The following is a 144179-nucleotide window of genomic DNA, read 5'->3' as shown; positions in this document are numbered from 1 at the left end:
AACAGGAAAATAAGTATAAATACATACACCTACATCCCTATATATGAATAAACTCACACATATATAAATACACACATGTAAGTAAATAAAAAAATACATTAAATTAAAAAAAAAACTGGAGATGAAAATCAAGGAGGCTAAAGTTCTGGCTCAGAACGAAAAGAAGGAAATGAGAAAATAAATCATAGCTCTTCAAAATGAGCTAAACCACGAGGGAGAGATAAACCACGAGCTGCAGACTGAAGTTGGTCAACTGCAGATTAACTATGTAACGTCAGAGGAGAACGTGGAGGAGCTTCAAAAAGATGTTCAGGTTCTTCAAAATGAGCTCAGAGAGGAGAACCACAGGAGCAACCAGGTCCTGCAAGAAGAAAAAAGGCTTCATCGTGAAAACAAAATAATCATGATCGAGGAGTTTAAGCAAACTTTAGAAACACTGGAGATGAAGATCAAGGAGGTGAACGAAAAGAAGGAGATGAGAAAGAAGATCATCGCTCTTCAAAATGAGGTCAGAGAGGAGAACCAGAGGAGCAAAGACCTGGAGAACGCTGTCTCAAAAGTTCAGGAGGAGAAGTGAGCTCTGATGAACAAGTATGAGAGATTATCAGAGGAGGAAAGAGTTAAAGTTCAGAAGGACACGGAGGAGCTGAGAACAAAGGTCCAAGTTCTTCAAAATACCCGACAAAAAGAGCAAGAGGAAAAACAAGCTCTGAAGGTCCAGTGTGAGACGTCAGCAGAGGAGGCGAAGGTTCTGTCTCAAAACAAAACGGAGGAGCTGAAAACGGAGATCATCGGTCTTCAAAATGAGCTCAGACAGGACCGAGACGGGCCGAGACGGGACGAGACGGGACGGGACGGGACGAGACGGGACGAGACGGGACGGGACGAGACGGGACGAGACAGGATGAGACGGGACGAGACGGGACGAGACAGGACGAGACGGGACGAGAAGGGACGGGACGGGACGAGACGGGACGAGACGGGACGGGACGAGACGGGACGAGACGGGACGAGAGACCTGGAGCGAAACATCTCGAGTGTCCAGACTGAGAGGAGACAGATCTGCACCAGGATCGTCCTCAACACATGAAGAAACTGTGTCTAAACTGGAGCTGGGAGAGTCAGGTTCAACTGCATTGAAAAAATAAATAAAAAATAAACAATAAATAAACACAAAAAAATAAAAAATTAAATAAAAAAATAAACAAAAAATGAAGAAAAATGAAGAAAAAATAATAAACAATAAATAAACAAAAAAAATTAAACAAAAAATAAACAAAAAATAATAAACAAAAAATAAATAAAAAATAAACAAAAAATAAACAAAAAAATAAACAAAAAAATAAAAAAATAAACAATAAATAAACAAAAAAAAATAAAATAAAAAAAATAAAAATAAAATAAACAAAAAATAAACAAAAAAAATAAACAAAAAAATAAACAAAAAAATAAATAAAAAAATAAACAATAAATAAACAAAAAATAATAAACAATAAATAAATAAAAAATAAACAATAAATAAACAAAAAATAAACACAAAATAATAAACAAAAAATAAACAATAAATAAACAAAAAATAATAATAATAATAAACAAAAAATAAACAAAAAATAAACAAACAAAAATAAACAATAAATAAACAACAAAAATAAATAAATAAATAAATAAATAAATGATGTTTTATGTGTTTTTTTTATGCTTCATAATGTCCAGTGTGGGTGTTAATGTTAAAGGTTTGGTTAAATTTATTTAAACATCAAGACGAGAATAAAAAGTCACATGTACATTTAAAGAGGAGGCGTTTTAATACTGAACATGGCCTAAATAAAACTTTAAATATGAAGAAAAAATGCATTTGACCCTTGACCCTTCAGTGACGTCACACATGGACAAAACTGTCGGTCCCTTCAGTTAATAAAAGAAAAACTCACAACAGTCACAGAAATAACTTGAATCTGACAAAAGTCATAATAAATAAAAAAGTCAGTCATTGCTTTTCAACAACGTTTCAACAGAATTATTTAAAAAAATAACCTCCTGAAACAGACCTGGACTGAAACGAACAGTCCAGTGTTTCCTCTGAGCCTCGCGGTGTTTTTATCTGTTTTGGGTCATTGTCCTGATGTAAGACCCATGACCTTTGACCTGTGACTGAGAGGTCAACGTTTAGTTTGACACTTTCCAGTTTGTCTTTTTAATGATTTGTTTTCGATGGCGTCCTCCTCGGTCGTCTCCATTAAGTCGACTTTGGCTCAAACGTCGACGGTTTGATCTGACCCTGATGTTCTGTTACTGTAGTTTTATATTTAATTATTATCAGTTTATATTGTTTAGTTTATATTGTATTATATCTTTAATTATAGCAAGAACTGTTATGATTTATTACTTTTTTTAATTACAAATTGATTTCTACTTCACTTCTGATTCCACATTTGAAAGGTCAGAGGTCAATGACACGCCCCATAAATCATTATAAAGGTCCGTCCTGTGTTTTAAAGTGTCCGTTTGATACTTTAAATGAGAAATATCTTGTAGAAGTAGTTTAAATATTCCAGATGTAGGAGGATTGTCTGTTTTGCAGTTTAGTAGAAAACACTTTTGATAAGTTTGACATGATTCCCAGTTGTTTCTGTAATAAAGGATTCATTTTTATGTCATATTCGACGATAAAAAGTCGTCTTGTAGGAGATATTTTAAGGAACTTTGGGCGGTAAAGTCACATGTTAAATTGCAGAAGTCTCTTAATTGACGATATTTAACAAAACATGTGAAAATAAGATCATATTTAACACAGATGGAGGCGGATAAAATGAAAAAAGTCCAAATACAGAGTTGAGTTTTTGGGTTTCGTCTCTATAGAAATGATCAGGTTTAAAGTTTTACCTTTTGGATGTTTCGTGGTAAAGTCATAAGGAAATCTGTGTCAGAAAAACAAACAAAAGGCTGTTTTTTTGTGTTGTGAAACTGGATGTGGTCGTGTCACCATCAGCGTGAGGCGTCTGCGGTCGAGGCTCTTTATCCTTAAAATTATGAAAGAAAATCACAAAAATGTAAAACAGACGTCGTCCTGACACAGACCTGAACCACACGAGCTTCTGTGGAGTGAACCAGGCCCGGGTTTGATTCATTTGTGTTAAAAAAAAGTTATGTATTTACTGTGACAAGTTTATCTGTGCAGAACAACTGGTCCACAGAGAAACTCCAAGTGTTTTACACAATCAGAAAGAAAAATAAGACAAATTAAAACAAAATATCATCATATCGTTTCAGTCACAGCAGAAAAACAGAGTCTGAATTTAAACAAAGTCAAGGTCTGACTCACCTGGTTTAGTCCTGGTTTAGTCCTGGTTTAGTCCTGGTTTAGTCCTGGTTTAGTCCTGGTTTAGTCCTGGTTTAGTCCAGGTTTAGTCCTGGTTTAGTCCTGGTTTAGTCCAAGTTTAGTCCTGGTTTAGTCCTGGTTTAGTCTTGGTTTAGTTCTGGTTTAGTCCAAGTTTAGTCCTGGTTTAGTCCAGGTTTAGTCCAGGTTTAGTCCTGGTTTAGTCCAAGTTTAGTCCTGGTTTAGTCCTGGTTCAGTTCTGGTTTAGTCCTGGTTTAGTCCTGGTTTAGTCCTGGTTTAGTCCTGGTTTAGACCTGGTTTAGTCCTGGTTTAGTCCAAGTTTAGTCCAAGTTTAGTCCAAGTTTAATCCTGGTTTAGTCCAAGTTTAGTCCAAGTTTAGTCCTGGGACTGAACCAGGTCTAAACCAGGACTAAACCAGGTCTAAACCTGGATTAACCTGGATCTTATTTGACTATTTATCTGTAATAAAAACATACAAACACAATGGAGCTGCACAGTGGCGCCCCCTCTCGGCTCTGGAGGTCAATTTCTTATTCATAAAAAAACAAAAAAAACAACACAACACAATTAATTACAAGTTTATTAATTGTTTATTATTATTAAAGCATTTAGTCTTGTGTTTTAAATGTGCTTTTTAAACTTAAAACAACTGCATTTTTGATCATAATTAGACACATTCCTCGACTTTGACAATGTTTAAATCCAGACTCAAACGGTTCTTTTTATCTGTGAATATGACTGAAAGGGTTTTATGATGATTATTTATGTTTGGATTTGTTGTATTGTGCTTTTAATGTCTTTCTTACTTTGTAAAACACTTTTTAGTTTGTTTTTTATTGTGTAATTCCGCTTTGTGCCAGCAGAGCGCAGCAGAGAACAGCACATTTCCCTGATCTCTTCTTAGTTATGGACATTAAACTGGAGTGGACTTGGAAAATCCTGTTTGCTCATCCCTTTTCTGAGTCATTTGTCTGTTTTAATGTTTTTGTTTTTTTCTTTCCATTCAGCTGAAGTGTCCAGTCCCTCCTTGACTCCAGGTGTATTATCTTCTTAGAGGAGGTGCTATGGTGGAGTAAAGTAAAAATGCCCTTGTAGTATCCACTCAGGAGCGTGATTAGAGCCCGGAGCGGTGCGTAAATGTTGGACACGCCCCTTTACGCGCTGCGTCACGGCTGGATCCCTGGATGAGTCCAGTTTGAGTCTTCACCAGAGCGCACGGCTCCATCTGCGCCTCCTGCAGAGTCCCCCCTGTGCCAACGCGCGCCAAGCATCAACCACACCACCTTTTTTTATTCAACCGGCTCTGACATGAAGAAAACAGCGAACTCAGGTAAGAAAATGAGCTGAACGTGTTGATCTGCAGTGGTTTAATGCTTTATTCTGTTGACCTTTGCCTGTTTAATCCCCAAAATCAGGTGGAAGCTTTGGTTTAATTTCATTCTTTTCATTCTTTTGGCACTTCTCACTGAACAAACTCCTTGTGTTTTGATTAGTTTTTGGTATTTGTTTGTTTGTCCAAGTGGCACAAGCTTCAGTTGCTTAATTATAACCTGCATGAGAGAAAAAAATAACCAACTTTACTGTCAGAACGTGGCCTTAAAGGGGACGGGGCTGGACACTGGCTTTAATGCCTTTGCCTGGTCTTTTTAAGGATGTTTTATTATCTCTATTTTCGTGTTTTTATCTCGTGCATCTGCTCCTGACCCTAAACACTGACCCTAAAACTCTCCCAGAGCTGTGAGCGTTTCACCGTCTGACCTGTGTGACCTTAAGTTTGACGATATGAACAAAAATCCAGGCGTTTTTATGACGATCCACCAGAATCCACATGTTAAAAATAATAATACGACTGTAAATTTACCCCAGATTCAGGTTTTATCCACGGACTGCACTGGGGATTTGAGTTCAGGAAAGTAATGTGGAGTATTTGATCATAAAACTTAAACTTCAAACTGCACAGAATCAGTGACAGAAACTGAAATAGAAACAGGGTCAGGTGTGATCTGAGCGTCTCCAGTCAGTGATGAGTTAATGCAGAACAAACAGAAACAAACATGAAGCTGTTTTTAATCCTACGCTGTGTTTTTTCTATAATTTATATGCACATCTGTTTAAAAGTATTCGAAGTACTGTATTTGGTTTAAAATTGCTATGGTAACTGGATTTTTCACATTCAAAACACGTGTTATTTGGTTTAAAATGGCTAATTACTCTGGTAACTGGACTTTTTACATTAAAAACGCGTGTTACAGTTTTCAAAATGCAGTACTCTGATCAGAATATGTCACAAAATACATTTAAATGCAGGTGTTCATTGTTCTATAACTAAATACTTTATATTTTTTATTGAATACATCTGTGTAGATTTACAGATCACTGTTTCTTCATTTACATTTTTCTTATTATCAAACCCAACATTTTAATAATAAATGTCACATCCAGAGGTGATCAAAAACAAAATAAAGGCAAATAATTAAAATAAAATAAAATCCAGATATTATCAAAAAAGAAATACAGACAAATAATTTAAATTTAAATAAAATAAATGTAAAATCCAGACGTGATCAAAAACAAAATAAAGACAAATAATTTTAATTAAAATAAAATAAGATCCAGATATTATGCAAAATTAAATAAAGGCAAAAATAAAATAAAATTAATCCTAAAACGTCACAAAACCACTTAAAGGAACTGCAGCAAATTTCCTTAAAGCAAACTACTGCGTTTGGTTATAAGTGACGTATCAGTGAGTATTATGGAATCAGCAGCTTCAGTTAGCGAGATATTAACTGGGAGCTAAATATTTTCAAAGTTTTCTTCCCATCGCTGCACACAAAACATAAATGAACTGTGAAATGGAGCCCAGCTGGGGTCAGTCACGCTCACTTTGTGTTTATATTTTTATTTAACTTGATCATCTATTTTAAAAGTCTCAGAGACGTGACATAGAAATAATCGCGTGACGTGTCGTTTGCAGCTCCAGTGGTTGATCTGTGTGAGTAAAGCCTCGTGTAGAGAGAGTGTGGAGCGTCTCTTTGTAAAGTGCAGTTTGTAATGACCCAGAGCAAACCCATAGAATTAACCCCTCCCCTTTTCTCTGTACATCGTGAACGCCTGAGAGACTCCAGTCAACTGAGCGAAATCCACCACAGCTCCTTCTGCCGAACGCTCCAGAAAACACTGAACACTGAAAGTACGAGCCGATACCCGACATCAGCCGACGCCAGAGACTGAAAACAGCATTTTATTCACTACAGTCGTCGATGACATCACTCACGCCTCAGACCAGAAAGAAAGAAGCGTCTCTAAATGGTTTCGCCTCATACTTTTCAAAAAGATCGCTTCATGTCCTGATGCTCAGTAATAATAATAATAAAAAAAAAAAAGGTGTCCCTCAAGGTTCAACCCTCGGCCCGTTACTTTTTACTTATATCTACTTAGTGAAACCATTGAAACACGAAAAATCTCTAATCCTGACACAGCACTGATCCAGCTGACCGTGACACTGCAGCGTCCACATGTGGTCCACCCTCCCACGCTGACCCCCCCCGCCCCCCCCCCCCCAGACCCCGGGCAGCGCAAGACACGACTCAATACTTGTCTTTATTTGCCTTAAACAATGGCCCCCTCAGTGACACCAGATCTGGATTCCCTTCAGTCTGACTCATAAACTGCGCTGCCAACACTTTGAATAGTCTTTGTGATAGTACGGCCCTCGCATTAACCCCGGAGAAGACTTTGTATAATCCTCACGTTAAAACTGCGGCAGATTATTTGAATTTTAAGCAGTGAGACGACGATACGAGTTAATCTGTTCAGCGTGGGGCTTGATTCTTTTGATAAGGTCGCACTAATTTGGACCTTTTGGAGTTTCTGCGCACGAGAACGTTTGCGTTTCTTGAGATTTATAGCGTTTAGTGCGTCGCTAATAAGAATCCTGTGTGTTTTTTGTGCACGCATCTGAACTACGAGTCTTTGTGGAGTTTGGGAAGAGAAGAAGAGTTGAAGGATGTATCAAAAACGAGCTAAACAGGAAATGGGCTTTGGTTTTTTCGATTCAATTCTTTGTTTTTGCGTAGCAGCAGTCGCCTTACAGAAGGGGTCCCCAACCTTTTTTTTTTTTTTTTTGCACCGTGGACTAGAATAATGCAGGTTTTATTCGATGCTTGGCAGATAAATAAGTTAGCTTGGCAAAAATAAGTTAAGCGCATAAAAAGTACAATTCGCTTTGGGACCCCTGCACTTGTTTGTTTTTCGATCAGGTGGTGTTTCTTACGTCCAGTTTGCTCCGTAATCCTGTTTTGTTGCCGTCACTGCAGAAAAAAACACTTCACACAGATATGATGTTGGAAATGGCAATAAGGTTTTCAATTTTCAAGATATTCTGCGTTAATTTTCATCCAGAACGTCAGACCTGCAACCTCCGACAGCTGATGCTCGATTCGCCTGGTTTTACTCACAAATGGGTCGCGCGGTTTGTCATTCCTGCGCAGTTCGTGGATCCTTTTTTTCATTTTATATCTACGGACGAACTTATTAGCGTGTCACGAGGGACGGGCGAAAGTTACGTTGGAAAAGAGGCGGTCGCTGATAAATTATTTGCTGTTTTTGCGCGGCCCGGTAGCAAATGCGTAACGTCCCGGTGGTTGAGGACCTTTGCCTTACACGGCTTTACAAAATGGTCGATTCAAATAACATTAAATCAGCAAATAAAACAGTTAAACAGCAGATTAACCAACATTTCCAGGCAGTTTGACGTGCGCGATCACAACACTCGCTCACCACGGTCATATCAGGTGTTGCGGATGATGACTTTGCCGCTGGCGCCCCCCTGTGGCACCTGATTTTCCCTGCGGTTTCCCCATCCAAGCACTAACCAGACATTCAGACGAGATCAGGCTTTGACGAGGAGGTTTGGTCTCAGAAGTAAATGCGTAAATGTCCCAGGCCACGCCCCCGTCCTTAGACCCGCCCTCTGCCTACTCTGTCCTGTCAATCTGCCAGCAAAACTTGAAGTAGGAAAAGTATTTGTTGTGGTTAAAAAGGCTGGTGGAAAATAGAAATGCACCGGTACGATCGTGAAACTGAAAACTTAGCTTGATCAGATAATGTTTTCCAAATATCAGTTCCGTCGAAATCCTGCTTGGACATGTGTAGTGACGTAATAAAACTATTCACAGAGATTAATAACAGCTACATGACACTTTTGGATCAGTTTTGTATTATTTTATTTTATTTTTGTTTATGTTACGATCCAGATTGTATAGGGTCAGGGAAGCAACAAAAAAAATAAAATAAAAGGATGGAAAAACGGTGAATTAAGAGTTTATTTAATGAGCAGGGTTGTAGAAGGTAAACTAAACAAAAGGGATCTAAAATAGTTAAACAAAAGGTAAGTGCAAGGTTTAAATAAAAGAAACAAAGGTTAAATTTAACTAAGAAACTAACAAACACAGTCGGTGCTGAGAGTCGAGCGTCGTGTCTCAAAACGAAGCCACTTTTACATTTGAGACGTAACAAAAGAGACACATACGAACAACGAACAGGTGCGCTGAGTATTCTGAAATCGGTGGGAGGCGGCTACAGGTGAGACACAGGATTGGCCAAACTGGGAAACCGTGCTCCAATTATCAGGAGGAAAGGGAAAAATTCAGGGACAAACTCGAAACGAACAATACAAACAATAAAAAGAACTTAAGACTTTGGGCCGTAACAGTTTAAAGGAAGTAAATGCTGTTTTCAGTCTCTACTCTGGTATTGGCCGATATCGGGAACCGGCAGAATCCTTAAAACTACGGTATCGGGAACAGTATCGGAACTGAAAAAGCTGAATCAGTGACGACATCCCTGTGCCGTGAAACAATAGTCGGACTGAATCAGCTCCTCGTGGCTCCGTCGTGTTCTCCGCTCTCGTGCTCTTGTGTTTGTGTTGAAGCGCTGACCTCACCCCGGCGGAGGGAGGTGCGCTCAGAATAGCAGCGGAGCCAGAGGGCCGTGGCACCGCCGTACGCCGATGAGCAGGCGGCCAGTCGTGAACGATGCCCCGTGCGCTCGCCAAACAAACACCTGACGTTATGGAGCTCACTGTGGACACGGGACGCTGGAAAAGAGACGGTCGCTACAAGACTTCTATAGAAAAGGTTTATGTTTCTGGCATTGAGTTCCAGCACTTTCTTATTGATACTTTGCAGTTTCTCGGGGGTGTAATGCTAACTGTAAGCACTGCTCTGTCTGAGGCGTGTTAGACTTTAATCTGAGCTTTGTTTTAACACAATCTGACCAGAAAGAGCTCGTTTTAGCCGGAGCTACAACAGGTGAGCTGATTTGTGCTGGTAAACAAGTCTCTCACGCATAAAATTACAGTCACAACTAGCTAGCGTTAGCCGAGATATTTTTTGTTTTGTGTAAATTCAAAACTCTTAAACAGGACCATGAACGCGCAGATTCATCACACGCTCCTGAAAATGTGCTCTTTAAATCAATTTTCTTGTTTTTTAATTGCGTTTTAAGACTTGAAGACTTTTGTGTGCTTTGTGTAACTATGGTAACTGCTAAACATTCCGCCATAGACATACATGTAGAACGCCTCCAGTGTGACGTCACTGCAAACTCAAACATGCCACAACACCATGGTGTGTTGCGTTTGAACCTTAGAACATCTGTATCCGTGTGTTTAACAATGCAAAATTATTATTATTATTATTATTATTATTATTTATTTATTTATTTATTTATTTATTTATTTATTTATTTATTTATTTATTATTTTTTATTAATTAATTTAGTTTTGTTTTTTTTGTTTTTTTAGAGAACGAAATCAACAGATGTACTTATTAACATTTTTACTTAAAACTATAATTCCCAATACATACACTGTGTTTTCCGGAGTATAAGTCGCACCAGCCAAAAAAATGCAAAATAATGACAAATAAAAACATATATTTCACATATAAATCCACTTCTTTATACAGTCCATGATCCTGATGTAATAAATGTGGCGTTTTACTTTATGTTTACCATATTTTCCGACCAAACTATGAAAAAAAGTGCGACTTATAATCCGGAAAATATGGTAAACGTAAAAAAAAAACGCTGCATTTATTACATTAGGATCATAGTCTGTGTAAAGACGTGAGTTTGGCAAAATAGAAACCCCAGGATGACGAGTCTGACAGCAGCAGGTTTCAATAGAAAGTGAATTGAAGCCGGAAGCGTGCCATGATCACTTCCTGTTTGTAACGTAGCAGCTAGCAGGTTAGCTAAGGCCCATTTATATAAACAGTCTATGATCAGGACACTAACTGACTACGATTTTTAACCCAGCTGCTTTATTTATAGCCAGTTTCCATCATTTTTTTCACTTTTTTCTCGCTCGTGTGTCAGCGTTTGGACGACACAGTGCGCAGCGAACATATATTTGTACGTGTAGTGTGTATTTCTGGTCCAAGCTGAGTATTTAAACATCAGAAGTTTGGCATGAAGATTACAGAGGTCTAAACCACTCCGAGCCACAGGAACTCTCTCTCTCTTTCTCCCATTTTCTCTGTGTTTTCCTCTCCCTCTCTCTGCCCACTCTTTCCAGCGTCGGTCTCTCCGTCGGTTGTGTCTAAATTTGCCGAGGTGAACTCAGAAGGCCCGTAGGCGTTGGACACAAAACCAGGGCGCTTTTTACGTTTGTGAGAAGCTATAGACGATCTGAGGCGTTTGTAAGGGTAAAATAGACACCGATGCCTTTTAAAAACACAAACACTTCCTCTTTAAAATCAGCAAAGCGTTTAAATTCTTCCAGAGAGCTCCGATTCTGTGCCAGGCCAGTGCTCCGAGGATATCCCAGATTATGAAGCATTCCAGCAGCTGCTTCACGTCTAATGGTTCCCTTATGGTCCTGAGGGAAGAGCCGGCGGAGAACCCGGCCCACAGACGAACAGACAGACGAAAAAACAGACAAACGAGCGCTTTTTCGGCCTCAGCGTAGAGCACGTGACCCCGGGGAGGACTCGCTATCGTCTAGGAATCGAAATATCAGCGCAGAGACTTGAAGGATTCACGTGAGCGACTGTGAAAAACCTGGAGTCATGTTTGAGACGAGGATATTTGAGCGGCCGGGTGTTGGCGTGACGTTGCCAGGTTTACGAATTGAAAGCTACTGGAGGATTTCCTGAAATTGAAAAGTGCGATGGAAGCACGGCGATGGTTCTTTTGGACTTTTTCCCCCCTGCTGGTCCACGTGGAGATTATATTCCTTTGTATGTTTGGGTGCATGTTTCACAAATAGGCTTTAAACTGAATGTCGTGGGGAAGAGGAGCAGCTGAGGCGGCTCGGGCGTCTGTCCCGGGCGCCTCCTGGGTGGCGCCTCCCTTGGGAAATGTTCATGTCCCACTGAGAGGTTAAGATCCAGGACACGCTGCAGGGACCTTGTTTCTCGGCTGTTTGCGTCCCCCTCGTGAAGCTGATATTTATTTAATTTTAATGTATTAATTTGACATTTATTTAATTTTCATTTATTAATTTGACATTTATTTAATTTTCATTTATTAATTTGACATTTATTTAATTTTTGATTTATTAATTTGAAATTTATGTCTTTTTCATTTATTAATTTGACATTTATTTAATTTTGATTTATTAATTTGACATTTATTTAATTTTGATTTATTAATTTGACATTTATTTAATTTTAATTTATTAATTTGACATTTATTTAATTTTAATGTATTCATTTTATATTTATTAAATTTAGTTTTATTACATTTTATTTAATTTTTTTCACACCAAATGGTTCAGTTGGTTAAAATTGTGCATAGTTTAAATAAAGATTTTTATTTTTTTTTAATTTTTATTTTTTTACTAATTTTAGTGAAATTGCTTGATTTATATATTTTCTGTTACAGATTAAAAAAAACAATGTTATTAGAGTAATTATTTTGTAAATTGATCTATATTTTTTCTTTTTTTGTTTTATAGTTATGTAGGACTTATAACAATTTTATAGACAAATTGTACTATTATATTTGCGTCGGGGAGTGTGGGGTGAATTTTTTTCTTCTTCATGGGTCGGCATAACAGAAAATAATTGAAAAGCACTGGATTAATGTGAATAAAAGCAGTTTTCAGTCTCTGGTCGATATCGGAGATCGGCAGACGCTTAAATCTATAATATCAGAATCGATATTGGACCTGAAAAACCTGGATCAATACCTGCGTAATCACGATATCCGTCTGTATCAATATGTGTGATCGTGACAGACATGACATGCCCCCCTCTAGAACAGTCATAGCTCAACTTTAATTATTCTAAACCATTTCTGAATCAATGCTGTAACGCCAAACTACGGCCCCGGGGCCAAATGCGGCTCTCGGACCAATTTTTGTTGGTCCTCATGTCTCATCTAAACTGGCCCAATTGATCAGGAAGTTTGTTTGGTTTTTTTTACGACAAATTGAAGAGATTCTACGTCTATGACCTGAATAACACTCACACTGCACCGTGACACAGACCTAAAAATAATCTTCAGAGTTTTTTATTAAAGGTACGGTGTCAAAAATGTGTTAAATTTACCGTTTGACTTCCTGTTTTGACTCCGGTTTGTGGCCCTCGGTGAAAAAAGGTTCCACGTGGTTTGTTTTTTGGAGGTTGGATGAGGTTATAAATCGGGGTCGTGTAAAGGAGAGACATGTGGAGTTGCGTCATGCCCCTCCCCCTTGCCCCTCCCCCTTCCCCCGGGTCCAGCGTCACACTCGCACACAGACAGAAAACAGCGTCCCCGTGTTGCGTTCTGTCGTTTTTAACCGTGACGTCACCTCCGCGTCTGGCAGAGCTGCTCGTTCACGTCTCCTCAGCTCAAACCGATTCATATTCGGGCTTAGTCACGTCCCTTCGCCTCGAGACGACGGAGACTTTGAACAGGAAGTGACACGGCGTTGAGCAAACTGCTGTCGGTTGCAAATACTTCTCCCTAAATTCAAGTAAACATTTATTACAAAAGCCAGACGCACGATTGCCTCACATCCAGTGACGGTAAAGATTCTGTTTGTGAAGAGTCTGGGACGATTCCAAATGCAATATTCTGTCTTTTCAGTGGTTCAAAGTCCTCAAAATGGCGCCTATAACAGGAAACAGAAACCCATGAACAGTGATGAGAAAACATACTTGTGTACATGATCCGTGGGCTGATCAGAGTACTTCATTCTCAATACTACGAGTACTTTTACACCCAGTTGTGTTTTATTGTAGAGAAAAAAATGCCATATAATTCCAAACAGATTTATTTAGTTTGTTTTTTCTGCAGTAACTTGTTTCTAATTAAAGACACACACTGAACATCACTAAAACTGTGCAGTTCAAATACAAAGTTACATAATGAAGTAGTGACGTGTACCTGGATGCTGCTCTGGAGAAATGTTTGTGATTGAGGCCCCGGGGACGTCCCAGGACACGCTGGAGGAAGTGTCTGGGGTGGGGGAAGACTTTTAATACGTGGTAGTACAAAAAAGGAAAGTAGTATAAGTCGCACTTTTTTTGGCCGGGGGTGCGACTTATACTCAGATGTGACTTTGATGTGAAAGATGTGGGTTTTTCTTCATTGTTGTGCAATTTTTTTGGCTGATAATTACTGGTACTTTCCGTAGTACTTACTGCTGTTTGTACTGGTACTTTCTGTAGTACTTACTGCTGTTTATACTGGTATTTTCTGTAGTACTTATGCTGTTTGTACTGGTACTTTCCGTAGTACTTACTGCTGTTTATACTGGTACTTTTGTGTAGTACTTACTGCTGTTTGTACTGGTACTTTCTGTAGTACTTACTGCTGTTCGTACTGGTAATTACTGGTACTTTCTGTAGTACTTACTGCTATTTGTACTGGTACTTTCTGTAGTACTTACTGCTGTTTGTACTGGTAATTACTGGTACTTTCTGTAGTACTTACTGCTGTTTATACTGGTACTTTCTGTAGTACTTACTGCTGTTTGTACTGGTACTTTCTGTAGTACTTACTGCTGTTCGTACTGGTAATTACTGGTACTTTCTGTAGTACTTACTGCTGTTTGTACTGGTACTTTCTGTAGTACTTACTGCTGTTCGTACTGGTAATTACTGGTACTTTCTGTAGTACTTACTGCTATTTGTACTGGTACTTTCTGTAGTACTCACTGCAGTTTGTACTGGTAATTACTGGTACTTTCTGTAGTACTTACTGCTGTTTGTACTGGTAATTACTGGTACTTTCTGTAGTACTTACTGCTGTTTATACTGGTACTTTCTGTAGTACTTACTGCTGTTTGTACTGGTAATTACTGGTACTTTCTGTAGTACTTACTGCTGTTTGTACTGGTAATTACTGGTACTTTCTGTAGTACTTACTGCTGTTTATACTGGTACTTTCTGTAGTACTTACTGCTGTTTATACTGGTACTTTCTGTAGTACTTACTGCTGTTTATACTGGTACTTTCTGTAGTACTTACTGCTGTTTATACTGGTACTTTCTGTAGTACTTACTGCTGTTTGTACTGGTAATTACTGGTACTTTCTGTAGTACTTACTACCGTTTATACTGGTACTTTCCGTGGTACTTACTGCTGTTTACTCCAGTGCGACTTATACTCCGGAAAATACGATAACTGAGTAAATGTACCAGATTACAGTATTCAGAATGTGTACTTTTAGCACATTTATCAGTTACTTCTCATAAATACTACAGTCATTTACATTTACTGTAGTCTGGGGACGATATTGAAATTTAGCGTGACGATTCTCACGGCCAAAATAACTGCGATTAACGATTATATCACGATAACGATTAAAGCGACGACAGTTTAAACGTGTTATTGATATGAATAATTATCATTTTAATCTGACAAATAAGCTCCATAGTCTTGTACTTTGTCATCAGTGAAACTACTACGACCTAACGGAGAATATTCTGTACGAGCAGGGCCGGCAACTGGAATATCGGGGGCCTGGGCAAGAAGTCTCACATGGGCCCCCTAATACAGTTTAATAGGAAAAATGTCCAATTTGGGGGCCCTAAACCCCAGGACAACAGACCTTTTTGTCCCCCTGTGGATAAGTTGCTGATTATCTTTGTTTGCAATTATCACGATTATGTAAAAAGTCCCACGAATGATTATTGTCGACCCTTTTTATCACGATAAATGATATTATTGTTTATCGTCCCACAGTTACTTTTTCATTTGGTAAATTTTAAGGACTTGATCTTATAAAGCTTCAAACTGCACAGAATGTAAAAAAATATATGATTTTTCCTTTTCGATTTGCGATAAACAAACTCAGGACGAGCAGTTACACAAACATAAAGCCGTTTTTAATCCCGTTTTACGTCTTTACTGTTTCATTTAAATCCAACTCGAGGTAAAAGTATTTGAAACGCAGTACTCTGATTTGCATATTCAATATTCTGTAACTCTACACATTTTCTTTCGTATTCGTCCCGTCACTTTTTGCCGATAAAGGGCTGATTATAACGAGGCCTCGCCGCGTTAAAGCTCGTGTTTTTTGCGTCTCGCCGGAGGTTTGTCTCCTCTGGGAGCTTTTTTTTTTTTCTCTCGTTCACGCTTCCCAAACTCTGACCTTTTTAAAATATGACCTCATAAAGCGACTGAACAGACGCACAACACAACACTGCACCGTGTTTAGTATTCTGCGCAGAAAAGAGTAAACAAACACAACCAGGAAGGATTTATTCACATTATTCATGACATGTACTGAAGTGATGGGACTTTCGGCTCTTTTACGGGATCCGGATCTTCATTTGAAAGAGCCGTTCAAAAAGCTAACTCTTTTATTATGTTTTTATACGACAGACGCCAACGTGAGACGCATTTATCTACAAAAACATAACACAGAGAGAGAGACTACGGAGGCTTAAATTAGTTTAAAATGTGTTTAAAATGATTCAAACTCAGAGCACGGTTGAGTTTACGCTTTGGAAATATAATAATCTAAACAAAAAACTGCACTGCAATAACAAAAATGGTAAAATCGAACTGTTATATTGATGCTAAATATGTTTTTTGTGCTTAAATCGTGTCTCCTGCTCTGCTTCTGCGCTGATTCTTGTGTCGGTTCAGGGTTAATCTGTATAAAAATGCAGAGAAATAAGAGAGAAAAAGATCCGGTTCTTTTAAAAAATGAGATCCGGTTCCAGTTGTTCACGTTAAGGAACCGTTCAAAAGAGCCGACTCCACAATTATTAGGCAAGTGATTATTTTAGCCGTATCATCATTTTATCCATAATTTCTCAGCTGTATAAACGTGGATTTTTATTGGGTTTAAAGCAGATCAGGTGATGTGCGTTTGTGTAACGAGGGGGCGTGGCCTAAAAAGATCAACGTCCTACAGTCCATCACAGTGTGCAGAATTATTAGGCTGATGTTTTTCAGGAAAAATGGGCCAAAAAACAGAGATTTAACTGACTCAGCGCTCGTATTATTGAGGCGTGATCACAGAAATATCAAACGTTTTGCCGCGAATGGTCAAAAGTGTCGCAAGAAACGTGTCGAAGATGAAGAGAAGACGCAAATTAACCAGCAAATATTTGAGAAAAATCAAACGTGAAGCTACGAGGAACCCACTAAACTCTAAGTGTTTCCATATTCCACAACTGCAACCAACCCGGAGCGTCGAGAAGTACGAGATTTTGAGTTCTCAGAGACGTCGCCGAAGTAAGAAACGCTGAAACTCGACGACCTCTGAACGAGACGCGTGAGCTGGAACATCAAGAATGAGCCAAGAAATATGTGAAGACAGACTTTTCAAAGGTTTTGTGGACTGAGGAAATGATTTGACTCTTGAAGGACCAGACGGACGAGGTCGTGGTCGGATCGGTAACGGACACAGAGTTTCACTTCGACTCAGACGCCAACGAGGTGGAGGCGATATTTGGACCTTCTCGGGCTGAAAACGGACTCAAAATCAACTCTCAGACGTACCGGTAATTTTTAGAAGACACTTTCTTCAAGCAGTGGTGCAGGAAAAAGTCTGTAGCTCAAGAAGAGTTTGAGTTTTGGACAGTGAAGGTCTTAAAGATGAAAATCTAATGACATGACCTCCTTTTTCACCCGACTTAAACCTTATTGAGAACTTTTGGGCCGTTCTGAAGCAGGAAACGTACAGTGAAAGAAAACAGTGCACCTCTGAGCAGAGTCTGGGAGTCTGCGGCGGCACAAAAAGTCGATTCTGACCAGAACAAGAAACTGACGGACTCTGTGAATGGAAGATTTGTGACTGTTATCGAAAAGAACGGTGCCTGTATTGGTCACTGAGGCTGTAAATTTTGAGTTTGTCCAGTGTAAACAAACACGTGAGATGAGAAAATCTTTGTTTTTCTTTTCGTTTCGTCATAATTCTGCACATTAATAGCTGCCTGATAATGTTGTACGTGTAAATATTCTTTTAAAAAACCCAGAACTTCTCCTTTACGACTCAAAAGTTCAGGTTTGAGGGTTTGCTAACGAGCGCCGTAGTTGTACAATCACGAAATGAATCCTCAGAACTACATCTCGGCTAATAGTTGCGCGCGCGGTGTGGATGCCCAAATCGCGACGTGGATTAGCTTGCGTTGACTCTGTTTCGTTCAGTTCGGTTTTATTTCTGTCGAGCTTTTAAAAATAAACGCTTCACATCGAAATCAACCACAAAAATAAACAGATAACACGACAGATATGAACGACACAACACCACCGTATCCCGTGTAGCGAGCGTAACTCCACGTTCATTATCTCCGAGCCTCATCTCCGCGCTCCCTCCTCTCTGACCTCGTCCTTTTATCTTTTATGTTCGCTGCTTTGTGCCGTGGCGGCCCGCGGCGGCCCCTCAGTATTGGTTGGCGTGCTGGTGACGCTGCTTCTGTATTCGCTCGAGTCTTATATAACTAAACACGGCACGTCTGAGTCACGCGTCGGGCCGAGGGTCGCGCTCCGATGTGACGGCTTACATTAGCGCGCACCCCGAGGCGACGCGGCCTCTTGTAGTCGCTGTGTGAGATCGACCGGGTCCTTTTGGGTTCGAGTTTGGGTCTGCATGAGTGAGCGGGCGCACGTGTGTCGTCTACGCCGCGCGACCATCTGCCTCATCAGCTGCAGATGTAGGCTACGGGCCGGCTCCGTGGAGAAGTGTGTCAGCGGAGATGGCACGCGCGTGTGAGGATGGATGTTAAATGTGGAGGCTTCTGTAGAGGCTAAGCGGAGGACGCCGCAGCTTTGGGGACTTTAGCGGCGTCGTTAGCGGAAAAACAAACACGTAAAGCATCATCTCTGTGGGTCATTTTTGTTATAATTTACACATTTTATATCACAAAATTCATCTAAAACGACTTAATAAAAGAAACAATTCCAGCTGAGTTCAAGTTCAAAAACCGCGGCGTCCAATGGGAGCTGACATCGCCGTAAACGTCATCACAACAAAGCGCCGTGTAGCTGTCGGCGCCCCCTACGGACAGATGCACATCACACTAGAGCAGCAGATTTTTAAAAATTTGCACCAAAATGACGACGCGACGCTGCGGAATCCTACGAGTATCAGCGATTAAGAAAAATAAAACTGGAGAAGGAAGTGCAGACAAGTGGGCGTGTCACAGTGGAGGTGAAAACGAGGATTGAAAAACAAAATGGCGTCTTGAAAATAGTGGGTTAAAGATTAAACTCGAACACGAATCGCTGCAAATGCAACTTTGAAACGACTAGAACACGGATAAACGTGTAGTATTTCTCCGCACAGTCGGCCTTTATTTTTGTGTTGTTCAAAGTGCTCGTGTGCAGGGGGCGGGGCTGGGGGCGGGGCCTGTTTCTCGCTTCGGCGTGATGGAGTGCAGAGGTGGTGAAAGGTATGAGCAGGGAGGGAGCGTGGTCTGGTTTTGGGGCATTCGTTTAGTCACAAAGATGTTTTTTAGTCGTGTTTTTACCCCGTGAACCTGCAGCGTGAATCATGTACGACTCCTGGATGTGACAGTGTGTGAACATGTGACACGACGCACACGACACACACGACAAACACGACGCACACGACAAACACGACGCACACGACAAACACAACGCACACAACAAACACAACGCACACGACAAACACGACAAACACAACGCACACGACAAACACAACGCACACGACAAACACAACGTACACAATACACACGACAAACACAACACACACGACAAACACAACGCACAATTCAGGCCAAAGAGCCGCTGTGTGATTGGTCCTGCATCAACGAGTAAATCACAGGAAAATTAAAATAATGTGGATAATACAGTGTTCAGAACTGAACCAGGACTAAACCAGGACTAAACCAGGACTAGACCAGGACTAAACAAGGACTAGACCAGGACTAAACCAGGACTAAACCAGGACTAAACCAGGACTAAACCAGAACTAAACCAGGACTAAACCAGGACTAGACCGGGACTAAACCGGGACTAGACCAGGACTAAACCAGGACTAGACCAGGACTAAACCAGGTCTAAACCAGGACTAAACCAGGACTAAACCAGGACTAAACCAGGACTAGACCAGGACTAGACCAGGACTAAACCAGGACTAAACCAGGACTAGACCAGGACTGAACCAGGACTAAACCAGGACTAAACCAGGACTAGACCAGGACTAGACCAGGACTGAACCAGGACTGAACCAGGACTAAACCAGGACTAAACCAGGACTGAACCAGGACTAAACCAGGACTAAACCAGGACTAAACCAGGACTGAACCAGGACTAAACCAGGACTAAACCAGGACTAAACCAGGACTAAACCAGGACTTTTAATGGTTGTAATTGTCCCAGAAAGTCTCAGGATGTTTGAACTTTTTTTTTAAACACTGTTTAACACTCGGGTCTTGGTCAGAGCCTGATCTGGTCTGACCTCAGGAGCCACAGGGGGGCGCCAGCGGCAAAAACTACTGTTGTGTCCTTAGGCAAGACACTTGACCCACATTGTATTATTTAGTATTAAAGTGGTGTCTTTGTCCTGGTGTTGGTCTGAGGGGCCGTTTGAAGATGGAATCATATTTTTTTGGTCATTATTTTTATTGCTGGGAAATCTGTGTTTATTTTCGAGTCCATGATCAGATTTGAGCTGTAAACGGTCGAATGAATAACTTTTATGACTCATTATAGATGGAAAATAACAAAATAAAGTGTTTTTCTTTCTGCTGTTTACAATATTTTTAAAAATCCATGAGCTGCAATTAATTTTGTGGTTTAAATCTGCAGTTTTGTCGTTTCAGTGGCGTCAATGAGTTTCAGTATCATCGTTTATCGTCTAAATTTACTTCAGCGATTTATCAAACCTCAAAATGTGCGATCACGACAGGCCTGAGCCGCATTCTGTCCGTCTGTCCCGGGGCAGCTGTGGCTTTCAACACGCTCAACAAGACTAAAGCATTTAAATTATTACACAACTGTTCTTTACTTGAGACAATTTACAGAGTTTTAGTTTTAAAAATACTAAAATCCGACAGTAAAAGGTCAGTGTCTGTTTGGATAAATCACTAAACGAGATTATTCACAGTGAAACATTTGCATGAATCACGACGCGCCAAATGTTTAGCCCCAAACAACGAGGACATTTTTACTACTTTATACATTAAATACACACAGAAAACATCCAATATATGAAGTAACATGTATGGAAGTGTGGAGCAAAGAAAGTACAAATAAATAAAAAATATTTTATGTTCAAATTGTCAAAGTCAAATCTCTTTGCTTTGTCGAAAACCATTTATTTAACTTTTTTTCTTTATTACATACCTCCATATACCGTACTTCATATATTTGATGTCTTCTGTTTGTTTATAAAATGTAGAAAGTAGTAAAAATATATATAAATAAATAAAAACACTTTGACTGAACTAATCTAAACATACAGGACTCATATCTGAAAAAGCATAATCAAAAAATTACATATTTGATTCTATCTTTGTTATATTATTTTGTTTTTTTATTTTATTTATTTAATTTAATTGTATTATTTTTATGTATTTATTTTTATTATTATTATTATTATTATTATTATTATTATTATTATTATTATTATTATTTTATTTATTATATTAACAACAGATTTACATATTTATACAATTTAAGGCCCAGGACAAGAGAATGAAAAAACTATATTCAAAATGTCTTCAAAAACACGTCTGTCTCCTCAGAAAGTTTGTTCTTCGTCTTGTCTCTTGTCTCTTGTCTCTTGTCTCTTGTCCCTTGTCCCTTGTCCCTTGTCTCTTGTCCCTTGACTCTTGTCTCTTGTCTCTTGTCTCTTGTCCTTTGTCTCTTGTCTCTTGTCTCTTGTCACACTCTGAACCCAAAACTTCCAAACACGTCTCTGATAAAAAACACCCTCACTATCTCCTCATGACCTCGGCCTCACCCAGCGGTTCCTGTTAGCTTAGCCTCGGCGGGGCCTCAGCGGGGCCTCGGCGGGGCCTCAGCGGGGCCTCGGCGGGGCCTCGGCGGGGCCTCGGCTAATGGTAAAAAGTAGCTGTTCACTTGAAAACTACCACTTGATGACATCACAAGGTGGAACGTCGTATTTTGAGCTTTGTAGATGTTACAGACTAATAATAAAGTGACTCAAACATGTGTGAATGAAACAAAACACAGCTCCAGTGTGTGTTTGAGGCGTTACATCACATCTTAAAGCTGCAGAGTCAGTTTTGTCACATTTTGACCCTTTAAAAGTCTCAGTTCATGTTTGTTTTTTCACCTGAGCCTCATGAGTCTGTTTTTCTGGGCAGTTTTTCTTCCATCTGGAGCACAGAACATCAGAGACATTTGAAGTTTGGTTTGAGTGTTTTTGGGGGATGCCACACTCTGCTGCTGTTTTGTTTTGTTTTGAAGATCCTCGTTTCACAACTCGAGCTGCTTCTCTAAACCAACATCTGCATCAAACCCACACACTGAGACTGATGTAGAGCGTCAAAACAGAAATGAGCTTGTTATGCAAAATTTATGAACAAATAAAAAAAAATAAAAATAAAAATAATAATAATAAAATAAATAAATAAATTATAATAAAAAATACAAAAAATATAATAAAATAAATAAATACAAATAATAATAAAAAATAATAAAAATAAATAAATAATAAAAATAAATAAATAAAAATAATAATAATAAATAAATACAAATAATAATAAAAAATAAATAAATACAAATAATAAAAATAAATAAATACAAATAGTAATAAAAAAATAAAAATAATGATAAAAATAAATAAATACATAAAAATAAATGAATAAATAGATAAATACAATTATGCAAAATCTTTTTTTTTTTTACTTCCTACCATCTACCAACATTGTTCCTTAATCATAAACATGTCTGAAGAGTTTGTAGCTGTCATCCATGCATGTTTGAGTAATCTAGTGATCTCTCCCGTGCTCTTTTCAAACCCTTCTCATGATTAACTGTAAGATTCTGTACAAAGCTCCGCCCACAAGCCTACATCACCCACGCGCGCGACAATTCTCCATAAATACACAAAAACATGACACGAAACTGTACACTACGACTTCACAAACCTGACGCGATGCAGGTGCAGTAGTTTCATTAGCGAGATGCAGCTGGTAAACGTATTAACAAATATAATAATACACATTTTGAGTAACTGCATCTGGTACAGTTACTTTTTCATTTGGTGGTCTTCAGAGTACAGTTACTTTTATAAATTAAAAGAAATACATGACCTGATGACCCGATGACCCGATGACCTGATGACCCGATGACCGGTCCCTGTGGTCAAACAGTGAGTTTAATAAAGTTGGAGCGCTGTTATAGTGAAATGAAGGTAAATGAGAACTTTAAAACCTACTGACGTCACATGCTCCTCGCTCTAACCACCTACTGAGCGTGTGCTGCTGCCGGCTGATACAGGCCCCTGATTGGACGCAACGAGTCACATGAACGGGAACGCCAGACTCACGAGGGACACACCGGAGGGAAGAGAAGGAGAGACGACGAATAGAACAAGGAATCCGCATTTTTCACATTGGGAATATCAGTTATAGCGACTAATTTGGAGCCCAGTTCTATATTTGGAATTCTGACCGCGAGTATCATAGCAACCAAAGAGCCAATCAGGAGCGAGGCTGTTGAAGTTAACGCCTCTTCTCGACCAGAGCAGGAGGATTTTAAAAATGAAGGTGAGAAATGAGGAGAAGTTCTGCTGAGGCCGTTCCTTCTGCTTTATGATTCATGTGGAGGAAGTCCCGGCCCGAGCGGCTTCCTTTGCTTTTGTTTGGGCCCGTTGCCGCGACGACCGGGCCGTACTTCACCACCGCTCCGTACGGCGGGACTTTTACTTTCATGTGAGAAATACTCGAGGCTCGGACTGTGACAAAAGAGCTGCACAAACATAAAAAATGCCAATATTTTCACATTTGATGGATCAGGGAGCGGGCGCTTAGCAACGCTGTCAATCAAACCTGTTGCTAACGCTAGCGGGAAAGAAGGCGCCTGATTTGTCTGTTATTAATGTTCATATCTTGATTTACAGACACAATAGTGAAATAAAAAACGCATGTAGAGTTGGTTAATATGAACATTTAAGACCAGAATGACGAGTCTGACAACAGCAGGTTTTTCAATAGTGAGTGAATTGGAGCCAGAGTCGATGGAGCGCGGCGGCTAGCAGGTTAGCGACGTCTATTTACAGAAACAGTCTATGAAGTAAACACATTTGCACACTTTTCTTCCCTTCCCCGCTGTAGTTGTGTTGTGTTGTCGGTTGCGTTCACTCAAAAATAACACTTCCACACTTTCATTCCGGTGCCAGTCAAAACATTCAGACCATTTCCCCGGAACGCCGCGTAAAAACAAAAAGGATAAAGTACTGCGGCGTGTAGCTCCACATGACTCGCACATGGCCCCGGACGGCACTTGTTATCCTGACACACTGAAGACATTAAAAAAGAGGGAGGAGAAGAAGGAGGGAGGGAAGAGGGGGAGGTCTGCAGAAGGGGAACTGGATCCACTGACTCAGGAGAAAAGGGGAAGTCTCGGAGTAACAGGAGGGAAAGAGCCAGGACCGAAAAGTTACATGTGGAGGTAAACGCTGGGGCATGGAGCGAGACAGGATCGCCGGTGAGTCCAGATCATTCAGTTTTGCGTTGAAGTAGAGTCAGGTCTGCGTCTGAGCGGGGCCCCCGGGAGCTTATGTGGAGCCCGCGCTCGATAAATCTCATGTGACGCGCTGTCAGACGGCGGCCGCGAATAGAAGAGGCGAAATGTAAAAGCGGAACGACGCGGTAATGGGACGAACGACTCGAGAGACTTTGAAACGCGCCCTGTGCCCGTCACGTTAAGACACGACGGATAAGACACGTCAAGTGAGACACGTCGAGTGAGACACGCTGGGCCGTCAGATTATCAGAGACAGACGGGTTTATTTGTGGTTGTCATGGAAACGGAGCAAAGAAGAGTTTGAAAGTACTACACAGATGAAGAGGCTAATCTGCTTATACAGAAGTACTGGAGGAGGAGGAGTAGTAGTAGTAGTTATAGTGGTAGTACTGGTAGTAGTGGTAGTAAAAGTAGTTGTTGTAGTAGTGGTAGTTATAGTAGTAGAACTGGTATTAGTGAAAGCAGAAGTACTTCTAGTAGAGGTGGTAGTAGTGCTAGTAGTATTAATAGTAGTATTAGTAGTAGTAGTGGTATTTATAATGGTAACTAGTAGTAGTGGTAGTAGAAGTAGTTGTAGTAGTAGTAATAGTTGTAATAATAGTAGAGGTAGGGGAGGTAGTAATAGTAATAGTAATAGTAGTGATGGTAGTAGCAGCAGTAGTAGCAGTAGTAGTTGCAGTGGTACTAGTAATAGTAGTAGTGTAGTAGTAGCAGTAGTAGTAGTTGTTGTGGTAGTAGTAGTAGTAGTAGTAGTAGTAGTAGTAGTAGTAGTAGTAGTGTCAATAATACATAGAACTTGAATCTCTTTCAGTTTAAAGTTTGATTTTTTTAGCTCATTTTATTAATAATCCTGTGACTTCATTTATTCCTGGAGTTTCCACTTGGGGGCAGTGTTGTGATGTGATGTTGTTCCTTTTTTGGTGTCGACTTGAAGCAGTGTCAGATGTTCCACACGGGTCATTCATACACACACGGACACACACACAGACACACACACACACACCCCCACACACACAGACACACACACACGTCTTTATAGAAGCAGGAGGATTTTAAAAATGGCCGCCGGCTGAAGGTGAGAAAAGAGGAGTCGTTCTGCTGAGGCCGTTCCTTCTGCTTTACTTTACTTCCCGTCGTGTGATTCATGTGGAGGAAGTCCCGGCCCGAGCGGCTTCCTTTGCTTTTGTTTGGGCCCGTTGCCATGACAACCGGGCCGTACTTCACCACCGCTCCGTACGGCGGGACTTTTACTTTCATGTGAGAAATACACGAGGCTCGGACCGTGACGAAAGAGCCGCACAAACACAAGAACAAAAAAAGAGCTGATGACGGCGTTAACCATCAGGGAAACGATACGATACTGGGGCAGATATCGGCGCCGATATTTGGGCTTCTGTGATATGGATTGAGCTGATGTCACATTCTGGTTTATCATCTGTGCAAAGAGACGATTTACTGTCAGAAAACGTCTCATTTTATTTAATTTGTGTTTTTAAAAAGCTGTTCTGTCGTTACAAACTTGTCTGGATCATTTTTACCTCTGGCTGTTTGTGTTTAAAGGAAATAATTTATATTTTCAGTCTCTGGAATCAGTTGAGACTAAAACCCAAAGTATCGACATCGGTATCGGATTTGAAAAAGTCGATATTAAAACATTTCTAAGATCGCGGTTTAGCCGACGTCCCGTTTTGGTCCATAAGTGTGTGAAATATTAATATGAACATTATATTAAACATGTTTTTGTACAAAGGTCTAATGAAAAATACATTTAAAAAAACAGTTAAACATCTGGACTTTTCTCTGTTTGTGTTTAAATCAAACACTTTGTATCGTCTTTGATATCGGTGAGAATTTGATCTTTTCTGATTTTTTGTGCTGATTCATTTCTGCTCCAGGTGGAAAACACATTTATTTGTTTGTGTGAAGAGAAAAAAAAAACATTATTTTCAGAAGAAATTTAAACCAACTGTTTGTGATTAGACCTGGTTTGGATCAATAGAAATAAGATGAAAGGATCTCAGAGTGTGGATGAGTGTGGGTGAGTGTGGGTGAGTGTGGACGAGTGTGGACGAGTGTGGATGAGTGTGGATGAGTGTGGACGAGTGTGGATGAGTGTGGATGTGTGTGGATGAGTGTGGATGAGTGTGGATGAGTGTGGATGAGTGTGGATGAGTGTGGACGAGTGTGGACGAGTGTGGATGAGTGTGGATGTGTGTGGGTGAGTGTGGGTGAGTGTGAGTGAGTGTGGATGAGTGTGGATGAGTGTGGACGAGTGTGGACGAGTGTGGATGAGTGTGGATGTGTGTGGGTGAGTGTGGGTGAGTGTGGGTGAGTGTGGGTGAGTGTGGATGTGTGTGGGTGAGTGTGGGTGAGTGTGGGTGAGTGTGGGTGAGTGTGGGTGAGTGTGGATGTGTGTGGGTGAGTGTGGGTGAGTGTGGATGAGTGTGGATGAGTGCGGGTGAGTGTGGGTGAGTGTGGATGTGTGTGGGTGAGTGCGGGTGAGTGTGGGTGAGTGCGGGTGAGTGTGGATGAGTCAGACTCATGACTTTTATAAACGTGACTTCCACATCCACAGTGTTTAGAGCAAAGACGTCACTAATGAGACAAATATCGAGGAGCCTCGTCTTATAATAATACTGCAGTTTCTTTTACTTTTACTGCGTACTGTCTGAGATACTTTTGTGTATCTGTCGTCTTTAGACCAGCAGAGCGTCTGGAAAACTCTGTGACACGACACGAGACTTTTGGAAAATGTCTTGTGTCGTGTCACAGCTCTGAAATATTCCATACTACTGCACTGTACTCCATACTACTGCACTGTACTCCATACTACTGCACTATACTCCATACTACTGCACTATACTCCATACTTCACTATACTTCATACTACTGCACTGTACTCCATACTACTGCACTGTACTCCATACTACTGCACTATACTCCATACTACTGCACTATACTTCATACTACTGCACTGTACTCCATACTACTGCACTATACTCCATACTACTGCACTATACTCCATACTACTGCACTATACTCCATACTTCACTATACTCCATACTACTGCACTATACTTCATACTACTGCACTATACTCCATACTACTGCACTATACTCCATACTACTGCACTGTACGCCATACTACTGCACTGTACTCCATACTACTGCACTGTACTCCATACTACTGCACTGTACTCCATACTACTGCACTATACTCCATACTACTGCACTATACTTCATACTACTGCACTATACTCCATACTACTGCACTATACTTCATACTACTGCACTATAGTAGTGCACTATACTTCATACTACTGCACTATACTCCATACTACTGCACTATACTTCATACTACTGCACTATACTTCATACTACTGCACTATACTCCATACTACTGCACTATACTTCATACTACTGCACTATACTTCATACTACTGCACTATACTTCATACTACTGCACTATACTCCATACTACTGCACTATACTTCATACTACTGCACTATAGTAGTGCACTATACTTCATACTACTGCACTGTACTCCATACTACTGCACTATACTCCATACTACTGCACTATACTCCATACTACTGCACTGTACTCCATACTACTGCACTGTACTCCATACTACTGCACTGTACTCCATACTACTGCACTGTACTCCATACTACTGCACTATACTCCATACTACTGCACTATACTTCATACTACTGCACTATACTCCATACTACTGCACTATACTCCATACTACTGCACTATACTTCATACTACTGCACTATAGTAGTGCACTATACTTCATACTACTGCACTGTACTCCATACTACTGCACTATACTCCATACTACTGCACTATACTCCATACTACTGCACTATACTCCATACTGTTCTCTTTGCTGCTGCTTCATCTGAGCTGAAGCTGTGGTGACGTCACACTCGGGTCTTTACTCTGTGGTTTTGACACATCAAGAATCTTCTGAACACTTTTCATTTACAGAGACGTAGATTTTTATTCAAACCCACAGATATTTCACGTTTGATCTGGTCACGTGACACGGCACAGCTCCACAGACCCGGTTTTACATGTGCTCCAGGCCCCAGACTCCAGGCCCCAGACTCCAGGCCCCAGACTCCAGGCTCTTTTCTCCAGGCTCTTTTCTCCAGGCTCTTTTCTCCAGGCTCTTTTCTCCAGGCCCAGACCCCAGCCGTGTGAGCAGGCCCCTTGGACTCGTGCTGCAGAGCGCTCTATGGAAGAAGGATCCTGGGAATGGAACACGGAGCTGGATCTGCACCAAACCTGCACAGGATTTCCTGGTCGAGTGAACGCCTCGTGCTATCTCACCTCATATTGTTGTGAGCGGTAATCTTAATACAGGAGAGAGGTGGAAACGTGCAGGAAACCGCACCTACGGGTCCACGGCGGAGTCGCCCTGACGCTGACATCACTCAGCGGTGTGGAAACTCAGAAGGTGACGGCGCTGGACACGCTGAAAACAGTCCAGCTCTCACTACTGTAATTTAACGTATAAAAGGTATGATTTAGGTAAACACAGAGCGCCGCATTAGCCCTGCAGATAAACACACGTCTCTGCTCAACGAGGAGGTCGGTTTGTGCGACTTCCTGCCAGTAAATGTTTGTGGTGCGTTCGGTTCTTGTTCGGCTCGACCAGAAGCTTAATTCTGAAATCACTCAAAATAAACCTTAATAATAGGGATTTTAAAACACGACGGTATTTCAAAATAAAAGACAATAATAACATAACAAGATGACGCGGAGACCAGAGACGCCATTTTGTTTCTGATCATTTTTAAAGTCACGGTTGTGCGTCGATAATACGAGCTGTACGCAGCAGGGGGCGACGGTGGCTCAGTTGGTAGAGTGTTTGCCCACTGATGTGAAGGTTTGCAGCTCGAATCCCAGTCTCATTGGTGGAGCGGGCAAATCCACTGACCCACAGGTTGTCGGTGTGATTCCAGCTCCGACAGATGAATGTCGTTGTCGGGTCCTTGGGCAAGACACTGTTTGAGTGAAGGTGGAAAAGCGCTTAATAAAAATGTAAAAATGTGCCTAGTTTGTGCAACAGTAGCAGGAAAACTGTTAACGGGTTTCAACTTCCTGTTTGTAGACGCCATTTTGAGGACTTTTTACTCTTGTTTTGAAGTTGACTGCTATGACAACAGTGCTAATTTCATCGTAGTAATGTTAGCAATAGCTTTCTATACTTTACATGTTACCTATAATCTGCTGTTTTTGTGTATTTGTATTTTGGTAGTACTTTTAGCCACACCACGGCTAACCAGCGCCGCACGTAGAGACGCTAACCACACGTGTCTGCGCTATAAATGCTAAGTTGTTGTTGTTGTTGTCGCTGTGGGTGGATGTGTTCCCACTAGAGCTGCGTGTCTGTGTGTCGCTGTGTATTTTTGTTTCTTTGAGCAGCGCACACTCTGGAGGCTCACGGTTTTAAACGCTGCTCTTTCACTGTTGTGTTTGACTCGAGCGCCTCCTGTGGTCGGAGGAGTAAACTGCACGTGTTTATCTCTGCAGATGGACAGTCGCTCTGGTGTTGTCTGTGTTATTTGCAGTTGAACAGATATCCTCTCCGTTGCCATAGCGATCTCTCATAGACGTAGCTATCATGCTAGCTCTCTCTGTCTCTGCTGCTTCAGACTCATTCTGGTCTTAAATGTTCGTATTAACCCTCTACATGATCCTGGGGTTTTTATTTCACTATTGTGTCTGTAAATCAAGATATGAACATTAATAACAGACAAATCAGGTCCGTCTTTTCCCGAGGTCGCTCCTGTTAGCAACAGGTTTGATTGACAGCGTTGCTAAGGGAAGGGGTGGGAACTTGGCTCTTTGGTTGCTAGGATACTTGTGGTTGGAATTCCAAATATGAAACTCGGCTCACACACACACGTCCACACACACACATGTCCATACACACACATCCACACCCCCCCACACACACCTCCACACACACACACACACACACCTCCACACACGCTCTCTCTTTGTGCAGGTGTCGGGGTCGCTGCAGGGGCTGCTGGGTAAACCCTCACTTCCTGTTTGTGGCCTTCACACTGGGGCTTTTCTTTTACATTGTGATTTATCGTTACAATGAGACTATTTAAAGCTGCAGCGAGGGCACGGGACACGGAGGAAACACACGCACACACATGTCTACACACACACACCCCCACACCTCCACACACACACACGAGGTCACACACACACACACGAGGTCACACACACACACTAAACACACGGACTTTACACACGTGTTTCATATCAGGCCTTATGTCATCATGTTTCTGTTTATTAGCTCTGCTGCTTTGTTTAATTATTTTATATTTATTAATTTATTTTATTCATTTCCAAGTCTTAAAATCAGAGAAGCACTGATCTCTGACATCTGATATTTACTGATACCAGAGCAAAATACTCACTTTATTTTCGTTAAAAATACAAATATTCCAGGACAAAACGTTGCTGTTCTGTTTCTCTCAAGTAACGACTTTGTATTAAAAGTTAAAACATTCAGTGAAGCATCAGTGTCCGAAGAATCAATATTTAGGAGCCGATACTCGAGCAAAAATGTGTCTGCACTGATCTGATACTGGCTTTGTGTCGTGTTTTGTCTCGTGTTTTGTCCCTCTCTCAGTTTCAGTCTGTTTCAGTCTTTTTCAGTTTGTTTCAGTCTTGTTTCAGTCTTGTTTCAGTCTGTTTCAGTCTCAGTTTCAGTCTGTTTCAGTCTTGTTTCAGTCTGTTTCAGTCTGTTTCAGTCTTGTTTCAGTCTGTTTCAGTCTGTTTCAATCTTGGTTCAGTTTGGTTCAGTCTGTTTTCAGTCTCAGTTTCAGTCTGTTTCAGTCACTTTCACTTTGGTCGTGTTTCATTGTGGCTCTGACAGAGCGACTGTTGAAAATGGACTTAACCTTCAGTTTGCTGCAGAGTCTTTGATTTGTCATCACTGAAGCCTCCGTTTCACCGAAGCCTCCGTTTCACCGAAGTCTCTGTTTCACTGAAGCTTCTGTTTCACTGAAGCCTCCGTTTCACCGAAGTCTCTGTTTCACTGAAGCCTCTGTTTCACTGAAGCTTCTGTTTCACTGAAGTCTCTGTTTCACTGAAGTCTCTGTTTCACTGAAGTCTCTGTTTCACTGAAGCTTCTGTTTCAGTGAAGTCTCTGTTTCAGTGAAGCCTCTGTTTCAGTGAAGTCTCTGTTTCACTGAAGCCTCTGTTTCACTGAAGTCTCTGTTTCACTGAAGCCTCTGTTTCACTGAAGTCTCTGTTTCACTGAAGCTTCTGTTTCAGTGAAGTCTCTGTTTCAGTGAAGCCTCTGTTTCAGTGAAGTCTCTGTTTCACTGAAGTCTCTGTTTCACTGAAGCTTCTGTTTCAGTGAAGTCTCTGTTTCAGTGAAGTCTCTGTTTCACTGAAGCCTCTGTTTCACTGAAGTCTCTGTTTCACTGAAGCCTCTGTTTCACTGAAGTCTCTGTTTCACTGAAGCTTCTGTTTCAGTGAAGTCTCTGTTTCAGTGAAGCCTCTGTTTCAGTGAAGTCTCTGTTTCACTGAAGTCTCTGTTTCACTGAAGCTTCTGTTTCAGTGAAGTCTCTGTTTCAGTGAAGTCTCTGTTTCACTGAAGCTTCTGTTTCAGTGAAGTCTCTGTTTCAGTGAAGTCTCTGTTTCACTGAAGCCTCTGTTTCACTGATGAAAAGATGGAAACTCAGGCTTCAAATGCACAAATGTAGAAGAAACAGATGAGAGAGGAGTGGCTCAGCTGGTAGAGCGTTTGTCCATTGTTCTGGAGGTTGGTGGTTTGAATCCTGCTCTAAACATAAACATCATCAACTCCACAAATGAATTCTGCTGTTGTGTCCTTGAGCAAGACACGCCCCCTGCCCTGGTCTGTGGACCTTTGAGTGGTTCTGTATAAAAACATCAACATTTCCCATGATTCCCCCAAATCAAAACCTCATCAGTTCAACCCCGTCTTTATATAAACTCACATTTGACCTTTAACACTAAAATCTGACCAACGTCCGTCAAACGTCTGATGAGAGAGCGACAGGTTTGGGTTTGTCCAGGGCTCATGTTTCTTGGTCGATATTTTAGTTAATATTCCTCAAATGATTTAATGAGACTTTAGTCTGACTCATCCACGACATTGTTTTTCCTGCGACTGTGTTCAGAGCAGAGAGGCACAGTTTTCACTTCCTGTATCACATGATGACATCACAAGGTGGAACAGAGTGTTTTCTGTTTGAGAGAAGAACTGTTTTGTGTGTTAAACTTGTGTGAATGAAACAAAACACAACTCCAGGTCTGTGTGCGACGAGAAAACGACATTAGAACAGAGATCGGAGAATAAAGTGACACCTCCCCTTTAAGACAAACTGACCGTGTGTGTTCAGTCTGATCAGGTGAGTCTGAGGTGTGTGTGTGGGTGTGTGGGTGTGTGTGTATCGGGGTGTGTCTGTGTGTGTGTGTCTCTGTGTGTGTGTCTGTGTGTGTCGGGGTAAAGTGGGCGTGTCCAGGAGGAGGAGGCGTGTCTTCTCAGTCTCTGTGTTGGTCCTGACCGTCGTGTTGTCGTCAGTGTGGAGTGAGCGAGGCCTGAGGACAGGACGCTGCTCCTTTAAGAGGCACTGCTCCTTTAAGAGGCGCTGCTCCTTTAAGAGGCGCTGCTCCTCACTGCTCCTTTAAGAGGCGCTGCTCCTTTAAGAGGCGCTCCTCCTCACTGCTCCTTTAAGAGGCCCTGCTCCTTTAAGAGGCGCTGCTCCTTTAAGAGGCGCTGCTCCTTTAAGAGGCGCTGCTCCTTTAAGAGGCGCTGCTCCTTTAAGAGGCGCTGCTCCTTTAAGAGGCGCTGCTCCTTTAAGAGGCGCTGCTCCTTTAAGAGGCGCTGTGGCTTTTGAGGCTGTGATTTATTCTATTTTGGACGTGAGGGGAAGCGGCGGCGCTGACGGGGTTACACTGCGGAGATGAACGACTCCGGGGGCAATCCGCACTTGGAGGGGATTATTTCAGATTTTGAAGGTTTGTGTTGAGTTTTGTTTGTTTAAAGCTGCACTGTGGGAGTTTTCTGACAGAGGTCTTGTTTCCATGGAGACGTTACGACGCACTTTATCATCTTTACTTTTACTACTTTTTATGCACAGAATACTTCAAATATATGAAGTATCGTTGGACTGGGGGTGTGTACTTCTGACTCTGAGCTCCACAGATGTGAGCTGTAACTGGGCCTTGAGGCGTCACCAACTTGTTGCTATGGAGATGTTATTACTTTGCCCAGAATGTTCCGCAGTATGAAGTTATCTCTGTGTCTGTTTCAGTTCTAGAGTTGATCATGAGAGACTGGATTCAAAGTTTTTCTCTTCTCTTCTTCCTCTTCTCATTTTCCTCTCCTCTTTCTCTCTGCTCCTCTCCTCTTTCTCTCTCTTCTTCCCTCTCTCTCCACCTCTCCTCTTTTTTCCTCCTCCTTCCATCTTCCTCCCTCCCATCATCTCCTCTTCTCTCCCTCCTCTTTCTCTCTCTTCTTCCTTCCACCTGGCTCACTCTCTTCTCTTTTCCCTCTTTTCTCCTCACTGCCTCACTCCCTCCCTCTGTCCCTCTCTCTGTCCTCTCTCTCCACCTCCCCTCTTTCTATCTGCTCCTCTCCTCGCTGTCTCCACCTCTCCCTCTCTCCTCCTCTCTCCTCCTCTCCCTCTCTCCTCCTCTCTCCTCCTCTCCCTCTCTCCTCCTCTCCCTCTCTCCTCCTCTCCCTCTCTCCTCCTCTCTCCTCCTCTCCCTCTCTCCTCCTCTCTCCTCTCCTCCTCTCCCTCTCTCCTCCTCTCTCCTCCTCTCCCTCTCTCCTCCTCTCTCCTCCTCTCCCTCTCTCCTCCTCTCCCTCTCTCCTCTATCCTCCTCTCCCTCTCTCCTCCTCTCTCTTGTTTACCCTTGTACAATCATGAGATGTTATATTAAAAGTTCTTCTCCTCCTCTCCTTTCTGTTTCCCCCTCTCCTCCTCTCTCTTCTCCCTCTCTCCTCTCCTCTCCTCCTCTCTCTTCTTCTCTTTTTACCCTTGTATGAGATGTTGTATTGAGAGTTCTTCTCCTCCTCTCTTCTTTCTCTCCTCTCCTCTCTCCTCCTCTTTTCCCTCTCTCTTCTCCTCTCTCCTCTCCTCCTCTTCTCCCTCTCTTCTCCTCTCTCCTCTCCTCCTCTTCTCCTCTCTCCTCTCTCCTCCTCTCTCTTCCTCTCTTCTCTCTCTTGTCCAGATCATTCTTTGTCTGAATCCTCTCCTCTCCTCCTCTCTCCTCTCCTCTCTCTCTCCTCCCTCTCTCCTCTCCCCTCCGCTCTCCCCTCCTCTCTCCTCTCCTCCTCTCTCTTCCTCTCTTTTCTCTCTTGTCCAGATCATTCTTTGTCTGAATCTTCTCCTCTCCTCTCCTCCTCTCTTCTCCCTCTCTCCTCCTCTCTCCTCCTCTCCTCTCCTCCTCTCCTCCTCTCTCTTCCTCTCTTTTCTCTCTTGTCCAGATCATTCTTTGTCTGAATCCTCTCCTCTCCTCCCTCTCTCCTCCTCTCCTCTCCTCCTCTCTCCTCTCCTCTTCTCTCTCTCTCCTCTCCTCCCTCTCTCCTCTCCCCTCCGCTCTCCCCTCCTCTCTCCTCTCCTCTCTCCTCCTCTTCTCTTCCTCTCTTTTCTCTCTTGTCCAGATCATTCTTTGTCTGAATCTTCCAGGTGACATATTGAGTTTGTCGTTGATTTGTCTCTTGTCTGAGTTTATCACACGTCCCTGATCCAGCGCAGAGAGAAACGTCACTTTAACTTTTTATTTAATTTAGAGACGTGAGACGAGCTTTGATTGACACGTGTCCTCTTCACAAACGTTTGTCCTTTTGTCCTTTTGTCCTTTTGTCCTCCCGTTGGCTCCAGTCCATTGTCTCTTTACCCTCTTCCTTCCTTCTTCACTTCCTCTGTCACATGTGAACTCGCTCTGGTCTCCGCTCTTTAACGTGTCCCATGTCCCGTGTCCCGTGTCCCGTGTCCCAAAAACACGACACACATTTCACAGATCGATACATCGCTGGAGTAAATATCGACCATAAACGATAATATTTAACCCAAACCATAAAACAGAACCTTAAACCTCGTCGCACACAGACCTGGAGTTGTGTTTTGTTTCATTCTCACACGTTTAACACACAAAACAGTTCTTCTCTCAAACAGAAAACACTCTGTTTCCACCTTGTGATGTCATCATGTGGTGATACAGGAAGTGCTCCGCTGTGTTTTTAAACTCCACACACCTTCATTTCTAGAATCATTTGGATCATTTCAGCTCTGGAGTTGCCATTTATCTTGACTGAACTAAAGGTAAAAAGGAGGAGGAGTTAACTTGAAAACTCCCACTTGATGACATCACAAGGTGGAACAGAGCGTTTTTGAGCTTTGCAGATGTTACAGACTAATAATAAAGTGTGACTCAAACATGTGTGAATGAAACAAAACACAACTCCAGGTCTGTTTTTGACGCACAAACAACGTTCCAACACGACTTAAATCTATTTTTGTGTATTTTATTTTGTATAATCTGATCAAACAGCCAGAAAATAACCGGAAATTCCTCAGAAGTGCAAAGAAAATGTGACAAAAAAACAACTATTAACCCCAAAAAAGCTCGTTCCATTTCTACAGAAGGACGAGTTGCCGTAGCGATGGTGGAGACAGGTCCAGTTGTGCAGGGCGCCGTCTCCACAGACCCGGTTCGTCCTCTGCTTTGGCTCGGTGCTGGTTCTACAAAAGACGAGACGTTTGTAAAGGGAATAGTTTAGACTCCGGGGTTAAGTGGAAAACTGAAGGATGACGTGAGATTTCGGAACGTTTAATGACACTGTGGCTTTTTCCCAGAATTCACTGCAGATGCGACGCCGCGGACGTTTGAGGACGTTTGAGGACGTTTGAGGACGTTTGAGACGCAGTTTGAGTAAAGAGGACGAGGGTTTAGGACAAAGTTTAAAGGAGTTATATGAAGTTAAATACAAAAAAACAAACAGATTTATGAAGTATTTGAGGTATCTGTACTTTACTTTCAATGTGTACTTTTACTTTTACTTGAGTACATCTGAGAGCAGTATCTGTACTTTCTACTCCACTACATGTTTGAACAGGACTGAAAAGTAAAAGTATTTTATTTACAGTTTAAGAGCTGCAGAAAAGGCTGAGGGTTTATTTTTAACATTTGAACAAAACAAAAATATAAAAAATGAAAACAGCTGAAAAAAAACAATTGATTCAGTTGGAAAATTTTAACTTAGATTTTTATTTATCTGTGGAAAACTGAACCATGCTCCAGAGTTAATAAAACAATATCTAAAAGAAATAGTTTATTATTATTATCATTATTATTATTATTATTATTATTATTATTATTATTATTATTATTATTATTATTATTATTATTATTAATTTTATTTTTTTTACTTAAAACTAAATTAATAAAAAAATCTAAAAGAAATAGTTTTTTATTAATATTATTATTATTATTATTATTTCTTTATTTATTTATTTATTTATTTATTTTTATTTATTTTATTTTTTTTACTTAAAACTAAATTAATAAAAAAAATCTAAAAGAAATAGTTTATTATTATTATTATTATTATTATTATTATTATTATTATTATTATTATTTATTATTTATTTATTTATTTTATTTTTTTACTTAAAACTAAATTAATAAAAAAAATCTAAAAGAAATAGTTTATTATTATTATTATTATTATTATTATTATTATTGTTATTATTTATTTTTTATTTATTTTATTTTATTTTTTTACTTAAAACTAAATTAATAAAAAAAAAAAAAGTTCTGTTGATTCTCAATATCAACCGATACCAGAGCAGAGACAGAAAACAACATTTATTTCCTTAAAACAAAAATAAAATACAACAAAAACTGATGTAAATAGAAAAAAAACAACAAACAACAAAATTCAGCTCAAATCTTTATCAAAATCACCACATTTGAAGCTTTAAAGACTCAAAATCTGTGAGAAATACTTTTACTTTTTCCTGTTAAAGTACATTTTTAAACATGTACTTTAAAACTTTTACTTAAGTAGATTTTTTCATGTGATACTTTTACTTTTACTTGAGTATTTCTTGTCTATATCTGGGAGTCCCCGCGTCCCAGCCCCGGATAATCGGAGGAAAATGGACAGATGGATGAGGGATGAGTACTTCCTTTGCTCTGATATGTGTACTTTTACTTAAGTAACAAAAGTACTAGATTTCATTTTGACAACAATATTTGTCTCGTTGGGTCTAAAAATCGCACCAAATATCGTAAAATAAACGTCAGAACTTTGATTGTGCCGTTTCAGCTCTGCCTATTTTTGATTATTTTTGCTTTAGCGACAACAGTGGCTCAGTCGGTAGAGCGTTTGTCCATTGATCTGAAGTTCGCCGGTTCCAATCCCGCTCTCGACGTGAACATCATCGGTCGGTCAAATCAAACTTCCGTCATTTTTAGGCAAATAACGTAAAAAAACTTGTCTCAATCTGTGCGTCTTATAAACGACAGAATCAAACATTTGTCCGACTATTTTCCTAAAAAAAACAAATCTTCTCATTCTCTCGACTTTAATCTAATTGTGTAACTGGAATCTGGGTTTGAGCTCCGCGAACCGCACGATTCTTTACGATATGAAAACACGGCGTCGCTCACATTTGTAGCGGTCGCGTCGTAATGAAGCGGTGACCTCATCCCCGTTTCACCCCGTGTCATAAGAGTTTCCACTACAGCGCTCTGCTTTTTACCAGACGAATGGGAAAAGCACCAGGACAAAGGACGGAACGTTTGAGTCCAGGTCGTTTGGAGCGAATAATAAAAAAAAAAAAAGAAAAATACAATGAAACGGGTCAAAGGCGACACTTAAAAACCATAGACTGTTTATATAAATGGATGTAAATGGACGTCGCTAACACGCTAACTCTGGCTCCACTTCACTTTCTATTGAAAATCCCATCGCTCCAGAGAATAATCCCGTATTTGTGTTTGATTTAGTCGTTGAAGGCGGCGTCAGACGGGGCCAAACTCTACCCCTGCCCGACCCTTTCAGAGCGACGGGCTGATAAAAGTCGCCGTGTTATTCCGCGTAAACTGCGTCGACGCAAAGAGCTAATTATTATTGAAACGAATAAACCTCATAAATATTTTTAGATTTTGGCAGATACTACAGAAGGATTATTATTTAAAGGGACAGAACAGAGGGCGGCGTTGGATTTACAGTCGTCTGAAGTCCAGGGACGGGCAAACGTTTTGACACTTGGGACACAGTGGGTAATAAAGTTTGACAAAGGGGGCGGGGCCAAGATGTATATTTGTTTTATATCACATTAGAGATTTGTCCTGTAACATAAAAGTAAGGTAAAGCACAAATATACAAGGCTCACCGTGCAAATTGTTTTTCAAATGCATTCATTAAATCTGTAAATTGGCCGCTAACCTCTGAGCCGTAGCCGCGCGGTTCCTGCGTTGACTGCTAGCTAGCGTAGTTGCCGTGTTGTCGTGGTCTGATGTTGTTCTCTTTGAAAACCTCGACTGTTTCTTGGTCTTTAATTGGACTTAAGTGAGAAAATGTTCTGTTGTCCAGCGCTCACTGTCCACTTTTCTTTTCGTTTATAAACTCATTTTTGCAGAACGGTTGAAAAGAGAGTAAGAAAGTATTACACGCGAACAAGGCTGACGTAGCTGAAGTGCGCCATCTTTTGGGGAAACGTTGGTATTACAGGAGAAAGATAAACTGAACACGGTTTACTTTTACCTATTTTAATATAATTTCATCACATTTGGCGGCCGGATTAATGAACGTAACGGGCCGTGTGTCGCCCGCGGGCCGTAGTTTGCCCATGTCTAGCATAGACTGTTTATATAAATGGACATAGCTAACCTGCTAGCCGCCGCGCTTCAGATAAGAGGTGAGCATGGATGTGCTTCCGGCCCCATCCACTCTGGCTCCAATTCACTTTTTATTGACTTTTTATCGTGTGTGTGTGAAAGTGTGAGCGTTTCCTTGTTGTAAAGTGTTTTGTGCGACTTAAACGTGGAAAAGCACAGTATAAAATTGTGCCTTTTTACCGTTCGTGTCTTGATTGCGCCTCATATTGAGCCTTTCTGCTGCCGGAGTAAAGTAGAAATGGGAGTTGTACCGTTTTTCCACATAAACAGACAGAAAAGTTAATAATCTTCACCTGAATGAACCGCACCATTGTGTCATTGTGTCTGCCTCCTGTTATAGGCCCTCTGCTTATACTTTGTACTTTATTTATTACACTTCACATACAGAAATACTGCACCCTCCCTGCACATTCCGCGCACGCTCTGTGGTCAAACGCAGATCATCTCTTTGCACGGCTGCTCTCCTCCACATTCTCCGAGTGTGAGCGCTTAAATAAACTCCGCTGTGTTAACAGGTGTAAAGTGGAATGTAGTATCTGTGCAGCGCCGTAAATCCCACGAGCGACGATCAAAGAGGCCAGAGCCCGAGCTGTCGGAGGTCGGGGTTAGCTCGTTAGCTTGACGGAGGTCGGGGTTAGCTCGTTAGCTTGACGGAGGTCGGGGTTAGCTTGTTAGCTAAAGTTTAATGGGTCATAAACATTTGGACTTTTGGCAGAAGAGGTGAAGTCGTTTAAGTTTTATGGCTGGAGTCACACCTGCTGAACGAGAGAGAGCTGACCTCTGACCTCTGTCACAGTGTTGTACGTAACATCGCAGGATTGTTCTGAGTTTACTTAAGCGTCATTATTATTATTATTATTATTATTATTATTATTATTATTACATATTAAGGGTGGGACAATATGAGATTTGAGCTCAGGTCAGAGAGAACGAGACAAGACGATATTCTGTCATGATCCAGTTCTGGTTTTGATTTTGGCCTAACTCAGACATGGGCAAACTACGGCCCCGGGGCCACACACGGCCCGTTGGGCTTATTAATCCGGCCCACTGAACGTCACCAAATGATATTAAAACAGCTCACTGTACAAACTGTTTGCCGGTGAAAAAAATGTTGCTGATTCTGTAAATTGGCTGCCAACTTCTGAACCGTAGCCGCCCATTCCTGTGTTGACCTCTTGCTAGCGTAGTTAGCGTGCTTCGTAGCAATGTGACGGCTGATATTGTACTCTTTGAAAACTCCAACAGTTTCTTGCCACATTAGACACAGCCTTTGATCGGACTTCAGTGAAAAAATATTCTGCTGTCCACTCCGTATTAAACGGCGCTCACGATCCACTTTTCTTTTCTTTGATAAACTAATTTTTGCAGAACGGTTGAAAAGAGAGTAAGAAAGTATTACACGTGAACAAGGCTGATGTAGCTGAAGTGCGCCATGTTTTGGAGAATCGTTGGTATTACAGGGGAAAGGTAAATGGAACATGGTTTACACTTATCTATTTTAATATAATTTGGTCACGTTCGGTGGGCCGGATTAATAAACCCAACGGGCCGTGTGTTGCCCGCGGGCCGTAGTTTGCCCAAGTCTGGACAATAACGTGGTCAAAAAAGTCTGAAAAGTCCATTTTGCAGAACAGATCCACCTCAAACACACTTGAATCGTCTAAATGTCGTCTTTTATGTGACTGAATGATCAAAAAACACCAAAATACCTGCCCAGCCCTCGGCGAACGTTCCCGTCATAATAACAGAATAAATGAGCCTCACGTTGAGCCGAGCGCCGCCGTGGTTATGGAGGAAGTGCGTGTTTGACAGTGGACCATTAGGACTTCAGCGGAGTCCGACAGCGCGTAACGTTAGCACTGTTTGGCCTTGTGTTGTCAAACGTGAGGTTCGGTCGTGTTTTTCCTGGTTGGACCACATAGAGGCGATACACGGCGAACGCTGACGTCCCAAAAACCACACGGACCATTAACCGGTTTAGTGGGAGCTTTTCCTGACGCACAATAATACGTTTGGATGATTTGAGTTACTGCCTGACCTTATATACGGTTTAAGCTACACGTGAAACCGGGTCAAGGCTGAGTTTGTAGATTCGATTTACGCCGCGTTCTCGTATAAAAACCACAGAGGACGGACGTGGGTCGAGACTAGAACGTTCTGAAATAATGACGCTGTAATTCAAAAATGATATTACTCTGATAGATTTATAAAACGGTCCAAGAAATAACCATAGAAATAACCCATAGCTAACCCGCTAGCCGCAACGTTCCAAACAGGAAGTGGTCTCTCTGTGTGACTCCTGCTGTCGGACTCGTCTTTTTGGTCTTTGGTGTTTTTATTTCACTATTGTGTCTGTAAATAAAGATTTGAACATTAATAACAGACAAATCAGGCGCCGTCTTTCCCCGAGGTCGCTCCCCCGCTAGCGTTAGCAACAGGTTTGATCGACAGCGTTGCTAAGTGGGAGGAATGGGGCGCTCAGGCATCATCTATTTTCTATTTATAACTCCATTCTCAGACCCAAAACAATAGTGCTAGCCAGTATGCTAGTAGGTGTGAGGGAAGCCTTTAGGGGCCTGGATGATTACGCTAAAAATGACTCAGGCGCAGTTCTCGCTTAGTGTAGCTCGTTAGACGTAGCTAACAAACAGAAACTGGACTGTAAATAATACGTGTGTTAGCTTCAATGTAGTTAGCGCCTCCTTCGGACAAATTTAACGTAGTGTCCAGCAGGAATCTGACCACGACTGACGTCAGAGCGAGCGACGTTAGACTCATTTTGTCCACTTCTTTATACAGTTTATGGCACATATGTCAAACTCAGGCCCGGAGGCTAAATCTGGCCCTCAGTTTAATTATATTTGGCCGCCGGTATCAATTTTTCAGTAAATATCGATTTTAGCCTGTGGATTTGTCTAATTTTGGCCCACTGTACATTTGAGTTTGACAGGAGGGGACAAGGGTCTGTTGTCCCGGGACCCCAGGGTTTTAGGGCACCAGAATTGGACCCTCTTCCTATTAATTTATATTAGAGGGGGGCCCATGTGATGTTTCTCGATCCGGGCCCCCAAATCCCTGTCGACGGCCCTGGACTCAAGTAAAAGTAAAAGAACAAAACATGAAATAATGAACAAAGTCTGTTTCATATTGTCAAAATAAACCTATGATTTTTAGATTTAACCAAAACTTTTACTCAAACGTTCTGTTACACATTAAAAAATATGTTTATTGTGACGAAAAAGTACCACAAAATAATACAGTTTTATGAAAAAGTAAAGTGTATTTATTAGAAAATGTTGTAGAGATGATTTGAAAATGTGTTTACAGAATATTCAACGCCATTATATTCAATTAAAATGTATTTTGTGACATTTAATCAGAGTACTGCATCCTGAATACTCTGAATACTTTTACATGGAGTTGTGCTTAAATCATAAGTGTAAAGAAAAGGACAGGATTAAAAACAGCTTCATGTTTGTTTGTTCTGCTTTTATTCGTCGCTAACGGAAAAAAGGCAAAACCGCACGTCCTCGCCACAAGAGCTGTGTTTTCAATTTTTCGCACTAATACTGAGCAGTTTGAAGAATAAAACTGTAAGATCAAGTACTGCAATGTGCTCCTTGGGTTTTAAAAAGTAAGTAGTAACCAGAGACTCCAAATAAGTATTGAGTATCGTCCAGTGCGACTTAAATATGTTTTTTTTCTTCATTATTATGTATTTTTTGCCCAGAGCGACGTAAAGTAGTTGTGAAAATAACGTTAATAAAAAATATAGTCGACTACATGTTACTACACTCAAATATAAATACGTGAAAACAAAATATAAAGGCTCGCTTCTCCGCAGATCTGACTAAGCAACTGATACTTTGCAGTGACACCTAGGGCTGTTGTCTATGGTGGAATTTGCAGCAGTTGCCATGGTGACGCAACGCACACATTAGCAAACGCTGTCAAGTAAGGTTTAAAAATGGTCTGGAAACTTAAGAAAAAAAAAACAAAAAATGGATTTAAACTGCACATTTTCAAGAGCCTGTGAAATGCTAATGCTAATGCTAGTGCTAATGCTAGCGTGTGACTGTAGTGCTATTTGAGAGGGACTTGTTTAACCTGTTGTAGTTTAAATCGACTCTTTCAGGTCAGATTGTGTTAAATTAAAGCTCAGATTAAAGTCTAAACTCGAGTCACAGACGGAGCAGTGCCTCCAGTTAGCGCCACACCTCCAGGGAATGTTGATGACATCAGCTGCAAAGTATCGGCGCACATCTGGACCCGCTGTTTCCCCCCTCTCTGTATTCAGATGTGTTCCTCAGTTCATTTGCTCGTTTGCCGTTGATGAAGACTCAGCGTTTTTCTGCAGCTGATTCACATTACTGCACAGGCGGCCATTTTGGATCCATTAGCGCGTTCCTCCTCCCTCCTCTGGGATACACGTGTCGGGGTTATTTGTCAGAATGCGTTTACTGATTTTACAGAGCGAGGAAAGAGTAAGTATGAGTAGTAAAGTTCTGTAGGAAGTAGAATTTTTAGGTATTTGTACTTTACTTAAAGGGGCACTATATACATTTTCTGGTAGAGGGTCCACCACCGGCTCAACTACATGTAGATATATATATATATATATATTTTCCCCTTGAATGTTCTACAGTATGGCATTCAGTTTAACCGTCTCCATGGAGACAAACAGGCCACATCACCTGATCTGTGGAGAAGTGGGTCCACTCAGAGTAAGAATGAAGAGAAATAAAAACACCTGTAAATGAAAACATTTTGATATTTTTTATATGTTATTTTCGTTTTATTTTTGTATTTTTTGTATTTTTGTATAGTTATTTTTTTTAAATATTATTTTTGTGTTATTTTTATTTTATTTTTGTATTATTTTGTTATTTTTATGTTATTTTTTATTTTATTTTTGTTGTATTTTTGTGTTATTTTTATGTTTTTTGTGTCATTTTTATGTTATTTTCGTTTTATTTTCGTGTTATTTTTATGTTTTTTGTGTTATTTTTGCTTTATTTTTGTGTTATTTTTATGTTCTGGAGACAAACTACAGGAAAATAAATACAGGATATATTTGTTTAAAGCCATACTGTGGAACATCCCAGGCAAATCAATGACATCACCATGAGACGAGCAGATGGTGAAACCTCCACCAGAAAAGTTACTTAAGTACATTTTACAGTGTGTACTTTTACTTTTACTTGAGTACATTTGAGAGCAGTATCTGTACTTTCTACTCCACAGGACTGAAAAGTAAAAGTACTTTTCATCTGATTTGAGGGAGTATTTTTACCGTGTTCGTGGAAACATCCAGACTAAAGTTTAAGAGTTTAAGCTTCGACTTTGAGCAAAACAGAAATAAAAACACAAAATTCGTACGAAAAAATAAGAAATTGACCAAAACATGTGTCATTTTTAATCAGTACATTTTACACTTTAACAAACGAACGACACTGGAGTGATATTTTAATACTTTTATTTAAGTAGATTTGTGTCCTGACTCATGTATTGTTCGATTCTCACACTTATAATGTTGCAGTTTGTCTGAAAGTTAAACCGTGTCGTCTGCACTAAACACCCAGAAAGAAAATAAACAACAAAATATCAGATAACAACAGAGAAATACTGCGATAAAGGAGGATTCAGAGTACTTTATGTCACTGATACAGGAACAATAATGTCACATAATCCCAGAGAAATATCAAATATAACAGGACGACGTGAAACTGAGCCATAAAACGTACGATTTCGTCTCTGCAGCTCAAATCTGATCAAACTAGAACAAAAATACACAAAGAAAATGTACAGATATTGAGCCTCAAAATATATTTTTACAGTTTTCAGATATTGAACAACAGCGGCTCAGTTCTAGAGCGTTTGTTCACTGAAGGTTGATGGTTTGAATCTCGCTCTCTTACATAAAAAAAAAACAAACATAAAAATAATACAAAAGTAACATGAAAATAATACAAAAGTAACATGAAAATAAAATAAAAAAAACCTAAAATAATACAAAAAATAACACAAAAATAACAAAAAAATAAAAAAGACATAAAAATAGTACAAAAATAACATATAAATAACATAAAAATAACATAATAATAATACAAAAATAACACAAAAATAATACAAAAATAATACAAAAATAATACAAAAATAACACAAAAAGAATACAAAAATAACACAAAAATAATACAAAAATAACACAAAAATAATACAAAAATAATACAAAAATTACATAATAATAATACAAAAATAACACAAAAATAATACAAAAATAATACAAAAATTACATAATAATAATACAAAAATAACACAAAAATAATACAAAAATAATACAAAAATAACACAAAAATAATACAAAAATAATACAAAAATAACATAATAATAATACAAAAATAACACAAAAATAATACAAAAATAATACAAAAATTACATAATAATAATACAAAAATAACATAATAATAATACAAAAATAACACAAAAATAATACAAAAATAATACAAAAATTACATAATAATAATACAAAAATAACACAAAAATAATACAAAAATAATACAAAAATAACACAAAAATAATACAAAAATAATACAAAAACAATAGGAAAATAACACGAAAATAATGCAAAAATAACCTGAAAATAAAACAAAAATCATTCTCTCAACATAAACATCATTGGTTGTGATTAAATCTGATCTAATGTTGTTTCCTCATCACAAACAGACCTGGAGTTGTGTTTTTTTGTTTCATTCTCACATGTTTAACACAAACTCTACAGATTTAGACTGAGTTCTTCTCTCAAACTGAAAACACTCTGCTCCACCTTGTGATGTCATCATGTGGTGATACAGGAAGTGCTCCACCGTGTTTTTAAACTCCACACACCTTCAATAGAATGAACCACAACTCCAGGTCTGTTTTTGAGGAGGAAACATCATTAGAACGGGACTAAACGCTCACGAGAGTCATTTTAGTCGAACCCAGGACGTTTAATGAACCTGTTCCCTCCACGTCTCAAATCTCCGGTTACATAAGAATGTGACTCTATCAGCTCCTGTCGTCTGAGCCACGGGAGAAGACAATGGCTGAGGATGGTGCCCCACGGCGCTCCCTGCCTCGTTCCTGCTCCCTCTTCCTCCTCTGTTTGTTTTCCGGAGTCGTATCTCCCCTCGGCACATCTGTCCCGGGATGATACTGTGTCCTTGAGAGGGCGGCGATGGCGAGGGGCAGCTGGGCCGTGTCAGGACAGCGGCGCGTGAACGAAACGCTGAGTCCCTCCTTTTGTTTTAGTCTCGTTGGTGTCGTGTTGTGAGAAAGAGTTTGGGAAAGAGACTGGACCGTGTGTTTACGCCTCAGAGTCTGGGAATTAATACTCTGAGGATGTACTTCGTTACAGAATACTGGATACTTACAGAATACTGGATACTTACAGAATACTGGATACTTACAGAATACTGGATACTTACGTGTGTTTTGTAACGTGTTCTGTTACATAGACTAATCAGAGTACTGCATTCTGAGTACTTTGAATACTTTTACACAGAGCTACGTTATATTTTAGTGAAAAAAAAAACATGAGATAAAATTACAAACAGCTTTATTTTTGTTGCTCTGTTTCAGCTGTTTCCATCTTCAGACCCAAAGCAAACAAAGCAAACAAAGATTCTGATTCTGCCAAAGAGTAACTGCACCAGAATATATTTACTCAAAATGTCGGTGCATGTGTTCAGTTATTTCCCAACACCGCATGAGAATACTGCATGTTATAAAGCACGTGTCAAACTCAAGGCCCGCGGGCTAAATGTGGCCCTCCAAATCACTTTATGCGGCCCTCGACAGGGTAAACTAAAACGTGTGACGGTCTTAAAATGTCATTTTATCAGGAGATACGCAGTTACACAGTCGGATTTTTACATCTAGGCAAATGCATATGTAATATTTGTAACTCGAATAAGTAATAAATACAGAAACAGTTAGTTAACAAGTAAAAAAAAAGTTAAAAGCTTAATCATGCAGCCAGAAAATAACCCAAAATGTGTCAGAAAATGCACATATGATAAATACTGACCACAAATAATATATAGTTCCATCATTTACTGAAGGATAAGTTGATTTAATGCACTAAATTGCATTAAAATGTCAGTGAAAAATGTCAGTAAATTAAATGTACAGTGTTATTATTATTATTATTATTATTATTATTATTATTATTATTATGGGATGTTTTTTGTGATCTTCGAGTCTCAGGTGGCGCCTCGTCGTCCGTGAGCAGCTGGAGGTGAAACAAAAAAACGCAGCTGTGACAAACGAGACAAAAATAGTAACACAAATGATAAAAACATAGACTGTACATGTAAACGCACATCGCTAACGTGCTAGCCGCCGCGCTGCAAATACAAAGTGATCGTCGTCGCGCTTCCGGCTCCATCCACTTTGTCTTTAAAACAAGTCTAATCCGAACTCAAAGGCCGCGCGAGCTCAAAAGCCTCGCCGGACCCTGAGGCGGCGTAATCGTAAAGTACCAGGATGACGGATTCTGATGTGAGGTCAGTGAAGGGGTCGCTCTCTCTAAATATCGGCGCTGTGTTGTGGCAGCGTGTGCGTAAACAGAGTCAGTCGTGTTTAATGTGAGGCTGTGGTTTTGGCTCGGGTGCAGCGCTCACACTTATAAGGACTGAAATGATTCGACTTTTTCACTGTTTTTTTTTTTCGAGGCACGAGCGAAAACGAGAGCGCGGCCTGAAGACACCGACGTCCACGTCCAGAGTGTGATCTGACCTCAGAGGAGTGAGGTCACCGTGAGAACAGACTCGATCCTGATACCACGATAATAATAAAAACACTTTCTTTAGACGATAGAATGTGATTTTCCACATTAAATGGACAGACTTTCTGTTCTATTCCCGTGTGTCTGATGTGTGTGTGTGATCCCTCAGTGTGCAGTGGGGTCCATAGTGCTCCATGGTCCTGGTTTAGTCCTGGTTTAGTGCTGGTTTAGTCCTGGTTTAGTCCTGGTTTAACCTCCTGAGACCCGGTGTCCTCATCTGTGGACAACACATTGTGGGTTGTTTAGGCCACAGTGCAAATTTTTAGAAGAACATGTGCAATTTGGAATATTTCTAAGAGTTTAGAATATTTATTTATTTATTTTTTATTTTGAATTTATTATTTTTATTTTATTTTAATTTATTTATGTTTTTATTTTTATTTTTTATTTGTATTTTAATTTATTGTTTTATTTATTTATTATTATTTATTTTTTATTTAATTTTGTGTTTATTTAAAGGCATATGTCCTTCTGCTCCTGTCAGCAGCACAAATGAGACACATTGTTCCTAGAGGCACAATTGTTTCTCATTTAGTTTTTTTTACACAAAATCTGTGTGTTCAAGCACTTAATAGTTTTTGCAAATAAAGTCTTGCAAGAGTTTGGGTCTCAGGAGGTTAATCCTGGTTTAGTCCTGGTTTAGTTCACACTGGTCCAGGGCTCTACACTCGTCTCTGTGTCTTATCCTTGTTTTGAATCAGAGGATGATGATTCTAAAGCTTCAGGGAAGGTTCATTTTTGTCTTTTTTGAGACTTCTTTAGTATCAAAACCTGCTCGAATGATTATCTAGTTCTGATACTAGTTTTAATCTAATTTTCGATACTTCTGACAGCCCTGAGTGATGACAGGATATTCACCTTCAGCTTGTTATAAATGACTTTATCCTGTTTACGCCGTCGTGTAATAATTTTCAAATCCTTTTTTTCCCAATGTATTTTTTTCATGTAACTGTTCACCTCTTCACCAGTGATGGGAGGAACACTTTGAAAATGTGTTTAGCCACAGAAAACTGAACACCCAAAACATGGACCAATCAGAGTCCTGTTTTCTGAAGACTATTTTTACTCCAGAAAATACTGTATGGAATTACAAAGAGCTTTATTTTTGTCGCACTGTTTCTTCTGTGTTCATTTGTGTCCAATTAGAGCCAAAAAACACACAGACAGCTGAAACCAGAAGTTTACATAACTATATAAAATTAAAAAAATTATTTGACATGAAATCAGACTGAAATTTGCCTATTTTAGGTAAACAAAATGATTTCTTTTTGCTATTTCTTTGAATGTAACTTCTGACTTTGAAGAAAAAGTCATAAAAAATTGTCTTTAAAATAATCCTTCTCACATTATTGTGGCATTTAGCAAATAGAAATAATTTTGTTAATTCTAGTTGACCTAAAACAGGAAACGTTTGGTCTGATTTAATCTTGGACAGTGTGAAAAAAAAGCATATGTGTCTTTTTATGCAGTGTATGTAATCTTCTGATTTGAAGAAAAAGTCATGGAAAATTGTCTAAAAAAAATATCCTTCTCTCATTATTATGGCATTTAGCAAATAGAAATAATTTTGTTAATCCTACTTGACCAAAAACATCAAAAGTTTAGTCTGATTTCATGTTGGACAATGATGAAAAAAAAGTGAATGTGTCTTTTTATATAGTGTATGCAAACGTCTGAGTTTGAAGAAAAAGTAATGAAAAATTGTCTTTAAAAAATCCTGCTCTCACTATTCTAACATTTGGCAAATAGAAATAATTTAGTTAATCATAAGTGACCTAAAACAGCAAAAGTTTAGTCTGATTTCATGTTGGGCAGTGAGAAAAAAAAGCGCATGTGTGTTTTTATATAGAGTTCTGGTTTTAGCTGTATATCCACACTGTGAGGCGTTCAAATCCAAAACGACATGATGATGATGAAGTACCGCCATGTCCTCCTTTTAATTTAGAAAAGTAACTGTTTTCTGAATACCACCAAATGAAAAAGTAACTATCCTGCAATACAGTTACTCCAAATGAGTACTCGGGATACGTACTTGCAGTACATTTGTCCAGTTACTTCCCATCACTGCTCTTCACAAATATGACCTTGACGTGACGGGGCTTGTGGGAAAAAGACTCTGGCTGAGGATGAAAGTGTCTAACGCAGCCTTGGACTCAGAGATAATAAAACACAACAGAGAGACGCTGCAGCTCGAGCCGTTCTCACAGAAAAAACACTCACTAATGTGGTGTGGGGTTAAATGTTTTATCGTAAATCACTTTTATTTGCTTTTTTCCTTTCATTCGATCTGTCGTCAGTCTGTAAACATTGTGTATATTTGGAGTTTTGAAGTTAGAATGTAGAAGAAGTGACTGAGTGAGTGTGACGTCACAGCGTTCGGCTCCAAATGAAGCTCATCGAGGCTAACGGTTTATAGCGGCTAATTTGGAGCCGATTTCCTTATTTGGAATTCTGGCCACGAGTATCATAGCAACCAAAGAGCCAATCCAGAGCGAGGTGGTTGAAGGTAACGCCACTTCCCGCTCACAACGCTGGTTTAGCAGGGAGCGGGCGCTTAGCAAGACTGTCAATCAAACCTGTTGCTAACGCTAGCTGGAGCGACCTCGGGGAAAGAAGGCGCCTGATGTGTCTGTTATTAATGTTCATATCTTGATTTACAGACACAATAGTGAAATAAAAACCCCAGGATCATGTAGAGGGTTAATACGAACATTTGAAGTCGTTTCCATGGCGGCTAACAGGTTAGCTCTGTTTGGCCGGGGGCGCAACTTATACTCAGATGCAATTTATATGTACTTTTTTTTTTTTTCTTCATTATTATGTATTTTTTGGCTGATGCGACTTGTACTCTGACTTATACTCCGGTACGACTTATACTCCGGTGCGACTTATACTCTAGTACGACTTATACTCCGGTGCGACTTAAACTCCGGTACGACTTATACTCCAGTACGATTTATACTCCGGTACGACTTATACTCCAGTGCGACTTATACTCCGGTGCGACTTATACTGTAGTACGACTTATACTCCGGTGTGACTTATACTCTAGTACGACTTATACTCCGGTACGACTTATACTCCGGAAAATACTGTATACAGTCCATGAGATTGACACATATATTGATTAACCGATATATCGAGCTGATATTTAGTTTGGGCTGAATAAACGTTACTGTAGGAGAGACTTTGGGGCTTTGTTTGAACATTTTAATGCAGAAAAAGAGAAGCAGCGCTGTGCAGAATGTGACCCCTGCTCAGGTTTGGACCGAGTCAGGTCTGTGGATGTTTCAAATCTTCACTGTTTAAATATTTTTCTTTTAATTACATTTTTAGTATCCAGAGCAGCTTCCTGTAGCAACATAACTGAGTTTATAGGTTTTACAAATCACGTCACGTCAGGGAAATGATCAAAATCGACCTCAAAATATCGGCAGAGTTTATCGTTTTACATTCAGAAATATAAGTATCGACATCGGCCGTGACAAAACCAGAGTCATTTCTAGAGAACATCATCCGTGTAATCCACATGTGTCAAACTCAAGGCCCGCGAGCCAAATGCGGCCCTCCACATCATTTTATATGGCCCTCGATAAAGTAAATTAAAAGGTATAATAGACTTAAAATGTCATTTTACCAGAGACATGCAGTTACACAGACATTTTTACATCCAGGCAAATGCACATGTAATATTTATAAATTGAATAAGTAATAAATACAGAAACAGTTAATGAACAAATTTAAAAAGTAGTTAGATTTATTTTACATCTGGCCCTTTTACTGATGTGGCCCTCGGTGAAAATGTGTTTGACGCCGCTGGTGTAATCCCTCCATCGTCCTGGTACGATTCATAGTAAAAGAACATTTGCATTTGAGTGGCAGCTGGATAAACGTTACAGATCCGAGCCAAAGAAAATAAACGTTTTGCGAGGGGAGTTAACGAGGTGAATATCTGTGAGGAAAGACCATCCATCTGTGAACAGGAACGGAGCCTTAGACGTCGTTTATCTCCTATTTATAGCTCCATTGTCAGACCTGAATCAAAACAAGGAAAGCAAAAGAGCTAGCCGGGATGCTAATAGCCAGTATGCTAATAGGCGTGAGCGCAGCCATTAAAGCTGAACTATTACGTGGAATATGACTCAGGCGCAGTTCAGTATCAACCTTATTTTCCCTGTGTTTCTTAATTTCTTTTATTTTTTCCACAGTGTTAATTCATAAAAAGTTATTCCTATTTTTCCCTGTTTTTTCTTGTATATTTTTGTTCGTTCAAGTTAGTAGTTAGTTGAGATTTCCTCCGGTATATTTAGTATCGTATATTTAGTATCGTATATTTAGTATATTTTTATTGTTTTGCTCCTGGTTGTTTTGGTTTCGCTCTTTTAAATAGCGTGATCCTGTCGTGTTCGCTGTTTCTGCTCTCCGTTCTCCGCTGGTCTCTCGTACACCAGAGCGCCCCCTGCTGGCGTCTCCGTGCCGTGTCCTTTAGCTTTAGTTAGCTTAGCTTCTTTTGTTCGGTGAATCTGGACGTCCTGTTTTTTCGTTCGTTATTTTGTGTAAGGGAAAGTTTATGGGTTGTTTTTTGTTTAGCGTTGGTCCTTATTTTACGTTGGCTCACCGTGTTTTTTTTCCGTTGTTACTTTGGTTTTTTTGGGGTTTGATACGGGTTTTTTTCTTCCAACAACTTTCAAACTTAAGAAGAACCAGAAGTTACAAAAATAATAAACAGCTTTGATCGATTACCTCTGCTCTCCTTTGTCCTTCTTAAATATATTTTGATCCACGTTTAGGTTGTGACGAGACGTAGCTAACAAACAGAAACTATAAACAAACAGGCGTGTTAGCTTCAGTGTCGTTAGCGCCTCCTGCAGACAGATATAAGGCAGCGTCCAGCAGGAATCTGACCAGAAATGAGGAAGAACCAAACGTCTTTCCTCTAAAACGTTTGTTCCAGTTGACAGATTTGAACTTGTTTTTCCGGAGAACGCTGCCATCGCGTTTTTTTTTTCTTTTAATTTTAGCCACAAGAGCTTGAAATAAACACATCCTCTTGACCAAACCGTATAATAACGAACCCGAGCGTGGACCGTGCCGCCGTTTACTCACAGCCAAAGAGCGTGTTTCTGTTTTTCGGTGACGTTCATAATCAGAGACCGTCGGCCTAAATGGCTGGTTATAAACGACGCTCGGCCGGCTGCTCACGTTACACCGCGCGGCGAATCGCTCCGCTCGGTTTGTGCGTAAAGTAGGTCTTTAGTTTGAGTGCACCAACACGCGATGACACAAAACGACACAAACCGCATAAATATGAATGAGTCTGTGATGTACTGGGACATTTTTATGGTTTTTACGGAGGTTTAAAGCCATTACACGACACAATTGCTTTAAAATGTTGTTCTATATGTGATATTTAGTTCCATCCAAGATCCAAGCAGCTGCAATATTTATAAAGGTTTTGCATTATTAAAGGTTCTATATTACACAAAACTGACTCTTGTGAGATTTTAGCCGTGTTCTAACCTCCTTCTCCGGGACTTGAATCACATCCTTCAGTAGATTTTATTTAAATTTTACGTATAATTTCTTACTTTGCGTGACCGATTCTGCAAAATGTACTCGTTAGAGCTTTTATTCATGTTCTGCTGTAGTTTTTTTCTTCTCGTTTACCCTCTTGAAGTTGTATTTGGAGTGATTCACGTTGGAGTTTAATCTTTAACCAACTATTTTCAAGACGCCATTTTCCATTTTCACCTCCGTTTGTACACGCCCACTTCTTCGTTCTCCGATTATTTTATTAACCCGTGATACTCGTCGGATTTGGCAGCGTCTCATAGTCATTTTAGTGCTTTTTTTTTTTTGTTGCTTTTAATCCAGTGCTCGCTAGTGTGATGTGCATCTGTCCACAGGGGGCGCCGCTTTGTTGTGATGACGTTTACGGCGACGTCGGCTCCATTGGACAGCGCAGTTTTCTAACTTGAACGCGGCTTGAACTGTTTCTTTTATTAAGTCGTTTTAGATGAATATTGTGATTTAAAATGTGTAAAATTATAACAAAAGATGAGAACCATAGAGACTCAACCTCAATATGTCCAATTTAATTAAAAAAAACGTAAATTTACCGCCTAAAACCTCGTGAAATGTCCGTCGATCTGTGTGAGTTAAATGATAAATGAGTTAAACTTTGTCGTATCTTCTTCTCGTTGCAGCTCTGAAGAGGTCCTTCGAGGTGGAGGACGTGGACACCTCCGCCCACTCCCCCGGCTCCCGACGCACCACCAGCTCCCCACACCGTAACGCCATGTCCCCCACCAGCATCTACTACCGCGACCTGGGCAGCGCCGCCTCCGCTCCCAACAACAACAACGTCAACTTCAGCCAGCCGCGCTCCATCATGGGCGGAGGCGGGTCCAAAACTCCCGAACCCGTGTCCAGACGCTCCGAGTTATCCATCGACATCAGCTCCTCCAGTAAACAGTTGGACGGGATGACCAGTCCCGCCTCCGCTCGCTCCGTCAGCAGCGCGCTCAAGCGTCCCGAAATCCTGGGTCACTCCAGAACACCCGAGATGGGACATAAGCGAGAGGTGACCTTCGCCAAAGCGCCGACGGACTCCCCGGGAACGCGACGCAGCGACGCCAACAGCAACAACGGCTTCGGTCGCGAGCAGCAGCACCACCCGCGGAAACTGGAGGCGCCCAGTCCGGGAGACGCGCGCAAACCCGACATCAGCATCACCAGGGCCCCTCCGGAGAACAACGGGCACAGCCACCCCGCCGTGCACCACCCGCACCACCCCAACCCCCACCACAACACCATCGTCACCACCTTCCGCTGCGCGTCGCCCAGCCACGGACGCAAGTCGCCGAACCCTGACAGTAAGTGGCGTCGTGTCAAATGTGACGGAGGCTAATGCGGCTAATTGTTCCTGTTGTGTGTCTTCTGCTACATGCTAACGCTAAACCGCTAAAGGGGGTTTTACATGTCAACAGAGCGAGCGTCATGTAAAGTGACATTGAAGCTAACGTTTAAAGCAGACCTACCGAGCTTGAGTCTTTATAGTTCTCATCTCTGACACTGTGGATCGTTTTGTTATAATTTACACATTTTAAAACGACGTAATAAAAGAAACACGCTGCTAGCCGAGTTCAACTTCGAAAACTGCGGCGTCCAATGGGAGCTGACGTTGCTGTAAATGTCATCACAAAAAAAGCGCTGCGTGTTGTTGGCGCCCCCTATGGACAGACGCACGTCACTGTAGAGCAGCACGTTTAAAACATTTGTACCAAAATGACGACGCGACGCTGCCGAATCCTACGAGTATCAACAATTAAGAAAATAAAACTGGAGAAGGAAGTGCGGACATCACAGTGGGCGTGTCACAGTGGGCGTGGCACAGTGGGCGTGGCACAGTGGGCGTGGCACAGTGGGCGTGTACCAGGAACAGTGAAAACAGGAGTTGTTTAGCAAAATAAGCAATTAAAGTTTGCTAAAACATGCAAAAATCACTCACAAAACAAATTCGAGAGGGTCTGATTTAAAACAGGAATCTCAAACGTCCGGCGTGGGGGCTAATTGCGGCCCGCGAGATGATATTTTGTGGCCCGCGGGACAATATGAAAGTTTAACGTTAGTGCGGCGTTACCATGTTGTGCGTAGAAGGTTCTGCCAAATCTGTAAACCCCAAACTCACGTGTCACTCACAAAAGATTCAACAAATAACGATGTAGATACATAAAATCCACAAGAATCGGCACATTTCCTCATTTATGTTGAAAACAGCGATGACGTTTGAGAAGATTTTAACAAAGCTTTTTTGTGGAATACCTGACCCCTGATTTAAATCGTCAGTAAAGATGGTTGGAGCAGTGAGCAGCATCGCGGGGTCATAATGTTTTATGGTTGTGCTGTGCAGGTTTCTTCATTACATCACGTGGCTCTTTATAAATCCCGTTTGGTTTCGCGTGGATCTGGTGCATAAAACTTTTTGCAAATAACCCAACGTGTATTTGAGGGAATAAAGGATGATGAAAGTGAGTGTGACGTCAACGCAGCTTCAGCTCCAAATGAAGCTCATTGAGGCCAGAGCAGGAAAAGCGGCGAGTTTGGAGTCGATTTCCTTATTTGGAATCGCAACCACGAGTGTCATAGCAACCGAAGAGCCAATCAGGAGCGAGGCTGTTAAAGGTTTTTGTCTGTTATTAATGTTCATATCTTGATTTACAGACACAATAGTGAAATAAAACCCCCAGGATCATGTAGAGGGATTAAAAAAATAAATAAAAATCAAACAATAAACTCAAAAATAAATAAATAAATAAATAAATAAAATAAACTCAAAATAACTAAAAATAAATAAAATAAACTTAAAATAACTAAAAGAAATTATAATAAAAATAACAAAAAAACAACACTCAAAATAAGAAAATTAAATTAAAAAAACTTCAAAATAACAAAAAATAATACTACTACTACTACTACTACTACTACTACTACTACTACTAATAATAATAATAATAATAATAATAATAAAAATAAGAAACAAAAAACCCTCAAAATAATAAAAAAATTCAAAATAAAATAAAAAAAACTTAAAATAACTAAAAGAAATTATAATAAAAATAACAAAAAAAACAACAACACTCAAAATAAGAAAATTAAATTTAAAAAATTCAAAATAACTAAAAATAAATAAATAAATAAAATATAATAATAAAAATAAGAAACAAAAACCCCTCAAAATAACAAAAAAATAAATCAAAATATCTAAAAAATGAACCCCCGGATCATGTAGAGCGGGTTGAACATTTAAGACCAAAATGACAGGAGACAGGACACGGTTTTTCAATGTAAAGCAAACTGGAGCCAGAAGTCCATGGACTCGGAAACACACACACGCTCACTTCCTGTTCGGAACGTGGCAGCTAGCAGGTTAGCTACGTAAACAGTCTCTGGTTTCAAACAAAGTCTCCATTGTGCTGAGTTGCATCCCTGCCCTCGTCTCAAAATACAAACGAAATGAAATGACCTTGTGCTGTTTTTTAACTCCAGCAGCTTTTGTAATGGTTTTTGTGCGTCTTTATGAGCTCGGGGTGACAGTGTGATCAGTGGAAAAGAGAATTGTAAAGCCTCGTAAAGTCAAATGGCATTTTCTTATGTGTGAAGGGGGCGGGCGGACCCGGCTCCAAATGTTGTCACAGTTTCCAGGTTTTCCGTCTGACTGCGGGTCTGATGTGGCCGACCCGGAGTATCACATCTCACACGGGTAAATACATCCACAGAAGCAGTTTAATTAAGCGGGCATCTGTCTGGTGACTGCGTCCTTGGGAGTTGTCCGACTGTCTGGGGCTGGATTCTCAGGCTTTTATTGTGCGTTTTAAAGGTCCTGTGTTCACCAGAATGGACTTTTGTGAGATTTAAGTGGCGTTAAGATGCTGATTCTGCCTCAAAAACAGACTGGAGTTGTGTTTTGTTTCATTCACACGTGTTTGAGTAGCTCTTTAATGTTAATTTGTCAACATTTCCAAAGCTCAAAGTGCTACGTTGTGATGTCATAAAGTGGTAGTTTTCAAGTTCACGTTTGTCTCTGTGGTTAGTTTGTTATAATTTTGCACTTTTAAATCACAATATTCATCTAAAACGACTTAATAAACACCAGCTGAAAATCGCGGCGTACAGTAGGAGCTGACGTCGCCGTAAACGTCATCGCGACAAAGCGGCGTGTAGCTGTCGGCGCCCCCTATGGACAGATGCACGTCACACTAGAGCAGCACGTTTAATTTTTTTTCATCTTGTAGCAAAATGACGAATCCTACGAGCGTCACCGATTCAGAAAACGAAACTGAAGAAGGAAGTGGGCGTGTCACAGTGGAGGTGAAAATAGGGATTGAAAAACAAAATGGCGGCTTGAAAATAGTCGATTTAAAGGTTAAACTCAAACGTGAATCGCTCCAAATACAACTTCAAGCGGATGAATGAAAAGAAGACAACTATAATTTGACGAAAAGCTCTGAAAAAGTCCATTTCGCGTTATAAATTTTTAATACTTCCTGATGTAACGTCGTCATGTTTTCCCCGTTTCAAGCGTTCCACTTCGACAGCGCGTCCACGGCAGCTGGAGCGAGGGGCGGGCGGCGGACGGGGGGGAGCCTCGCAGCAGATTACAGGGTTCAGACGCGTTCTCTTGGCCAGCCCGAAGTGGATGGAGTGGCGTTTGTTTTCAGCTTTTAACTTTTTTTGCGGATACTTTTTTGATCCAAAGAGTTGGATTGTGAAGACGTCTTAATTAAATGCGAGCTGACAGGAAGCCCCGGGCGTGTGGTCAGACTTTTTATAGCACTGGACAAACCTACAGCAGTATTCAAACATGTCTTCTGTGTTGGACGTAAAAAAAAGACGACAAGAAGAGACGGTTTTGGGCACAGCTGAGGCATGAAGGGCACAGACACTTAGTACTCGGGTCAGAATATCCTCAAACCTGCCCCTGCCACAATAAAGGACGTTTGATTTTTTGTACGAGCGCCTCGGGTTTGTACTTTTCTGCTTTAAACGTCTTTGTGGTCAGTCACCGCTCGACTTTTCCCCCCGAGTTCTCTGAGGTGGACGGTGAGGAACAGTAACAATGTGCTGGACGAAAGTTTAGGTAAGGTCTCCCGAGCAAATAGTTGCAGGTGAGGACAGGTGAGGACAGGTGTGGACAGGTGTGCACAGGTGAGGACAGGTGTGGACAGGTGTGGACAAGTGTGGACAGGTGAAGAAAGGTGAGGACAGGTGACAGGTGAGGACAAGTGAAGACATGTGTTGACAGGTGACTACAGGTGAAGACAGGTGAGAACAGGTGAAGAAAGGTGAGGACAGGTGTGGACAGGTGAGGGCAGGTGAGGACAAGTGACGGGTGAGGACAGGTGAAGAAAGGTGAGGACAGGTGTGGACAGGTGAGGGCAGGTGAGGACAGGTGACGGGTGAGGACAGGTGAAGAAAGGTGAGGACAGGTGTGGACAAGTGAAGGGTGAGGACAGGTGAAGAAAGGTGAGGACAGGTGTGGACAAGTGATGGGTGAGGACAGATGAGGACAGGTGAAGAAAGGTGAGGACAGGTGTGGACAGGTGTGGTCAGGTGAGGACAGGTGTGGACAGGTGAGGACAGGTGAAGAAAGGTGTGGACAGGTGTGGTCAGGTGAGGACAGGTGTGGTCAGGTGAGGACAGGTGTGGACAGGTGAATTCTACAAGACACACTGGTCCAGCGAGCAGGTAAAATGAGCTGTCTGTTTACTCCTTACTTACCACTATTGTTCAAATTAGTAGTCGATTATCTCTGGGTTAAAAGTGATGAAATCTTCCAAACATATGAATATAACTTGTCGTTCATAACAGGAAATTACATGTATGTTGCATTTGGACTGAGAAACGTCCGTGTGTTTCAGAGCAGACGCTTCACAGACACAAAATTCTGTCTTTCTGCCGTCGGTCACTTCACCAAATTAAGTGAAGCCCATATCAAAGTCGATAACATGTTTACAGTCGTCACTGTATCGCCGTTCACCTTTCGTGGTCTTACTGTTTCGCAGATTTTTTTGGTCCAAATTTGCATGTTTTTTTACAGCGTATGATCGTGCATTATGTCCTGCGTCCTGATTGGCTGTTGGACTGTAGACCATTGTCCATCATTGTCCGTTTTTTTAAATTTTTTGTTGTTTTGATTTTTTTTTTTTTTTTAGAGTTTATTATTAACTTCTTTTTTTTGTTATTTTGAGATTTTTTTGTTTATTTTTTAGTTATTTTGAGTTAGTTTTTTAATTTTTTTAAAATTTTTTTATTGTTATTATTATTATTTTTTTTGGTGTCCTCTCTAACTACGGCTGTCAGACTCGTCATTTTGGTCTAAGGGACTGTAGACCATTGTGTCGTGCGTCCTGATTGGCTGTTGGACTGTAGACCATTGTGTCCTGCGTCCTGATTGGCTGTTGGACTGTAGACCATTGTGTCGTGCGTCCTGATTGGCTGTTGGACTGTAGACCATTGTGTCGTGCGTCCTGATTGGCTGTTGGACTGTAGACCATTGTGTCCTGCGTCCTGATTGGCTGTTGGACTGTAGACCATTGTGTTGTGCAACCAAAGAGCCAATCAGGAGCGAGGATGTTGAAGGTAACGCTCCAAACCTCGCGATCCTTTTGACTTTTGGGTTTTAAGCGGGAGTTTGATCCTTCGATGTCGCCTCTTCGTATCGAAGCAGAATTTGCCCAAGTGTTGGATCGTTCACCCGGTAACAGTGAACGTGAGCGTCAGGGCCAATGGGGCGGGGCTACTGTCTGTGGGATTATGACTGAAGGTCTCTAAATCAGAATCCCCCTGAACCTGATGAAACCTGGAGATGAATCACTACAGACGAACTGATTATGGACAGAAGGACCTGATTTGTCTGTTATTAATGTTCATATCTTGATTTACAGACACAAAAGTGAAATAAAAACCCCAGGATCATGTAGAGGGTTAATACGAACATTTAAGAACAAAATGAGTCTGAAGCAGCAGAGACAGAGAGAGGACAGTAAAAAAACAACAAAAAACAAAAAAAAAAACCCCTCAAAATAACAAAAAAAAAAAATCTAAATAACTAAAAAATAAAGAAAATAAACAAAAAAGTCTAAACAACTATAATAATAATAATAATAATAATAATAATACATTTTATTTATAAAATCAACACTCATAATAATTAAAGATTAAAAGCTTTAAACAGGTGAGACTTTTAACTAAAAGAAATTATAAAAAAAAAAATAACAAAAAAAACCCTCAAAATAACAAAAGACCCAAGTCAAAATAACTAAATAAAAAAAAAAAAAGTTAAACTAAAAAACAACCTCAAAATAACTATATATAATACAAATAACAAAAAAACCCTCAAAATAAAAAATAAAAAATAAAATAAAAAACTCAAACTAATAATAAAAACAAAATAAACCCCAGGATCATGTGGAGCAGGTTAATATGAACATTTAAGACCAAAATAACAAGTCTGACAGCAGCAGGTTCAATAGAAAATGAACTGGAGCCAGAGTCTAAGGAGCAGGAAGTGCTCATGGTCACTTCCTGTTTGTACCGCGGCGGCGGCAGGTTAGCTCTGTCTGTTTATATAAACAGTCTGTGTTTACTTCAGTCGTACAGAAGCTGTAGATCTTTTCTGATCCAGTGTTTCAGTTTTGTTCAGTTTTTTTGAATCGTGTTGAGTTTTTCAGCCACAAAGAGCCACATTTAAACATCGCGTCATATTTTAGTTTATTTAGTTTATTTTGTTTTGTCTGTGTCGCTGCTGAACACGGAGCCATATTCCAAATTGGGTCATTCCACTGTTTTTGTTCTTTTTTTGTTTTTTCTTCCCGGGGGCCGATGACATCACTCACATCCTTCCCTGTTCTGCAGGACGGTCCCGCTGCTCTGTGACCTCACGCGGCGGGCCTCCTCGCTCCAGGTCATGTGACCTCACGCGGCGGGCCTCCTCGCTCCGGGTCACGTGACCTCACTTACTCCATTTCCCCGGCAACAAACATTGAGACTTTGATGTGACAAAGAGATGAACAGTAGGATGTTGATGTAAGAGGTGAAAATGTGAAAGGGAAAGTCTGATGAACGTAAACACAGATTAAAATAAAAAGAGAAAAGTGTTTGACAAGTTTATTTGTACAACACATCAGTCCAGAGTGATTCAAAGTGTTTTATAAAAAGAGAAAGACATAAAATCACAACACAACAAACATAAACAACAACAACAAACATAAATAATCATCAGAAAAGAAACAGAGAACAGAAAAGGCAGAATAAAAACCTTTAAGTCACAACCGAGAAACAACTGAGTCTGAGTCACATCTTCAGGTTCAGTCCTGGTTTAGTCCTGGTTTAGTCCTGGTTTAGTCCTGGTTTAGCCCTGGTTTAGTCCTGGTTTAGTCCTGGTTTAGTCCTGGTTTAGTCCTGGTTTAGCCCTGGTTTAGTCCTGGTTTAGTCCTGGTTTAGTGCTGGTTTAGACCTGTTTTAGTCCTGGTTTAGTCCTGGTTTAGTCCTGGTTTAGCCCTGGTTTAGTCCTGTTTTAGTCCTGGTTTAGTCCTGGTTTAGTCCTGGTTTAGTCCTGGTTTAGTCCTGGTTTAGTCCTGGTCTAGTCCTGATCTAGTCCTGGTTTAGTCCTGGTTTAGTCCTGGTTTAGTCCTGGTCTAGTCCTGATCTAGTCCTGGTTTAGTCCTGGTTTAGTCCTGGTCTAGTCCTGGTTTAGTCCTGGTTTAGTCCTGGTTTAGACCTGGTTTAGACCTGGTTTAGTCCTGGTCTAGTCCTGGTTTAGTCCTGGTTTAGTCCTGGTTTAGTCCTGGTTTAGTCCTGGTTTAGTCCTGGTTTAGACCTGGTTTAGTCCTGGTTTAGTCCTGGTTTAGACCTGGTTTAGTCCTGGTTTAGTCCTGGTTTAGTCTTGGTTTAGTCCTGGTTTAGTCCTGGTTTAGTCCTGGTTTAGTGCTGGTTTAGTCCTGGTTTAGTCCTGGTTTAGACCTGGTTTAGTCCTGGTTTAGTCCTGGTTTAGTCCTGGTTTAGACCTGGTTTAGACCTGGTTTAGTCCTGGTTTAGTCCTGGTTTAGTCCTGGTTTAGTCCTGGTTTAGTCCTGGTTTAGTCCTGTCTTGTTTTTGTTTTGCGTCTGAAGTTCTTTGAGGGAGAGTTCACTTCAGGTCGTTCTCTGCTTCACGTTGATTCGTATCAGTGAGAGTCAGGACTTTATCAGACGGACCTGCTGCTCGTCCGTCAGCGCCGGAGACAAAAGACGAGACAAAAGTGAGTCTGTCTCATCTGTCTTTTCTTTTTATAACCACAGATACGACACCATTTGTTTTGAAGTTTCTGTTTCTTCTGACGTTAAACCCGACTGCAGCACTAAAATAGAGCATGGAGTTGTCCTCATTGCACCATTTTCAGCCAGTTTGTCGAGTAATTAAGAGGAATAAAGAGTACGTGTAATAATAAACGCTTTATAATAACGACACATAATCAGATTTAACAAAAGAGTTGATTTATACAGAACAAATAGTGTTTTAAGACTCAATCAGGCCTCGTAATTACTTCATTAAACCTTCAGCTCTAACTCCTCACGTCTCACTAAGTCTGAATCTGTCCTGTTTATTCATTTTAGTCTTTTGTTTTGATTTATACAGGCTAAAGTGCCCCCTGGAGGGCGTCTGAGGAACTGCAAGGCTGTCCACAGACTAAAAGTGAAAGAAAATGTAGTTTAAAATGAACTTTACATCATCTTTTTACGCTTTTTACTGCTTGATATCAGTATTATGTGAACTTTTTACATATTTAAGTGGATCGGGGGCTCTGTAGACTTTGGGAGCAGTTGATATTGACTCGTTAAGGTGTAGTTTTTACAACGTGTGACCATATTTCTGCTGAAGAATTAGTCCATACCTTATAATTTTAGAGAATATATTTAGTTTTTGTTACACATATCACTTCCCTCAGACACTTTTTTCACTGATCTTATGGGAAACATTGCGGTGACCAGGGTTTTTCCTCAGAAGTCGTTCTGCAGATGTGTAAAAATGACAAAAAAGGAGAGAAGTTGAGGTCAGAGGAGGCTGGAGGCGACAGGGACAGTTCTGTTTCACGCTGCACTTCACTTTACAACCACCAGAGAGCAGTGTGTGACAGACAGTGACTCTAAATATAGACTGTGCTTCATGTCATGTGTCAGACTGAATAAACTAATGATGATCTGAGACAAACAGCTGAAGGCGAGACGCTGCAGGTGAATGGGACAAAATCTGAAACTTAGAGGAAGCATTTTGAAACTTCTCCTGTCGTTTTGTCACATAAAAGTAAGAAAAAAACCTATTACAGCTTTTTCGTCGTATAGAAATGAGGCGTTTTATGTGTAAAAACAGACAAAACTCATTATTTTTGGCACATTTAAAACAGAAACATGGACAGAGTCGGGTTTAAATGTTTTGTTTCTTTTTGTTAACATGTTAAATCCTAAAAATACACAGATTTACCTAAAAAAATGTTCAAATTTTGACTCATTTTTTTCAGTTAAAACTTGAATAAATCATAGGTGGAATTAAATATGAAAAAATCCTTCTGTATGTTTTGTCAAAATCGTGTTAAGAATAATATTGTAAAGTTTGGTTTTGTTGTTTTCTCTTAAAAGTTTGTTGCTAAGAGACTAAACTCACCAAAAAAACAAAAAAAAAAACATTGATGATCAAAAACAGCTTAAGTCGAGACGCTGCAGCTGAATAGGACAAAATCTGAAACTTAGAGGAATCATTTTGAAACTTCTCCTGTCGTTTCGTCACATAAAAGTAAGAAAAAAATGTATTACAACTTGTTCATCGTGCGACGTTTTCATATAGAAATAAGGCGTTTTATGTGTAAAAACAGATAAAACTCACCTTTTTTGAGACGTTCAAAACAGAAACATGGACAGAGTCAGGTTTAAATGTTTTGTTTCTTTTTGTTATTGTCAAATTTAATCATAAAAAAACACAAAGAGGAGATTTTGGAGCTTGTTTAGTGTTTGACTGAACTAAATCCGACTCAAAATTGACCTAAAAAATCAAATTTCGCCTCATTTTTTGGATTTAAAACTTGAATAAATCAGAGTTGGAATAAGACATGAAAAAATCCTTCTGCTTGTTTTGTCAAAATTGTGTTAAGTTCAGTGTTGTAAAGTTTGGTGTGTGTAGGAGCCACTTTAAGGTTTGATCTTCATGTCTCTGGGGGATTACGTTTGGAGAAAGTGGCGTTTGTAGTTGTCGTTAAAATAATGTAGCGTCTCCCCTTAATAAACGCACACAGACACACAAACGACGCACACAGACACACAAACGACGCACACAGACACACAAACGACGCACACACTGACGCCGACACAGATCTGCGACGTCCTGACGAAGGTTCCGGAAGTTTACGCCGAGCATCTGGAGGAAGGTCGGGGGGTTAAAGAAGTTTCCCACCGCTGCACCGTGACCTTTGACCTTTTGGGAGAAATCACGGCAGATCTCTGAGCGCGCGCAGCAATGTCTCCCCCGTCTCCGTTTGTCCACGGCGGACGCTTTCACTTTCACACGTTTGGACGTCCGCGCGTGTTTACATGTTACGTAATGCAGCTTTAAAGGGGCCGTGTTACACTTTTCACTTTTCTCGTCGTTTCCTCGTCACAAACAGACCTGGAGTTGTGTTTTTTTGTTGTTTTTTTGTTTCATTCACACATGATTAACACACAAACACCTGCAGATTTAGGCTGAGTTCTTCTCTCAAACTGAAAACACTCTGTTCCACCTTGTGATGTCATCGTGTGGCGATACAGGAAGTGGTTTTAAACTCCACGCACGTTCACTAGAATCGTTCGGACGGATTGATTTCCGCTCTGGGATTGCCAATGTATAACTGAACAAAAGGTAAAAAATGAGCTGTTCACTTGGAAAAAACTACCACTTCATGACATCACAAGGTGGAACGGAGCATTTTGAGCTTTGGACATGTAGATAAACGAATAATAAATGGTGTAAATTAAACAAAAAAAACAACTCCAGGTCTGTTTTTCAGGAGGTGACATCATTAGAACATGACTCAACGCTCAGGAAAGTCCATTTTGTGTAATTTTAGCACTTTTACGTGACAAAATTGCGTTATTCATCCGACTAACCGGCCCAACCCGGGTGTGTCCCATTTTTGAAATTTAAAAATCTGCTCGTCCTGTAAATGAACCACACGACTGGCCTGTTGTGGCTTGAAAAAAACATTTGCTCATCGCGTGGCTAAATGACCCACAGTGTGAGCGACTCAGTTTATCAAAGCTGGGACTGTATATTTTGAGCCTCAGTATTTATCGTGAGTACTTTGAATACTTTTTCTTTGCAAAATTAGTGAGACTTTTGTTATTTCAGGTGTAAAACAATAAGATTTGAGCTGTGGAGCGTTGAATGAGTCACTTCTGAAGCTGATCTTTGGTTCTTTAGTGCAGCTCAGGTCTTTTTATGATCCAGTTTGTTTAAAAATGTTTTACTGGGATTATCTCGTTTTATTTTAATTGTGTCAGTGTCATAAAGTCGTTTCGATATTATTGTTTACCGGAGTACATCTCTATAGCGTTTTGTAGATTGTACATATAAATGGACGTAGCTAACCTGCTAGCCGCCGCGTTACTTTCACTTTCTCTGTGTCCTCTCTCTGTCTCTGCTGCTTCAGACTCATTTTAGTCTTAAATGTTTGTGTTAACCCTCTACATGGTTCTGGGTTCTTTTTTTCTTTTTTTTTTTTGTTATTTTGAGGTGTGGTTTTTTTTAGGGTTTTTTTTAGTTGTTTATTTTGAGTTGTTTATTTTATTTATTTTTTATTTTGAGTTATTTTGAGTTTTTTTCAGTTTATTTTCTTAATTTTTTTGTTATTTTGAGTTGAGTTCTTTTTTTTTGTTCTTGTTTTATTTTATTTTATTTTTTTAATTATTTTGAGTTTATTTTTTTAATTATTGAGGGTTTTTTTGTTTTGTTTTTTTAGTTATTTTGAGTTGATTTATTTTTATGTTTTGTTATATTGAGTTGAGTTCATTTTATTTTATTTTATCTTTTTTTTTTAGTTATTTTGAGTTGTTTTTTTTTGTTTTTTTAAACTGTGTCCTCTCTCTGTCTCTGCTGCTTCAGACTCATTTTGGTCTTAAATGTTCGTATTAACCCTCTACATGATCCTGGGGTTTTTATTTCACTATTGTGTCTGTAAATCAAGATATGAACATTAATAACAGACAAATCAGGTCCTTCTTTCCCCGAGGTCGCTCCTGTTAGCGTTAGCAACAGGTTTGATTGACAGTTGTCCGTTGCTATCGCGGTTCACCCTTTGCGCTCTTGTCGTTTCATGGATTTTTTTTTGGCAAAACCCACAATGTCGATGAAACGTTCTGCACCGACAAAGACGCCTACGAAGGTTTGAACTTTGAGAGAGTTTAAACGAGAGAGAAATGTGAGAAAATGTTAACGCCTGTGTGAGAAAAGTGTATAAAGTGTGTGGTGAGGGGTTTTACAGACAAAAACAGAGAGAATAATGTAAAAAATAAAGATGAAACCACACGGATTTTGCGGTGACAGGTCTACCGTCTTCTCCGCCACTTCCCACGAACCTACCAAGAGCGTTTCGTGAGTTAGCTTGCGGGCTAACGTCGCGCGCCGCACATTCCTCTCACACATGCGGTCAGTAAACACGCTCTCTTTGGTCTTTACGTCCCGGTTAAGTGCCAGTTGACATTTTATACATCGCCTCAGTTGTGAAGGTCAGGTGGGGTCGCAGCTCCACATTTCTCGCTAATGACGCGGCGCATACTGGACATAACGGTCAGCGGCGGCGTGTGGGGCGGCAGATGGTCACCCGGGCCACACCGACGCCATCTGGCACAACGGGCAGAGCGGGGGTGGAGGAGGGTGGACAAGTCAATCATTTCACGCTGTTTGGGTTCTTAAACTCACGCCATGGTGTTTTTTTATGTTTGTTCTACCACTGTTTCAAGCTAATTTAGTTTTTTAGCGCCCCCATGCTAGTCTGTATCGTATATTTTGTATATCAGCGTCTGAATTAACGTTAATCGCAATCAGTATCGAGTGTTTGGAAGCAGCTGAACACGTGTTTATTCACTTTCTCCACATGAACGACTCCTTTGACGTTTTCCAGTCCGGTTTTAGACGTCGCCACGGCACTGAGACTGCGCTATCAAGGTGACAAACGACATCCGCCCGAACATCGATACAGGAAAAGTCTCAGTCTTGATCCTGTCAGGGCTGGGACTTAGAGACTAAACGACTGGGAGGGCGTCTCTGGGACTAAACTGGTTCAAGTTCTATCTAGAAAACAGAGAGGACTTTGCTAAAATGTGAATCTGTGTCTCAGATCATGTGGCCCTGAGCTGTGGGGTGCCCCAGGGGTCAATCCTGGGACCCCTGTTGTTCAGTTTTTACATGTGACCCAGGCCTCTACTTTGAATCCAGGCTCAAACGGTTCTGTTTATCTGTGAATATGACTGAAATGTGTTTATTCTGCCTCTTGTCTTTGCTAATTTTACGATGATTATTTCGAAATACATGGCGAGACTTGATCACAAAATTTACACTTCAAACTGCGCAAAATCGGTAAGAAAAATATAAAACTCTGGTCTTGCGAGATTCTTCCATTAGTGATAAATAAATGCAGAAGTGAAACAAACATAAAGGTGTTTTTAATGTTACGTTTTTACAAAGTACTCAAAGTATTCAGAATGCAGTAGTCTGATTGGACCATGTAATACATTTTAAGTATTCCTGTATTTACGTATTAAGTTTTTAAATAGTAAATTCAGTATTCTGTCACTAAATACATTTTCAAAGTGTTTTCCCATTACTGTATGTGACTTAAACCCTTTGATTTCCCACTTTTCTGATGTTAAATTTTTATTTTAGCTGTTTGTATTTCAGTTTTTGATCAAATTTTGGTTTTTTTTGGACGAATCTTTGTCTTCAAACCTTCAGTGGCTCATAGCAAACTGCACCCCAAAAACAAACTAAAATATTTATTGCACTGAAAAACTTGTGTCCTTGTTGTAAGCGGCTCGCATCTCCACAAACCTGATTCTTTTTTGACCTGGAGGAGCAACTCTTCCTTCTTTTTCCATTGAAATGTTGTTTTTTTTTGTTTGTTTTTTTGGCTGGAACCTTCCACACTCCGGCGTAACACTTACCTACCGCCCAAAAAAAAGGTTTCTATTACTTCTACTTTCTATTTCCGTGGAAACCTGCAGACGACGTGTCAAATCTGGAAAGCTACGTAGTGTTTCTTTACAGTTTACGTGATTCATTTTGTGGTGTGCGTTTGTATCTGTTCCTGTAGCTCGTCCAGTGTCTTCCTTGCGCTTTGGCTCCTGTCCCTTCAGTGAGCCGGCTGGTCCCTGGACGTGGGCCCTTTTGAACGTGGGCCCTCTGGACGTGGGCCCTCTGGAGACCCTCTTGTTTATTGTTCCGCGGGGAAGTTCTCCGCTCGCACTCATGAATCAAACCTCGAGCGATGAGTTAGCTCCATTTCCTGCTTCCTCCAGAGCATCAGCTGCCACACGAGTGAACCTACGCCGCCAGGAAAAAAAAAACGATTCTTTCTGGAGACACGGAGACCAGGGCGAAAGAAGAATGGATCGTGTTAGCGGTGACGAGTTTAGCTTCTCTTGTGAGTAGCTCTGTTTCGCTGTGTTCTTTTTGGAGAGCCGCGCTGACGTCTGCTTCTCGTTACGGTTTAAGTCGAGTTGTGCTTTTTGAGAATTCGAGCGACACGCCGGTTTGGTTTCCTTCATAATTTGCTCGGGAATTTCACTACAAAAGCGTCTGGTTGTGTTTGAGGATATCAGTTTACGTTGGGGCGTTTCAAGTGAAGAGATCGCGGGGGTCTATCGATTTCACGCTCTTTACAGACAGAGAGGATCAGAGTTTGGATGGTTTCGATTTTGTCTAAGGATGCACCAGTCCAGCTTCCAATTCAGTTACTGATATTGATACTTTGACTGTGAGTATCTGCCAAGACTGAATATTAACCGATACCAGAGAGAAAGGCTGGAAAAATGTCACTTATTTCCTTAAAACGCAGTTAAGGTGTTACACAAGAGGTCCAGTTGTGTTAGGTAATGGTTTTATCCTTTGAATAACGTCTGAACAGCTTTGTGTGAGTAAAAGTTCAAACATTATGAGACATTTTAGGCCAAAATCATCCTGCAAAAGGTCGTATTACGTCTGATTTAAGGCCCAACCAGGATATCAACTGAACTGATATCATGGAACCGATACCTGATCCACCAAATTTTTCTGTAATTTGATGTTGGAAGAGAATTTATACCTGACAACTATTACTTAAAGGTCCCATATTACTTAAAATCGACTCTTGTGAGCATTAAGTTCATGATCTACTGCCGTTTTGTTTCATTCACACATGATTTATAAAGGAAATATCGTGCAAAGTCTTCAACTCTTTTATTATTACTTATTTATTACTCTTTTATTACTTTATTAAGAGACTAAACTCCAAACGTAAAACCTTGTACTTCACTTTTATCTCCTCTAGTTCAGGAAATCACTTTAGTGAATTGGAAAAGCAGAGATTTTTGAACAAAAAAACATAATTATATTGACTTTACATTTGTTGGATGAGAATCATGTGGAACCTTTGACAATGCTAGAAAGGGGCGGAGATAAGTGAGGTGTGGGGTTCAGTTTTAACATTTTCCTCTTTTTATGGTTAAAAATGGGTTGATAAAGGTCCTATATTACGCAAAATATTCCCTTGTGAGCTTTAAAACCATGTTCTAATGCTGTTACCTCCTCGAAAACAGACCTGGAGTTGTGTTTTGTTTCTTTATTATTAGTCTGTAACATCTCCAAACCTCAAAACGCTCTCAAAACCACCTTATGATGTCATCAAGTGGTAGTTTTCACATTACTTTTTTACCTTTAATTCAATAAAGATCAGCAATTCCAGGTCTGAAATCATCCAAATGACTCTAGAAATGAAGATGTGTGGAGTTTAAAAACACAGCGGAGCACTTCCTGTATCGCCACACGATGACATCACAAGGTGGAACGGGGCGTTTTCAGTTCGAGAGAAGAACTTAACCTAAATCTGCAGCGTTTGTGAATGAAACAAAACACGAAACGACATTAGAACGAATCAGAAAACAGCGTGACACGGGCGCTTTGACGTTCCAGAAACTCAGAATCCACCGATATCGAGTTTTGCGTGTTTCGTAAATGTTTTATCTTGAAGTCTGAGCGGCACTTTGCAGTTTTCACGTTCAGATAAAACTCTCCCTGTACCACACATTCGCCGTCTCCATTTGAAGCGCGAGGGGAGCGCGGCAACCACGGCAACGCAAAACAAAACAGGAAGAAGCCCCGGCTATCTCATGTGTTCGACACCCGAGCCAAGCCAGATGTTCCTCTGCTCCTGCCCCTCCCCCCCCCCGTCCCGGCGGACCCCTACATCCCTGACCCCTCTTCCTCTCCTCTTTCACTGGTCCCTCGCTCTCCTGCGGTGAAATATCTGCGTGACCGACTAACCCCTCTGACTCATCGACGTAACGTTTTAATGAAGTCAGTGTGCGCTTTGTCTTGACCTTTCGGGCCAATGGCGAGGCTCCGTAATGAGGCCTAATACGGCTCCCATTGGACGTTAGTTATCAGTGACCCCCCTGACCCCATCTGGTTTAGTCCGGCGTGGGGAAAACCTGCTGCTGCTGCGCCAACGTCCAAAAAGAGCAGACCAGATGTGGACCATCCCTGTCGAATAAACAAATAAATAAAACGGTACGATACGGTTAAAGTCGCACCGCAATTTTGACCAATGTACGTTCGATTTAGCATATTAGCATAGCATTTATTTCCTTAAAACTAAAATAAAATAAAACTGATCCAAATGTGTCATGTTGTAGTTATTTATCCCACAAGTAAATACAGAACTTTGTGTAAATAACAGTTCAAACGTTATGAGACTTTCTGGGCCGACTGTGACCAGGAAATCATCGTATTACATCGATTTAAATGTCCAAACAGGAAATCCGATCCCAGCGTTGGATCCGCGCCTCGTAAGAATCGTCCGTCGGATTTTATTTGAATCACAGACTGTGGAAAGAAGTCGACTGAGTGAGTGCGATGTGAAGCGTTCGGCTCCAGTCAAACGAAGCGCATCGAGGTTAACGGTTGTAGCGGCTAATCTGGAGCAGAGTTGCATATTTGGAATTCCGACCACGAGTGTCATAGCAACCAGAGAGCCAATCAGGAGCGAGGATGTTGAAGGTAACGCCCCTTCCCGCCCGCACCGCTGGTTTAGTAGGGAGCGGGCGCTTAGCAACGCTGTCGATCGAGCCTGTTGCTAACGCTAACAGGAGCGACCCCGGGGAAAAAAGACGTTTGATTTGTTTGTTTTTAATGTTCATGTCTTGATTTACAGACACAAAAGTGAAATAAAAACCGCAAAGACGATTAATACGAACATTTAAGACCAAAAGGACGAGTCTGACAGCAGCAGAGACAGAGAGGACACAGTAAAAATAAATAAATAAATAAATAAACTCAAAAAAAAAGAAAAAAGAAACTAATAATAAAATAAAAATAATTAAGAAAAACAAGGAAAACTCCTCAAAATAACAAAAAATTTAGAAAATAAACAAAAAAACACCTCAAAATAACAAAAAAAAAAAACTTTTAAAAAAACTTTTAAAAAACCCAAAAAAACAACAAACAAACAAAAAACTAAATAAATAAACTAAAAAACAAACTCAAATAACAAAAAAAAAAAAAAAATGAACTCCAGGATCATGTAGAGCGGGTTAATACGAACATTTAAGACCAAAATGTCTGACAGCAGCAGGTTTTTCAATAGAAAGTGAATTAGAGCCAGAGTCGATGGACCCGGGGGTGTGCACGTGACCACTTCCTGTTAGCATGTTAGCTATGTCCATTTATATATACAGTTTATGATTTAAATACATAAGTGTGGATCATTTCAGGCAAAGTGTTTACATCTCCATCTCCGAATTCAGCAATGTTACCAAAAATACAGAGAGTTTTTTATTTATTTTTTATATATTACTCTGTTTTTTGCAGCAGTCGCGAGATACGTCGGCACAGGGAGGTCGTTATTTGTCTATATCAGATTTATCAGATCACTGGTACTTGCAGAATCCAATATCCAGCCTCGTTAAGTCAGAAAAAGAGTCTCCGAGTTCTGTGCGTAATTCCTTCATCGTGTGGGAAAAGATCTGACCACTTTTGTTTATGACTGTTGCATTTCACTGGTGACCACTCGAGTTATGCAGCTTCATTTCTGCTTCTATTTGTCCATAAATCACGTGTTCAAAGCCGCAGTAATCCCATTAGAAGCAGCGCGGGCGGCCATCTTGAAAACACACTTTGGCTTTTGATCTCGAGTTCCCACAGAGGACACGAGCCTCTCAAACGCTTTTTACGCTGACAAGATAGTTTTATTGTTCTCGATCCGCTACGTAAAATAAACTTTGCTCGATAAATCAAACGAGAAAAGGAAACTGGTGTTTTTCTGCCAAGATTCAAAAAATGGAGTGTTTTTTTGGAGCTGTAAAAATAAGTCGCACTTCCAGTCAGGGTGAGAGCAGCTGTTTGACTGTTTCTCTTGGTTCCAGATTTTGTGCCGTGCTCCGTCTGTGTGAGCTCGGATTATGACGTCATCAGAGGTATAATACTCCCTACGATTGCCAGGCTGGATTGGACCGGACCTGAGCAGTTTTATTAGCTGTCTGCAGTGATGGGAAGAATACTTTCAAATGCATTTTAGACCCGGTTTAGTCCTGGTTTAGACCGGTTTCTGGGTCTTGGACACAGAATCCGGCCTGGTTCAGTCTTGGTTCAGATCCCGTTCAGACCCAGTTCAGTCTTGGTTCTTGGTTCAAACCCGGTTCAGTTCTGGTTCAGTCTTGTTTCAGACCACATCCAGACCCAATTTAGTCTCAATTCAGTCCTGCTTCAGTCCTGGTTTAGTCCTGGTTTAGTCCTGGTTTAGTCCTGGTTTAGTCCTGGTTTTTGTCCTGGTTCAGACCTGGTTTAGTCCTGGTTTTTATCCTGGTTCAAACCCGGCTCAGACCTGGTTTAATACTGGTTTAGTCCTTTCTCAGACCTGGTTTAGTCCTGGTTCAGTCCTGGTTCAGACCCAGTTTAGTCCTGGTTTAGTCGTGGTTCAGACCCGGTTCAGTTCTGGTTTAGTACTGGTTTAGCCCATTTAGTCCTTTCTCAGACCTGGTTTAGTCCTGGTTTAGTCCTGGTTTAGTCCTGGTTTAGTCCTGGTTTTTGTCCTGGTTCAGACCTGGTTTAGTCCTGGTTTTTATCCTGGTTCAAACCCGGCTCAGACCTGGTTTAATACTGGTTTAGTCCTTTCTCAGACCTGGTTTAGTCCTGGTTCAGTCCTGGTTCAGACCCAGTTTAGTCCTGGTTTAGTTGTGGTTCAGACCCGGTTCAGTTCTGGTTTAGTACTGGTTTAGCCCATTTAGTCCTTTCTCAGACCCGGCTCAGACCTGGTTTAGTCCTGGTTCAGTCCTGGTTCAGACCCGGCTCAGACCTGGTTTAGTCCTGGTTTAGTCGTGGTTCAGACCCGGTTCAGTTCTGTTTAAGTCCTTGTTTTTGTCCTGGTTTTTGTCCTGGTTCAGACCCGGCTCAGACCTGATTTAGTCCTGGTTTAGTCCTGGTTTTTGTCCTGGTTCAGACCTGGCTCAGACCCGGTCCAGACCTCCTTTAGCCCGGTTCCTGTCTCTTTGGCGTGTCACAGGTGAACACGTCTGGTGAAGCTGTTGCCGTAGCGACATCTCCAGACTCAGGTCGTAGCTTAAAAAATCCATAAACAGTGTGGAACTTTTGATCTTAATAATGATCCGAGTTTTCCCGTAGTCTGGACTCGTGGATGTTTTTAACGCAGGTAAAGCCCAAATTATGTGATGAAGACATTTATAAAAAGTAAGTGTACTCTGAACAGCACAAAGAGTACTCAGAGTGTGTATTTTTACTGCGTGTGTGGAGGTACTTCCCGACTCCGCCTGTCGAGCTTCAGTCTGAGCCACATCTGCTCTGACAGGAAGGAAACAGTTGTGCTGATGTTCTGAAAAGTGCTCTGAGGGTTCTGGGCCTGATCTCTGGTGGAGCGCGACGATCGTGTCAACAGAGGAACTCATGAATCACTCTCGTTTTCCACTCCCGTCATTTACAAACGCACACGAAACCTCCAAACTGGCGTGGACGCGGTTCTAAACGTGCGGCGCCGCGAGAAATCAACACAGAAAGTCGAGTTAAACCAGACGTGTTATGATCTCTGACGCGTGCGGATCGGTACGTTATAATTTACACATTTTAAATCACAATGTTCATCTAAAACGACGGAATAAAAAAAAACAAGTTGGGATCTTTTTTGACTGATACCTGGTCCAACAAATCTGCACCGATACCCAGCCTCGATATCAGTGCGTCCGTAACCATAGTGACAGACGTTTTGTGTAATCCCTCTACCTCGCTGTTAGCATCACTACTTTCTTTTAGCATCACTACTTCCTGTTAGCGTCACTATTTCCTGTTAGCGTCACTACTTCCTGTTAGCGTCACTACTTCCCGTTAGCGTCACTACTTCCCGTTAGCGTCACTACTTCCCGTTAGCATCACTACTTCCTGTTAGCGTCACTATTTCCTGTTAGCGTCACTACTTCCTGTTAGCGTCACTACTTCCTGTTAGTGTCATTATTTCCTGTTAGCGTTACTACTTCCCGTTAGCGTCACTATTTCCCATTAGCGTCACTATTTCCTGTTAGCGTCACTTCTCCCCGTTAGCGTCACTACTTCCCGTTAGCGTCACTACTTCCCGTTAGCGTCACTACTTCCCGTTAGCGTCACTACTTCCCGTTAGCGTCACTATTTCCCGTTAGCGTCACTACTTCCCGTTAGCGTCACTACTTCCCGTTAGCGTCACTACTTCCTGTTAGCGTTACTACTTCCTGTTAGCGTCACTACTTCCTGTTAGTGTCACTACTTCCTGTTAGCGTCACTACTTCCTGTTAGTGTCACTACTTCCTGTTAGCGTCACTACTTCCTGTTAGCGTCACTACTTCCTGTTAGCGTCACTACTTTCTGTCCAGTTTCATCTCTATGAGTTTTTTTCCGAGTCACGCTAAAATATTTAAAGATCAGACAGTGACAGGGAGCTGCAGGTGGGTTAGAGGTCAGGGGTCAGAGGTCAAAGGTTACAGGGGTTAGGGTCAGTGGATAGAGAGCTGCAGGTGGACGTCGCTGTTAAACACGACAGAAATAAAACGAATTCTTCACCCGAGACACTTCTGTGTTTAGAAAGAGACGTGTTTGTGTCTCGATGCTAACGCTAATGCTAACGCTAATGCTAACGCTAATGCTAAAAAACATAAGAATAACACCACAAACTGAACAAATCAGGTCGTCTTTATATAAATTAATTTTAACGAGTCGGTCCGTTCATGTTCTTCCTCTTCTCCGGGGGCGTCAGTTTAAACAGGGACTCCCAGACTTCCCTCACCCCAGACACTTCCTCCAGCTCCTCCTGTGTGATCGAGCTCCTCCTCTTTGTCTTAACAAGTTGTTTATTTTATATTTTATGCTTTAAATAAAAGTTAGCGTTAGCTTTGAGGCGCGTGTTTCAAAGTGAATTTTAGACGATGAAAATGACAAACTTTAAAAAATGTAACTGATCCACTTTGTTTTTCTGACTCACACTTTGAAAATATTTAAAAACACAAAATTCTACATTCTCCATTTTGTCGTCTGTAGCGGCGCCGACACAGACGTGAGCGCTCAGAGGTTTGGACACGCCCACTCAGTGTTTTTTTAAGATATTTTTACTACTTTCTACATTTTATATACAAATCCTCAAAGTACAAGTCGTGTACGTTTAAACAATACGACACCCTGTACTACTGATACTACTACTAATACTTTCTACATTTTATATACTTACAAATACATCAAATATACAATGTAAGATATATGGAAATACTGTGTGTAGTAAAGAAAAAAATATTATAAAACTCAACTAAATATTTTTCGACAAAGCACAGAGTGGATACTTATTTAAAATATAAATAAAATATTTAAAAAATACACGGTTGGTTTGTGTCGTGTTGGGAAAAGTGGGTTGAATATACAAATCTAAAAAAACACAATTTTATTTTGAAGTAAATATTAAGTAAATAGATAAAAGTACAGTTTGTGGCCACTCCCTTTTGTTTGTGTGAATGATGCATGATGGGATATGTGTGTACTGACCAGAGTGAACGTGTATTTGTACAACTTAAATGTACCTCATTGTAAAACGTGAAAACTTATAGAGAATTTAAATTATTCATTTATTTATTATTTATATATTCATGTATTTATTTATTTATTTATTCATCTACGTATTTATTTATTCATCCATCCATTTATTTGTTTGTTTATTTATTTATTTATTCATCTACTTATTTATTTATTCATCCATCCATTTATTTGTTTATTTATTTATTTATTCATCTACTTATTTATTTATTCATCCATCCATTTATTTGTTTATTTATTTATTTATTTATTTATGTATTTATTTATTTATTCGTCTACTTATTTATTCATTCATCCATCCATTTATTTATTTATGTATTTATTTATATTTTGTGTTATTTACCTTTTTTCCTTACTACTTCCATAATAATTCCATATATTCCATATATTTAGCTTCATAGATTGAAAATAATAATAATAATAATAATAATAATAATAATAATAATAATAATAATAATAATAATACAATTTTAAAACATAATGACAGAAATGAGAGGGCGTGTCCAAATGTTTGTGTTCACAAATGTATATATCGATAAATAGTCGTAGTTAAAATGTTCTTCATATGTTTGTTGAACGCTCGCGGATGGAAGATATTTGTTTGTTTGTTTTTTGGTGATGGGACGGAACAATAAACAATAATATCGTTTATCGTTTATCGTGATGAAAAGGGGCGACAATAATCGTTCGCGGGACATTTTATATAAATATGATAATCGCCGACAAAGAAAATCACCTGAATGTGCAGAAAAAAACGAGTCTAGTGCTCCGGGGTCTTAGGGGGCCCAGATTTCAACCCTCGGCCTATTCATTTGTACTACGAGAGGGGGGCCCATGTGAACTTTCTTGCCCTGGGACCTCCAAATCTCTGTGGACGGGCCTGTTCAGACACTTTTTCAGGTGTATTTTTGTATCTGTATTTCTTTTGTACATCCTGTAAAATGTAAAATAGGGGGGGCCCATGTGAGTGTTATTGCCCCGGGCCCCCAAAATTTCAGTCGACGCCCCTGCTCATTCATAATATCCTCTGCTAAAAAGCTATAATTCTTCACATCCCTAACAACTTTAACCGTTATCGTGATGTAATCGTTAATCTTTGTTATTTCAGCCGTGATAATCGTCGCGCAAAAATTTCAATGTCGTCCGACGCAAAGTCTGAGTCACGAGTCAGAAGAGGTTGAGTCAAACGCTCACGGCCGTGCGGAGGTTTGTGCGGATGAGAAAAACATGGAGGTCCTCGGGAAACAGATGACCAAATGTTTTGAGGACGCACACACACACACACACACACACACACCCCGACACACACACACACACAGACACACACAGAGGACACTGAACAAAACCGTGGGAGGATGCACTCACTTGAAACCAAATCCTTTGCATAGAGCCAATAGTGTGTGTCTGTGTGTGTGTGTGTGTCTCTGTGTGTGTGTGTCTCTCTGTGTGTGTGTGTGTGTGTGTGTGTAGGGGTGTGTGTGTGTGTGTGTGTGTGTGTGCATTGTAACCTCTGCTGGCTCAACATAATTACACGTGCTGCGAAAAAAACATTTGCTCAAAGTTCCCCTCTGACTTTCTGTGAATGAGGGGTGTGGCCGCTCGCACAGGCGTCTCAGCCAGTGGGGACGGAGGTCACGTGACACCACAGTGGGCGGGGCTAAGGCTGAAGCAGGCAGCGAGCACTTTCCCCCCAGCTGAATCTGTGATTGAGGCAGCCGGAGATACACAGAAGGCCACAGAGCTTGGGATTGCCTGGGTGAGTCGTGGTTTTTTTGCTTTTAAAATCCACACGTTTTTTGGGTGTTTTTTTGTGTTTTTTATGTTCGGGAAACGTTGTGGATTTGTAGAAACGGCGTGAAAAAGCGTTTGATGTTGTGAAGCGGCTGATGAGGTTGTGTTTTAGATCAGAAAGTTGTGTAAAGTTTGTGAAGAAATCATCTAAAACTGATCTTTGGTGTGGAGGACTTTCCCATTGTTCAGCTGTTCAGTGCAGTTTTTTTGGGGGGGGACTCTGCACCTCCTCCCTGCTCCCTCCTCCTCCTCCTCCTCGCTTCCTCCCTCCTTTTCTCCTTCTTTGCTCTACCATTGTGTCCTCACCCCCAGAGCATGCATGGATAATCATTCTGCTCTAATGGGAGCACATGTGGGCCAATCAGGACAGTTTTTTGTTCTTTTTCTGCTTCCAGGGGGGTCAGTCTCTGCGTCTTTTCTCTCCGGTTAAACTTTTTTCTCTTAACTTTCTTCTACCGCAGTGGATTATTTCAGCAAACGCAGCTCTCACCTGTGATAAACCGCGTCTCAAACAGGTGGCTTGTCTTTCAGTTTTGTTTTTTTTTTCCCCCCGGAGGTCAAAACCTTCCCCAAATTTGAGCTTTGAAGTGATCACATGACGACGCTCCTTTCATCATCAGTTTCTAGTTGAATAGCTGCTGCTTTTCTGGCTGTGAAAACCCAAAAAACACGATCCTTTTTGCTACTTGTACATTCAAAGATGTTCCTGAAGCTGCTGCACGTTTGCGTAGTTGATAAGGCCGACGCTCACACACTTAACTGAACTCGCACATCACTTCCTCGCTCTGTGTTTACACTCTCTTGAAACTCATTTGTGGTGTTTGTTTTATCGATTCCAGTGTCTTTACGCGACGCTTTGCACAAAAAACTGCACAAAAACTGCACAAAAATACCAAACTTACCACCACTGTTTGTTTATTTTACAAGTCAGAGTCATGTTGTCTGTGTCGAGAGACTAAAAATCATCAACGGGGAGTCGGAAATTTATAGAAAAAAGCCATTTGATGAAGAGGAAATCGTGCAAAGTCTTGAACTCTTGTATTACTATGAGACAAAAGTGCAAACGTAAACACTTGTACTTCACTTTTATTTCCTCTAGTTCAGGAAATCACTTGGAAAAGCAGTGATTTGTCAAATAAAAACATAATTATATTGACTTTATATGTATTAAAGGAGAACCAGCTTCCTGTGACGATGCTAAAAAGGGGCGGAGATAAGTGAGGTGGGGTTCAGTTTTAATATTTTCCTTTTTTTTTGGTTAAAAAAAGGTCGATAAAGGTCCAATATTACGCAAAATATTCCCTTGATGAGCTTTAATCCACGTTCTAATGCTGCTACCTGCTCAAAAACAAACCTGGAGTTGCGTTTTGTCTCATTCATTCAAGTTTATTATTATTATTATTATTATTATTTTCTACATCTCCAAACCTCAAAACGCTCTGTTCCACCTTGTGATGTCATCAAGTGCTATTTTCAACAGCTCCTTTTTACCTTTTAGTTCAGTAGAAATGGGCAATTCCAGGGCGGAAATGATCCAAATGATTCTAGAAATGAAGGTGTGTGGAGTTTAAAAACACAGCGGGGCACTTCCTGTATCGCCACATGATGACATCACAAGGTGGAACGGGGTGTTTTCAGTTTGAGAGAAGAACTCAGCCTAAATCTGCAGCGTTTGTTTGTTTTAAAAATGTGTGAATGAAGCAAAAAACCAAACAGCTCCGGGTCTGTTTGTGACGAGGAAACGGGCCTTTTAAAGATGGCGTCCTCCTGGTTTATATTTCCAGCGGCTCTCGTGTAAAACGGTGAAGTCGTACCTGTTGTGTCAGTGTTTGACAGCTCTCTGCGTGTCGGGCTCGTGTTCTCGCTCTAAGAATGTGCCCCGGAGCGTTCCCCGCCACAGCCGCGCGGCGCTGGATGTTTTACACTAAACATCCCGGGCTCTTTCTCTTCTTTACGTAAACACGCTCTAATCGTGTCCATATGTGCGACCGGAGATTTGTGGACGCTCATGTTTGTGGTTTTGTTCGTCGGGGGGTTTGTAATCGCTCCACATTGTTCAGAAATGAAAATGTGGAAGAATATGGATCTTTATTTCTGCAGACGGAGCCGAAAACAAAACAAACACATCCAGAAAACTGCACAGGTTTATTTAAAACTTTAAAACAGGAGCAGGTGAGATTATTAGTTTTTATTTTGTGGTGAAATATTAAACTTAAGCACAAATATTTATGTATTTGTACTTGACTTAATCAGATTTTTCAGTGTGTACTTTTACTTTTACTTGAGTACATCTGAGAGCAGTATCTGTACTCTCTACTCTAATACATTTTCGAACAGAACTGCAAAGTAAAAGTGTTTTTATTAAAGTTTGAGCTGCAGAAAAGTCTGAGTTTATTTTTATCACGTTCAGAATTTGAGCAAAACAAATGTACAAATAAAAACAGCTGGAAATAATGATCCATTCAGCTCAAATCTTTATCAAAATCACCACATTTGAAGCTTTAAAAGACTCAAAATCTGTGAAATACTTTTACTTTTTACTCTTTAAGTACATTTTTAAACAGGAGCTTTAATACTTTTACTTAAGTAGATTTTTAATGTGATATTTTTACTTTTATTTGAGTGTTTTTGCTTCTTTTAACACGTTCAGAATTTGAGCAAATAAAAATATACAAAAAAATAAAACCAGATAAAAAAATTCAAAAAAAGCTCAATTCACTTGAAAAATTTTAACATTGTTTTTTTTTATAAGTGAAAAACTGAACTAAACTCTAGAATTAATTAAAAAAATATCCTGATATCAACTGATACCAGACATAAAACAGCACTTATTTCCTTGAAACATCAAATATTTATCAAAATCACCACATTTTTAGCTTTTATACGTCTCAAAATCTAGGCAAAATACTTTTACTTTTTACTCTATAACTACATTTTCACACAAATACGTTAAATTCCAAAATGTGAATTCAAATCTTTATCAAAATCACCACATTTGAAGATTTATTAGACCCCTAAATAAGAAATACTTTTACTTTTTTACTCTTTAAGTGCATTTTAAATACTTTTACTTGAGTATTTCTTGCTGTGGTACCTGTACTTCTACTAAAGTACCAAAACAGAGTACTTTTTCCAGAGTACTTTTGCCTGTTTGACGCGTGAGAGCTGTATTTGTGTCGACCCCCCGCTGCCAAACACATACTTTATCCATGAAGTCATAATAACACAACGAGAAGTAATAAACCGTCACACTGAGGAACAGCGTCTACTCCCCGTCCTCTTCCTCCTCGCCGTGCCCGCCCTCCCGCCGCCGCCCCCCCCCCCCCCCCCCCCCCCCCCCGCACTTGGCACTACTTCATATTTCGTGGTTTTTAGTCGACTTCCCTTTTTCGTCTCTTTGCACTTTGCCCTTTGGCAGTTCTCTGTTCTGTAGTTCCTCTTCCCTGAGCTGGACGCTGTGAGTTTTGTGAGTGCGGTTTTTTGCTCCGTGAACAGATCTGAACCGCCGCCAGAACAGCGGGAACGGCTCACGGCGGCACCCGACACCACAATGACCTCCTCCCCCTGCTCGGACTCCCAGCTACCCCCAGAATGTGTAAAGAAGTGAGCTCCGTAAAACCCCTCACCACACACTTTATACACTTTTCTCACACAGGCGTTAACGTTTTCTCACATTTCTCTCTCGTTTAAACTCTCTCAAAGTTCAAACCTTCGTAGGCGTCTTTGTCGGTGCAGAACGTTTCATCGACATTGTGGGTTTTGTCGGGGAGAAAACAAATCGCAAACGTACAGCACTTCAGAGTCACACTGCGAGGAGACGCACAACACAATGGTCTACAGTCCAACAGCCAATCAGGACGCACGGCACGATGGTCTACAGTCCAACAGCCAATCAGGACGCACGACACAATGGTCTACAGTCCCTTAGACCAAAATGACGAGTCTGACAGCAGTAGTTAAAAAAAAAATAAATAAATAAATAAATTTAAAATAAATCAAAATAACTAAAAACAAACAAAAAATAACTCAAAATAACAAAAAAAAGTTAATAATAAACAAAAAAAAAATTTATTCAAAATGACAAAAAAAAGTTAATAATAAACTAATAAAAAATAATTATTCAAAATGACAAAAAAAGTTAATAATAAACTAAAAAAAAAAAAACTCAATAAACTAAAAAAAAAATACAAAAACAAAAAAAAACAAACAAAATTCAGAATAACAAAAAAAAAAAAAAAAAATGGACAATGATGGACAATGGTCTACAGTCCAACAGCCAATCAGGACGCACGACACAACCGTGATATAGTGATGGACAACTGTATTACATTTAACCCTTTAGCGTCGGATCCTATCGTCGGCGATGGCGTGCGGATGCGGACTTTCCAGCAGTCGTGCTCTCATGTAAATTCAAACGGCGTCTCAAAGCGGAGGCACGGGGCTATTTAAACATTTTTCCGTCAGTTACGGTAATCTGCCTCTGTTGCTACGCGAAGGCGACGAATGACAGCGCGGGGGCTGGGGGGATTTTCCCAGTCATTTATTTGATGCGTAAAAGAAAAAATACGCATGAAAGTGAAAAATAGAAGTAGATGTGTGAAAAAATGCAGTAAATTCTGATACTTTCTTTAATATGATTTTTATGGCTAACAAAAATCTAAAAGTCTAGGTGACCCATACTGGCCCATAGTGTGCTCAGTCCTTAAAGGGTTAAAGTGGCACCGCAGTTTTGACCACTGTATGTATTCGGTTTTGCCTCCAGGCCAAGTTATAGTTTAGATCTGTGGAGAGGCGACCCTGTTCACAGTGAGAATTATGAATGCACCGATCCAGCTTTCGATACTCGATATATCAAACACCAGAGCAGAGACTGAAAACAGCGTTTATTTCCTTAGAACAAAAGACAGAACTGATCCAAATGTGTTTTATGACTTTTATTTATCCCACATGTAAATACAGAACTTTGTGTAAATAAATAAACTGGAGCAAATCTGTCAATCAAACCTGTTGCTAACGCTAACAGGAGCGACCTCGGGGACAGAAGGACCTGATTTGTCTGTTATTAATGTTCAGATCTTGATTTACAGACACAATAGTGAAATAAAAACCCCAGGATCATGTAGAGGGTTAATACGAACATTTAAGACCAGAATGAGTCTGAAGCAGCAGAGACAGAGAGAGGAGACAGTGTGTAAAATAAAAATAGACAAAAAAAAAGAACTCGACTCAATATAACAAAACACAAAATAAACTCAAAATAACAAAAAAAAAATTTAAATAAAAATAAAAAATAAAATAAAATAAACAACTCAACAAAAAAATAATAAAATAAATAAAAAAAAAAAATGAACTCAACTCAATATAATGAAACATAAAATAAATCAACTCAAAATAAAAAAAAACAACAAAAACTCAAAATAACTCAAAAAATAAACTCAAAATAACTTAAAAAAATGAAGAAAATAAACAGAAAAAATGTATAAACTCAAAATAAAAAAAATAAAAATAAATTAAATAAAATTAACAATAAAATAAACAAACTCAACAACTCAACTAAAAAAAAAAAAAAAAAAAAAAAGAACCCAGGATCATGTAGAGAGTTAATACAAAATGAGTCTGAAGCAGCAGAGACAGAGAGGGGACAGTTTTTCAATGTAAAGTGAATTGGAGCCGATGAAGCAGGAAGTGCACGTGCTCACTTCCTGTTTGTAACGCGGTGGCTAGCAGGTTAGCTTTTTCTCTTTACATAAACAGTCTATGCATCCATCCCAAATCGTGTTGCCTTTATCTGTTTATTTTAGACTTTTTTTTTCTCTCTGTCACGGTCTTTGGCGTCTTTGGCGTTTCAGTCTCTCGCCGAGTTCCCCGCAGCTTCACGGCGTTTTAAAGTCTTATTATCGCGAGGCCCGTTTTCCAAACAGCGGCGCACATTTCAACAGCCGCACCATCTGCTGGGTCCGGGGGTCACAGGTCACCGAGGGGCCGGCCTCAGTGACACCGGTGAAAGATGGAGTAACATTCCTCCAAACGTGTCTTCTCCGGCGTGTTTCAGCTGCGCTCCCAGCCGTCGTTTTTCTGTCAGAGCCTGTGAGAAACTGCAGATTACTGTTTGACTTGGCAGGGTTGACGCTGTAAACACCATATTTCACAGTTTGGCTTGTGTTTTAGCTCTGAATGTGCTTTAATGCCGCCCTGTCATGATAACGCATTCGAATTATGATTTATTACTACAGGAAATATTACTATAAATGATAATATTGTCATTATAATCACTGTATCGACTCATCGTTTAGTAAATAGAAGCTGCAACACTGTGTTTTGAGGCTCAGTTTTTATCGAGTGAACTGTTTCTTTGGCAATATGGGGAGATTTTGGGTGTTTTTCAGCTGTAAAAGGTTTGAATATATGACTTTTATGGCTAATTATGAACAAATAATGTGTCATTTTTATACATAGTTTGGCCAGGGGTGCGACTTATACTCAGGTGTGACTTATATGTGAAATATGTTTGTTTTTTTCTTCATTATTGTGCGACTAATACTCCAGAAAATACGGTAATTGTTGTTAAAATGTTGTCGCTCAGGACTTTTAATGATGCAGTCTGTTTAAAAATGGCTCACTGGGATCATCTTTAGTCTTATTGTTATTGTGTCAGTGGAATGAAGCAATAAATCAACTCAAAATAACCAAAAAAAAAAAACACAAAACAAAACAACAAATACTCAATAACTCAAAAAATCTACTCAAACTAACTCAAAAAATGAAGAAAATAAACTGAAGAAAAACTTAATAAACTCAAAATAACTAAAAATAAATAAATAAATAAAATAAAATAAAAATAAAATAAAATAACCAACTCAAAATGAACAACTCAAAAAAACAAACAAAAAAAAACCACACCTCAAAATAACAAAAAACAATAAGTCAATAACTCAAAAAATCAACTCAAACTAACTCAAAAAATGAAAATAAACTGAAGAAAAATTAATAAACTCAAAATAACAAATAAATAAATAAAAATAATATAACCAACTCAAAATAAACAACTCAACTAAAAAAAATAAAAAATAAAAATAAATAAACATACCTCAAAATAACAAAAAAAAAATTAAAAAAAAAAAAATATTATCGTTTATCGTGGTATTTCTCTGTCGTGATGTATTGTGCTTCAAAATGTGTTACAGGGCTGGACCCAAATATTCCCCAAAAAAACCCTACTTCATATGTACAATATCAAATAACAATCCATCCATTTTCTTCGGCTTATACGGGGCAGGGACTCCCAGACCTCCCTCACCCCAGACACGTCCTCCAGCTCCTCTGGTGGGACCCCAAGGTGTTTCCAGGCCAGAGACATTGTCCATCCAGCGTGTCCTGGGTCTTCCTCGGGGCCTCGTCTCGGTGGGACATGCCCGAGGGAGGCGTCCAGGCGTATAGAAATGTACAAGTATCAAAAATCGTATCAAAATCAGACGCTTCACTGCAGAGAAACGTCTTCACTCCTGTAACAGTTTGTCCAGTTGACTGAAATTTTGTCTTTTGCTTAATTAAAAATAAAAAAAAATTTGCTCTTTCTATCACAGATTTCTGCACGATCAGCAGATACAGTCATTATTGTGTTACTTGTTTTCATTTGTGTTGAGCGGTTCACTCCTGTAATGATCAAAGAAGCGTCGTCTTTGTTTTTTACGGGCGTAACATTTTTATATAGATTCAGAGCCGTTGCCTTATTAGCCCTGTCACGATAAACATCACATTGCGGCGGTTCAGGTCCCAGACGCTCCTGGACGTCTCCCTGGGAAGGCGTTCAGGGCGTGATCGACGGTTGGGACACTTCGAAGGGCCCGGCCGACGAAGAGTCCTCCTCCGTCGACCGTAAAGACCGCGCCGAAATGGGACAGGCCTGCACCGTGGAGCGTACGTCAACCTCCGTCTGCGCGCTTACGTTACATCGCCTAGCAACCAGACAGCTGCTTTTTGTTCAAATTTAACAGTTTCATGTCGCGCCGTTGTAGATGAGATAAAACAGAACTTACATTTAAAAGTGTTTTCTGTAGCAATCGCGGACTCCGTTTTCTCCTCCAGAAGAAGCGACGCACGGTGCATGACGGGATATAGCGGTGCGCGATGTCTGCTTCGTTTATGGTCGATCTCCACGGAAACGCAGGGCACATTTGTCGACCGCAGGCCTCGTCGCGCCGGGAGTGACGTAAATGTCCTTCAAACGCAGCCGAAGAAGTGTGAAACCGTCAAACTGGGACACGGTTACGTCTCTCTGGCCTGGGAACGCCTTGAGGTCCCACCGGAGGACATGTCTGGGGTGAGGGAAGTCTGGGACTCACTGTTTAGAGCTGCTACTTCAACCTCAGATAAGCGTAAGAAAATGGATGGATCAATCAATATATGTCAGATGGAGCAATACTTTTTGGGCAGCTTTTTTTGGGAAATTTTTGTTGTTTTGTTGTACTAGAACAAACTAATTTTCACAAAGGGCCAGATGTAACTAACTGTCAGACAAATGTCACTAAATGTACCAAATTTAATGTAAAATAAATGCAACTACTTTTTAATCTTGTTAATTAACTATTTCTATATTTATCGCTTATTCAAATTACAAATATTCCACATGAATTTGCACAGACATGAAAAAATGTCTGTTTAACTGTGTATCTAAGGATAAACTCACATTTTAAGACAGTCAGAACTTTTAATTTACTTTGTCGCGGGCCACATAAAATGACATGGCGGGCCGCATTTGGCCCACGGGCCTTGAGTTTGACACATGTGTACTAGAAGGTTGAATAAATTACTTTTATGACTCATTATAGACACAAAACAACTACTTAAGTGCTGCGTTCATCTGTTTTTTGACATTTCGCACAGTTAGATTTAGATTTTGTGGTTTTATCGTTTATCGTCTTTATTTACTCTGTCAAACATTGATACCGTAGCAACCCCGTCCTCCGCACGCCTGACGTCCAGCACAGCGGCGCGTTTGCCTTGGAGAGGGTCTGCACCAGCTTCTGTTTTTCATAATGTAAAGATTTACGTTGAGGCGGCCACACCTGCAGCGGCCGCTCACCCCGACTGGACGCGGCGTGTTTTACGGCTTTAACTCCAGATCCTTCGTGTCCCACATTTTTCACTGACACCAAATATAAACTTTAACATTTTTATGATGAACTCGCGGAAAAAAAATCTGCTTTTCCACGAGGTCCGTCAATTCTTTTATTTATCTGCTGCGTCGCTTTTGGTTTCGCTAAACTTAAGCGAGCATCAAACGAGCGCTAATGCCGTCGTCGGATCGCACGCTAACGGATGACGCGCGCGGGCTTTGAACTGCTTTGGAAATGAAACCGGGAACGACGATTTAGAGCCGGAACCTCGTGGGAACGCGGCAGCTCTCGGAACGCTGGAGTGAAGAAGCAGACTTCCTCTCCCCCGAAGCAAACTTCCTCATGAACTTAATCCGAACACGCTTAACCGAAAACGGCGAAACGGCGACCAGCGCGGACCAGATTTATTACGGTTCTGGAGACAATGGCGTCGTTGTGAGGAGGAGGTCAGAGGCGGCGCTGAAGGTTCCAGATGGGGCTTTAATGACGGCTTTACGGCGAGGTGTTGAGTTATGTTGTCCGTGTGAAGAGAGGGCGCAAACGGGAGCGGCGTCCAGGTCACGGCGAGAACAAAGTCACTGTGATGATGCGTTTTGTGTCAGAGGAGTTTTTAAAGCTCGTCACACACAGACCTGGAGTTGTGTTTTGTTTCATTCACACACGTTTAACACACAAAACAAACAAACACTCTGTTCCACCTTGTGATGTCATCGTGTGGTGATACAGGAAGTGCTCCACTGTGTTTTTAAACTCCACACACCTTCATTTCTAGAATCATTTGGATCATTTCAGTCCTGGAGTTGCCAATCTCCTCTTTCTCTCTCCTTTCTGTGTCACCTCCCCTCTCCCTCTTTCTGTCTCCTCTCTTTCTTTCCTTTTTCTCTTATTTATCTCCTCTCTCCCCCTCCTCTCTCTTTCTAATGTCTCTCATTCTCCTCTCTCTTTTCTTTCTCTCTTATCTCCTCTTTCTCCTCTTCTTTCTCTCTTATTTATCTCCCCTCCCCCCTCCTCGCTCTCTTTCTCCTCTCTTATTTATCTCCTCCTTTCTCTTTCTCTCCTCTCTTTCCTTTCTCTCATTTATCTTCCCCTCCTCTCTTTCTAATCTTTCTCCTCCTACTTTCTCCTCTCTCTTTCCTGTCTTATTTATCTCCTCTCTTTCCCCCTCCTCTCTCCCTTTCCTCTCTTTCCTTTCTCTATTTATCTCCTCTCTTTCCCCTCGTCTTTATCTCCTCTCTCTTTCTCCTCTCTCTCCCTCCTCTCTCTTTCGCTCCTCTCTCTTCTTTCTTTCCTTTCTCTCTTATTTATCTCCCCTCTCCCCCTCCTCTCTCTCTTTCTCCTCTCTCTACCTCCTCTCTCTACCTCCTCTCTCTTTCGCTCCTCTCTCTTTCGCTCCTCTCTCTTTTGCTCCTCTCTCTTCTTTCTTTCCTTTCTCTCTTATTTATCTCCTCTCTTCCCCCTCGTCTTTATCTCCCCTCTCCCCCTCCTCTCTCTTTCTCCTGTCTCCCCCACCTCTGTCTCTTACTTCTCTTCTCTCCCCCTCTTCTCTCCTCTTTCTTTTCTTTCATCGTGTGCTGATACAGGAAGTGCTCCACTGTTTTTTTTTGTAAACTCCACCTTCATTTCTCGAATCATTTGGATCATTTCATCTCAGTTTTCTCCTGATCTAAAGATAAAATTAAACTGTCAACATGAAAAAAACCTCCCACTCGATGACATCACGAGGTGGAACGTCACATTTCGATCTTTGTAGATGTGACAGACTCATAACAAAGTGACTCAAACACAACTCCAGTGTGTGTTTCTGACGCACAAACATCATTATGACGCGACTTAAAGCTCCACGCTGCAGTTTTTCCTGTGACATGTGACTTTTTAAACGTCGTCCTGAAACGTTCCGCTTCATTTTGGGTCTGTAAAAGTTTACAGTCGAGGTAAACGCAGACGGGAATCTCGTCTCAGAGCGGTTTTGTCGTCTCCTCTGAGTTATGCGCAGAATGTAGTGGAGTAATTATCGTCTCTATACGTCAAATAAATCCACAATGAGGAGAAATGAAACAAATAAAGGTTCTATATGACACAAAATGGACTTTTTTGAGCTTTAAATCCTGTTTTTAAGGCTCAAAAACAGACCTGGAGTTGTGTTTTTGTTTTTAATTTTGAGGATTTTGCACGATTCAAGAGATATATTTCCATTTTTTACTGTTGGAGATCGATGACGCAGGTGTTTTTGTGGCCGATTATTTAGATTCTGCTGATATTTTTGACCCGATTCCTTTGGTTGATTTTGATTATTTCATTTTATTCCAAACTCTCCCACACTCCTGCTTCAGCACAAACTGATTTTGACCGTGTTTTGTGCTGATTTTGACCGTGTTTTGTGCGGTAACGTCTCTGTCGTGTCGTGTCGTGTCGCGTTTCGTGGCTGATTTGCTGAAACGTGCAGATGTTCTGTTGGTTTTTCTCTGCTCAAAGTGTCTCTCATGAACAGGAAGCACAGACGCATGAACCGTCACTTTAAACCCCGTTTCGTTTCCTGTATTTTTTCGTTTCTTATATTTTTTCACTTCAGGCTCTGCTGTTGTGGTTAAACTGTGAAGTAGAAATAATCAAATAAAACATCGGCGCAAATATTAAGCTCTAAAATATCGTTCTTACCGATGAATAAACATGGATTATTCTTGTTTTTACTCATATTTGTGCTTAAACGTCACATACAGACCTGGAGCTTTGTGTTTTTTTCACGTTTCACGCACAAACTCTGCAGATTTTAAGCCGAGTTCTTCTCTCAAACTGAAAACGCTCTGTTCCACCTTGTGATGTCATCGTGTGGCGATACAGGAAGTGCTCCGCCGTGTTTTTAAACTCCACACGCCTTCATTTATAGAATCATTTGGATCGTTTCAGCTCTTCTGCTAAACGAAAGGTAGATGTTAGCTTGAAAATGACCACTGTAAAACCTCAAAATGCTCCGTTCCACCTCGTGATGTCATAGAGATGTAACAGATAAATGTGACTCAAACGTGTGTGAGTGAAACAAAACACAACTCCCTTAGCCAGGTCTAGAACCAGGAAGTACTTCACACATGTGTCCTGTGGCTCCTGTGGCTCCTGTGGCTCAGAGACTTTAAATCAGCTCTGCTCGTGTATAAGTCTCTCCATGGCCTCGGTCCAAAGTTCATCTCCGACATGTTAGTGCCACATGAACCATCTCACCCTCTGAGGACTTCAGGGACCAGCCTCCTGCTGGTCCAGAGTCAGGACTAAACATGGAGAATCAGAGTTTCAGTTTTCTGCAGCTAAAACTTGGAACAGTCTGAAGATGTGAGACAGACTCGACTTTGACAATGTTTAAATCCAGGCTCAAAACGGTTCTGTTTATCTGTGCAGACGACTGAGAGGTTTTTATTCTATCTCTTCTCCTTTAATGTTAATTTTATGATGACAAAAGAAACATGGACTGATGGACTTTTATTAGACATAGTAAAGTGACAGGAAAGTATTTTGTAAAGTGATGGGAAAGTTCTTAAACTGAGCAAGACAGAGTTTAAAGAGAGAGAGAGTTTTTAAAGGGGCAAACGAGTGGGTGAGAGAGCTGCAGATTGGGTGATTATTTATGTTTTCATTTGTGTGATTTTAATGTCTTTCTTATTCTGTAAAACACTTTGAATTACCTTGTGTACGGATTGTGCTGTACAGATAAACTTGCCTTTTGCTCTTAAATGTTCGTATTAATCCTCTTTGGGGTTTTTATTTCTCTATTGTGTCTGTAAATCGAGATATGAACATTAACAGACAAATCCTCGTTGCTAATCTCTTTTCTCTTTCTTTCCTTTCTCTCTTATTTATCTCCTCTCTTCCCCCTTGTCTTTATCTCCTCTCTCCCCCTCCTCTCTCTTTCGCTCCTCTTTCTTCTTTCTTTCCTTTCTCTCTTATTTATCTCCCCTCTCTCCCTCCTCTCTCTTTCGCTCCTCTCTCTTCTCTTTCTTTCCTTTCTCTCTTATTTATCTCCCCCTCCTCTCTCTCTTTCTCCCATCTCCCCCTCCTCTGTCTCTTACTTCTCTTCCCTCTCCCTCTTCTCTTCTCTCCTCTTTCTTTCTCTCATCGTTGCTATTCGCCCGCTCCCTTCAACATCCTCGTTCCCGATTGGCTCTTTGGTTGCTATGATACTCGTGGGTGGAATTCCAAATGAGGAACTCCAAACTCCAAACTGCTCTGATGTCTTTTACACACTTGTCCTTTTCTATGTTGCAGTTTGACTTTCGCAGATTTTTTTTGTGTAAAATTTTGCATGTTTTTTTTTTTTTTTTTTTTTTACAGCGAATGAACATGAATTATGTCGTGCGTCCTGATTGGCTGTTGGACTGTAGACCGTTGTGTCGTGCGTCCTGATTGGCTGTTGGACTGTAGACCATTGTGTCGTGCGTCCTGATTGGCTGTTGGACTGTAGACCATTGTGTTCTGCGTCCTGATTGGCTGTTGGACTGTAGACCGTTGTGTCGTGCGTCCTGATTGGCTGTTGGACTGTAGACCGTTGTGTCGTGCGTCCTGATTGGCTGTTGGACTGTAGACCATTGTGTCCTGCGTCCTGATTGGCTGTTGGACTGTAGACCATTGTGTCGTGCGTCCTGATTGGCTGTTGGACTGTAGACCATTGTGTCGTGCATCCTGATTGGCTGTTGGACTGTAGACCTCGCGATAAACGAGGAACCGCCACATTTTGCAAACTGAAAACCTAAAAAAAGTCAGACGTTCGTAAAAAGACTGTGACCTTTGACCTTCTTTGTTTGTTTAATCTCTATCTGCCGCTGTACAAACCTTTTTTTCTGTGTCTTTTGCGTCGTTTGCTGAACTGAAACTGAACAAAACCTTGAAAGTGGAGGCCTCAGAGTGATGTCTTTGATGGGATATACTCATTCACGCAGAAACGGCATCTTCACCGTGACACGACTCCTGAAGAGCCGCGTTTGGGCGTCACATGACTCCAGCGATACGTCGTTTTTTTTACAGCGGACGGAGCCAGATTTACTCGTGAGAAGATGCGCGCCGTAAACTCACTGGGGTTTAAAATACTGGCTCTGCTTTGTTTCACATTAGAGTTTGGTTTGTGGGCGGCTCTGGGGCCGTCGGGGTCGCGATCTGAGTCATTCTGTATTTTTAATGCGTCGGGTCAAGCAGTGCGGTTCACAGGGGCCATGGAAAGTGATGTGTTTTTGTGTATTTTTGCCGCTGTTTTTCTACCGGTGGAGGCAGGACGACGGCGCCATCTGCAGCCCGACGTCTTCAGGACAGTCCCCCAGGTGTACAAAAGTTTTAAAAAGCCGCCTTGTCCCAGTTTAAATCCCCGTTTCTGTCTTTTTGTTTTATTAGATTCTTCTTCCAGACAAAGGTTGAGTTTGTTTTCATCTCTGACAGTTCGTTCTGCTCACCAGCGCTCTTCCTCACAGTGGTCACGTGATGTTACTGCGACGTGTCCAGCTGATTTAAACGGGTTAAAATCTGCGTTACGACGTGTTCAGGACATTTTCCCAGGTGCGCGAGAGTAAAACGACCCCGCTCGTCCCAGTTTAAAGTCCTGTTTCTGTCTTTCCTTTTAAGATTCTTTTTCCAGATCAAGATTTAGTTTGTTTTCATTTCTCTGTAGTGTTGGAGACGTCACTTATTTTGTTAAAAAACGTCAAATTTATGATCTACAACTGTTTGTTTTTTGTTTTTTTTTGTGTGTGATAATAATCTTTATATTTTCTTGTCATTGTCCATGTGTTTTAACTCACAAAAGTCTGGTGTAAAGTGAATTATGCACAATTTTGCAGGTTTAATAGTAAAAGTTTGTTGTTCCTCTGTTGTGATTGGTTGATTAAAGTGAAGGGGGCGGTCCCTTAGCTTATATAATCCGCGCTGAAAGGGCTGAGGAAGGCCAAAAGAGACAGAGACAGTGTTTGGACAGAGTTTGTTCTGCTCACTAGCGCCTCATAGTGGTCACGTGATGTCGCTGTGGCGTGTTCGACTTCTTCAGGTCTTTAAACCGGGACGAGGGGCTTTTTTACTCTCGCACACCTGCTGGGATAAAGTCCTGAAGACGTCGTAACGCAGATTTTTACCCGTTTAAATCAGCTGGACACGTCACAGTAACATCACGTGACCACTGTGAGGCGATAGTGAGCAGAACAAACTAAAAACAAACTAAACCTTGATCTGGAAAAAGACTTTTAAAATGAAAAACAGAATAAACCAGATGAATCTCAGTGGACAAATGGAAAGATGTTTTATTATTCGTGGCGTATGTTTAAATAATTGAAGATTTTATTTGCAAAAACAGATCAGTTCCGTTTGAAAAAGTCATCAGAGGTTTGTCGTTTAGTCGTAGTAATGGAATATTTTCAAAAGCCAAATGTTTTTTACTCAGTGGTGGAAGGAGTACTCAGTTTTGTTAAGTAAAAATACAGATACTGAAGCAAAAAAAGAGTGTTTTGTGCAGATTTTCAGCTTCAAATGAACAGTTTTTGATACAGATTTGTGCTGGATTTTGTTGTTTGGATTTGTATATTTTTATTTAGTCAAAGTACGAACTTGTTTTCAGGGATGAATCGTTTGAGACCAGACTTATACTTTTCAGTCCTGCTCACAAACGTTGTGCAGTAGAAAGTACAGATACTGCTCTCAAATACTTCAAATTTGACTGAAGTGCAGTACTTTACTACTGCAGATCACGAGCAGGTTCCAAATCACAAAAGTTGCCAGTTCTGGACCTGCAAAAATCTCTCGTTCAGTTTTATTTTTTGTGATTAACTTTGTATAATTGATTTAAACTTTGTTCTAGACACAGTACTTAAGTAAAGTACAGATACCTAAACTTTACACTTAACTGCAGTACTTTACTACTTTTACTTTGTCACGTATCACCACTGAATTTACCGCTATAAAATTATAACTTTGTCTCTTCTTTTTGGCAATTTTTCATTCATCTTTTTCATTTATTGATCGATTCTTCATAAATAAACCGTCGTCCTCGCGTGTTCTGCGTGTTCTGCGTGTTCTGCTTGTTCTGCATGTTCTGCGTGTTCTTGTGTCGGGTTTTCTGAGGTCAAACTCCCGCTGCTGCTGCGAATGAGGTCGTGAAGAGGAAGTGTGACGTCAGGGTAAAGAAAATAAAAATAATGATTATATTTGTGACAATATTTTACCAGATTGTAGGTGGAGCCAGGTCCACATTTGGCCCATGGGCCTCGAGTTTGACAGTCTATGTAAATGAGTAAACAATCAGCCCTTTTGTTATTTAAAAAAAAAAATGCTTAAAGCCCAAAGTCGCTTAGTCCAGATTAAATTAAATAACTTTCTAGTTCAAACGTGGACAGACGTCGTGATCCAGATTAGGATTAAAATCACACTTTCAGTTTGTTAATCTCCAAATAACCACGAATTATCCCGTTATCTCAGTTAAGTCCGCAGCGATCCCGGGCGGATTACTGTTGATCTCGCTCCGCACATCGCCCTCGCCGCCTCATCGTCACATGACACTGGAGCGACGAGAGCAGGTGTTTTCAGAGACTGTTCCCAGGGTCAAGTCTCAGGATGAGCTCATCAGACGAGTCTCAATCTGAGGATTAAGTTTCACTTTTGTGTCTGGACGAGATTCACCTGCAGATTTTTACTTTCTGCAGTGAGTTTGACCGAGGACGAGGAAGAACCAGGTTTAAATGAGTAAAAGTACAAACACAGAGGGGAAAAGATACTCGAGTAAAAGTACAAACACAGAGGGGGAAAGGTACTCGAGTAAAAGTACAAACGCAGAGGGGAAAAGGTACTCGAGTATTAGTACAGATACAGAGGGGGAAAGATACTCGAGTAAAAGTACAAACGCAGAGGGGAAAAGATACTCGAGTAAAAGTACAGATACAGAGGGGGAAAGATACTCGAGTAAAAGTACAAACGCAGAGGGGAAAAGATACTCGAGTAAAAGTACAGATACAGAGGGGGAAAGATACTCGAGTAAAAGTACAAACGCAGAGGGGGAAAGGTACTTGAGTAAAAGTACAAACGCAGAGGGGAAAAGGTACTCGAGTATTAGTACAGATACAGAGGGGGAAAGATACTCGAGTAAAAGTACAAACGCAGAGGGGAAAAGATACTCGAGTAAAAGTACAGATACAGAGGGGGAAAGATACTCGAGTAAAAGTACAAACGCAGAGGGGGAAAGGTACTTGAGTAAAAGTACAGACACAGAGGGGAAAAGATACTCGAGTAAAAGTACAGACACAGAGGGGAAAAGATACTCGAGTAAAAGGACAGATACAGAGGGGAAAAGATACTCGAGTAAAAGTACAGATACAGAGGGGAAAAGGTACTCGAGTAAAAGTACAGACACAGAGGGGAAAAGGTACTCGAGTAAAAGTACAGACACAGAGGGGAAAAGGTACTCGAGTAAAAGTACAGACACAGAGGGGAAAAGGTACTCGAGTAAAAGTACAGATACAGAGGGGGAAAGGTACTCGAGTAAAAGTACAGACACAGAGGGGGAAAGGTACTCGAGTAAAAGTACAGACACAGAGGGGGAAAGGTACTCGAGTAAAAGTACAGATACAGAGGGGAAAAGGTACTCGAGTAAAAGTACAGACACAGAGGGGGAAAGGTACTCGAGTAAAAGTACAGACACAGAGGGGGAAAGGTACTCGAGTAAAAGTACAGACACAGAGGGGAAAAGATACTCGAGTAAAAGTACAAACACAGAGGGGAAAAGATACTCGAGTAAAAGTACAGACACAGAGGGGAAAAGGTACTCGAGTAAAAGTACAGACACTGAGGGGGAAAGGTACTCGAGTAAAAGTACAGACACTGAGGGGGAAAGGTACTCGAGTAAAAGTACAGACAGAGGGAAAAAGGTACTCGAGTAAAAGTACAGATACAGAGGGGAAAAGGTTACTCGAGTAAAAGTAGAAGTACAGAGGTAAAAGTTACTCAAAAATTTGCTCAAACATTTCAAACATCTGTTTAACAAATTAACAACACCTGAATGAAATACTTTTACTTTTTACTCTGAAAGTGTAAATGTGGTGATTTGATTGTACTCGTAGTGTGTACTCGTGTGTTTTGTGTACTCTGTGTGTACTCAGTGTGTACTCGTGTTTTGTGTACTCAGTGTGTACTCAGTGTGTACTTGTGTGTTTTGTGTACTCAGTGTGTACTCAGTGTGTACTTGTGTGTTTTGTGTACTCAGTGTGTACTCAGTGTGTACTTGTGTGTTTTGTGTACTCAGTGTGTACTCGTGTGTACTCGTGGTTTGTAGTGAGAGTTGCATCTGCACAACAGGAACAGGAAGTGCAGTCTCCTGTCGCCGCGGTGGAGACGTAAACTCAGACTCGGATCATTTGAGTGGGTTTAAACGGCGGGTCGTGACGTCAGGGCCAGGGGGCAGGTCTTTGTTGGCGAGAAACCGATCCGTGTGTGAGGTAAGCGCCGATTTACCGTCCAGAAATACGAGCGCGCAGGAGTATTCTCGATTTGATCTGGATTTACAACAAAAACACTGCCAAAGTATTTATAAAAGTAAGATTATATATAAAGACATGGACTGGTCTGATACAGAGAGAGTTTTATTAAATTAAATCGAATGTGTTTGTGTGTGTGTGTATATGATGTGTGTGAGTGTGTATATATAATGTGTGTGTGTGTATGTTGTGATTATAGAGGTTGAAATAGTTTAATTTGCTGTTAAAGTTCTGCTCATGATCAGTTGGGTCGGTTCAGCAGGAGGCGTGAGGACCAATAAAAACTGATCTGCGGGCCACATTTAGCCCCTGGGCCACAGTTTGGACACCCCTGATATATGGTATTTGTGTGTGTATATGTGTGTGTGTGTGTGTGTATATATGTATTCTTTTTTTTCTTTTCCCCTTTTCTTTTTTTCTTTAAACTGAATAAGACGTACAAAGTGTTTGATTTGGGACTTGACCTGTTTTCACTGTAGCACTTTGAGATTTGTTGTTCAAATGTAAAGTGCGTTATAAATAAAATGTATTATTATTATTATTATTATTATTATTATTATTATTTTCTTCTTTCCTGTCCTTTTTGAGTTTATATAACAGCAGTTTAATCTAAGAACAGTTTGTGAGACGTGCTTTAGTTCAACCTGAGCTCGAAATAAATAAATAAATGATGAGTGTGGCCCAAAAGTCACTGACACTTTTAAATCTTCAGTCACTCCTTTAATTCTTAAGTTAAACTCACCAAATTTCAGCCGTAGATAAACTGAACCTTTGAGATTTTTGTCGATATAAACGTTTAGAATTGTTCAACTTTAACTACAGGAAGTAAAAATGACCTAATTTCCGGCTTATGTCTCTTCTTTGATCGTCGATATTCCGTTTTAAGTCGTTTATTGTCTTTTCTTTAAGATCGTCCCACAGGAAGAAATCAGGACGAGTCAGGTCTGTGGAGATACTGCCCCCTGTCTGTGAAAAACACTTATTATTCCTTTAATTACATTTAGAAACAAAAGAGTTATGAGCTTTTTTCAACTCTCTGTGACTTTTTGACATCTTAAAATCTGCAGATCTGGCAACTTGACACAGGAAAAGTCGACGCGCTGAAGTTGTGCGTTGAACTTTTGTGTATCCGGTTTCACGCAGGAAGCTTCAAAACCTCAATCCGCGACTTTAACGACTTAAATGTTTGGTGCTTTTTGCAGTGAGACGACGTGATTGTGTCTTTTCTGTTTCAGGGTCAGAGGTTAGTCTGGGCCACACCATGTCTGAATCCGCCAAGCAGCACGCGGCCAAAGGCGACAAGAGCCACGCCGGCGACTCCAGCTACGTGGGAATCGACGCCATCCTGGAGCAGATGAGGAGGAAGGCCATGAAGCAGGGGTTTGAGCTCAACATCATGGTGGTCGGTGAGAAAAACGCACTCGCAAAGTCTTAAAATGTGCTACTTTCACGTTATTACACTTTAAAACGATTTACGTTTCAACCTGAGATTCATATTCGCCGACGGTGCAGCGGTTTCGATATTTACGGCGATGTTTTGGCGACAGAATTGAAAAGACGCTGCTTCTTTCTTTAAAAAAAGTCTTCATAAACCTTTGTATCACTGACATTGTCCAAAAAAAGAAAAGAAAATAGAACAGGTCTTTATCACAGTTACAGTGGAGCAAAGGATCATGGTCTATGTAGTTCATTTTGTAGCTGTTCCTGCATCAAACCACAGCGTTTACGCAAAAGAGTTTATAATTAATCCTGAAAAACACGTCTAGACACAAATTAAGAACTGAAGTGTTTCGTTTTGCTGTTTTTTTATTGCAGCTTTTTAGAGTTTATAATAGTTTTTTGTGGTTTAAATCTTGTTTTTTCTGTCAGTTTTATGGTTTATTGTCGATATTTACTTCAGTGATGTGTTAAACTTGGTGACAGGCCTAAATATTAGACTTTCGACGATTCGATCTCATGATATTTGTATTTGTTTGTTACGTCCTTAATCCTCGTCCTCTGAGCTGAGCCACTTACACTCGGCTCATTTCAGTGTCTGCAGTTTGTTCAGTCTGAAAGTAAAAGTATAATCCACAGAGGAACAGACGTGTGTTTTTACAGTTTAAGAGACACTTTTCTCTGCGACAAACACAGAGCGACTCACACAGCGCCATAATCACAGTGATTACTGCGGCGCTCGAGAACACACTCGAGAGAAAACACTCGAGAGAAAACACTCTCAAGGAAAACTATCGAGAAAACTCTGAGATTCTGTCAAGGAAACTCTGGAAACACTCTTTAAAAAAAAAAAAAAACCCTCTCTAGAAAACTTTCTGTAGGAAACACTCTAAGAATCTGTCTAGGAAACGCTCTCTGGAAAACTCTGGAAAACACACACACACAAAAAAAACACTAGAAAACCCTCTCTAGAAAACTCTGAGATTCTGTCAAGGAAACTCTGGAAAACACTCTCTAAGATTCTGTTTAAAAAACTCACTCTCTGGAAAACACTATCTGGAAAACTGGAAAACTCTGGAAAACACTTATAAACAAAACAAAAAAAAAAACTCTCTAGAAAAACTCTCTGTAAGAAACAGTCTAGAAAACAATAAGAATCAGAAAACAGAAAACACTCTCTGGAAAGCTCTGGAAAACTCTGAGATTCTGTCAAGGAAACTCTGTAAAACACTCTCTAAGATTCTGTTTAGAAAACTCACTCTCTGGAAAACTCTGGAAAACACTTAAAAAGAAAAAAGTCTCTAGAAAACTCTCTGTAGGAAACACTCTAGAAAACACTAAGAATCTGTGTAGGAAACGCTCTCTGGAAAACTCTGGAAAACACTCTTTAAAAAAAACAAAAACTCTATAAAGTTGTGTGTTCAGTCAGAGGCGAAACAGCAGAATTTAACATTAAAAGAAAAAAAAATACAAACACTAAATGTGACTTCAAATATAACACAGCTCCAGGTTTTATAAAGAGCAGGTGGAACAAGTAAAACCAGTCAACTATTGTACTTTAGTATACATTTGAAGTATCTGTACTTTAAGTCGACTTTACAGTGTGTACTTTTACTTTTACTTGAGTACATGTGAGAGCAGTATCTGTACTTTCTACTGCACTACATTTATGAACAAGACTGAAAAGTATGAGTTTTTATTTAGTTTGAGACCTGCTGAAAAGACTCAGCGTTTATTTTAACACGTTCAGAATTTAAACAAACAGAAATATACAAATAAAAACAGAAAAAAAACAAAAACATGGATCAAAATCTCCACATTTGAAGCTTTAAAGACTCAAAATCTGTGAGAAATACTTTAACTTTTTACTCTTTAAGTACATTTTTAAACAGGTACTTTAATACTTTTACTCAAGTCAATTTTTCTCATGTGATACTTTTACTTTTACTTGAGTACTTCTTTGCTCTGGTATCTGTACTTTTACAAACTGAGGGTTAACATATTTCTTCCATATCTGTAAATAAATCCTCAGCACAGTCAAAGTCACACCAGGGCATCTGACATAAAGTATATATTTACTGCAGTAACATGTAGTAACGGTGTGGACGTCCTGGGATCTGCTCCTTTGTGTCTTTAAACTCGTCTCGTCTGTTTCTACTGAACGTCTCTGATTTAACGTCATTGTTTAAAGTTAAATGCACTGATGTGTTTTACGTCGCCTCAAGGCTGTGATTTAAGTCTGAGCCTAAACGTGTCATCACAGATCCACCGGGAAACACGCCAAACACACGCCAAACACACGCCACACACACGCCACACACACGCCAAACACACGCCAAACACACGCCAAACACACGCCAAACACACGCCAAACACACGCCAAACACACGCCAAACACACGCCAAACACACGCTATACACTCGCCATACACACGCTATACACACGCCAAACACACGCCACACACACGCCACACACACGCCAAACACACGCCAAACACACGCTATACACTCGCCATACACACGCTATACACACGCCAAACACACGCCACACACACGCCACACACACGCCACACACACGCCAAACACACGCCAAACACACGCCACACACACGCCACACACACGCCACACACACGCCACACACACGCCAAACACACGCCAAACACACGCCAAACACACGCTATACACTCGCCATACACACGCTATACACACGCCAAACACACGCCACACACACGCCACACACACGCCAAACACACGCCAAACACACGCTATACACTCGCCATACACTCGCCATACACACGCCAAACACACGCCACACACACGCCACACACACGCCACACACACGCCAAACACACGCCAAACACACGCCAAACACACGCCACACACACGCCACACACACGCCAAACACACGCCAAACACACGCCAAACACACGCCAAACACTCGCCATACACACGCTATACACACGCCACACACACGCCACACACACGCCAAACACACGCCAAACACACGCCAAACACACGCCAAACACACGCTATACACACACTACACACACTTATCCAAACACACATTACACACACTTATCCAAACACACACACTTATGTTTCACTTTGTCAGGGGCAGAAACAGGATTAGTTTGGAGGAGACAAGAGTCTGCAACATGATCATTTTCATTTCTTTCTTTCTTTTGCTTTCTTTCTTTTACTAATTTATCTTTTATTTATTTCTTTATTTCTTTTTCTTTATTTATTCTTTCCTTATTTATTTCTTTTATTATTTATTTATTTTTATTTATTTTTTTATTTATTCCTTTATTTCTTTTATTTTTATTTTTATTTATTCTTTTTTTCTTTTTCTGTATTTTCTTTTTTTTTTTACTTATTTATTTTTATTTATTTTTCATTTTATTTATTTATTTTTATAGATTTTATTTATTTTTTCTTTTTCTTAATTAATTCATTTTTTTTTTCTAAATTTTTCTTTTTCTTTCATTTACTTATTTATTAATTAAATTTTTTTTTTTTCTTCTTTTTTTCGAGTACATGTATCAGGTGCACTTTAAGTTAATTTAAGGGCCTGAATGATTATACAGAACATGACTCGGGCTCCGTTAGCTTATTGTAGCTCAATAGATGGAGCCAAACAAACACAAACTGTAAACAAACAGGTGTGTTAGCTTCAGTTTAGCTTCTCCCTTCACACAAACACAACACAAACACAACACAAACACAACACAAACACAACACAAACACAACACAAACACAACACAAACACAACACAGTGTCCAGCAGGAATCTGACCAGTGACAGGTTTGATTATATATATATTTTTTGATTGTGTTAATTTAGAGTCTTTTAACAACAACGTGCACCTTCCAGCTCCTGCCGTGTTTGCTTTGCGTGTTTGAAGCTAGTTAGCCGCCTGTAGTGATTTTAAAACGCTAATACAAACTTGTTTTTATCGGAGACTCATTTTGAACAACATTTTTGGACGTGTTGTGGGGCAAAATGTGAAAGTAGAGTAAAAATCTTTTGCTAAGGGGGCCCTTCTAGAGGAGCCCCCCCGCCGCCACCGCCCCTGGTCGCCGTGCGCAGTTTGAAACGTGCAAACACAGGCCGCCTGACGACATCACTCCTGAAACATGTGCTTTAAGATGAGTGTGTTGTGAAATGGGCTTGATAAGAATAAGAACAAAGATGAGCTCAAACACGCACAGCTCCCTGACGACACAAACGCTCGGATCAGCTCGACAAACATTTACATGAAACTCACTGAAGTCGATTCTTTAGGTAAATGTGCGACACGTGAGACTTTTCCACCTGATCCTCCAAAATCATCATCTGAAGTTTAGATCTTTATGTAAATGAAGTGAAAGTTTTATTTTAAAACAAGAAAAGTTTATTTGTACAGCACAATTTGTTCACAAAGTAATTTAGACCTGGTTTAGTCCTGGTTTAGTCCTGGTTTAAACCTGGTTTAGTCCAGGTTCAGTCCTGGTTCAGTCCTGGTTCAGTCCTGGTTTAGTCCTGGTTCAGTCCTGGTTTAGTCCTGGTTCAGTCCTGGTTTAGTCCTGGTTCAGTCCTGGTTCAGTCCTGGTTTAGTCCTGGTTTAGTCCTGGTTCAGTCCTGGTTCAGTCCTGGTTCAGTCCTGGTTCAGTCCTGGTTTAGTCCTGGTTCAGTCCTGGTTCAGTCCTGGTTCAGTCCTGGTTCAGTCCTGGTTTAGTCCTGGTTTAGTCCTGGTTCAGTCCCGGTTCAGTCCTGGTTCAGTCCTGGTTCAGTCCTGGTTTAGTCCAAGTCTCTTCTTCTTCAGTTGTGGTCAGGTTCCTGCTGGACACTGCCTCATATCTGCCTGAAGGAGGCGCTAACGACACTGAAGCTCACAGACCTGTTATTTACAGTTTCTTCTTTGTTGGCTCAGTTGAACTTCACTGAGCCGGAGTCATCTCAGTGTGATCATTCAGGCCCTTAATAGTTTCACACTTTTATCAAACTGTTTCCTCGTTTAGATCCAGGTCTGAGGGCGGAGCTTTAAAAAGGAGATAAATTACGTCTAAGGCCCTGACAAAAAAACAAAACAAAAAAAAACTTCTCTTTAATCTTTGTCACTGAAGCTGAAGTGAAAATTGGACGAGGATGTGCAGAAATGTGGCGTCAGTGAGAAAACATGAACGTGTGAAAGTAACAGGAAGTTGCACAGAGCGTCTCGCCGCTCACACCTTTAGTTCGACATAAAAGTCGTCGTTTCTGTTTGGACGGTTCACTTTTCTTCTAGAAGGCTCCGTGCTCTTGGTGCTGACCGTCCGGATGTGGTCGGAGCAGCTGTTGGCTCGGCTCTGTCCGCTCCGCTCGGTCAGATGCTTTTGTCTAATCCCTGCCCCGGGCCGACTGACCTTTGATTCCCATAATGCACTGGGGCAGCTGTGGTGTCCTGGTGCTGAGTGCCAGAGGAGGCCTCGAGGAGAACCCGGCGTCAGGAGCCTGAGTCACACGACGAGGAGTGAGGGTCAAAGTACAGGACGAAGACAGTTATTCAGTTTAAATGAATTAATCCTGGTTCAGTCCTGGTTTAGTTCTGGTTTTAGTCCTGGTTCAGTCCTCGTTTAGTCCTGGTTTAGTCCTGATTCAGTCCTGATTCAGTCTTGGTTCAGTCTTGGTTCAGTCTTGGTTCAGTCTTGGTTCAGTCCCGGTTCAGTCCCGGTTCAGTCCCGGTTCAGTCCCGGTTCAGTTCTAGCTCAGTCCTGGTTCAGTTCTAGCTCAGTCCTGGTGCAGTCCTGGTTCAGTCCTTGTTTAGTCCTGGTTCAGTCCTGGTTCAGTCCTGGTTTAGTCCTGGTTCAGTCCCGGTTCAGTCCCGGTTCAGTCCTGGTTCAGTTCTAGCTCAGTCCTGGTGCAGTCCTGTTTCAGTCCTTGTTTAGTCCTGGTTCAGTCCTGGTTCAGTCCTGGTTCAGTCCTGGTTCAGTCCCGGTTCAGTCCCGGTTCAGTCCCGGTTCAGTCCTGGTTCAGTTCTAGCTCAGTCCTCGTGCAGTCCTGTTTCAGTCCTTGTTTTGTCCTGGTTCAGTCCTTGTTCAGTCCTGGTTTAGTTCTGGTTTAGTCCTGTAGACCTTCTCTTGGTGATATTTGAGTCTCCAAACATTTAACAAAACCAAAGTAAATATGAAACATTTGACAAACAGATTTAAAGTGACGTGGCTCAGTCGAGTCTTTACTGATCTGGAGGTTGGTGGTTCAAATCCCGCTCTCGACACATGTGATCCCAGCTGGTCCAGGTTGTTCTTCACAGTCCAACATCTCCGTTCTCTTTTATTTTAGTCGTTTTGTGTCGCTGATGCACTGGGAATAAGACGGAATGAGAGAATCGGATCAGTTTCATCTTGGGAAAGTTGCTAATGGAGATGGAGAGTGAGGTAAAACGCTTCAGACGCGTAACTGAACCGTGACGATGGATCTGCGTGTGGTCCTCATGTTCTGGAGACGTCCACAGCTGCAGCGTCACGGTCCATTAGACTCCACGGTCCACGATGGATGTGAAGTTTCTCCCGTGTGTCGTGTTTGTAAAAGTGAAGAATCCCGAGAGAGGGAACTAAACTCTCCCTGTGGTCCGTGTGTCCAGGACAAAGTGGCCTCGGGAAGTCCACGCTCATGAACACGCTGTTTAAATCCAAAGTGAGTCGCAAGTCGGTCCAGCCGGATCCAGAGGAGAGGATCCCCAAGACCGTGGAGATCAAGTCCATCAGCCACGGTGAGTTGGCTCTTTGTTAAGGGACTCGCACTTTAGACGGACTTTAGACTTTACATGGACTTTAGACTTTATAAAGACTTTACACGGACTTTAGACTTTACACGGACTTTAGACTTTATAAGGACTTTACACGGACTTTAGACTTTATAAGGACTTTAGACTGACTTTAGACTTTATAAGGACTTTACACGGACTTTAGACTTTATAAGGACTTTAGACTTTACATGGACTTTAGACTTTATAAGGACTTTACACGGACTTTAGACTTTATAAGGACTTTAGACTTTACATGGACTTTAGACTTTATAAGGACTTTACACGGACTTTAGACTTTATAAGGACTTTAGACTTTACACGGACTTTAGACTTTATAAGGACTTTACACGGACATTAGATGGATTTCAGATGGACTTTAGACGGGATAATAATATCGGTCATATTGGTCGATCTCTAATTGTTTTTTCCTGTCAGATATCGAAGAGAAAGGCGTGAGGATGAAGCTGACGGTCATCGACACGCCCGGGTTTGGAGATCAGATCAATAATGAAAACTGGTGAGGTTTGATCAAAGTGTGGAGTTTGAAACGGGTGGAGTTTGAAACGGGTGGAGTTTGAAGCGTGTGGAGTTTGAAGCGTGTGGAGTTTGAAGCGTGTGGAGTTTGAAGCGTGTGGAGTTTGAAGCGTGTGGAGTTTGAAGCGTGTGGAGTTTGAAGCGTGTGGAGTTTGAAGCGTGTGGAGTTTGAAGCGGGTGGAGTTTGAAGCGGGTGGAATTTGAAGCGGGTGGAGTTTGAAGCGGGTGGTGTTCACACGTTTCACCTCCATGTTTCAGCTGGCAGCCCATCATGAAGTTCATCAATGATCAGTATGAGGCGTATCTGCAGGAGGAGATCAACATCGACCGAAAGAAGAGGATCCCCGACTCCAGAGTGCACTGCTGCATCTACTTTATACCTCCAACCGGGCACTGGTGAGACTGACCCCACCCACCACACTCTCCTCCACCCACCACACTCTCCTCCATCAAACACTCTCCTCCACCTGACACTCTCCTCCATCAATCCTTTCTCCCCCACCCTCCACTCTCCTCCATTATTCCACTCTCCTCCACCCTCTATTCTCCCCCACCCTCACCCTTTCTCCACCCACCCCCTCTCCCCCACCCTCCACTCTTCCCTGCCCCTTCTCTGTACCCCACCTCTAACCCTGTGCCCCCCCCCCCCATCCCGTCTCCACCACCTCACTCTCCCACTCTCCCCACCCCTCTCCCCCTCATGTCTCCCCCCTCATGTCTCCCCCTCATGTCTCCACTCTTCCTCCACCCTCCCCCTTTATGGACCATTGTCTGTTCCCTCCCCCAAAACCAGACGCACATCTGCTCCACCTTCTCCTCAGAACGACCACATGTGAGAGCCGCTCCCTAAGACATGCGACCGCCCCTTTAAGACATGCGACCGTCCCTTTAAGACATGCGACCGTCCCTTTAAGACATGCGACCGTCCCTTTAAGACATGCGACCGTCCCTTTAAGACATGCGACCGCCCCTTTAAGACATGCGACCGCCCCTTTAAGACATGCGACCGCCCCTTTAAGACATGCGACCGCCCCTTTAAGACATGCGACCGCCCCTTTAAGACATGCGACCGCCCCTTTAAGACATGCGACCGCCGCTTTAAGACATGCGACCGCCCCTTTAAGACATGCGACGTCCCTTTAAGACATGCAATTGTCCCTTTAAGACATGCGACCGCCCCTTTAAGACGTCCCTTTAAGACATGCGACCGCCCCTTTAAGACGTCCCTTTAAGACATGCGACCGCCCCTTTAAGACGTCCCTTTAAGACATGCGACCGCCCCTTTAAGACGTCCCTTTAAGACATGCGACCGCCCCTTTAAGACATGTGACCGCCCCTTTAAGACATGCGACCGCCGCTTTAAGACATGCGACCGCCCCTTTAAGACATGCGACCGCCCCTTTAAGACATGCGACCGCCCCTTTAAGACATGCGACCGCCCCTTTAAGACATGCGACCGCCGCTTTAAGACATGCGACCGCCCCTTTAAGACATGCGACGTCCCTTTAAGACATGCAATTGTCCCTTTAAGACATGCGACCGCCCCTTTAAGACGTCCCTTTAAGACATGCGACCGCCCCTTTAAGACGTCCCTTTAAGACATGCGACCGCCCCTTTAAGACGTCCCTTTAAGACATGCGACCGCCCCTTTAAGACGTCCCTTTAAGACATGCGACCGCCCCTTTAAGACATGTGACCGCCCCTTTAAGACATGCGACCGCCGCTTTAAGACATGCGACCGCCGCTTTAAGACATGCGACCGCCGCTTTAAGACATGCGACCGCCCCTTTAAGACATGTGACCGCCCCTTTAAGACATGCGACCGTCCCTTTAAGACATGCGACCGCCCCTTTAAGACTCACATTACACAGAGACGTCGACCTTCGCTCTGTCATCGGGACGTCGGCTGTGGCTGTTTTTCATATTTATTTATGTGAGACAGTGAGTCAGTCTGTCGTTGTCGTCTCTTATAAATACTTTTATATATACATTTATAAATACTTTTATAAATACATTTATAAATACTTTTATAAATACATTTATAAATACTTTTATAAATACATTTATAAATACTTTTATAAATACATTTATAAATACTTTTATAAATACTTTTGTACAGATCTTGTGTTTATTATCTCCATATTTAATCTGAAGTCGTACAGTTTGTTGTACAGATGTCAGCACATTTTTCACTCCATTCTTCTGTCGATAATAATCCTGTGTGTTGTTCTGACATAAGTGTCGTGTTTGTGCGTCGCTCCACACACCTGACACACACTCCTGACACACACACTCCTGACACACACTCTTTATTTTGCACAGAGTAAAAGTCTTAAAGTGTTTGGTGAGTTCTGTGTTTAAAATAGTCCAGGATTAAACTGTCAGTGTGAGATCAACACAACAACAACTGGGTATGTGTGTGTCATGCGTCGCAGTGTGTGTGTCATGTGTCGTGTGTGTGTGTGTCATGTGTCATAGTGTGTGTCATGTGTCGTGTGTGTGTCATGTGTCGTGTGTGTGTCATGTGTCATGTGTGTGTGTCATGTGTCATGTGTCGTGTGTGTGTCATGTGTCGTGTGTGTGTCATGTGTCGTGTGTGTGTCATGTGTCGTGTGTGTCGTAGTGTGTGTCATGTGTCGTGTGTGTCGTGTGTCATGTGTGTGTCGTAGTGTGTGTCATGTGTCGTGTGTGTGTCATGTGTCGTGTGTGTGTCATGTGTCGTGTGTGTGTCGTGTGTGTCGTAGTGTGTGTCATGTGTCGTGTGTGTGTCATGTGTCGTGTGTGTGTCATGTGGTGTGTGTGTGTCATGTGTCGTGTGTGTCATGTGTCGTGTGTGTGTCATGTGTCGTGTGTGTGTTGTAGTGTGTGTCATGTGTCGTGTGTGTGTCGTAGTGTGTGTCATGTGTCGTGTGTGTGTCGTGTGTGTGTGTCATGTGTTGTGTGTGTGTGTCATGTGTCGTGTGTGTCGTAGTGTGTGTCATGTGTCGTGTGTGTCGTAGTGTGTGTCGTGTGTGTCGTGTGTGTGTGTGTCATGTGTCGTGTGTGTGTGTCATGTGTCGTGTGTGTACTGGATTATGGAGATATAACTTGTTGAACTTTGACAAAGGAACTTTTACTACACGATCTCATGATGGTCTATGGCTAAAAACTGAACAAAAGAGAAAGAAAGGAGGAGGAGAGAGGGAGGAGGAGACAAAGAGGAGAAAAGAGAAAGAGGAGGAGATGGGGAGAGGAGAGAGAAAGAGGAGAGGAAAAGATGGGGAGGGAGGAGGAGAGAAAGGGGAAAGGTGGAGAGAGGAGGAAGAGAAGAAGTGGCTCTGAAACTGAAATGGAGAAAAACACTTTTATTTGACTTAAACACATTTGAAGGATGTAAAACTCCACAGCAGAACTTTAATAAAATGAGACAAACATTTATAATGAACCTGCTCCTGTTTTTCATGTTTTAAATGGACCTTTATTTCTTTAGTTTATTTCTGTTTCTTTTGTTCCGTATTTTCACTCTTTCTCCATAAAACCTCTTTGTCTCCCGACTTTCAGAGTGATGAGAGATGAGCGCGGTTGCCATGGCGTTTAACAATTCAAAACAAAACATTCGATCCTTTTGAACGGCCAGAAGTCGTCAGATGTTGTTTTCATTAAAAAGAAGAAGAAAAAGAGACGGCATAAACAGGAAGTGAAAAGCCAAAGACGCTGCACAGACCCGAGCGGTTTGTCTGTCAGCGCCTGATATCTGCTCCTCCACAGGCTTTACGCGTAACCGTTGCCCTGGCGACCGGGGAGGGGGGGGGGGGGGCTTCATGAAAACAGCTGCTCCTCTGCAACAACTACACTTTTCTTTGTGGATCTTAAAAGGCTCAGATTTCGCCGTTTTCTGGTGTTTTAATGTTTCCTTGTCACAAACAGACCTGGAGTTGAAAAAAAAAAAACTACCACTTGATGACATCACAAGGTGGAACGGAGCATTTTGAGCGAACAAACCGCAACTCCAGGTCTGTTTTTGACGCGCTAACGACATTATAACATGATTTAAAGCTACAAGAGTCAGTTCTGTGTGATTTAGGAGCTTTAAACGTGACAGTCAGACCAAAACAAACCGAAAAAAAATCGCCAAAACGTTTTTTTCTCAACGCAAACGCTCCTCCCGCGGCGTCGTCTTTCGGGAAAAATGCAGGGAAACGACGTTTGGAAGCGTGCGGGATTTTAATAAATGCTTTTGATTAAAAATTGTTTCACATTTGAGCGACAGATTAAAACCTCCCCTCATATTTGTACGTCGTTTACTCCGTCGCACTCGTCTCGTTTGGAAGTGGCGCCGCCTTGTGGTCGGTCTCGGTAAGTCCACGTGCGTCTGTTACCAGTTAAACTCTCCGGGTACAGGACTGAGTTAAACCTCAGTCCTGTATCGATGCTTTTCAGATTTTACAGTGTGATGATGTCGTGCGTCCAGATGGGGGCGCTGCTGTCAGACTTTTAAATGTTCATATTAACCCTCTACATGATCCTGGGGTTCATTATTTTTTTTTGTTATTTTGAGTTTATTTTTTTTATTTTTAACTTTACATTTTTTTATGGGTTTTTGTTTATTTATTTATTTATTTATTTATTTTTTCATTTTCTTAATTTTTTTTGTTATTTTGAGTTTTTTTGTTACTTTTTTGTTGTTTTGAGTTTTTGTTATTTTTATTATAATTTCTTTTAGTTGCTTTGACGTTTTTTTTAGGTTATTTTTATTTATTTTTTGTTAGTTTTTAAGGGTTATTTTTATTTTATTTTTTTTATTATTTTTTTTCTGTTTATTTTCTTAATTTTTTTAGTTATTTTGAGGTTTTTTTTTGTTATTTTTGTTATAATTTCTTTTAGTTGCTTTGAGGGTTTTTTTTTAGTTAAATTTTTTTTGTTTGAAGGTTATTTTTTATTTTATTATTATTATTTTTTAATATTTTGAGTTAATTTTCTGATTTTTTTTTTAACTCTTCCCTCTCTCTGTCTCTGCTGCTTCAGACTCATTTTGTCTTAAATGTTCGTATTAACCCTCTACATGATCCTGGGGTTTTTACTTTTGTGTCTGTAAATCCAGTTTTGAACATTAAAAACAGACCAATCAGGCGCCTTGTTCTAGCGTTAGCACCAGGTTTGATTGACAGTGATGCTACGTCTGAAATCGGAGCATTTGACCTTTCTTCTTCCGCTCAAACTCTAAAGTCGTGATGTGCGTTTCTTCCAAATGCTCTAACCTCACTTGGATGTTGTCGTTCGTAGCGTGTCGGGTTTGTGTGCGATGACCAGGGCTCAGCGGAGCGGACGGCGGCCTTGGCCTCTGCGCTCGTCTCCGATAAAGTCCGGTTTCCCTGTGGCTACTTTTCCGCTTCCTCAGAAACACAAAAGGAAGGCTGCACTTTGACACTTCTGCGCTCTGGACTTGTTTGTGGTCGAGCGGCAGGAAACGCCACCGGCTCCATGGAGGTCGCTTCTACTTATAGATAATTGCTAACAACTTTTTTCCCCTGTTTTTTTCTTTTTTTTAAAGTTTTTTTCGTGCTATGAGCGCTGGGAGGGTCTAAGGACAGATCTGAGACATTTCTCTTTTGAGTTTATTTGAGGTGATTGTGCAGGAGGAGCGTTTAAACACAGGGGGCGCTCTGGGACAGTTTTGTTTGATTTTGTTTGATTTGTTTGATTTGTTTCTGTGGGACAAGAGTCTGTGGACAGGGGGCGCTCTGGGACACTTCTCTTTTTAGTTTGTTGGAGGTGTTTCTGCAATAGGAGCGTTTAAACACAGGGGGCGCTCTGGGACAGTTTTGTTTGATTTTATTTGAGTTGTTTTTGTAGGAGGAGGGTTTGAGCACAGGGGGCGCTCTGGGACACTTCTCTTTTTAGTCTGTTGGAGGTGTTTCTGCAGGTGGACGCTGTGAGGACAGGGGGCGCTCTGGGACAGTTTATTTGTGAGTCGTTTGTGCAATAGGAGCGTTTAAACACAGGGGGCGCTCTGGGACAGTTTCGTTTGATTTTGTTTGATTTGTTTGATTTGTTTCTGTGGGACAAGAGTCTGAGGACAGGGGGCGCTCTGGGACACTTCTCTTGTTAGTTTGTTGGAGGTGTTTCTGCAATAGGAGCGTTTAAACACAGGGGGCGCTCTGGGACAGTTCTCTCTTGGGTTTGTTGGCGTCGTTCGTGCAGGAGGAGGGTGTAAAGACAGGGGGCGCTTTGGGACAGTTTCGTTTGAGTTTGTTTGATTTGTTTCTGTGGGACAAGATTCTGTGGACAGGGGGCGCTCTGGGACACTTCTCTTTTTAGTCTGTTGGAGGTGTTTCTGCAGGAGGACACTGTGAGGACAGGGGGCGCTCTGGGACAGTTTATTTGTGAGTCGTTTGTGCAATAGGAGCGTTTAAACACAGGGGGCGCTCTGGGACACTTCTCCATTTCCTTGTTAATCTGCGTTTCTGTTATTGACCGGTGTCCGTTTCACGTTTGATTTTCTAACTTCCCGTCGGCAAAATCAAAAATCCCGTGAAGCTCGAAAAACGTCGGGCGCCGTTGTGATTTTGAACTTTACAAAAATAAATCAAATTGAACTGAAAGAATCCCACGGTACCCGTCAAATATTTCCTACATATTCTCATTATCCGAGTAAAAACATTAAACTTAAATGAGTGTGCGTATATACTGTAGTTTCTCATACTTCCACACGGGGGCGCCAGAGCCAGTTCTCCTCATTAATCACATTGTTTTTTTGTTGAAATCTCCAGATGTTGATCGTTTCTATCAGCGCCTGACTCTTAAATCCCGTCGTATTTGATCATTTCTCCGTCTGTCTTCGATCTGAACGGCTCGTGGAGTTTTGTGAAGTCGTCTGAAACATATTTACACTTTAAAATCTGTACAACACGTGTCGATGTTTGCGACCGTTTTGATCTTTGTCGTTCGTGTACAAGTTTAACCCAGTGACACATTCCTGCATTTTTACCCCACACAAGTCGTTAAAATGTAATAAATGCTTAAGTTTTTAAAGAAATTATTATTAAAATAGTCAAAATAGAAGCTTGAACGTGACGTCATATGTGTGCGGCGATGATCGTGGTCAAAATAACAGCGATAAATGATTATGTCACGTTAATTATTTAAGTTTTATAGTTTAAAAACTTCACGGATATGAATCATTAAAGTTCCACGTTTAAACAACTGGTGCAGCCTCCTGAGACCTGAGCTCCTGTAGGACTTTATTTGCAAAAACTATTAACATTTTACATTTTGTGTAAAAAACAAAATGAGAAACAATTTTGCCTCTAGGAACAATGTGTCATTTGTGCTGCTGACAGGAGCAGGAAGACATGTGCCTTTAAATAAAAATAAAAAATACAAATACAAAAAACATTAAAATACAATAAAAAAATCAAATAAAAAAAATATATATATATAAATTAAAAAATAAATAAAATTAAAAATAAAATAAATAAATAAAATGCAAATAAATAAAAATAAAAAATAAATAAATATTCTCTTAGAAACATTCAACATTGAACATGTTCTTGTTGTTGTTCTTCTAAAAATTTGCACTGTGGCCTAAAAAACCCCAAATGTGCCGTCCACAGATGAGGACACCAGGTCTCAGGAGGATAGTACAGTACAATGAGAAAAACTACACTTTAGCAGAGAATATTACTATTATTTCTCAAATTTGGGGGATCCAGGACAATAAGTGTCACATGGGGCCCCCCTCTAATACAAAGAGGTACCACTTCTGGGCCCCTTCCCCCCCCTCGCCGTCGACTCCCCTGTGATTAAGTCATTTTTCCCTGCACATTTTGGTGATTTAACGGCGATTATCTTTCTTAAAAATGTCCCACGAATGATCATTGTTAACCGTTTTTTATCACGTTAAACGATGTTATTATTTATTGTCGCTCGTGCTGCGTTTTTTTACGACGGGACGGAACGACAGCTGGGACGTGGAGCGTGACCTCAGCTGACCCCGGAGAGCAGGAAACACGAGTGAATGTGACACTGACGCGAACCAGAATGCATTTGCTGGACTTATTCTCTAGTGTCTGTTCTGTAAAGGGGAAAGCAGCGGCGACGTGGGTAAACACTGCCCTCTAGTGACGCCCTGGAGTATTGCATCAACAGAAAATGCATCTAGACATGAGCAAGTTTCATTTATGACCTGAAACATCCTAAAAAAAACCCTGTCCTGTCGTGTTAAAAGTTGCTTCATTTCCAAACCTCACTCCACGTTTATCACGGACGAGAAACACCCTTAAATGTGTGCGTTTGTGTGCGTTTTGTGTGTGTTCTGCAGCCTGCGGCCTCTCGACGTGGAGTTCATGAGGCGTCTGAGCAAAGTGGTGAACATCGTCCCCGTCATCGCCAAAGCCGACACGCTCACGCTGGAGGAGAGGGACTTCTTCAAGCAGACGGTGAGTCACAGAACGACAAAAACGTGTCGTGTGCGTTTGTGTTTCATCAAAAACTAAATGAAAAACATCACTGACAGTTAAACAGATGTGTTTTTTTATAAGTATCTGTCCCATTTTTAGACATTTTAAATAATATTGTATGGATTAGTTCTATTTTACGCAGCAGTTTGGGTTTAAATCAGAGTGTGGTGTAAAGCTTTGTGTTTGTTTCACTGTTTGTTCTGCATTTCCTAACTCTAATTTGAGAAAGACACTGTGAGATTAAGTGAAATTAAATCCCGCTGCGTGTTCCTTTTTATTTCTTCTTCTATGGCTCATTATAGACAAAAACTAATGACGTAACTGTTGAATTCTGCTGTTTATATTCACAATTTTGCACATTTTTAATACTTTTTGGTTGGATATTTATGGTTTAGTGTCAGTTTTATCATTTATTGTCTATTTATTTATGCGATATATGCCTCTACACGGCTCACAGTAGCACAAAGGACCATGGGAACTCATTTATGACCCGTCCCTTGTTTATTTATCTAATGGTCAGACGTCTGTCCAGTCCAAACTCTCTTCACTTCCCCTGAATTATACACAATTACACAGGTTTATCCAGGTTCACCGCTCTGTTTTTCAGGAAGTTTTGGGAGAAAACACAAAGAGGCACTTAAGGTAGAAGTAGGAACGTCTGGAAATATTATTATTATTATTATTATTAAATGAACGCGAGTCGTCCTTGAATGTTTCACCCTCTTTCCTTTTAAGTGGCACTTGTAAATAAATAGAACTGGCTTTTTTTTTTAAAGTGGGGATCTTAAGATAAAATATTCATCATGATGTCTCTGTGTATGTGTTGTTTTTTTGCTATTTAAATTGTTTTATTATTATTTTTTTTTTATCGAGGAATATCTCATCATTACAGGGTTGTAGTTGCTTCCTGCAGCCACCAGGGGTCAGTCAAGTATTTGTTCTACAAGTGTTAATCCATCACAGAAGGAGAGAAGACTCTTCATAATAACCCAGAGTCTTTATTTCTTTTTAATAATCCCAATTAAGCACAATCTGATACACAAATAAACAAAAATACTCCAAATATTTGTACTTTTTACTCTTGAAGTACATTTTTAAACAAATACTTCAACACTTTTATTCAAGTAGATTTTTTCATGTGATACTTTTACTTGTACTTGTAATTTTTTTTTGCCGTGGTATCTGTACTTTTACTTCACAAAACTGAGTATTTCTTCCACCACGGGTCAGATCTGTGCAGAGGCGAGCCCCGTTCATGTTTCTCACTGTATTTTAAAACCTGTGATGAAAAAATGCCACGTACAAGTTTAAAGCTGTACTGTGTAATATTCCAGGCAACGCAATAACATCTCCAAGGAAACGAGCGGAAAAGTTACGCACTGGAGCTTTAAGATTTATTACAGAAAACAATCGTCACATCTGCGAAGAAACGAGGTGAAAACGGCTGATTTTGGTCTTTTTGCTTCTGAAAAATGGAATATATTTGACAGACAGAAGTGAACAGGGGCGGTCCCACTGGGGGGGGGTGAAGGGCCCCGTGTGGAGAGGGGCCCCGTGTGGAGAGGGGCCCCTCATAAAATCTGTAATATGCATTTTTCATTAGTGCGAACTCTGAAACTGGACAGATCGACGTCACTAATTCACTTTTAAAATGTGAGATAAACATTTATAATCGACCTGCTCCTGTTTTTAATGTTTTAATGGATTTGTGCAGCTTTATATTTTGTTTTTGTTTATATTTTTGTGGATTTTAACAGAGTCTGGTCCTCTCATTGGGCCCATTTCCTTTATAAATAAATAAAAATAAAGATAAAACACAACTTTGGATAAGATATTGATGAGGAAACATCGTTATAAGTTGATTTTACTTTATTTTCAAACTCTAAAAAAAGACATTTAATCAGAATCTGAAGGAGGCTCAACTTCAGCTCGTTTATTTACATGTGTGGATTGTTTTGTGTAATAAATGTTAAAGGTGTGGTGTTTTTCTCGTGTTTTCTCGTGTTTTCTCGTGTTTTTCTCGTGTTTTTCTCGTGTTTTTCTCGTGTTTTCTCGTGTTTTTCTCGTGTTAAATGTGTTTTCTCGTGTTTTCTCGTGTTTTCTCGTGTTTTTCTCGTGTTTTTCTCGTGTTTTTCTCGTGTTAAATGTGTTTTCTCGTGTTTTCTCGTGTTTTCTCGTGTTTTCTCGTGTTTTTCTCGTGTTTTTCTCGTGTTTTTCTCGTGTTAAATGTGTTTTCTCGTGTTTTCTCGTGTTTTCTCGTGTTTTTCTCGTGTTTTCTCGTGTTAAATGTGTTTTCTCGTGTTTTCTCGTGTTTTTCTCGTGTTTTTCTCGTGTTTTCTCGTGTTTTTCTCGTGTTAAATGTGTTTTCTCGTGTTTTCTCATGTTTTTCTCGTGTTTTTCTCGTGTTTTCTCGTGTTTTTCTCGTGTTAAATGTTTTCTCGTGTTTTCTCGTGTTTTCTCGTGTTTTCTCGTGTTTTTCTCGTGTTTTTCTCGTGTTTTTCTCGTGTTTTTCTCGTGTTTTTCTCGTGTTTTTCTCGTGTTAAATGTGTTTTCTCGTGTTTTCTCGTGTTTTCTCGTGTTTTTCTCGTGTTTTCTCGTGTTAAATGTGTTTCCTCTGAACCGATCCATACGTTTTTCGATCAGATTCCGCTCTCGTTTCAGTTCATCTCTTTCACTGAATACATTTCGATGGATCACCCCTGATGTCACACTGTGGAACATTTCAGGCAAAGTAACGACATCGCTATGGAAACGAGCCGAGCCTCCACCAGAGAAGTGACGCAGCGCTGAAACGAGACCTTTTAACAAACACTCAACATCGCCGCACTTTATATATTTGCTGTGATTTGATCCTTTTGTCCAATCGGAGCGCTCGGCTGTGCGGTAACACAAATGTATCGTCTCCATGGCGACGGATAACTCACCTGCGCCGGGCGAAGATGGATCGAGGCTTTCGACGTGATGGATTGATTTAGTTCACCAATCAGACTCCATTTTGTTTTTCCAACCTCCGTCTCCCTCGTCGTTCTCAAACGCTCTGCCCTTGCTCTCGGGGCTGGGCGCAATCGTGTGATTTAAGTTTGGTTTATCGCCGTGGTAACAGTGTTTGCTCCGTTTGTCCTTGTGCAGATTCGAGAAGGCCTGCGAGCTAATGGCATCGACGTTTACCCGCAGAAAGAGTTTGACGAGGACGCGGAGGACAGGCTGATCAACGACAAGATCAGGGTGAGTGTAAACATGGCCGCCGTGCGACGCCGCGGCGATACGGGATTAAACGTGAGTGACCCCTGAGTGACCCCGTCCGTCTGTGCGCCGCAGGAGATGATCCCGTTTGCCGTGGTGGGGAGCGACCAGGAATATCAGGTGAACGGGAAGAGGATCCTCGGCCGGAAAACAAAATGGGGAACTATTGAAGGTGAGGTCACGGCGTGTGGGCGGAGTCGAGGCTGCGGCGGGTAGAAGGGGAAGGACCAGGGTGGTATGAGGTAGTGGTAGTAGTGGTTGGAGTAGTAGTAGTAGTATGGGGTAGTAGTAGGGAGAAGTAGTTGGAGTAGGAGGTAGTAAGAGTAGTAGTAGTTGGGGTAGTAGTAAAGGGTGGAAGTAGTAGGAGTAGTAGTAGTAGGAGTGGGGGGGTAGGAGTAGGAGTAGGGGGTAGTAGTCACAATAACACAGTTTTTGTTGTGTTTTGACAAATATCAAAGTGCTACACAATACACACACACACACACTCTCACCCACACGCACACACACTTACCCTCACACACAGTGCACACACACACACACACACACACAAACACAGGTGGATTTAAGTGTCTTGCCCAAGGACATTCATCTGTGTGAGCTGGAATCAAACCGTCAACCTGTGGGTCTGTGGATCTGTCGGCTCAACTAGTGATGTTTATGTGGAGAGCGGGAATCGAACCCCCAACCTTCTGATCAGGGGGCAGAACGTGGCAACACTCTTTATTCTGAAATGCTTCCCTCAGTCATTTTCTATTCAAATATTTATTAGTTTCTATAGCAACATAACTCTATGAACATGTTTTTATTTCACTGTTGTGTCTGTAAATGAAGATATGAACGAATCCGGCGCCGTCTTTCCCCGAGGTCGCTCCCGTTAGCGTTAGCGTTGATTGACAGCGTTGCTAAGCGCCCGCTCCCTGTTAAACTAGTGATGTGGGCGGAAAGGGGCGTTACCTTCAACACCCTCGCTCCTGATTGGCTCTTTGGTTGCTATGATACTTGTGGTCGGAATTACAAACAGGGAACACGACTCCAAATTAGCCGCTATCACTGCTAGCCCGGATGTGCGACGTCACGCTCGCTCTGTCACTTCTAATCCGCCGCAGTCAGTTCTTTCTGACGAGTGGTTTGGTTTTTGAGTAGCTGCTGTTCTCATCCGCTCGTGTGGGCGACAGCAGATTGTGGAGAACGTGCAAAGTTTCCAGCCCGGCGTCGTTTAATCGGTCCATCTGCTGAAAACGTCTGTGTGTCGTCGAGCGCGTCGCTAGGGAGACTTCGGCGACAGGAAGAGCAGATTCACAGAGGCTGTCCCGCGTCCTGGCCCGCGTTAGCGCCTAGCGACTCTGATACACTTCACATTAGCAACTTGGCCCAAGCTGCGCGGTGATGGCGATGGCGGCAGGGGGGGGGGGGCTACGAGAGGACGCCGCAGGTGAATGTCCCCGTTTCACCCGGAGGACGCACAAAACAGGAAATGGAAAAAAACAAGTAAAATCAGTGTCATGCGTCAAAATCAAGTCCTCCACTGTGGGTGTTAGACATCGTCATAGGTCCATGGGACTTTTTACAGATGTGGGGCACTCGGGGTCCCACTGATGGAGCTGGAGGAAGTGTCTGGAGCGAGGGAAGTCTGGGAGTGCCTGTTTTAGATCACTGATGGAGATGTGGAGCGGCTAAAATTGATAAAATGGATTAAAGTGCTGAGTTTTTGGGTCTCGTCGCTGATGAAACTGATTCTTTGACAATTTACCGTTTAGATCAGGGCTGTCCAAACTACGGCCCAGGGGCCGTAGTATGAATTCAGATGAATTTTTGTTGGCCCTCATGCCTCCTCCTAAACTGGCTCAATTGATCAGGAAGTATTTTTACTACAAATTGAAGAGATTCTACCTTTTATAACCTGAATAACGTCACATTTGATCCTGACACAAACCTAAAAATAATCTCCTACGTCTTATTAAAAGTACAATGTCTCCGCGGCGTTCAGCTTCAAACACGTTTCAGTTTCAGTGGTTTCAGTTTCAGTACGCGGCTCTAGGTGAAAGAAGTTTGGACGCCCCTGTTTTAGATATTTTGTTTAAAAATGCCAAGTAATCAATAGAAAACTGACTCTTTTATTATCTAAACACGTGTATATATTCAGAAAACCAATGTTGAGTAACTGTTGTGGTACATTTACTTCATCATTTGGTCGTACTCAGAACACGTAGTTACTTTTACTTTTCTAGAATCATATGAACGGATTGCAGTTACTCCATCGTACAGTTTACACTTCAAACTGCGCAGAATTTGAGAGGAAACTGGCGCTGTTATCGTGTCGTTTTTTTAACTTTTCCAACTCGTGATGGGAAAATGTACGGAGCCCCACAGATGATGGACAGAAGAAGAACGATATTTACAACTTAAAAAATAAAAAAATATATTATCGAAATTTCTATACATATGTTTTCACAAAGATATTGAACTAAAAAAGTAAAATAATATCTCGTTCCGTCGAGATAATATCATGTGATAACGTGATTTTATCTCATATTATATTTTGTAAATGTCCTGTGCCGGGCTCCGTAGTCAGAACAAACAGTGAAACAAACAGCTGTTTTTAATCCTACGTTGTGTTTTTTCACTATAATTTAAATGCAACTCTGTGTAAAAGTGATTAAAATATTCAGAATGCAGTACTCTGATCCGCCCGTGCGTCGGAATACTTTAGAAAGTACTATTCTTCACATCCCTGGGGGTAGTACTGTCGTTTCCTCTTCACAAACAAACCTGCAGATTTAGGCTGAGTTCTTCTCTCAAACTGAAAACACTCTGTTCCACCTTGTGATGTCATCGCGTGGTGATACAGGAAGTGCTCCGCTGTGTTTTTAAACTCCACACACCTTCATTTCTAAAATCATTTGGATCATTTCAGTCGTGGAATTGACAAAATCTACTAAAAACAAAAGGCAAAAGCTGGTAGACGTTAACTTAAACTACCACTTTGTGACATCACAAGGTGGAATGGAGCATTTAGAGCCTCGGAGATATCGACTAATAACAGTCAAACATGTGTGAAAGAAACAAAACACACAACTCCAGGTCTGTTTGTGACGCAGTAGCAACATTAAAACACGACTTAAACTGCACAAGAGTCGATTTTGTGCAACGTACGACCTTTTAAACGCTGAAAAAAACTGCACTTCTTCCACATCAAAGTGCACATGTATGTTAAAAAGCACATGTATGTAAAAAAGCACATGTATGTTAAAAAGCACATATATGTAAAAAAGCACATATATGTCAAAAACACATATATGTTAAAAAGCACATGTATGTAAAAAAGCACATGTATGTTAAAAAGCACATATATGTTAAAAAAGCACATGTATGTCAAAAAAGCACATGTATGTAAAAAAACACATATATGTTAAAAACACATATATGTTAAAAAGCACATATATGTAAAAAAGCACATATATGTAAAAAAGCACATATATGTAAAAAAGCACATATATGTAAAAAAGCACATATATGTAAAAAAGCACATATATGTTAAAAAAGCACATATATGTAAAAAAGCACATATATGTAAAAAAGCACATATATGTTAAAAAAGCACATATATGTAAAAAAACACATATGTTAAAAAAGCACATATATGTTAAAAAAGCACATATATGTTAAAAAAGCACATATATCGAGGCCATGTAACACATTAAACACTCTTGAGTCTTGCGTTTTTCCGTGTCACCGTGCGTCTTTACATCGGGACGTCCTCAGGCCTCGTCGTGTTCGTTATTAGAGCTCTCCGTGGTCCTGACTAATCGACACACACTCTCACACACACACACACTCTCACACACACACACTCTCTCACACACACACACCCACACACACACACGGTTACTTCTCTTCACTCCTTTCAAAGTGAATTTAATTTCCTGCCCATGGATTTCAAAGCTCTACATAAATAGCTCCCTCCTCTTTTCATTTGTGCCCTTGACGTAATCTATAATTTAAGCTCGTGTTGGAGCGACTGGAGGCGTCCGCCGCTTGTCACGGGGAGTTTGTTAAAACGGCTCACTTAAATTTCGCCAATAAAAAGGGAGAGATGCATTAAACGACTTGAAAGTGGAGGAGCGTTATCTGGGCTTAAGAAAATTGCAGCACGTCACATTAGAGCACGTCCTTCAATTGACTTTAATGTGTAATGTCTCCATCTAGTGGCCAGCTGGGGAATGACGGTTTTCTGCAGCGTCTTTTAGTTTAGAAATCAGTCCATCCATCCATTTTTAACCGCTTGTCCGGGGTTGGGTCGTAGGGGAGGCAGTCTAGGCAGGGACTCGCAGACTTCCCTCACCCCAGACGCTTCCTCCAGTGGGATCCCAAGACGATTTTGTACTTAATAACTTTTTGGTTCATTGAAAGACGATATTAATCATCCATCCATTTTCTTCATTTTCTTTTGCTTAACCGGGGTTGGGTCACGGGGGCAGCAATCTAAGCAGAGACTCCCAGTCTAAGAAGAGACTCCTAGACTTCCCTCACCCCAGACACTTCCTCCAGCTCCTCCAGTGCGATCCCAAGGCGATTTTGTACTTAAATAATTACTTTTTAGATGTTAATAATGCTTTGTTTTTGTTTTTTTCTTTACAGTTGAGAACATTTCACACTGTGAGTTTGCCTACCTGCGAGATCTCCTCATAAGGTGAGAAAATACACCTGATTTTGATGATACTTGAACCGAAAATCCACAAAAAACATGATCTAACAATGTTGACATATGAAAATAAGGCAGTACCAGTTTCAAAGATATATAGAATTATGGTATTCAAGGGGAGAAAACTATAAAAAATGTGTGTAAAAATAGATCTGCGATGCTGCGTTGCTGTGGAAACCCGAGCACGGCAAACGCTGGCGCTAGTTCGAGGCATAATTTTCCCAACCGTGATCTCTTTCCTGCAGGACTCACATGCAGAACATCAAAGACATCACGGGGAGCATCCACTACGAGACGTACAGGGTCCGACGGTTAAACGAGTCCAACCACATCAACTCTCAGGCCTCCGGATACCCCGCGCTCCAGCCCAAAGCCAACGGCCAGACGGAGCCGCAACCCGCCCCGCCGCAACCCAACGGAGTGGCCACGCAGCACGAAGTCATGTCCCACGAGATGTAGACGAAAGAAACCAGGACGTAACGAGATGCACGAGGTCGTTGAGATGTCGAGTTTACAAACCGAGTCCCCTTTATGCTGTGAAGTGTCGTTTTCGCTTAGATATTCCACTACCTGCACCGCGACTCTTATTTAAGTGACAGGTGTGGAGACGAGTTTCATTTTCTATAATCCCACGTTACTTCATATTCGCCCGTGACTGCTCATCAGCGCCTCTAGTGGTCGACAGCACGTCACTGCCGCACCCCCGCGCAGACCGGCTTTATATTTACGCCGCAGACGAACTAAAATATCCCTTTAAAAAACCCGACTCCCCCCGCGTAACCAAACCCATCGTTGGTGTCGTGACGTAGCATTTCGTTTAGGATTATTTAGCCACGTTTCGCTCAAAAAAATCCATCGACGCCTCCACAGTTCACGCGGTCACGGCGGCGTGGAGCAGAAACAAACCGGTTCCTCACTTTTTTTACCGTCTTACGTCGATGTTTTTAAGCCCGTCCTGCCGGTTCGTCGTGGTCATGTTGTGCGTTTTGTGTTTTTACCGTGATTCGTGTTGTGTTTTAATTCCGATGGTTTTGATCATACAGTATATTATTGTACATGAGAGTGATTTGTGCACCGTTATAACTGTCTGACTGTAAACCCAATAAAAGTTTTGTTCAAAAGAGAAGCACACATAGTAAACGTTGATTATGAATAATATTTATACGTGTTTAAGTGTAACCGATGCGTCGTCTTTTCGTTGTTTCTGGTGAACCTCCTCAGACTTTTCTTACGTTTGCCTGTTTTGCATTTTTATCACAAAGATTCCATTCATGTTTAGCTGCACTCCAAAAAAACGTCCTTTTTCAGTATGAGCAAAGTTGTTGATATTTAGAATAAAAACTTCAGATAAATCTCCTATATTTTCACAGCAGTTTTCTATACAAACGAACAAACCAGATTCCCTTTTTCCAGGAGTTTTTGGGTTACGCTTTGTTTAATGTTGTATAGAACTTGTCCAATTGTTTTGGTATTATAGAATAAGATTTATCTTTGATATATCTTTAAGAATAAAAAGTGATATTTTGTTGTTTAAATCTGGAGTCTTGTGTTATTTATTTACTATAAGTGTGACTTTTGTTGAGTTTGTGGTTGGTGCGACTTCTCCACAGATGTGACTTATATGTGAAATGATTCAAATCTATAAAGTCACATGTTGGTTCTTGTCACAGTGACAGTCGTGCGAGGGGCTCTAGACTTGGACCAGTATCTACTCCTCCTGAACCACTCAACATTTAAAATATCAACATTACACTCATTTAAAAGACAAACACTCAACAAAAATGAGCCTAAAATAAAGTCGTATTCTGCCGAGCGACGCTTCATCTTCCTCTGGAGTTGGTGGATTTGTTCAGAAGCGACACCGAGGATGAAGAATTCAGTGGATTTATTGATTTGGAGTGAGATCCAGAGTAAACTTGTTTTTTCTGCTTTATTTATCTGATTAACTGTTAATATCTTACGTTAACAAACCAGACACGTGTTCAGTTCTGTCTGTGCTTCATGGAGCTGAATAAATATAAATGTGTTACGTTAGTGTGATGTCCTGATATTCAGCCTGTTGGTCCACATTTTATTATTATTATTAGAACTTGACTTTAAAGATGAAACGTCTGTTCTTGGGCTCGGATTTTGTAAAATAAATTTCGACTTATCGTCCAGTGCAACTTATATATATACATTTTTTTTTTTTCTCCATTATTATGACTCCGGAGCGACGTATAGTCTGGAAAATACGGTATAGAGATATATATTTTTTTTTATAAACAATACCTGACTGCTTGTCCAATCACTGTGAGATGCCCCGCCCATTTTCACGGACTCGAAATTAGTGATGGGACTCGGATCCTGAATCAGTTTTCTTCAAAGAGCCGTTCAAAAGATCGGCTCTTTTACTATTTATTTATTTGACAGGAGCCAATGGCAGAACTTATTTTATCAACAAACTGATGACAGAGAAAAGCTCGAGGCTCAGATGTGTTTAAAATGGATCAGACTGAGCGTGGGAGTGAGTTTATCTTTAGAAAGTTTGAACGTCTAAATAAAATGGTGCATTACAATAATAATTAGAAAAAACAAATCCGCTCCGTGTAAAAATGCATAAAAATTGGAAAGACAATGATTCAGCTCTTTCCGAAAAAATGAGATCTTGTTCTAACCGTTCAGGCTAAGGAGCTGTTCAAAAGAGTCGAAGTTTCTTTTCAGTAAAATAAAATGTTCTTAGATTTTCCCGAGCGCTTGAGCCTAAATAAAACTGTGTCGTGTTTAAAGACGGACTCTGCGTTTGGTTGAGTCACATCAAACTCGGACGAAGGTGAAAATATTTTTGGACATGAGCGAAAAGTAAAACAAATATGTGTGCAGAGTTATTTTACTAAAACCAAAGACAGTTGTAGTTTTTATAATTTAGGTTTCAAACTCCAGAATATCGGAAAATAGAAAACACAGCAGTTACGGTGAGACGTGTGATTTTAACTTCTTCAGTTGGAAAATACTTAAACAGAGTCACAAACTTAAGATGTTTTTAATCCTTTCTCGCGTTTTTTACTCTATAATTTAAACGCAGCTTGGTGTGATGCGGAAAACGGCACTGTGATCTAAAAATACATTAGAATACGTCAAAATACATTTAATATAACTGTTTATTTACACACAGGGAACACATGATAAAAGTCAACGCTGTGACCTGCATAATAAAACTGGAGTCATGTAATTAGCCTGATGATGCTAGCTTAGTGACGAGGAGGACTGTGCGTGACGAGGAGGACTGTACGTGACGAGGAGGACTGTATGTGACGAGGAGGACTGCGTGACGAGGAGGACTGTGCGTGACGAGGAGGACTGTACGTGACGAGGAGGACTGTGCGTGACGAGGAGGACTATACGTGACGAGGACTGTACGTGACGGGGAGGACTGTGCGTGACAAGGAGGACTGTGCGTGACGAGGAGGACTGTGCGTGACGAGGAGGACTGTGCGTGACGAGGAGGACTGCGTGACGAGGAGGACTGTACGTGACGAGGAGGACTGTGCGTGACGAGGAGGACTGTGCGTGACAAGGAGGACTCCTGATGACGAGGAGGACTGTGCGTGACGAGGAGGACTCCTGATGACGAGGAGGACTCCAGGTAATGTCACACTTCGAGGTGACAGACTCGTTTGACTCTCTGTTGTGACACTTACATTTAAACACTTTTTTCCCGTTGGTCTCCGGGTTTTTGACGCTCACGTTGATCTGGCGTCTTCTCATTTGCACTTTACACTTTGCCTTTGGGCCTTTGTGACTCTGGAGCCTCCCACTGAGCAGCGATGGAATATAATGAAGTAAAACTAGTAAAATACTGTACTTAAGCCTACATTTTTATCTGTCCTTTACTAGTACGTGTACATTCAGATACTTTTTACTTCATGTAATCGCCCGGATAGCAGCCTTAGCGGATTTGACGAGGAACAGAGCCGACCCAAGTGCTTTTATTTCCAGCGTCAACAAATATTTACAAAAAATAACAGCAAAATTTAAAAAGCAGAAACCTCCTATACACACCTCCTTTTTCTCCTTTTATAGAGCACCTCCCTTAATCGGTCACTCCCGTCTGCAGCACAGGTAAGATCCAGCAAATTAAATAATATAGACAGCTGCACAAACACCAAGTAATAAAACATTTTAAACTTTTTGTGTATTTTGTGTACTTTAAAGAGCAGTATTTGTACTTTCTACTCTACTACATTTTTGAACTGGTCTAAAAAGTGAAAGTATTTTTATTTTAGTTTGAGACCTGCTGAAAAGGCTGAGGGTTTAGCAAAAGAAAAATACAAATCAATCTGCTGCTTATTTCTCTCTCCGTCTGTTATTCGTGCTGTGGATTGGACCTCACTATGGGGGTGTCTGTATCCTCTGCATGGGCTGCTATGGCCCGGCGGCGCTGCGGACCTCGTGTTGTTTCAGTGTCGTTGGCTGAAGCTGCACCGTGTGACCCTGAAGAAAAATGAACTCAAATATCTCGTGCCAAATGTTTTTTTTTTCTTCCTACTTTGACTTGTAGTAGTGGAAACAGGTCAGATCTGTGGAGAAGCGAGCCTGCTTTTCCTGATTTGTGTTTTAACGTCGTTTCCTGGTCACAAACAGACCTGGAGTTGTTTAATTCACACATGTTTAACACACAAAGAAACCCTGCAGATTTAGACTGAGTTCTTCTCTCAAACAGAAAACACTCTGTTCCACCTTGTGATGTCATCATGTGGCGATACAGGAAGTGCTCCGCTGTGTTTTTAAACTCCACATACCTTCATTTCTAGAGTAATTTGGATCATTTCAACTCTGGAATTGCCTCTTATCTCGATTGAACTGAAGGTAAAAGGAGCTGTTCACTTGAAAAACTACCACTTGATGACATCACAAAGTGGAACAGAGCGTTTTGAGCTTTGTAGATGTTACAGACTAATAATAAAGTGACTCAAACATGTGTGAATGAAACAAAACACAACTCCAGGTGTGTTTTTGACGCGCTAACAACATTCTAACACAACTTAAACTCTCAGGATACAGGATGTTTTACTGTTGCCGGACGCACAACACTTATACGTCGTAAATATAACTAAATCCCGTTGTTTCGCTGTGTCTCCAGGATCGATCTCGCAAACGCTTCGACCGACATCAAGGCAAGGCAAGGCAAGTTTATTTGTATAGCACAATTCGTACACAAGGTAATTCAAAGTGCTTTACAGAATAAGAAAGACATTAAAATCACACAAATCAAACATAAATAATCACAAATAATCATCATAAAATCAACATTAAAAGAGAAGAGGCAGAATAAAAACCTGTCAGTCATATGCACAGCTAAACAGAACTGTTTTGAGTCTGGATTTAAACATTGTCAAAGTAGAGGCCTGTCTCACATCTTCAGGAAGACTGTTCCAAGTTTTAGCTGCATAAAATTTAAACGCTGATTCCCCATGTTTAGTCCTGACTCTGGGCACCAGCAGGAGGCCGATCCCTGAAGTCCTCAAATTGCGAGATGGTTCATATGGCACTAACATGTCGGAGATATACTTTGGACTTAGGCCATGGAGAGACTTATACACAAGCAGAGCTGCTTTAAAGTCTATTCTTTGAGCTACAGGAAGCCAGTGCAGAGACCTGAGCACAGGACTTATGTGCTCATACTTCCTGGTTCTAGTCAGGACCCGAGCAGCAGCATTCTGGATGTACTGCAGCTGTGTCAAGGCTCGTTTGGAGAGGCCAGTGAGCAGGCCGTTACAGTAGTCTAACCTACTGGAGACAAATGCATGGATAAGTCTCTCTAAGTCTGGCTTTGACAGTATACCTTTGATTTTTGCAATGTTTTTTAGGTGGTAAAAAGCTGCAGATGTTATTGATTTGATGTGGCTGTTAAAGTTCAAGTCTGAGTCCATTATTACCCCTAGATTTCTAGCCTGATTTGAAGGTTTTAGAGAGAGAGACTGGAGGTGACTGCTGACACTTTCTCTATGTTTCTGTGGGCCAAAGATGATAACTTCAGTCTTGTCTGAGTTTAGCTGGAGAAAGTTGTTTTGCATCCACACACTGATCTGTTGGATGCAGTGGCAGAGTGAATCCACTGGTCCATATTCACCTGCTGCTAGTGAGACATAGATCTGAGTGTCATCTGCATAGTTGTGGTAAGACACATTATTGCTGCGTATTAACTGGCCTAATGGCAGCATGTAGAGATTGAACAGCAGGGGTCCCAGGATTGAACCCTGGGGCACCCCACAGGTCAGGGACATTTTATCTGATATACATTTTCCAATTTCAACAAAGTACTCCCTGTTTTCTAAATAGGACTTGAACCAGTTTAGTGCCGTACCAGAGATGCCCACCCAGTCCTCCAGTCTCTGTAAGAGGATCCCATGATCAACAGTGTCAAAAGCAGCACTCAGATCTAACAGGATCAAGACTGAGACTTTGCCTGCATCAGTGTTCAGGCGGATGTCATTTGTCACCTTGATAAGAGCAGTCTCAGTCTGTGGTGGGTCTAAAACCTGATTGGAAAACATCAAAGGAGTTGTTCATTTCAAGGAAGTTAATAAGCTGTTGGTAAACAACTTTTTCAAGGACTTTGCCTAAAAATGGCAGATTTGAGATTGGTCGATAATTGTTCAATATTGTGGCATCAAGACTGCTCTTCTTTAGGAGAGGCTTGATAACCGCAGTTTTCAAAGCACTTGGGAATGTTCCAGATTGAAGTGACATATTAACTATGTGAGTGAGTGGTGACAGCAAACTGTTGAGCACAGACTTTAAAAATTTAGTGGGTAGCACATCGAGGCAGCATGTAGATGAACTCAGACTGGTGACAATCTCTTGGACAGTTTTATCAGTTACAGGTGTAAAGTGAGTCAGCTCTAAGTGTCTAGGTGGGTGCTGGGTTGTTATTTGTGTTGTGGAATTTATGGCATTTTTAATACCCTGAACCTTGTCATTAAAGAATACTGCAAACTCATTGCACTTAGATGTGGAAATTAGTTCTAACGGCAGTGGAGCTGGGGGGTTTGTTAATCTGTTTACCGTTGCAAACAGGATACGAGAGTTGTTACTACAACTTCCAATAATGTCAGAAAAATACCTTTGCCTTGTTCTACATAAACTGTGGTTGTACATGTGCATCTTTTCTCTGTAAATTTCATAATGAACCTGGAGCTTTGACTTGCGCCATTCCCGCTCGGCCCTCCGGCACTCCCTTTTCTGTGCCCTGACCGAGTCATCATTCCTCCATGGCGCTTTCTGCTTATCTTTAACCATTTTAACCTTCATCGGGGCAATGGTGTCCAGAACATTCAAAACACTCGAAGTTACAGAGTTCAACAAATCATCAACATCAGAACATGAGGCATTTTCAAAGTGTATCATTTCCATGAACAGTGCACCTGTTTTATCATTTATGTGTCTCCTTCGAACAACTGCAGGACCAGCCGCTGGTTTGGGAATAACAGACAGGTCAAAGAAGACACAGAAATGATCAGACAGAGCAACATCCACCACATTGACATTTGAAATATTTACTCCTTTTGTAATGAGCAGGTCCAAGGTGTGTCCTCTGTTGTGGGTGGGCTCACTGACATGCTGAGTCAGGCCAAAGGTTTCAAGGACAGAACTGAGCTCTTTAGCGTTCCTGTCAAACACATTATCCACATGTACATTAAAATCACCTGTAATGACTAAACCATCAAAGTCTGTGCATATGACTGAAAGCATCTCAGTAAAATCATCAATAAAACTCAGACAGTGCTGGGGAGGTTTGTATATGACTAAGTAGAGTATGGAGGGGGATTGTTTTAGCTCCATTTTGAATGAAACATACTCAAAAGATGAAAACACTCCAAATGACAATCTGTGAGTAACTAAACTATCTCTAAAAAATGCGCACACACCTCCACCTTTTTTGTTTACTCGTGTTTCAGATTCAAATTTGAAGTTGGGTGGAGTTGATTCCACTAGAATTGCATTACCTGTGTTTTTGTCGAGCCATGTTTCAGTTAAAAACATAAAGTCAAGACTAAAAGAAGAAATAAAATCATTAATTAAAAAGGACTTGTTACATAAAGATCTGACATTGAGCACAGCAAGTTTCAGATTAGTTTCAGTAGGACTGGATGTTATCTTCTTACAGGGAATGTGAACTAAATGTCTCTGATTGGACAGTCTAACTGTCCTTCTGTTAATCAGTCTACGCGGTGTAACTGTAGATATAGCTCCATCACAGGGCCTCAGCATGATATTATCTTTATCATGACATCAGGACACGTCCAAGTTCTCCATCTGTATCCGTGGTCTGTGCCCCTCCGTCCACACACACACACACACACACACACACACACGTCCTCCACCAGCCTCAGTCTCCTCCGGGTCCACGTTTCTCAGATCAACTGCTGCAAATCTCAACCCCAAAAAAAACAAAGACGTCTCCTCTCCGCCCACGCCGTGCCCCTCGCCAGTCTGCGGACAACCACCAGTGTAATCGACGCAAGGTAATCCGCCTCTAATTACAAGCGGGTTCGTTAGCGTTTTTTGCATGTATTAAAACGACGCTAATTACGCTTCAGCCTCACGATTTCCTGTTTACGTTTTGACGAACCAGAAAAAAACACACAAAAAACAACCACAGACAACAACCACATACTCTCTTATCGTTTGCCCGGTTCACCCTTGAGCTCTGCCAACGCCAAGCGTGGCGCCCTGTTTGTTGTTGATGTATGCTAATGCGCTACGTCCATCTGTTACTTAATTTGGGCTTAGCTTGTTAGCAGCCACGTTCCCTCGTCATTCCCGACCGCTTGCCCCACATCCGCGCGCCTCCACCTCCTCCGCTAACCCTCCTGATCTCGCCAAAAACCCAGCATCAGGGCGCCCGTCTGCCTGGAACGCTGCCAGCTCGCTCAGGCAACGAGGAGGAAAAGGAGAAGGAGGTGGTGGAGGTGGAGGTGGAGGTAACCAGTCTGGAAATGCAAATGTGGTTTGTTTTGATTAAAAGACAGCTGCGTATTTCATTAAAGTCACCGGCGGAGGTGAGAACGGAGCAGGCGCCGTTCTCCCGGGACGTGGAGGTTGTTTAGCTCAAGTGAATGTTGTTGGAGCCGCTGTTTAGTGCTGCTGAGGGGAACAAATAGAACAGACAAAGGGCTACCCGGGGACAGCTTTGGCTTTAATGGGGCTAGCTGGCACATCAGTTAAAGCCCACACTGATGCATAGAGTGACTGAACGCTACTCGCATGTTAACGGCCGCAATCGACAGTGAAATATAGACCCCCGTCAGCCTTCAAGGTGCTTAGACACGCCGGGACGTTCGTTGTTGTTTTGTTTTTTTACCCGGCGGTGCCAAAGACAAACCGTGTACCTCCAAACGTGGCAGTAAAAAGAGCGATGACTTCACCTGCCGCTGTCTTTCACCGCGTGGCAGCTCCCTCCAGGGTTTAGTGGGCATAAAAAAACTTCCAGCGATATAGATTTTATCGCTTCGTCTAAATAATTTTGACCTTGACCTCGCTGTGTAAGTAGTAACAGTTGTTTGAAAACCTTTTAAATCAGACGTACTGTGCTCGTGTCTGCTCCGACGGACGTAAATCGTAGTTTTATTTGTTAGATTTGCACATTTTAAATCGTGATATTACTTTAAAACGTGCTATCGGCCCGACTGATGCTTAGCCGCGCATCAAACTAGCGAACAAAATGGCGACGCGACGCTGCCGAATCCGACGAGTATCAACGATTGAGAAAATAAAACTGGAGAAGGAAGCGCGGACGTCACAGCGGGCGTGTAGCATAGAGGTGAAAACGGAGGTAGATCGGCAAAACGGCGTCTGGAAAATAAGTGATTACAGATTAAATGACTAGAACCTGGTGGAAAACTCTGAAAAGTCCATTTTGTAGAAGAAGTCTGATTTAAACTAGCAAGAATAAAGACTCTACTTAGCCCTCGAGATCATGCGCTAACACACCGCTCCTCTCATGGCGTCACTTTCTGCCTTTATTAACCGCTTTGTAGTTTCTAGTTTTGTGACTTTGATGCTAAATTTCCAACACAAAGTTCATTTTCCACAGTTGCGTTAAGACAAAGTTATTAATTTGGCGTTATTGGGCTTAGAGATGCTAAAAATGGCTTATTTGATGTAATTTCCTGGTTGTATTCATCCCAGAAAGTCTCGTAATGTTTGCAATTATATTTACTGAAGAAGCTCGACTAGCGGATCCCTACTTACGGACTACTGACCGGTGCAGAAAAGCCGTGGCGTCCAAGGAGTCACTGACCGCACCAACAGCCAACCACAGGGAAACAAAAACCTCATTAATATAAATTTCAGATCATAAGCCACTACTTTTTTCACACGCTTTGAACCGTGCGGCTAATTTATAGATTTTTACTGGCTAATGTCCACCGGGGGGCGCTCTCTAGCAGTAAACGCAAAAGTGAGACAGACGTGGGGAAAGATTATGCACTGAAGAATCCACTAGTTTTGATTTTGAACTGTCATTTTGCGCATCGTGAACACAGCCTCATCATAGAAAACACAAAGAAATGAGTCAAAGAAGGAAATAGAGCCACGGCATGCAAGTTTGACCAATAAGAAGGAAATAGAGCCACTGCACAAAAGTTTGACCATCCAGAAGGAAATAGAGCCACTGCACGAAAGTTTGAGCAACAAGAAGGAAATGGAGCCACTGCACGAAAGTTTGAGCATCAAGAAGGAAATGGAGCCACTGCACAAAAGTTTGACCATCCAGAAGGAAATAGAGCCACTGCACAAAAGTTTGAGCATCCAGAAGGAAATGGAGCCACTGCACGAAAGTTTGACCAACAAAGAAGGAAATGGAGCCACTGCACGAACGTTTGACTATCAAGAAGGAAATAGAGTCACTGCACGAAAGTTTGACCATCCAGAAGGAAATGGAGCCACTGCACGAAAGTTTGAGTATCAAGAAGGAAATAGAGCCACTGCGCGTAAGTTTGACTATCAAGAAGGAAATAGAGCCACTGCACGTAAGTTTGATGAACAAAGAAGGAAATAGAGCCACTGCACGAAAGTTTGACCATCCAGAAGGAAATAGAGCCACTGCACGAACGTTTGACTATCAAGAAGGAAATAGAGCCATTGCACAAAAGTTTGAACATCCAGAAGGAAATAGAGCCACTGCACGTAAGTTTGACCAACAAAGAAGGAAATGGAGCCACTGCACGAAAGTTTGACCATCAAGAAGGAAATAGAGCCATTGCACGAAAGTTCATCAATGAATCGATGGTGTGACGTTGGAGCAACAGCAGGAAAAACTCCATCGATGTAAAAAGACGATAAAAACTTTGAGAGGAAATAAAAGCAGACGGTTTGTGTTGGTGTTTTATTTTCTAAACCTGCAGGTGTGTTCATCCCGTGTTGACGTCGTGTTAGTGAAGATTTTCAGGCACAGTTTGGGGAAAAAAAACGTGTCTTTCTGTGTAAATATTTCAAGTTACAACATAAAAACCTGCGGCTTATATTCAAATGCGACTTATATATTTACAAAATGTGTTTCTTTTCAAATTCAGCTGGTGCGACTTATATTCAGGTGCAGGTCTGAAGTCGTATGTTCTAAACCGCTAAGCTCCACACACGGATCGATTTATCTGTAAGAAAATCACAGTAGAATTATTTACAACGATCCACAGTGTTATTTTAGCTTTATCTGTTGTTTTTTTGTATAATTTCACGTGTAATTCTCGCGACAGACCTGGTTCACGTTCACGTTCCGTCCCTTTCAGTTTGACCTTGACCACACTCTGTCGTCTCGTATCTTCATGAATAAATCCACTTCCTCGTCTTTAGCGCGGACACAAAGCGAACACGAGGCCGCGCGTTGGTCTTCGAGGGCTCGTCCTCGCCGTGGCTGAGGCCGGCGGGTGATTTATCGTTGGGGAAAGTCGTCTGAGGTCAGGGGGGTGGAGCCTGGGGACGGGTCTGTGGATCTGAAGATACTGGAGGTCACTCTGGATCATGTTCATTTATTTGTATTTATTTATAAAGATAGAGTCCAGTGAGAGAAAAGAACAATACAAACGACAAATAAACGACAAATAAACGACACAGGTCCATTTAAATCATAAAAACAGGGGCAGGTTGAACAGTTTTTAGACTGAGATGATCAGGAGAACTTGGATTAAAAGTTCTTCACCACCTCTTCTCTTCCCCCTCTCCACTGCTCTCCGTCGCTCCTCTTCTCCTCTTTCTCGTTCCCCTCCCTCTATCACTCCCTCTCATTTCCTTTCTCCTCCTCCCACTCTCCCTCTCGCTTCTCCTCTTCCTCACTCCTCTTCTCCTTTTTCTCTCTCATTACTTTTCTCACTCCGTCTCTCCTCTCTGCTCCTCTTCTCCTTTCTCTCTCCTCCTCTCCCTCCCTTTCCTCTTTCTCTCTCTCGTCCTCCCTCTCACTCTGTCTCTCCTCTTCTCTCTCCTTTTCCTCCTCTCTTCACCACCTCTCCTATCTCTCCTCTTCCTCCTCTCTTCCTCCCTCCTTTCTCTCTCCTCTCCCTCTCTCCTCCCTCTCACACTTTCACCTCTCCTCTTTCTCTCTCCTCATCTCTCCTCCCTCTCTCCTCCTTCCCCCACTCACTGACTCACTCCCTCTCTCCTCTCCTCTTTCTCTCTCCTCCTCCTCCTCCTCTCTACCTCTCCTCCCCCCTTCCTCTCTCTCCTCTATCTCTCCTCATCCTCCCTCACTCCTCCTCTTCTCTACCTCTTTTCACCTCCCTCCCTCCCCTCTCGCTCCCTCTCTCCTCTCTTTCTCTCTTCCTCCTCTTCTCTTCACCACCTCTCCTATCTGTCCTCCTCCTCTCTTCCCTCCTCTCTCCTCCTCTCCCATTTTCCTCTCTCTCCTCCTCCTCCCTCCCTCTCTCCTCTCCCTCTTTCACCTCTCCTCTTTCTCTCTCCTCATCTCTCCTCCCTCTCTCCTCACTCACTCCCTCTTTCTCTCTCCTCCTCTCTACCCCCCCTTCCTCCCTCTCTCCTCCTCCTCTTTCTCTCTCCTCCTCCTCTCTACCCCCCCCTTCCTCTCTCCTCCTCTCTACCCCCCCCCCCCCTTCCTCCCTCTCTCCTCCTCCTCTCCCTCCTTCTCTCTTGCTCAGTTTTTAGCCATAGACCATCATTAAATCTCGTCTTAAAGTCTTGCACAAACATGTGACACATTCTATCCCTTTTCTTCTGGAGGACAGAGTCGTTCTTCTTCTGGACTCGATGTTTACGCAGCGATGGAGCGATGGAGCGATGGAGCGATGGAGCGATGGAGGAGGAGGAGTCATATTTAAAGGGACGGGGAGTTTGGGCGAGCGCTTTAATGGGACGACCGCGCTACAAACCAAGGACATATATCCAGAAAGAACTGATTGAATCCTGCGGCAGTAAAACCCGCCCGTTTCACGCTCCGTTGGCGGCGTTGGCATCGCGGCCGACGTGGCGCTGAAACCCCCGTGGAGGTCATGAAGCTGTGAATCACGTTTAGTCCCTTTAAGAATCACTCGCTCATGGATAATCTTATTCCTCAGTTTACAGCGCGTCTCCGGTTTTGATGACGTGTCGATACGAGAGGAAAACCCAATCGGATTTTGGAAAAGATCAAATTTCGTGTCGACGGGTGGGAGCGTAATCGTGTTTAAGGCGGCGGTGCACAGACGCTCAGGGAAACGGCGCTTTTATGTTCTCGGTTGGTAGAACAGCAGGTCCCAGAGCAGACGGACAGAATGTGAGTCTTGTGTCTGTGCTACGGAGGCGCCGATACCGATTTCGATACTGTAGCTTCACTGATACTTGAACGAATTGAAGTAAAAAAGCACTTAAAGATCCTCCAAAACTGTAACATTTATCTCTTTAGGTTCTACGCTCCAATGCTCCGATAAAAACTAGAGTAAAAACTGAAAACTGCACTTATTTATTTCCTTAAACGGCCCATATTTCGCTGATTTTTTTTGGTCGTTTCCTCGTCACAAACGGACCTAGGGTTGTGTTTTGTTGCTAAAATGAGACAAAACTGATCCAAACGTGTTCTGTAACCATGATTTAACAACTTTGCATGTATAAAAGTGACTAGCAAAGTGATTTATATGACCAATCAGGATGTGAGGCGACACTTGAAGGCTGACGAGGAGGAAGAGGAGCATAAATTTCTAGTATCGGCTCCGAGATCTGATCCGAGTATCAGATCGGTGCATCTCTTTAGGCTAAACACTCGATCTGTACCGGAGTCTTACACTTCATATTTTAACCCTCTGACACCTGCTGTCCACATATGTAACATCAAATTTGGGGTTTTCTAGGCCACGATACATTTTTTTTTCCCTACAAGGTCCTGGTGTCCACATATGAGGTCATAAAACTGTCACTTAAAGCCGACAGAAGAGTTTAACACATAAAAAAATTGTTCAAGTTCTCCCACTTAAAACACGAGAAAGGCCTGTAATTTTCATCATATTTACACTTCAACTATGAGACGTAATGGAGGGAAAGAATCCAGGAAATAAGTATTTGGTCTCCTACAAACAAGCAGGTTTTCCGGCTCTCACAGACCTGTAACTTCTCCTTTAAGAGGCTCCTCTGTCCTCCACTCGTTCCCTGTTTTAATGGTGCCTGTTTGAACTCGTTATCAGTATAAAAGACACATGTCCACAACCTCAAACAGTCAGACTCAAACTCCACTATGGACAAGACCAAAGAGCAAAGGAACCACAAACAAAACTGTAGACACCAGGCCCCGAACACTCAATCTGCAACAGGTAAGAGTGTGTGGGAGCAATTATTAGAAAATGGAAGACAAGACGACTGATAATCTCCCTCGATCTGGGGCTCCACGCAAGAGCTCACCCCATGGGGCCAAAATGACAAGACACGGTGAGCTAAAAAATCCCAGAACCACACGGGGCGACCCAGTGAGTGACCTGCAGAGAACTGGGACCAAAAGAACAAAAGGACCATCAGTAACAAAAGGACCATCAGTAACAAAAGGACCGTCAGTAACAAAAGGACCATCAGCAACAAAAGGACCATCAGCAACAAAAGTACTAAAGTAACAAAGGACCATCAGCAACAAAAGTACCAAAGTAACAAAGGACCATCAGCAACAAAAGTAACAAAGTAACAAAGGACCATCAGTAACAAAAGGACCATCAGTAACAAAGGGCCCATCAGTGACACACTACGCCGCCAGGGACTTTAACCTCCTCCTGACATCCTCATGTGGACAACCCATTTTGGATCGTCAAGACAAGAAAAACAGCAACAACGATTTTTAAGTTTAAAATCTTTAGAATATTTATTATTTGATTTTTATTTATTTTTTATTGTATTTTTATTTATTTATTTTTTATTGTATTTTTTATTGTATTTTTATGTATTTATTTTTTATTGTATTTTTATTTATTTATTTTTTATTGTATTTTTATTTATTTATTTTTATTGTATTTTTATTTATTTATTTTTTGATTGTATTTTTATTTATTTATTTTTTAATTGTATTTTTATTTATTTATTTTTATTGTATTTTTATTTATTTATTTTTATTTTATTTTTATTTATTTTTTTATTGTATTTTTATTTATTTTTTTATTTTATTTTTATTTTTTTTATTTTTTATTGTATTTTTATTTATTTTTTATTGTATTTTTTTTTTTTTTTGTATTTGTATTTTTTTATTTTTTATTGCATTTTGATTTATTTATTTATTTTTTATTGTATTTTTTAATTTTTATTGTATTTTTATTTATTTATTTTTTATTGTATTTTTATTTTTTTTATTGTATTTTTATTTATTTTTTATTGTATTTTTATTTTTTTTATTGTATTTTTATTTTTTTTATTTATTTTTATTGTATTTGTATTTATTTATTTTTTATTGTATTTTTATTTATTTTTTTATTGTATTTTTATTTTTTTTATTTTTTATTGCATTTTTATTTATTTATTAATTTTTTATTGTATTTTTTTCATTTTTATTGTATTTTTATTTTTTATTGTATTTTTATTTATTTATATTTTATTGTATTTTTATTTTTTTATTTATTTATTTTTTGTAAAGTCACATGTCTCCTGCTCCTGTCTGCAGCTCTTCACATGAGGCACATTGTTCCACGAGACACAATTGTTGTTTTCCATTTTGTTTTTACTCAGGACAAATGTTTCCGTGTTCAGGCTCTTAATAGTAGTAAGTTTTTTGCAAATCATTTTTCAAACGCTTTATCAAAATCATTCAAACGCCCACGTGTGAGGACAATCGTTTAATCACTTTTCTCACTTTTCATCACTTTTTTTTATTCAGGCTCTTAATAGTTTTTGCAAATCATGATTCAAATATGACTTTATTTAATCGTTAAAGTAGAACGAACGTCCTCATATGTGGACATCAGGATGATAATTCTTTATTTTTACACTGATCAGGTCCAATCAGCCCAAATAACGAAGAAAAATGAACAAAGCGACGCAAGAACGCGGGTCTCAGGAGGTTAAACGTGCAACAATCTTTTAGTTTTCTTATATTTTTCTTGCTTTCTTCAGACCTAGTTGCAGTAGCAGGTGTATTATTCCTCCCGTACGACGCTGTGCTGCCTCCTGCTGTTCTCCTGCGGTAATAACATCCACATAAACCCATTTTCCCGCTTCCAGCCTTTGACATTAATTCCGATCCCGATCCGCGAGCCCTCGGAGGCCCCTGCGCTCCACCCGTGTCTCGTCCTTCTCCCGTTCGCTCGCTCACGTCGTCGAGTCGCTGTTTTCTCGAGGAAAGTATAAGTTAAGCTCAACCTTATTTACATTTATATGATCAGATTTTCGCCCGTATGGAAGCTATGCTAATGTGGCCTTTTCTCTCCGTGCGTAGATTTGTTGCGAGACGCTGAAAAAATAACAATGCCCCCCAGGTGGAAGGAGACCTAACTTAGGATTTCTGGACCTCATGAATTTTGTAATGATCAATTTTGTTTACCGTCGCCGCGTCGGAGTCTTATCTGGACAGTTTGAGATGGGGATTTATAAGGGGATTGATTCACGGCTGAAATGTCATTTTTATATAGCGCTTTATATACCCCCATGTTCAGAATATGACTTTTCATTTCTTCATCTGATGGTTTCTCGATTCCTCGCCCTGTTTTGGTGTTTGCGGGGCTCAGGCGGGAAGCGCTCGGACGCCCGGTCACATCTTGAAACGCTCGTCGAGATGGACCGCGGGGAAATGAAATGCAAATGTAGAGGACGGCGGAACGAACGCGGTCGAGTCGAGAGCGTTTGTGTTTTGGAAAGGGCAGAATCTCCACACAAAACAAGGCCGTGCGGAGGAAGGCGTGTGGTTTTTAGACGTACGTTCGCTCGTTTGTCTCTCGTTTAGTGGCTCAGTTGGTAGAGCGCACGCCGGTGTGTGGATGGGGGGAGTGGTTTCTTGATGTCTTGTGGAAAAGTGTTTTTTATTTACCATTAACTTAACTGAGCAGGTGGGAGGGGCTTCAACCGTTATGTCCTGACCAGGGCCGGCTCCAGCTTTCAATTCTGAATGTTCTGAATGTGTCTCTGGGGCCCCTCCTCTCAGGGGCCCTAAGCTGAATGTGTCTCTGGGGCCCCTCCTGGCTCAGCTGTTGTTGATTCACATTTGACACATTCTGACTCTCGTCACTTTGACCAGTTGTTTTGGTTTTTATCTGAACAACATCAGACTGAAAACATCCAGAACGACACAACTACAACAACACAAACACACAACAACACAAACACAACAACAACACACACACACAACAACACAAACACACAACAACACAAACACATAAGAACAACACAAACACATAAGAACAACACAAACACATAAGAACAACACAAACACATAAGAACAACACAAACATATAAGGGGGGTCAAGGTTTTTAAAATTCAAGACATTTTTTCTTCATTTCTGTTGGATTTTAATGTGTCCAGTTGTGTGTCCAGTTGTGTGTCCAGTTGTGTGTCCAGTTGTGTGTCCAGTTGTGTGTATTTTAAACAAATGTAATAGTTTTAGAGGATATTTATGCTGCTGTAAACACACAAGCCCCGTGTCCAATAAAACTTAATATATTATGTTATTTTCAGTATAAATGTGTGGGCTCTTGGGGGCCCCCTGGTGACCTCGGGGCCCTCAGCAGCTGCTCAGTCTGATTATAGTCTGAACCGGCCCTGGACCTGCCTAACAAACAGGTGTGTTAGCTTCAGTGTCGTTGGCTCCTCCTTCAGACAGATCAGTCAGTGTGTCAGTGGTGTATGTGTGTGTATCTCTGTGTGTATGTCTGTGTGTATCTCTGTGTGTGTGTGTACTTGTGTGTATCAGACTCTGGGTCTAATACGGGCTAAAGCCCTGACATGGAATATTTAAGTGACACTTCAGGCCAAACCTCATAATATCATCAGGTAATAAGGAAATAATGTTCAGTGCACTGTGACAGAGTGTTCATACACACACACACACACACACACACACACACACAGATACACACACATACACACAAACACAGACACATACACATAAACACACACCCCCACACACACCAACACACACATAAACACACACACACACCCCAACACACCCCCACACACACCAACACACCCCCACACATATACACACACACACACATACACATAAACACACACACATACACATAAACACACACAGACTGTATAACAACTGTAACCAGGGGCATTGACAGAAATTTGGGGGGCCCCGGGGCAAAAAGTCACACATGGGCCCCCCTCTAATACAAATGAATAGAAAGAGGCTCCTAATCTGGGCCCCTCAGACCCTGGGACCCCGGACAACAGACCCCTTTGTCTGTTTTTGTTTAAACCTGAGTGACAGGAGCAGGGGCCGTGAGCGGCACAGGGGCCGTGAGCGGCACAGGGGCCGTGAGCGGCACAGGGGCCGTGAGCGGCACAGGGGCCGTGAGCGGCACAGGGGCCGTGAGCGGCACAGGGGCCGTGAGCGGCACAGGAGAAGTACATTTACCATTGTTTTTTCCGAAAAAAATGAAAATAAACAGTTTGAAAGGTTGCTCAGGGTTGCTCGAGACTTTATAAACCGCTCAGTTATTAAACAACATGACATCACGAGGTGGAAGAGTCAGTTTTGTGTAATAATAATAATAATAATAATAATAGAATAAGAACTGTCTGGAAAACAAGTTACGTTAAAGTTCAATTTGACCCTAATTTGTTTCTCTTATAACTCGATCGACTTAATTTCCATCACTGTTCTGTGTTTGTCGAGGGCAGTGGTGGAAATTAAGAGTGTCAGGAGATTTTCAGGTCCTAAAATGCACAATCTTTACTAAAACACGGACGACTAACTAAAGGTTTTTATGTTATTTTACGGCTGAGTTATAAGAGAAACAAACTGGGTTATGTGCAGTCGTTAGCACGTAGCCCGTTAGCCCGTTAGCCTCCACCACGTCTTTGAACTCTTTAAGTTAAACATTTTGCAAACTTTATGGGGGAAAGTTAATGCAAAATGTGGGTTCAAAGTGCGCGTGAGTGTTTAGTGTTTAGCGCCATGGGTTTGTCTTTAGCAAACGCAAATGAGACGCTAATCGACGCTAAAAACTAATATCGAAACTGCTCCTCCGTCAACCGCAAACGCCGTGTCGAAATGGGACAGTCCTACACCACCAAGCAAACGTCGACTGATGTCTGTCGCTTACGTTACGTCGCCTAGCAACTGTGGCGACCAACGACTAATGAGCTAAACCTGTAAAATGGACACTGAAGTCATTAGTTTTACCTTTAACTCTTTATTATTTCACAGAAGAAGAGTCAAAGTGTCGTCGTCGCAGCCGTTTATTTCCGTTTAGATTGAATGAAGTACGGAATTAATCTGTCCTTTTGAACATAAACAGACAAATAAAACGTTCAAGGTGATTTTTTTTTTTCCCAGTTGTAGCGAGTTTTACATAACGTTAAGAAAATGCACCTCGTTTCTGCTGTAGAAGAAGCGACGCGCGGTGCATGACGGGAAACAGAAGTGTGCAAAGTCGTTCACGGGCGATCTCCATGGAAACGCCGGAAAACAAAGGGCACATTTATCGGGCGCTTTCATCGGTGCGTGAAACGGGACAGGCCTCGTCGTACGTGTCCTTCAAAACGCAGTCGGCGAAGCGCGAAACCGACGAAGTGACGCGGCTGTACATGGACGAGTAAGAAAGTGTTACCATTTACCGTTTGAAAATCACCGAATATCACCTAAAAAAAAGAGCGTTTTTATTGGTATCGTGGCGTCAGAGCGTCGATTCTATTCCTTAACGTCGTGACGGCGCCGGGGGCTGTGTTTGCGTTTCTTTACGTCCTAAATCTTCGTCTAATCTTCGTACACGGGCTCTGTGTTTATCGCTTTAACCGAACAGAACATAAATACTTTTAAACATGAGACGTGGACTTGTCGTTGGCGTGTTAAGTAAGTCGGCGGTTGTTTATTACGGCGAGGAGCTCAAATTGGTTTTGCGTTTCCTCCCTAACACCTCGGCGTGCGTCCTCCCCCCTCTGTCTGCTGATGCCTGTCCTTATGTAGTTAATTAGGAGGCAGGAGTCCATCGGTGTCGCCGCTCTGGTGTTTTATTGTTTCCCCGTCTTGCCTCTCGCGGCGCCCAGCGGGGACCCATCAATAACCCCGCCCCGCCGCGCGCCCTCTCCCCCCCGTCCCTCTCTCCGCGCGCCGTCGTCTCCATGGCAGAGCTGCCGCGGCCCTGCCCGCTCCTGCCCGCTCCCGCCCGCGCCTCCCTGGTACGACCATCCATCTCCATCTCCATCCCGGCTCCCTCCGCCGCCCCCCGTCCACCGCCCCCCCCCCCCCCCCCTCGCCTCTAATATCGCCCCCTTCTCCACCTGAGAGCATTTGTCATGTTGTCGCTTGGTGAGCGGCGTCCGACACGATGAGAAGGAAGAAAAAAAAAGCGAAGGAGGAAGGGAGGGAGGAGGGAGGGAGAAAAAAAACCCTCCAATATGCAAAAATGCAAAAAGGTAGATGCGAGTTGCCCTGGTAACGGCTCTGAGGTTATTTCCAAGCTCTGATGGAAATCAATGTCATGTGCCAGGCAGCCAGGCACCTCGTCCGGGGGAAAATTAGAAAATGGGGGAGTGGGGGATGGTGGGAGGAGGAGGGGCTGACTCGAAGGACAAAGAAATATGTACAGAAGTGAAATGAAGTTTTGTAAAGGCCTGACGTTTCATCAGAGCGTTTTTTACAGATGGACTGACGTGTGTTTTTTTCATTACAGATTTAGATTCCAGTTTATTTTATTGGTTTATTTGAACAGGGTCCAGACGTAAACACATAAATCTCACAAAAGACCAGATTCTTTACACCACATTTGGCTAAAGCTCGTTTCATCTGCAGTCGCCGGGCAGGTTACAAATGATTAAAATACATTTAAGTGTCCAGACGTTTACAGTCGTGTTCTCCCGTTGTCATTTTAAAACATCACACTGCACATTTACACGTTTAAAAATACTCAGATATATGTCAGAAATTACCACATCAGTGTTTTCTAGGATTATAAGAGCAGTCCGTCAGGTCGGAGG

General features: G+C 41.1%; 1 protein-coding gene across 4 annotated transcripts; it reads left to right on the top strand.

Annotated features, from left to right (window-relative positions):
- The first annotated feature begins 24322 nt into the window (after positions 1-24322).
- On the top strand, positions 24323-124143 carry LOC117375271 (septin-9-like). Of its 4 annotated transcripts, none has more exons than XM_033971574.2 (11): positions 24323-24432; positions 54435-55103; positions 98725-98895; positions 105527-105655; positions 106127-106208; positions 106484-106621; positions 114525-114642; positions 117793-117888; positions 117982-118078; positions 122545-122596; positions 122854-124143. In XM_033971574.2, exons 1-11 carry the CDS (start codon positions 24411-24413, stop codon positions 123065-123067), a joined length of 1788 nt encoding a protein of 595 aa, XP_033827465.1. In that variant the 5' UTR covers positions 24323-24410; the 3' UTR covers positions 123068-124143. The 4 variants fall into 4 exon arrangements, with proteins under 4 accessions (XP_033827465.1, XP_033827457.1, XP_055079247.1 ...); XM_033971566.2 differs by lacking the exon at positions 24323-24432 and adding an exon at positions 33059-33500; XM_055223272.1 differs by lacking the exons at positions 24323-24432; positions 54435-55103 and adding an exon at positions 69090-69433.
- The last annotated feature ends 20036 nt before the right edge of the window (positions 124144-144179 follow it).

The sequence above is a fragment of the Periophthalmus magnuspinnatus genome, chromosome 1, assembly GCF_009829125.3.
Source record: "Periophthalmus magnuspinnatus isolate fPerMag1 chromosome 1, fPerMag1.2.pri, whole genome shotgun sequence".
NCBI classification, from domain to species: Eukaryota; Metazoa; Chordata; class Actinopteri; order Gobiiformes; family Gobiidae; genus Periophthalmus; species Periophthalmus magnuspinnatus.
Note: the sequence above shows the minus strand (reverse complement) of the source record. Positions and strands in the feature narration are given on the sequence as shown.

Bases quoted from the DNA above. Each gene is read 5' to 3' on its own strand.
- LOC117375271 (XM_033971566.2), top strand. From the start codon at position 33,446: ATGAACGACTCCGGGGGCAATCCGCACTTGGAGGGGATTATTTCAGAT. The intron at 106,622-114,524 runs GTGAGACTGACC...TGTGTTCTGCAG, and splicing joins ATACCTCCAACCGGGCACTG to CCTGCGGCCTCTCGACGTGG. The intron at 114,643-117,792 runs GTGAGTCACAGA...GTCCTTGTGCAG, and splicing joins GGGACTTCTTCAAGCAGACG to ATTCGAGAAGGCCTGCGAGC.